Below are 118472 nucleotides of genomic sequence, written 5' to 3'. Positions count from 1 at the left end.
TCGCGTAAGTTCGACCGAGCCTGCATGTAAATCATCACCAAGGATTCCGCGGGGGGAGGAGAAGTAGTAGCTCATCTCTAGTATCAAGAGAGATCACTCTGGATGTTGTTGTTGTTAGAAGAGTGGATTTATGAGTTTGCCTTCCCCTCCAGATATTGTATTTGAAACATGGGGAAAGCTGTCTAAATTAAGAAGCATTGAGAATCTGCAATGGGAGCTGGGGGGCTGAAGGCAATGGAGCTCAGACAGAGCTGACGTAAAGTGTGTGCATCTGTGTGTGTATAAGTTTGCCTTTCACTGACTTTAATCATACTGTAGGCCTACTATATGCATCCTCAAAATTCATACATGCACACTTCTAAGACACTGTTTGCAGTAAGCGAAGCATGTTTTTGTGGTGGTGACAGGGATGCAACACATCATTTTGTCAAACATCATTAGCTCATTTTATAAACAGGTCACAAGGTGAATCAAAATGTAGTTTTAAGAGCTTTATTAATTTAGGCTATGTCTTGCGCGCATGTTGGATATTTCCACCAAGCTGTATTTAATGAAATTGCCACAAACTAACAAATGGCTTTGTTCCTGCAATGGAGGACTATTTGATCTGACTTAATTGGAACTTGAGGTAAGACGGTATGTGGTCAGGGACCTGATGATTCCACGTTTGCTATGTTTTGTCGCCAGGTGCGTCATTCGACATGATCATCATTCAAACAAAAACAAACGTTCTATCAGTCAGAAATTCAGAAGCTTTCTACTTTCACTCCACGATTTCTCTAAAAGAGACACTTCAACTGATGACGTTTTGCACCTAGAGTCACAGACAAAAGGACTTTTTACGTGGAAAATGTGAGATTTATACACTTTCTAAACCCATGTTGTTTTCTTTTTATTTTACCTTTGAGACCCCAAAATTAACCAATGCAATTTTTGGTGTAAATTAATCAAATAAGACTGACATTTGTATAAGTTTGAAGAAGTAGCAGGCTAAAGCAGCTTTTGGTTTACTTTGCTTTGTTGGTTGGTTTTATACAGACCGTCTGTTTCATCTATTGAACAATTAGCCTGATCATAGAAATAGCCTATAATAAAAAATAATATTTCAAGATTTTCTTTAACTTCTTGCTGATGTTGTGCAAGCAGCTGCAATAGTAAGATAATTTAATCCTTATTATGCATATTTAAATGCAGCAGCCAGCAGAGAGGTGTGACGACTGCAAAAATAGATTTTTTCAAATGTTTCCAAAGCGGTGATAAGGTGTCGACTTTTCACCCATCAACAAAAGAGCTTGGCAATACATGGTATAGCCTATTTTTTATAAATTCAGCTCTAGTGAGACAAAAGTTGGTATCACAATGCCAGTGACATTGCTTTGACTCCATCAGTCTGACAATAGGATCTGACGACATGGCAGATTATTATCTTCAGCCTAATCCTTCGCTCATTTATTATGAATAAAAAAAAATATTCTTAATATCAGTCGAGGTCAGGTGTAATTTTAATTAGTTTTCATAAGTAGATTGTGATTACAGTTTGAGTATGGCATTAACATGCAGTCAGAAAAAGCCTAAACTGTACAATTCAACTTTATCAGTGCTGCTGACTGTGTGCCCAAGTGCTGGATGTTATGATATGTGTGAGATAGATTTTTAATTTTGTTAATGTTCATATTACATTTTATGGTATTCTGTCTGAATATTTAGACTGGCAACATTGTTATTGGAACTTTCATGCCAATAAAGCCCTTTTGAATTTAAAATAGATAGATAGATAGATAGATAGATAGATAGATAGACAGATAGATAGATTCTCTTCTATTCTTTTTCTTGGGTATAATTTAATACATGACATTTACTTTTAAATAAGTATAATTGCATTGTGATACTGATCCTTTTGATTTAATATGTGATGTGATGACTTTTCCAGAGTCATTATGAAAAACAGTCCATGGTGTGTTAACATGATGTGGAGCAGTGATCTGAGGGTTGTATTTGTTTTGATGGACCAGATGGACCAACGCTACAAGTGGACAAAAGCCTTTGCTCCAAACCCCAACCGGCCCAGCAGCCCACGGCTCATCCAACGTAGGATGCCAGCGCCAGCCTCCCAGAGTGGCTTCCCACCTGGCACTGACCCTGACTCCTCAGCTGGAAAGCCACAGAGTCTAGAGGTAAGTCTGACTCTGGCTCCCAGTGGAAAAAAGTGAAACTTTTCTACTGTATGTTGACATATACACATAAGGCATAAGGCCTACTGCAATAATAACACTGTGAAATAAATGCATACATTTGGCACAGAGAGCATACTTTTTCATAACATTATGTTTAATTCAATGTTCAATTTGTTCACTAAAAGAATGTTGAAAATTATTTTCTTTTATTTGTTTAAAATTCAACAAGCAGTTTGTTATATTTTGGCCGAATACTGAAAGCATGTGAAATGCAGAACTGAGTACACTTTAATATTAGTTTATTTATCGCAAGTAATATCGTTATTGCGATATTCAACAACGTTATCACATATCGCATATTTTCCTCATATCGTGCAGCCCTAATATACAGTATATCACTTGGTTTACCCTGTTTCCGCTGACCTTCGAAAAGAGTCCCAGAACACAACATTCCCTTATCAGCCTAGACTCTCTTAAGCTGTAGTGACACACATCAATTCATACTTGAAAAAAGGACAGGTTGGGTTGTTAGTGTATGGTCGAATAGAGCTTCTCACCCCCTGACCTGTGACCTAGGAATGACCGGATTTTATCTAAATTTCCCCCCTTGTTTCATCTTACCGCAACATGGTGTTTCGGAAAAATTCCACCACAATGGTGTGTTAGTCGCACATTGCAAGACCTATCTCCACAGCGCAGGCGTAAGGTCTGGATACACCACAGATACATTTTAGGATAGGAGAAAAAAAACTCTCTGAGTTGTTTGCATATCTTTAAACCAATCACAATCGACTTGGGCAGCGCTAAGCTGTGGACGCAGCGACTGTGGCTCTGCAAAATAGTCTCAGGAAGAAACTTGTTTAGGTGAAACATTTGAATCCTGCAAAAGAAAACGCTACACAAAATATTAAATAAAGTTAACTGTTTACACAATAGAATAACGTAAGCTATTTAAATTAGCTGCACAAATGATTAAATGTAATTTGCTCTTACCAGTGTATCGCCGTGTGTACTTTGTCCACAGCAATCCCACCAATTGGTCCCAAAACGTTCCAGTTAGAGAGTAAATGCCATAAACATATTCTTTGTAAGTCTTCACAATCTTTCACTGAAAGAACCAAGCACGCCTGCCTTATTGCACAATCCATAATTTGCCATTTCTAGAGTGTGGCTTGCTATCTCGTATTATGTTGTTGTATTATGTATTGTAGGGATTTTAAGAACGGCAACACACAGAGAGCAGAAGGTGAGGGGAAAAGCCTGACAACATGCGTCTGGCTTTATTTTGGAAATGTAGTTATGTTAATCCAGGCTAATGGTGTGTTAACATGATGTGTGATTTGTTTTTACCTTCAGATGGTACTCAATGCTCCTCGGCCGTTATGGGGCGGCCCTAAGCTGCAGTGGGTGAAAAACATAAAGGCTTGTATGGAGAGGAGAAAGCAGTTTGGCAGCTGGCACAAGAGTGCCAGTGAACCTGCAGGTAAGTCTGACTATGGTTCCTTCACTAGGCCCCGCCATAAAGCTTCTTTTGGCCCCCATATTTCTACAGCTTTTCGCCTTTTCCTTTGCCCCTTGGCTCCCCACGCAACTCTGACCCTGGCTCTCCAAATGGCGCCCCACGTGGCTCCAACCCTGGCTCTCCAAGTGGCCCCCCTTGTGGCTCTGACCCTGGCTCACCAAGTGGCTCTCCATGTGGCTCCAACCCTGGACTTCCAAGTGGCCCCCCTTGTGGCTCTGACCCTGGCTCACCAAGTGGCTCTCCATGTGGCTCCCAACATGGCTCTGACCCTGGCTCTCCAGGTGCCTCCCCACGTGGCTCTGAGCCTGGTTCTCCAAGTGGCTCCCCACGTGGCCCTAACCCTGGCTCTCCATGTGGCTCCCCACGTGACTCTGACCCTGGCTCGCCAAGTGGCTCCCTACGTGGCTCTGACCCTGGCTCTCCTATTGGCTCCAGTGAGCTTCCACTGTTATGTAGCAACCCAGAGCTGAAGTGGGTGAAGAACATGACACTTTTGATAAAGAGGGGAAATCCATTTGGGAGCAAGAGAACTGCTGAACTTGCAGGTAAGTCTGACCCTGGCTCCCCACCTGTCTCTGATCCTGGCTTGCAAGTGGCTCCCCACCTGGCTCTGACCCTGGCTCTTCAAGTGGCTCCCCTTGTAGCTCTGACACTGACTGGACCTGGTTAAAGGAGGGATACTGGACCTGTAGGTTGTCAGATGATCCTACCAAGACCACTCAAATAACGCTGAAGAGGGTGACCTACTCTGACCAACCTCAGGTACCAGAACATTAGGCTTTTAATGAACAGGAGAAACCAGAGCAGGGGACGCAAGAGAGCCGCTCAACCTGCAGGTAAGTCTGCAGGTAAGCGCTTCTGTCTTTAACTTGATTTTTAATTCAGTTTTTCTGATTGAATTGTGCTAAACTGAGTTGAATTTATTTGAATAACTTTGAACTGAATTTCTTTGAATTGCTTTAAATTGGATTGCTTTGAATCTTTTGAATTTTTATGTCATTAATTTGAATTGATATGAATTTATTTAAATTGTTTTTTTTATTGATTTGAATTGAATTGATTTTTTTAATTTTATTAATTTGCATTGCTTTGAATCACATTACTTTGAATGGAAATGCTTTACATGGATTTTAGTTGATTATAATTTAATTGAACTAAATTATATAAAATATAATTGGATGAAAGAACATGTTCTGGTGAGAACTGAGTCCTTGTCGCTGCACCATGACTCAGGCAGGGTGTCTGCACAGAGGGCGTGTGATCTGGGGGGGATAAGGTGAACCTCCAACGTGTTAGGCCCCCCCAGGGAAGCTCCGCTGTGCAGAGAAATAAAAGGATGGCGACACCATGTCAAGGAGGTTCATATGTCTGTCGACGCCCACCCTAGACCAAGAAGAGTCTGTATTGCAGGTTATTGCATTAGTAATTGAGGGAGTACGCGCATCAATATACAGAGGTTCACTCCTCGATGCAGTGGCCGCGGGTTCAACCCCGACCTCGGCCCTTTGCTGCATGTCATTACCCCTCTCTCTCTCTCCCCTTTCATGTCTTCAGCTACGCTATATAAAGGGCTAAAATTGCAGTGCATTGAACCCCCTGCTGCTGCGCAAACCCACTGCCTTTTGTTTATTTTTAATGACAATTCCTGTTGTCTGCATTTGTTTTTTTTAAAGAGAGGAAAGGGGAGGTGGAGGCAAAATTAAGTTTGAGGAATGCCCTTGCGTGTGAGACAGGCCTTCCCTCACTTGTACCCTGTCTCTGTGATACTGATTGATTAACATTGACCCAACAGAAACCTCAGGGCTGGGGATGGTACATTTTTCACTTGGCACTTTCATGATTAATGAAACATCTAACCATTTTCATGTTTAAGAAAGGTCAATCACACAGGACACGTAATATATCTTATAGGTCTTAAATATAATACAATATAATGATATATTCTGGTTAAAGAGGAAAAACTATTTTTAACCTACATACAATAGAGATGGCTAAATCATATTCATCTTTACTCTCTTAAGAGAGGAGAGGAGGTGGATGTGAAGGGCAAAATTGACAAAATTGACAAAATTGAGTGCAGAGGGATGGAATAATAAAAGAAAAAACGGGAGGAAAGGAGAGCAGGATAAAAGGGTCTTAATATATCTAACCCAGGGTCTCATTAGCGAGCCTAACTGCTGTTCGTTAAAAGGGATTCAATGAAACGCTCTCCCCCAGCTTGGGTCTTTTACAAAGTAAAACAAATAGGCTCCGAGCTCAGAAGCACCTGCTCGCTCTTAGATGTTCTTTGACTAAAACTTAATACAGCATAATAAACACAACTGCTCTCTATGCCTTTTCTCCCATGCTTGAGTTCAGTCGCTGATTGAACTGCATGGAAACATGCCGATGACACGCTCAGAAAGGTACTGCTGCCCGGCCTCTTTACACATGGACATCATGATTGCATCCGTTCACAGTGTGTCCAATCTCCACAACACTCCATTAACACGCAGATTAAACATACACAAAAGCTGTGCATGAGTAACAAGAGTGATGATGAGGAGGTGTGTGGACTACTGTTCCTGTTCCTGATTTGAAGGGAGCTGGAGAGCGTATCTCCTGTATTCCCCCCCCCCCTTGTATTCAGGCCTGGATTCACATCCTCCAAAGAAAAGTTTGTTTTTACAGCTTCACGTCAAATCCAGTTGAGCATGGCTCATAGTTGTGCGGTTAAATCAGAAAAGGACATGGCGGGGGACACTGGTCATTGTAATGAGCACCTGTGAGATGTGTCGCACTAATCCATGTGAGGTTCTAAAATAGAAAACAGTAAAACTCTAACAAGAGGCCATGACCACATCCCCTGGTTGTAAAAAGCTCCAGAATCCCTCATGTCATTTCCCATAATCCTCTGTGTTTTTAGGCATGGAAAAAAAGGGGCAAGTGCTTTTAAATGTTATTCAGTATGGGTGAGATGTGATGGACAAGAAGCTGCAGACCTGTCGTATAATTTACTTCCAAGAAACAGTTTATGGCACACGTTTGGTACTCTTTAGTGTACTCTGGGTCACTTATCTTTGTTTTTCCTTTTATCAATCTGATAGACAACAATGAGGTCATTCTGCCGCTATAAGTAATTGCCTGGTTTATTGACTGCTTAAATGGGCACTAGCACAAGAGGCCAATGGAAACTCAAACTGTAAAACTCAACCTAATTATTCCTGATACACACACACACAGCCTGGAGAATATCTCCACATCAACCCATCATTGTGTCATGTTACCCATCAAAATAAAGGCAATCTCACATTTGGTTATAACCAAAAAATAAGAAAATATCTATAGCTTATACAAATGTGTCAAATTGTCCTAAATGTTGGATGCAAAAATTTCACTACATGAAAATTAATCAAAATATGTTCTAAATGAGTCTCAGCAAACAAAACCTGATACTATTGAGAATATTTTTTGCAACAATAGCATTGCTTGAGCTTCTTATGGACATAAACCTGCAATTGTGGTTTTCAAATATTGTGTACACTATGTATTTCAAGTGGCGATCGCTTAGTGCCAGTGCTTTCTTTGGAGTGGACGGACGCTTGTCAAATATAGAAGTAGCTCAAGATTTATGGCCATATGGCTTCTGGGGAAAACCAATGACAAAGTCTACATCTACATGCCTTAAAACACATTATGTTTATTTTGGTGGCAACTCTGCAAGGCGACAGTTGGCTCCTCTTGGGAAATCATCGAGGCACTTTACAAGAGCTTTTATGTATTTCCAGAAAAGCTGAATGACCACATGTGACCACAAAACATATCTTAGAAAAAAATCATGTCATGAACTCAAATATTCGCAGCACCTCTGACTGGCTGTTACAGTGTTTTCGCTGAAACTGTAGGTTGTCATTAAATGTAAAAACAGAAATATAAAAGATCAAGTCATGTTAACAACATGGATGTCATAAGCAGATTTAAAACAGGGTAAATGTCTGTGTGATGCTTCAATATGGAACAGATAACATGCATGGATTTTTTTTTCCAAGTACAGGATTTTTACATCATGAATTAAAGTTACAATCTCGAAGATCTCTGTTTTGTTATCTTTGGCAGCATGTATGGCAATATGAGGTAATTGCTGGCGTGTGTTTGGATTTCACTTTCACTTGTTTTTGAAGTTTTGTCTGTAATCATCACTCTATCCTTTGTTTGTACGGCCATAGTAACCGTTTACTCGCAACGCTAGTAGAAACCGGAAAAAGCAGTATGCTGCTTCACACTCAAGTGAGAGCGGATCTGTTGCGTCAGCTCCGCCTACCCTCTTTGGCAGACCAATTTAATTCAATTCAAATCAACTTTATTGTCACTGACACAATGTGCAGGCACATATGCAACGAAATGTAGGTCGTCACACTCCAACAACCACTGCTGGGTGATGTAAAACACATCACAAACTGTGTCCCGCTTGTGATTTTCCCCCAGGAATGTCGTCACAGACACCCGGTTCGTAATACTGCAAATGCAAAGGCTTTCATCAGTGGCCAGTCAATCTCCATTATGCTAGTTTATTTGGCAATAGATAGTGATTTAAAAGACATTTATTTAAATGAAAATCTTTGAGATTATAACTTTAATGTGAAAAATGCCTAATTGCCTAGCCTGTTATGTATTTTAGCCAGTACCATATTGCTTCAATCATCTAATTGTACACCAAAACCACGTTTTTCATAAAGGCAGGCAGTCATCCCAAGCCCATACAATGGAGTTGACGTTCACATTTAAGCACCTGATAAAAGTCCCCAAACATAGGCCACCTGACCACACCCAAAATAGTGAGCTTAAATTGAACACTTCTGCATGGGAAGGAACCGCCCCCTTTTGGTGCAATTTATCACCCCAATCAGAGGTTATATATACAGCCTTCCTCCCTTTGTTCATTCTTTTCCACCTCAACCATAGTAAGCCACATTGGATTTCAGCCTCTTACGGACCAACAACTCCTGCACCTCTACTTTACCTCACGACACAGTGTATGGTGTAGCACCTCCGCATTCTTTCCCCTTGTCATCTCCCTTGATTGGGGTTGTAGGAGGAATCGCTGAATTACCGCAGGATCATCTTCCTCTTTCCTCATCTGAGAGTGCAGTGGCACCATGTGACCTGGTCTTGGAAGAGATATCAGGGAGCACAGAGTTGAAGTCTCATCAACTGAGAGTGAGAAAACCACCTCCATTGCTGCCTGAGTCACAGGTGCTTTACCTCGAACTGCAACGCCCAATTCTTTCATCTCTTCAGTCATTGTCGTTTCCTGCACCTTACATCAGCCTTCAGCCTTCTCAGGCATCATTAGGTGCTTTTTCCTATCAGATTCTGGTATGAGATCCTTTGTGACCAGGGTACTAACCTTAAAGGTGGGAGCGCAGAATTATAACAAGGCTTCTTGAACATGGCTCCTGACCTTCAGCAGCAACTACAGGATTTACTGGAAATATACAGTGTGGTTGAGGGAAAATTGTCTGTCCCTAGTGTCGCATTGCCAGACCTTCCTAAACAGCGCTGCGGAGGAGGGTCTGGCTAGTCCACACAGCGTTCTGGGATGGAAAAACCAATCACAATCGTCATGGGCGGAGCTAAGCACCGGAGGCAGCCCCGGTGCCGCTGCAAAATAGCTTCGGGAAGGAACTTTTTAAGTGGAACATGTGTACGTTCAAAAGTGGTTTTAGTCGTGCAACAGAAAACTCAGATTGGACAGATAGTCTAGCTAGCTGTCTGGATTTACCCTGCAGAGATCTGAGGAGCAGTTAACCATAGTCCTCATTAATCCACCAGAGTTTAAAATTCCAACACAAAGGAAGCAGAAGGTAACGGCCATCCGGCCGAAAACAAGGACATACAGCGGGGGCGGAATTTCCAGCTGCACCTGAACAATCCCTGTCCCTGAACCAGTACTCCACACTGTACTGGTGGAGGTTGAGGGAATGTAGAACTCCAAATTGGGATACATGTCTTCCAACGTGGCTGACTCTGATCCTGTCACCCCAAATATGCTGTTAATGGGACGGCAGGACGCTTCCCTCCCACAAGCAATGTACGCTACACTGACCTGATTGGAAGGAGAAGAGATGGTTCCATTGTCAAACTTTGACAGATAATTTCTGGGCAAGTTACATACAGCATCATCTACCAAATCTGCAACCTTAACCAAAGTGGCAGAAGGACGCCACAAACATTCAGTTTGAACAGGTAGTCATGGTAATGGATCCTCGGCTGCCTGGTTCTCTCTGGCCTATTGGGCAGGTGACCCTAGTGCATCCAGGCTCAGATGGATGTGTCCGAACTGCAGAAGTCAAAGTCAAAACTCACATCTATCTGCCTTCCTACTTTATCACCCGTGGCGGTATAGTTCAAGGATGAGATTGCCTTTGCAACTGTACTCACCGACTGAACGAGTCAGTCTAATACTGACTGTGACGTCACATTCTAAATTTCCATTTCCATTCCACTTCTGTGTTTTGGTATAGTTAGTTTTCACACCTGATGGGAACCATACCCAAGTACACATGAACCACCTTTTCAACTGAACCTGGGCGTGGTTCGTCGATCCCTGCCCCAGCACAGTACACAGTGTTCACATAAATCAAAAGAACTAGACTTTTGGGGTCAAGTGTACTCGGATCTGGACCAAGGTCCCTGATGTGAAAGCCTACTTATAAACATCATAGATTTTTAAGGCCTTTTTGCAAGACAGGGCCACAAATTTAGGAGCCATTTTAGTTGATATTGCACTTATGTTGTAAAAATTCACTAAGACATTGAAAACATATCACCAAAATCAATTGGCATGTTCAGGTCTGGGGCCTCAGGACAGGTGCCTGGTTAGTAATCTAGCCTTGGTACTGCTGGCCTTGGGGAGTTAGACACTGACCGTGTACAGTAATAGCAACATTCTCGGTTCAAGTTTGGTCAGGGACCTTTGCTGCATGTCATTCCTCTTTCTTCCCTTATTTCCTGACACCTCTATCGCTACTGTCTGCTATCAAAACAATGGCAATAATGCCCAAACAATTTCTTTAAGAATCATGAAAAGCTTTTGTAATGATATGTTGGCCCCTCCTTGACCTGTTTACAAGGCCTCTTAATAGCCTTGAGCTGGCAAAATCCGTTCTCTATCTAGACTGATTGTGTTGCCTCCACGCCCCCTTCTCCTCGCCCAGAGTTAGCAGCTGGTTTTACTCTTTTAAGACATTCAGCACGCTTAAACAAAAGCACAGATCTTCCCTCTTTTTCTTTCGTCCTCCCTTTACATCCTTGCTCCTCTCCCTCGCTTCATCTCTTACAATGTAATTATTATTTTGAAAGTGCGGTCTGAGAGGCCATCCACGTTTGGCACTGCCTCACTCACTAATGCTTGGAGAGCTCTAATACAATTTGACTTTTGCTGTATAACCTCTCCAGGAAGACATCAGGGGCCCTTTGATCCTTTTCTCCCCTGTCTCAGGGTGAAGGGAGAGCTGAGGTAGCAGCTGAAGAGGAGAGAGTGGGCAATGCAAGAGGTAATAAAGTGCAAGAAGAGGAGTGAGTGGTAGGCCTGTTTTTGGAAAAGGGGTGAAGAAGAACACATGGGTAAAAAGAGTGAAATGAGATGAAGATAGATGTTGAGTGGAGGATGGAAATTGGAAAAGCTGGGGATGGGAAGAGAGGGTGGGAACAGACGAAGAGGACAACTTGTTAAGTGTAGTGAGAGGTCCCCTGTCCTCCCATCATTAGAGAGGAGGTGCTGCTTGAGACCTTTATTTTGGTGCAGCTCCAGCGCTGGCGTCGTCTGGCCAATCAGAAAAAGAAAGAAAGAGGAATTTTGCTCCTTGGAAATAATGAGACATCCTTGTGGAAGGCATGAAAAAGAAAAAGAGCATTCCCTGTGAACAGACAAATGCAATTGAGAGAGGCCTGGAGACAACTCTGTTGTTCATCACATCATTTATTTTGAGCACAGCACTGTACACTTCTGTAACTGCTTTGTATAGTCTTGGTTATTATTTTGTTATTTTCAAGTAATCCAATTGAAGTAAGTTTAAAATGTAACTCTCATTTCGTTCTTAGTATTATTATTTGTACTGCAGTAGCAGTGGTAGAATAATGATGGTGTTATTCACACTGCCTTATCCACTTAATCCTAGCTTTGTCAAAAGATCAATACGCCTACTAAAACCTCCAAAGCTCACTATAATTAACATGTTGTATCTTGCTTGTTTTGTTTTTAAAAAAAAAAATGCAGTCCATTTAATCTGTACATAAACTGAAATGTAAAAATAACACTTTGTAGTTTTACTGGGACTTGTTACATTTGGAGAAATCCAGGCCTGCTGTCTTCATGCTAAGCTAAGCTAGCTGCTCCCCGGCTCTAGCTGTGTACTGTTTTTAACCATAGACTGTAAATATTAACAGTCTATGTATTTAACACACATGAGAGTGTATCAATCTTCTCATCTCGCTCTCGGCAAGAGAGCAAATTAGCTTATTTTCCCAAATGTTGGGAAATTTAACACATTTAATTTTGTGTGGCAGATTTTTTTGTCTTTGTTTCTGACTCGAATAATCATATTGTAACACATGAGGGGAACCCCCAGGTTTGAGGCCGCCGATCTAGAGCTTTTCTGTTGTCTGGAGAAAGTAACAAAGGAAGCAAAATAGTGAAAAGAAAATCTACCTTTGCCATCCTATAGCACTTCTAAGGCAGCACATCAACACTATCAGTTTTACAAAGTGGAAGCAAACATAATTTTGATGGCAATTTGTAATTGTCAAGTGTGAATGTTTAAATTTGGAAAACAACTATGAAACCTGTCTAAAGTTGAGATGAGTTTTACCATGCTGAATTCCATATCATGTCTTGACATGGCCCTGACACACCAACCAGATAATCGGCCGCCGGACAGTCTGGCGAAGTCAGTAACTCGAGTCTGTTCGGTGTGTTCTGTGCCGTCGTGCGTCGGAGGAGCTGTCAGCCTTTATTTTGGCCGACCTGACTTGCTGGGTCGGAGGGCAGGCAGTCGGACTCAATGACCAATCTGATTGGTAGAGTTCTAGCCCTTGACTAGCAAATCAGTGCACTTATGTTAGCGTGACGAACGGCTCTCAAAATCTGACAAAAATCTTTTAAACTGACCTTTGTCGATCTGAAATGAAGACAGATTCAGCAACTGCATGGCCTATTTCTCGCTTAAAATGTTTTCAGAAACACGTTTGGGTGAACTATCTGCGTAAAATATGAGATCGTATTCTGAATGAGCCGCCATTATGCTCGGTTGTAAAATCCGGGAGCAGCCAGACCCATGTGACGCGTTCGTCCAATCAGCTGCCGGTTTTCATTTTTTGGGCGACAATACAGATTAGCGCCGCCTGCTGTTATGGAGACGTATTACATCTCGTGCACTTGCAGAACGTACGCTCAAGTCAGCGTCACTTTGGTGTGTTCCGAGGCACGGTTCCAAGCCGACTCTATTTTTTAAGGAGGCTAAGGTCATTTAATATCTGCTATAGAGCTTAGATCGGCCCAAAAAAATCAAGCCCGAACCTACCCGAGCCCGAGCACGTTGCGTCCGAGCCCGGCCCGGCCCGACCCATTAACTGTAATTATGAGCCCAAGCCCGATTTAAACCCGACATTTTTTTAATACGTGGGCCGTTATAACTGACGTTCTCAACTAAAATTCCGAATTGTTTGAACTGCAGAAATCTGTTTAGAATAATGCAACAAGGACGAAGCCTGTAAACTGCGCTGTATGTTTATTCAGAATGGAACGGATCGCAAATGGATCTGAATGAAGAAACGTAAAAGAAAGAAACAATGATGATGAACAACATATTGTTGTCACTGCCCACGACTTGTTTAAACTGCTTCCATACCTCCGACTTTCCTCCACACTTGCTCAAAGGTAATTCTCCTGTTTTTCTTTTTTTCTTTACATCTTCAAGCTCCATGTTGCACTTAAGATACACAATACAGCACACAGCAGGCCCAGTGTGATGCGTGCGAGAGGAGGAGACTCCGCGAATGAAGTGCTGCATTTTGTAACTGCAGCCTAAATTTTGTACACATTTGTTACTTTTATATAGCTTATATATACATATTTATAATATTTCTGATTATGGCATAGCTTTCTCCCCACCCAATTAGGCTAAATAGGTAATGGATAAAAAAAAAAAAAAATGCTTCATCAAGGGTCCGGCCCGGGCCCGGCCCGGGCCCGAGGATGTGGCGGAAATAACGGCCCGAGTCCGACCCGAGGTCGTGTCGGGCTCGGGTCGGACTTGGGCTTGGACCGAGAATCTAAACTCTAATCTGCTAACCTTTGCTCTGCAGTGTCTATCACACAGTGGTGGCCAGTGCTCTGTTTTTTGCTGTGGCCAGTTGGGGAGACGGCGTCCGCACAGCAGACAGAAACAGAGTGGACAAGCTCATCAAGAAGGCCGGCTCGGTGGTCGGGGTTGAACTAGAGACGGTCCAGCAGGTGGCAGGGGCCAGAACATTAAATAAACTAGGATCGATACTGACCAACCCTGCAACAGCAGCACCTTCAGTCAAAGACTGATTGCACCAATGTGCAAGTCGGAGCGGTATAGGAAGTCCTTCATACCAGCTGCTAAACGACGCTATAATGCACAAAAATAACTTTCCCTTATTTATATTTTTGTATTTTAACTTATTGGTATGGATATATTTGAGTAAATGTGTGGTGTTATGTCTGTCTTGAAGCTGCTGTGACACTGTAATTTCCTACAAAGGATTAATAAAAGGATCTATCTATCTAGGAGAATCATTAAAGATCTAAACCACCTGGATAACATCCTTTTCCTTACTGTTAAGGTCGGGAAGTAGGTACCGGATACACCAGGCCCACACTGAGAGGCTTAGGAGGAGCATCTACCCTCAGGCCATTAGGATCCTGAATGAAGACATGGATGGATGGATGGATGGATGGATGCATGGATTGATTGATCATCAACTGGCTGGCAGGGTGGCCTTGTACATAACTGACGGCTATCAATAGTCTTTGGTTGGCCCGAGTCATTTATGGAGAGATGACATAGATGTTGACGGTAGATATAAAATATGTTTGTTTTATTTCCGTGTAGCTGACTGTGTTACTGCACAAGAAGAGTGTTTTACAGGGAAATAAAAAAAGTGTACAACAGTAAAACACACTCAACAATACTAAAAATAGCCAAGATGCTCTAGTGTAATTAGTTGCAGATTTCAAGATCATAATACTTTGTTAATTCACTAATTAGAATTTTTCACTCATGGTTGTTGCCAGTATCTGGACATAAAGTCCTATTTGACCATTATTTACATGACACCATATTTTCAGGACCATTAAAAGCCTTGTATAACTCGATATTTTGGCTGACACATCCTCTTTCAGGCCTTTAGCAACAGTCTGGGGGAGTCATTGCAGGAGCAGGAATGTATATAATCCAACAGGCATAGCTTGAGCATCAGGTAATGACTATCACTTGCATATTGTTCCTGAACAGTAGCCTCTCCAGCCCTCAAAGAAAAGGGCAGCTGCACTTAGGGAATATCCCACTCGCCACTTTGAAGCTTAAATAGTTTGGAAATACAATATGTTTCTGTACAGGTTTTCAACAAGCCACGAAAAGACAAGTCAAAGTCTGTGCTTTTCCAATGTTAACAATGTAGTCTAATTACAAAGCTTGGAGGACTAATCAGTCTGTCTGCAGCCTGCGTGTGAGCTCCGCTGCTGCTCCGTTGCACAGGCTGGGGCTGGGTTCTGCCTCGCGGCAGGAGCCTCTCTGGAGGGCTGCAGAGCGGTCAGAGTGCCAGGCAGCCAGACTTTGGACTGTGAGCATTTCCTCCTTTCAGATGGCTTCAGTTAAAGGGGCGCTTCATTCTCTCAACCTCTGGCTGGCTGTGCACTGTCCCCTGCGGAGTATCACTCATTAGGGCCTATTGTCTGCAGCCAAAACCCCAACTGCTCCCTAGACTGCTGCAGCACCACTCCCCACCATCAACACCTGCTAACACATGACACACAGGCTCCAACTGACTGCTGGGAAGAACTCCCTTCTGCTCTCCCGCCTCTGGATTTTGACTAACTAGGCCCAAAGCATCTCTTTCTTTTTCTGACACCTTGCTTGTCAGATGCCCCTTTCGGCTGCCATTTCTATTTTTGGCCTCATGCTGCGTTTTCTCAATAACGCCTCAGAGTTCCAAAAGTCATCATACTTAAAGTGTAAAACTGACTGTTGTTATTTGGCAAAGGTGATCCATTTTATGGGTTGTTTGTCTTAGGGCCCTGTCACATGGTTTCTTTTATGTGAGTCACAATCACTTTGGCTGTTTAACGTGTTGTGTGAAACAGATCCTCAATCCACCAGGTCTGGCCTAGACGGGGCCTGGTAGTCCCAGTCTCCTGTCTGCTCAACACATAATATATTGGCAAATCCATAGGCCCAGTTCTTCACAGGACCTATGGCTCTATATTGGAAATTACGACACCTCATAAAGGGACATGACCCATTACAAAATCACGCTGCTTATTGTTATTCTTCCTTTGCAAAGAAGAAAGTCTCTTTCCCTACTTTCATTTGGTCCCATTTAATCCTCTCAGCCCTGATTTTGTTTGTTTTTTATCCTTCCCTTGGATCATGTGTTCTCATTATACCTCCCAGGTGGGCAGGCAGGTCATCAAGTCTGGGCAAGTACTTGATTAGAAACAGCACACAGTGAGTGTCTATGCAGCCAGTCTGTGCTCTTCTTCATACCTAGCCATCCAAAAAAAAGGATGACAATGTGTCAAAACATGGTGTGTGGAGTGTGTAGGTTCAGGGACAGGGCCTTAACATTTAGGCTCTAGGAACAAGCTGAGTGCCTGTCCACTGTCAGCCCCGTACAGTGTTGATACAGAGATGCCAAGAGCTCCTAACGTGTCGCCATGTTTCCCAGAACATGGCAATAACAACGTGATGTCTGTTACAAGGTCTTTGTGAGCAGCGTGAACCCACATCAGGGAAAAGATATACGTTCTATCAACCTCTAGGGTTTCATGGAAGCGCTTGTTGCATTCACGAACACGGCTCTGTTTTCTTTAATCCAGAGATTCCTAATGTGATGATATGTAGCCTTGTGGAAATACAGTATGTGAAATCAAACTTATGTCTTCACATTTCTATGGGCAATCCAACATGTTCCTCCTATTAGCCCACATGTCATCAAGACCACACATGTATTTCATGTTATATATATATATATATATATATATATATATATATATATATATATCAGGACTATTGTGCAAAGGCCAAAAAATGCTGCATAGTGCATATCTGCACAAATTACCAGGTACTAGATATAGAATAAATCACAAAAAAATACTATTTTATATCACTCAAGGGCAGCCATTTGCATAGGATAAAGTAGAGGTGATATGATATCATGCAGCTGTTACTTACTGTACAAGAGTAAAAACCTCAATATACCACAAAAAGTTCACCAATTGTTGATAATGGTCTTATTTGTTCAGTGTTTTTAGATATCCGCTGATTGGTGAACTTCCATAGCTGGTGAGCTAACGGCTAACCTGCTAGTCAGCTGGAAACCTGCTAGCATTAGCCAGTCACAAGCATGGTCACAATAGCTCTGAGAGCTAGCAAACACTGTTGTTTGTAACGGTACAGTAAGTTCACACAGCTGTATTTATATTATATATATATATATATATATATATATATATATATATATATATATATATATATATAACACCATGCATCTTTTATGGAGCAGTTTTTACTTTTTCGGTCTCTCTACTGGCACTTTGTTACCTCAAAACTTGCCGCTGTCATGCGAGTTTGCCGTTGACCCACATTGCAAATTTGTTTGTCAAAGTTCACCAAAGTTCAACTGGACTTGGATTTACCTGCAAGACCCTGCAAGCAAATCCATTGATCACAACGATCCAAGTAAAATGAGAGGATAAATGGGGCACTGTTTATGGAACAAAATGCTACAGTTTGATAGTGGTAAGGGCATCACAGGTAAGGCTATACTACACTCAATAATCAACCCTTCATCCAAAAACAAAAATTCTCCCCACTAATCTCTCTTAATCTTTCTGTGGTCCTTTTCAGTTTCAGAGGGTTGTCAGCTCATCTGAGGCCCTGCACAGAGAAATGAGCTTCTCAGGTATCTCGGAGGTCCTGGTCTCAGTCCCTGTGGTGTAGCTGCTGCCACATGGAGGTAACTCTAGCGGACTCAATATTAATGACCAGTGACCAGGGCCTCCTTGTAATCCACTTACAGTCATTACACAGGGTCAGCATGGCTACTGCTGCTGGGTTCTCATACCCCAGCTGGATGCACTGCTACATTCCATTTTAATGGTGTATGGTTGGAAGATGTAGAAACACTGTTTTGCTACTTACATTTGCATGTATTGGGTTTTACAAAGGTGCACAAAGTCATTCAAATGACAGTGTTGCTGGAAACCTACAGTATAAGGAAAATACAGACTATTAAAGAATGCTTCATTGCAATGAAAACACACATTTGGAAAGCAGGTGATATTTTTTGCCTTTCTCACTCACCCTAACTAGGGGAAATCATGGCAGTGTTGAGACTAATTTGTAGCACACCAAGGAAGGTCCTGACCTCCAGAGTGCTCCAACTTTCAAGATGACAGTTCAGAGTCTGTGTAATTAAAACTGCTTCGATAGAGGCCAACAACACTCGGGGGAAGGCCGCAGTAAAAGTTTAAGAAAATACAGGTGGACAGCTCTGAAGTCCTCTAACATAGTCAATGCCTTTGTGCAACCTCGGCCCGTGTACCCTGCTTTAGCTCCACATGTGTCAGAGGAATTTTCAGCACCGTGGACCCTCCACTGTGAACTTTTACCCTTTGGTTTCGTTTTCAAACGCACACACACACACACACACACACACACAGAGGAGTTAACCTGCGCAGCCCCAGCAGGCAGTGTATACATACGCCACCCTGCATTAATGATCAACTGCACTATGGCTATTAGACTGAGCATGTTGTTATGATTTCTACACATTCTCATCAGGGTGAAAAGGTGTTCTCAGGCCAGGGAGGAATGAAGGGCATCTCCTGTTCAATCCCCACTCCCCACCCTCCAGTTCCTAAAGTCCTGTAATTAAGAATTACAGCTCAAGGTAACATGCTCTGAAGACCTTTGCCTACAGACATGAGGTAATGGTGAGGCTAATTAGGCTGCGGAGCCAGGGTGGGCGGAAGCTCCTGGCCTGACGCCCCATTAGTCTATAGAACAGTTTCCCTATGGTCAAGGGCATTTACCCAGGGATGAGGAAAACAGAGTGGCATCGCTGGCTGGCTCCTACTGTAAAGCCATGGTGATGGACTGAGTCACCACATGAAAGGCTGGGCAAATGCAGGATAGCGGAACGCCGGAGAAAGAGAAACCAGATACTCAAAAAGAAAGGCTCCTTCAGGACGAGCGCATATGAAAAAGATGAGAAATCTCAGCAAGAACCTGGGTCCCCCTCCTCCTTACCCTGCCTACCTTCTTCTGTCTTGTTACACAGGCAGGATTTATCACATTGAGCAGCATTCAGGATACCCTGATACTGTAATTTTAACGCAGTAAATCAAAAATATTTGCAGCGTATATCGTAATGCGAGACATAGACATTTCGCTTAAATGGTTTCCGAAATGCGTCAGGGAGACATAGTAGGAACCCCTATGACATGTCACTGGGCTCAGAAGAGGACTGGCTTTCTGACTTCTCCACAACTTAATTCCCCTTGTTCGTCTGCCCGGCCCACATTTCCTGCCTCTGCCCTGCTTGTCTGGCACTCATCTTCTTAACAAAGGATTCAGTTAATGCATGGATTTATGGACATGAAAATAAATACATCAAAATGCAAGAAAGAGAGCAATTTATGAGACCTTACTGCAACATTAATCCCTGGAATCTGAGATAAAAGCTGAACTTTGCTTTCTATAAATCCTCAGATTCCTAACTGTTAATCTATTATCGTCGTCGGCACGAAGCCGGACAGCGGGTCTTTGATTTGGTGAGCGCCAGTGTTCATGTCTGAGCTGGGGAAGCCATTGCTTGGCCTTTACTCACATGGCAGCTCACTCTTCAAGAGATGACAGAGAAAGATGAATAGAGAGGACAAGGGATTTGTTATCTTAAATCAGTCAAGGGCTGCAGGCAGACTTTTATAAAATTATAAAGATTTACTGTATGAGAGCGTCTCGTTTTTGCTACTACTTACCGTAGGGCAATGCCATTTATTGCTCCATTTTATTCATCAAATACACAGACCCAAATGTACACACACCTAGTATTTTTTCAGTTTTACATCATAACTCAGCTAAAGTACCTTGGCATATGTGGCCGATTCCTCTCGTTATCCAGTCAGGGGAAACCTAATCTGCGAACATGTGTTTCTGTTGTCCCCAGTTGAAACGGAATAAAGAACAGCATCCGGGCTCCCATCCCTCTGACAATGGTGTGGGCTCCTTAAGGCGCAGGCCGATGACCCGTCAAGGAACCAAGAATCAAAACAGCATGTCCGTCACTACCTTCAATGACACTGAATCAGGCGCTCATCGTTTGTTATAGAAACAGGTTTTGGGAGTCCGTCGAGCATCACTCCCTTCTAGGGCAATTGGAGTCCTATCAAAACATAGCTTGACGCCCTGAGTCAGATAGAGTCAAATAAACACATAGAAACCCCTACAGTGGTTGAGATAGTAGGTGAAGACAAACTTTAGTATAATGGGTTGAACTGTGGAGTGAAAAATACTCAAACTTAAAATACTGTAGAGGAAAGAGGAAAGAGCGGCACCAACTACATTGACTCCTTCGAGTCTGATACAGGGACACCTTAACTCATGAGATCCTTGGTAAAAAAGGTCAAGAGCACTGGTCCGGCTTTGGCATTACGATGTGAGAGGAAATGGTCGATTTACACTCACTTAGAACCTTCAGAATGTCTATGCCAGAATGCCCCTGTCCAAGCATTCCCTCAACCGTCCAACTACCCAGGACAACGCAGGCTGGTGTTTGTCTTGTGTTAAACATGGATCATTAAGCTTGAAGGGGAAAACCTTTCTCACTCACCTACTCACTCACTCAACCTGCCTTAGCTCAGAGGGCATGATGGGACAGCACCATCTTCCCGTACGTACAGCTGGCAGCCTTTGAGTCTCCCCCCCCCGTCACTCTGTTATCCTAATTAAGAAAAAAGACAGAGAGCGAAAAAGACATGAAGCGAGAGAAAGCCGTGGAATAACTTGCTCCTCCCTTCGGCCTGAGTGAGTGACCTTCCCTGCCACCTCCTCCTCCTGCAACTCACTGCGCCCTTATCCGCCTTGGCTTGGAATTCTCCCTTGCTCCACACAGCCATCAAAGTGAACACTATGTAAAAGAGGAAATGTGAAGGTTTGGCATCCTGATTTGGATTGGTGGGGGATTTTTTTGGAATTTCATCAAGCGAAGGTCCGTTGAATTCTCCAGTGGTTGGAGGTTGGATTTCTCAAGAGCCCCCTTTTACCACCCCCGCCGACTCCCCCATTCACAGAGCCACTGTTTTCAAAGGTCCAGTGACATCTGAGTTAGTAATTTAGCACACAGCTGTAGCAGGACACTGGGGTTCAATTGGGTTGCACTGCTCTGTCGGTTTCAGCAGTAGTCAGGCCCTTTAGTCTACTGGAAACCCCTATACAGCCCAGAAACCCAGAAATGTTGTTTCCTAAGAACTTTTATGATTGAAATAGCATCTATAGGCCTAGTGGATCAAATTAAGCCTGGTTGCTAAAAGTTGCATTTTGGGCAATTTGAGTAATTAGCATAATAAGCTAATTAAGGCACTAAACACTGTAGGTGAATAGGGTAAAACAATAACTAATAGATATCAACTTCCCCAGTTGATAAGTTACATTAAGACAAAAACATGTATTACAAGTTTTCTGAAAGTTTAAGTTTAAATATGCAAATGGCCTCATTCTCTAATTAAATGTGTGCTAATTTGCAAACTTTCCCTTACAATGCCCCACAAATTCCCATGATATGATGATGAATAATGATAGTAACACCTCCAAAAAGGAAATTTCCATCTGTAACTGAAGTGGGAAAAGAAAAAACTACAGGAGGAAAAAAAGCGCTCAGGATAAGGTATGTAACTGTTAAATGAATCTGTAGCTATGTTAGTTAGCCTAGCTTAAGCCACCTAGCTAAAGTTAGCTAGCCTTACGTGATCATGAGAACAAGCTTGTGTTTCTTAATATTTGCTTGTAGTTGGTTAGCCAACATGAAGAGCTTAGGTAGAATTACAAATGAAAGCATAATTTAACCTTAATTTTCGCATTCAAATCGATCTTCATTTGAATAATCCGAAATTGATTTATAAAATCCTGAGATCAATCTTTGGGAGGTCAGGTACGCTGTTGCAACCCATTCACAATAAATTAAGACAAAGACAAAGAAAATGAGAAGGCTGAAGGGAATGAGGAGAGAGATAACGAAGAAGGTAAGAGCCATTAAGTTTCAGGTTGTGGTTGTTGATTTCACATGTGGCCCTAATCCTCTTCCGTATAGCTCTCAATCTTTGCCCAGTTGAAGACATTAACAATTCATTTTACAATGGAAATACAAGTTTTAGTTGGATTTTCTTTAATATAAAATGTAGCAGTTATCAAGAATAATGTAAATTCATACAACAGCATTTCATTTACAGCAAGAAATTAAAAATATTTTCTGGAGACTGTACAAATCTGATACTGATCAATAAAATAGATGGCAGAGGGGCAGAACAAGACATGAAGAGGTGAAACAAGAAAATAATATATAAAAGGTTGCTAAATGTGAAACTAAAATGAATAAAAGACTAGGGGCAACGGGTGTTAAAGTTTCTTTAAAATGTGTGATATTACTGAAAAGCATAAACACTGGACACAATGGACACAAATCAAATATATACATTTTATAGTAGGTGGAAAAGGTAGAATAAACAAACAAAGACATTTGGGTAATGCAACCTGAGCTGGACATGTATGAGAAAAAAAGTTCTACAGTATTTAGGCCAATTGTTCAAAACACAAAGTTATAGGAATAGTGATGTGAGAAAATTCGCTTATTAGAGTTAAATGAGAAGATGGATACCACTCTCATGTCTGCACGTTAAGTATGGAGCCTGAGCCATAAGGTAGCTTAGCTTAGCATACAGACAAAGCATGGGGAAACAACTACTCTGGCTCTCTCCAAAGTAAAAAAGAAAAGATGTGTCTCAAACCGCGTACTTGCACACTTCAAACACTTAGTTTTAAGTATATAGTGTAGATAATGCAAAAAGTCAGTGCACTGAAAGTACCCGGATGACTCCCTAAAAACGGTCAAAAAGTTCAGTGTGGAACGATGGACCCTACTCGCACTAAACAGGCGCCATCTTGACTACAAAGCGGAAAGGGAGGGACCAGGACCCTTGACCGGCAGCTGATTGGACGAATGCGTCACGTGGGTCTGGCTGCTCCCGAATTTCAAAACCAACCATAATGGCGGCTCACGATCTTGTATTTTATGAAAATAGTTCACAGAAACATGTTTCTGAAAACATTTTAAGCGAGAAATAGGCCAATGTTTTGTTTTTTGATCGACAAAGGTCAGTTTAAAAGATTTTTGTCCGATTTTGAGAGGCGGCAAGCCGAGCGACCGCTACTCATTTGCAAACAGGAACCCCATATTTTTGGCAGGCTTGAAAATCGTGTTCACATGTGTTGCGTTCGTCGCTTTCGTCACGCTCATCCTGCTTGTCATTTCCGGTAAGTATTTTAACATAAGTGTTCCTTTTGGGATAATACTAACCATTGAAAGTGGGCACTACGGCAGTAAGTGGTCAGTGCACTGACGGAAGTATGCGGAATGAGACACAGCCGTGCACCAGCACCCTTAACGCTTATAAATGAACAAATATCTTGTTCACAAACAGAAACAAGTTCATAAAACCACAACGTTAGAAGTGCCGTTCTTTACGCTTATCTAAGCTAAGCTAATCGCCTCTTGGCTCTACATCCACAAATTATATATAGACATGACAGTGGGATCGATCTTCTCAACTTACTGTTAGCAATAAAGCAAATAAGAAGGAAAACTATTCCTTTAAAGTGTAAAATCATCAGGTTTTCGCTACATTAGAAGCAAAGGTAACACTTTACAATAAGGGTACATTAATTAGCATTAGTTAATGCATTAATAATAGGGCTGTCAGCATTAACGCGTTAATCGCGATGCGATTAAGGGCCAATCATAACGCGTACATTTTTTTTAATCGCTGCTTCACTGTCATGTCTTCTGGATAGTTTTCCTCTCTTGACCTAACAAACCAAGTGGGATATATTATTTCTTTTAAATGCATGCAAAAGCTACGGATTTAAGGATTGATCGTTCACTAGATCAACGTCAGATCTTTACACATATTGTACACTCAAATGACAACAAAACATGATAGGGCAGCCTTAATGGTAATGGTATACACTCTACCAAGTGAGTGGTGAGCAACCTTGCCGATCATGATTATCCATTATGTAGATCAGTGGTTCTCAAACTTTTTTTCAATAATGTACCCCTTTTGAATTGTTTCTTTAAGCCAAGTACCCCCTGACCAATGCTAATCATTTTTGGTAGAAAAAATATATATAAAGAGGAACAGTACAGCGCTGTCAGAGATATATTTACTAAACAACAGCCTTATACAGTAACTGAAAAAAACATGTTGCTAATGCTAATGAGAAAAGGAGACAAAAACTGTAAAAAAGACAAAAACTTGGAAAAAGATGGTAGAAAGAAGGAAGGAAGTAAGGCAAGAATAGGTCAAAATAGTATCAAAAACTTCAAAAACAGTGACATAAGAAGAAAAAAGCGAGAAACTTGTAAAAAGTAGAAGGAAGGAAGGCAAGATTAGGTCCAAAGAAGGTGACACAAATGTCACATTTTTGGTAGGAAAAAAAAAAAAAAGTCTACATAAAGAGGAACAATGTTCTGGACAAGAGCCTTGTAACTATTAAACATTTTGTTAAATATCTCACGTACCCCCTGCAGTCCTCCAAAGTACCCCTAGGGGTACACATACCCCCATTTGAGAAACACTGATCTAGATTGTGTCCAGAATATTAATGCACTGATGCATCTGACAGCCAACAATCACAGCATTCAAATGTGTGTTTGTATAGAGCATAGTATACTATGGACCATAAATAATCATTATCATAGTGTAGCCTCCCCGGCTGAAAGATGGCCTTCATGGTTGAATGGTTTATTCACTCTCTATGCAGAAATCAACCTAAATTAAAGGCCTAATAAAATATTAAATTAAATATCCTTTGAACCTTCTGTCACATCCAATATACCGTAGTAATTGCATTTCTATCTCTCAAGTCACACCATTTCATATAGCTCAACAGAGTCATAAGCCTGGTAATTAACTGCAGGCTAATATGTTGACATGCTAGCTTTACTTGCACATACTCATCTCCAAGTCCGTAAAACTCTTAAACGGCATATCATAAAGTGACTGAAAATACAAATGATATTAGAGGAAACACTGACAAACCGTGTGCCCTTATCAGCCAGATGATAAACAAGATAATTATACACCATGCTTTCTTTGGCAGAGTATCAGCGGCCGCAGCCCGCTTATAATACGTCCGGTTTCGATCTTTTCCAAATAAAAGCGCTAGCTAGTTAGCTAGCTTTAGGTAACCAAAATGACCCTGTTCTCTGGCAGATTTTTCTGCCATTAACTTATGTTAGAGCTAACAGCCAAGCTAGCTCTAAGTGACCCACATATTATTTCGTTTCACTCATTTAATAATCCATAGCAGTTTCCAGCATTAACGCTTTATTTTTGAAAAGATTGAAACTGGAAGCATATAGTTGATCCCACAAGCGGGCAACGTGTGCTGCTCATAGAAGTTTGCTTCTACGTGTAATGTTTATCTTGTTTAGCACCTGGCTGATAAGGGCATAAGGTTGGTCATTGTTTCTTCTAATATCGTTTGTATTTTCAGTCACTTTATGATATGCCGTTTAAGAGTTTTACGGACTTGGAGATGAGTATGTGCAAGTAAAGCTAGCATGTCAACATATTAGCCTGCAGTTTTATTACCAGGCTAATGAGCCTGTTTACATGAAAGGATGTAACTTCAGAGATAGAAATGCAATTACTACAGTATTGGATGTGACAGAAGGTTCAAATTTGAACCATTTTATATTTAATTGAATATTTAATTATAATTAAGGTTGATTACTGAAAAACAAGTGAATAAAAACGGGAAGTAACACTCAATTTAAGCACTCAAAGGGACATTTACAATAATGTATCTGTAAAAGGGGTTAAAATGGAAAATGTATGGATATATTTAAAGTAAAAGTATTTAGTTTTCTTTGTTTTCCCAGCTCTTACAGTGGTTAGATGCAGTGTGTTCAAGGCATGTTTGAAACTGCAAAGGAAAAATGAAGTCTTTGTGAACCATTAGTTAAAGAGAGCCAGACCATATTTCAGCCGGGGAGGCTACACTATGATAATGATTATTTATGGTTCATAGTATACTGTGATTTATATAAACAAACATTTGAATGCTGTGATTGCTGGCTGTTAGATGCATCAATATATTAATATTCTGGACACAATCTAGATAATGGATAATCATGATCGTCAAGGTAGCTCACCACTCACTAGGTAGAGTGTGTACCATTAAGGCTGCCCTATTGTTGTCATTTGAGTGTACAACATGTGTAAAGATCTGACGGTGATCTAGTGAACGATCAATCCTTGCATCCGTAGCTTTTGCATGCATTTAAAAGACATTGATATATCCCACTTGTTTTGTTAGGTTTCAAGAGAGGAAAACTATCCAGAAGACATGACAGTGAAGAAGACAAGAGGGGGAAAATGTCCAGTGTAATCTCCATACAGGACTCACTATACTGTTATAGCTCTGAGTCTTCAGTGGAAAGAAAGATGAAAACTGACTGAGTCAAACTCAGAATCAAATGAAAACCTTGTTTACATTTTGAATATGTGTGCATAACAGAAGGTTGTCACAAATATTTTATTTCACATTGACAATGTTTCACTAATGTTTAAAAGCTGTGTGAATGTTTAAGTCAAAGACTTGAGTATTAATAAACTATGAATCATTGTTTAGTAATGCTTATTCAGCACTCATGCATTTATCAAGTTAAGGTGTATATGTTTTCAACTTTACAATAAGGCTCACAAAGAGCATTAATGACTGTTTAGTTATGGTTTAGTAATGCTTATTCAGTATTGTTGTACATTAATCAAGTGTTAGTTAAGGTGCATATGTTTTCAACTTTACAATAAGGATACTAAAGAGCATTAATACCTGTTTAGTTATGGTTTAGTAATGTTTATTCAGTATTTTTATACATTAATCAAGTGTTAGTTAAGGTGCATATTTTCTCAACTTTACAATAAGAATACCAAAGAGCATTAATAACTGTTTAGTTATGGTTTAGTAATGCTTAATCAGTATTATTATAAATTAATCAAGTGACCAGTTATGGTTAAGTAATGATTATATAGCATGGACAATAATTTATATAAGTTGGGCTTTAAGTTAATGTCTACATGAAGACAAAGGAACAAGCAAACTTCTGCATGGAGACTATGGAGTCTTTTCACTGATCTCACCCTCAACCAAAAGTAAGTCATATGTTGGAGGATGGACAAATATAGTGGACAAAAGTATGTGGACAACCATAACCCATAAGTAAATAATGAAAACAGTTTTCTCAGAATGAGATGCTGTGAACCTTAAGACATACATGCTATCAAACATCTTAATCAACCACCTAGTAATATTAGGAAATACCTTAATTAACATCAACTAAGGGTTTACTTAGACACTTTAGTTAGCTATTATTTCCAGTTTAGGCTTTTTAGTACATTACCTAATGTTAAAATATACACCTTAGTTAACTGTTATTAATAGTTAGTCAAGGCTTGTTACTGCATTAACTACTGATAAAATAGACACATTAGTTAACTGTTATAAACAGTTAGTCAAGGCTTGTTACTGCATTAACTAATGGTAAAATAGACGCTTTATTTAACTGTTTTTAACAGTTAGTCAAGGCATTAACAAATGGTAAATAGACGCCTTAGTTAACTGCTACTAACAATTTTGTCCAGGCTTTTTTCTATATTAACTAACAGTAATATAGACACCTTAGTTTTAATTAACAGTTAGTCAAGGCTTAATATTGCATTTACTAATGATATAATTGACACCTTAATTAACTGTTTTAAACAGTTAGTCAAGGCATATTACTGCATTAACTAATGGTAAAATAGACACCTTAGTTAACTGTGATTAACAGTTAGTCAAGGCTTGATATTGCATTTACTAATAATATAATAGACACCTTAATTAACTGTTATAAACATTTAGTCAAGGCTTCTTACTGCATTAACTCAACATTTAGTCAAGGCTTCGCACTGCATTAACTAATGGTAAAATAGACACCTTAGTTAATTGTGATTAACAGTTAGTTAAGGCATTAACTAATGGTAAATAATGCATCAATTAATACCTTAGTTAACACGAGCATTGTTAATAAATGTTTATTACACAACTTATTAAACTGTTAATAACAGTTAGTTAATGCTTATTAATGCATTAACTAATGCTAATTAACGTACCCTTATTGTAAAGTGTTACTGAAGCAAAGAACCAAGGAGCTAATAGGGCTGTAACATTGTTAATGATAATAATACAGCCAGGATTAATGACTAGCTGCTTTGACAACCAGCTGGGAGTTAAAAATGAAAAATACTGAGTAAAACCAGGGAAATGTGCAGTGGACTCTCTATTAGCTGCCTTGCTGAAGCCATTTTTATGTGAATAAAAATAAAGACTCCACCCTAATAAAACACAATTGTGAACATTTTCTTCTAGGAGACAGCCAAAAGAGTCCAGTTCTGGGACTTTAAATGGCAAAGCTGTTATTCTGGGAACCTTCATATGAAGGGTGGCTTTTCAAAATGCTCCTAAATGGATTATATAACACCTAAATAAAATGTCTCTCTATGTGCTTTGTAGGGGGAAAACTAGACTACGATGATAAAAGCAAAACACTTGACTAAAAAAAAAAAAAAAAGACGCCTCTGATGTAAAAAGCTGTCAGAGAGATGGCTACAGTTGAGATCAGGTTGCTTTAAAAGTCAAGATCTGTATATAAAAGGTATGCAAAAAAGCAAAAAAAACAGAGGATATTAGAAAATATATTAATTTCTCTTAAATAAAATTACACTTACTGCCCTTTCTTGAGAGTGTACCTGACGATGTTTTGTTTGGAGTAACAGTCATGGAAGCATTATAGAAGCACAGAAATATAGTTAAGACAGAAGGCAAATATGTTTTCTTTTCTCTCCCTTTTTGCCCGCTCAGAGGTTGTGTTCTTTTACAGACATATGCATGTAAGTTGTCCACCAAGAAGAAATATGTCAACCCTTTGGTTTCTAATGGTCTAATGTTATAAACACACTAAAGACGGAGTCCTGGTTGGCCTGGCGACTGATGATGTGCTGGCAGGACTGCTGGTGCTGTGATGGTCCAGGCTCGTTCCACATTCTGGTTTTGGACCAAGTAGCTCAAACTCGTGGCTCGTAGTTGTGTGGCCCAGACTGAGACCCAGATCAATGTCCAAGGCCCATATTCTGGACAAACCCTCAGCCTCAGCCCTGTAGATTCACATCCAGACCACAGCTGAGCTCTAAATCCAACCCTTATCCCAGGCAAAAGCTTATTTTTAGCTCTGTGCAGCTCAGGTATGGCAACACAGCAGTCTGGCGCTGTCTTGTTTTATTCTCCCCCACCCCCCACTCCCCAACACGAGCCACAGCAGTCATAAAAGAAGATAAAATACCTGCATATTTTTTGTCAAAGCCCTTCCCTTTTCTCCCTGTACAGTCTGTGTGGATCTCAGGAGTGAGTCCAGCTGACTGGAACCCAGTGAGTCTCCGTCTCCACTTTCTTTAGTGCCAACCGCAGCTCGCTGAAGGCTGCCGAGAGGTCATCGTTGACTATGACCTTCTCAAACAGGTGGCCATGTTGAGTCTCCAGCATCTGGGCAGTGGTCACCATCTCCTCGAAGTCCTCCTCCTGCAGTGTGTACGTGAGAACAGAGCAAAGATGACAGAGATGCACAAACCAAAGGCAAAACAGTTCATTTGAGGGTGCCTATCTGCTGCAAAAAAGAAAACACTGGCCACAGTAAACAAGACGGGAAGATAAATTCACGTACTGTAAACACAAATTACATGGCCTTGAACACACAAATAAACATCAAATGGCCGGTACGGAGCCCGTTATAACCTCCCAGAGACATGGTACCCACACATGAACCCTGGCACAGACCACGCACTAAAACCTCCCCATGCAACAACCTGACCTCAAGGAATTTTCATCATTTCCTCACACGGTTAACCAATTCTCAAAGAAAAGAAAATATCCTCAAAATATCCTCAAAATGTTGAGGACAAAATATAACCATCATTTCCAAAAATAAACATACAATATTGCCAGTCTGGATTTTATATGTGCGATAGGGAAATGACAGTGTGCGGCGACGCTGTTCTATTGTCAGTACGGAGAGATCAGACCGTGTGAAACTACTGCACAGCCTGTTGCATTTACTGGAGTTGACAAGGTGTCAAAAATGGACATAATAATAATAATAACATATAATAATAATATCAAAAAGCAATTCAACTCATGGCTTTATTTGAAATTCTGTGTTTTTGTCTTGGAAAGATCTGATATTCTCAAGATCAAAGATGAAAAATGATGTCTTAGGTGTAGAGGTTTACTGGCTGCGCTAGCCAATCAACTCTTCATTTTATCTAACAATGGATTTACTTTGGATTAACCCAGCAGCAGATCACAGGGCACAATCATACTGTGGGTTATCCCATTTAGATGTAGAGTCATGAAGACTTTGCTGTGGTCATCAAAAAATAGACTTCAACATGCAAAACACTCAGCTCAGAAATGACAAATTATTGTAATTTTTTTGCAGGGATAACACACAAATGCACACCTGATCAGTTTGCTTTTAAAGTGCTCATATTATGCTCATTTTCAGGTTCATAATTGTATTTAGAGGTTATATCAGAATAGGTTTACATGGTTTAATTTTCAGAAAGCACCATATTTTTGTTGTACTGCACATTGCTGCAGCTCCTCTTTTCACCCTGTGTGTTGAGCTCTCTGTTTTAGCTACAGAGTGAGACATCTCACTTCTGTTCCATCTTTGTTAGGAGTCGCACATGCGCAATAAGTACGGCTAGCTAGTCAGAAGCAGAGTATGAGGGCGTGCCATGCTAGCAGCTAGGTGAGCATTATAACGTGTGTTACAAAGTGACCACGTTTGTCTCTGAAGTAAAGGCTGGACTACAATAGAGCTGTTTTCTGTTGGAGATGGTAAGTCCCTTTGGGGTGGACTTTGGGCTTTTTCACTTTGTAAACCTATAACGTGCACAAAAATATATATATAACACAATAAAGGAAAGGGAAAAAGCCAAGAAGCATAATATGAGCACTTTAAATGTTGTTAAACAGTTAACACAATAAAGTAAAGTAATCATTATTTCAGGAGATTTACTAATGTATAATTGCTTGGCACTTCACGGCCAAGACTTGCTTTGTGACTTGCAAAACAATTACTTTATCCCACCTCTGAGCAGAGCAAATCAGATTTTAAGTTAACTATTCAGACACTAAGAATATTAATCTGAGCCTGTCAGTGGGTAAAACGAGCACTTTTGTGAAGGTAAATACAAGCTGGACAATTGCCCTATTGACTTACAGTGTAGCTTGTTTCGTCGCTGCCGACTGCAGCAATCTTGCTTAATACTGGACCAATATCATAGATTGTTGTTCCCATCAGTCACTTAGACACAAAAACATGGGAAAATATGGTCCAGGTTGAAAAAAACGGTGGTTACCATTTAAACAGGCATGCTCCAGAGGGATGAAGAGTTTTCCAAGTCAATATGCAAATCAGCTGTCCAGTGTAAAGAATAAAACCACGTGCTAACTGTGAGGAATAGCCAAATAACATATTTTTATCAGGGTAGGAGTAAATATTGCCTATCTGGGGCTCCTGTATTCATAGATAGAGCATTCTGAAACAACCCAGGTATCTCACCATGGTGGTCCCTCTGAGGCTTTCTGGTTTCAGCTGTGTGGGCCCTGGCTGATCCTGCCCTCAGTGCAACAGCAGGGCTAAAGTGGCTGCACTGATTTAGCCTCATGTTTTTACTGGGAACACTCAACTTTAGATTTCTGGATAGATATGGTTTCATAGTGAACCCCCATTGCCAAACACACAATTATAAATACACACAGATGCACAAGAACTCAAACATACACACATGCGTACCCATACCCACAAACAGGCCGGATCAAGCTGTGTGTGCATACAGTGTGTACGCACATAAACACAGCCTCGTTAAAGTTTAAAGCTCCTAAACGGCTGCACTTTTCGAGACGCTCCTTCTAGCCAGGAGTTACTTCAGAATGTTTCTGGTGGTTTTCCGCTTCATAAAGGATTAGCTGCGCAGCTAAATATAAACACTCGCTCGCTGTGTCACTCCAGCAAAAGCCCTGTCTGTGTTTCTTGTCTCTCATGTAGCTACCTTACAAAAACCGACCCACGCCATCTCACACTGTTATTGTCTTTTGTGAAGAACATGTGACTGTTTTATTAGCCTGGGTCTTGGAGGATGGGCTCAAGGAGGGCAGAAGGTTTGTTGGCCTGTGGAGAAAAGTGTTCTTCAGTGGGACTATATTCTCTGTCATCTGGACCGAAGCCCCTGCAGGTCTTTCACTATTGGACCGGGATTTACAGATGACCACTGTGCACAAAGCCAGGAAGACAACCCGTCTGACCTGTCCTGGCAACTAAAGGAACCTGGGAGAGACTGTACACTGTTTTGTGAGTGTGATGTTTCCATGTCCACCAGCGAGTCTCTGAGTCTCTCTCTAGTTCGATCATTCCAGGTAAAAGAACATTAATCACAGCAGGACGCTGCCTAAGGGACAGCGAGCTGGGTAGAGAGATGGAAAAAAATAATCAAAAAACGGGAAGAAAATAATAAGATAGATGTAGGATGAAATAAAAGGGGTAGAGAGATGGATATAATGAAGGTAAAAGAGCCTAATGGAAAACTGGGCAAGTAGGAGTGAGTGGATATTCTTTGGCGTCCACTGATCCGCACTGGATCGCTCTCCTCAGAGGGCAGTTTGAGCTGATGCCACTTCTGGAGGGCCAAACTTGTGAAGAAAAACACCAGGGACTCATTTATCCCCGCCGCTATTAGATTGCTTAATTTCCACACGAAATGATGTAGCGTTGTGCGCCTGCTTAAGTACTTTGTTCCAGCAGAGATAAACTGTTTTCATTGCACAATATCAGGCTATTGACTCTCAGTTTGGTTTTACCACTGTTTGTCCATGCTGCACATACTGCAGACTTGAATCAGTGTCATGTTTTCATGGTTGTGCTGTTATGGTTTTCTTTTTTGTATTTGTGATCCTGTTCGTTTTACTGTAAATTCTGTCTAGAGAGGAATATTCACCTTATGGGACTATATATCCTTTCAGCACAAAGCAGCATGTGTCAGCCTCAGGTATCATCTTTTAAAACCACCACACACACACCATGTCCTCAGCAGGAAACCTTCTTTATCAATGAAACACACCTGCGTCAAAAACCAAGCGGATCTTTCCAAATCAGTTTTAAAGTGCTCATATTATGCTTTTTGGCTTTTCCCCCTTTCCTTTATTGTGTTCTATATCTTTTTTTGTGCACGTTATAGGTTTACAAAGTGAAAAAGCCCAAAGTCCACCCCAAAGGGACTTACCATCTCCAACAGAAAACACTGTTCACAAACTGCTCCAAACAGCTCTATTGTAGTCCAGCCTTTACTTCAGAGACAAACGTGGTCACTTTGGAACACATGTTATAATGCTCGCCTAGCTGCTAGCATGGCACGCCCTCATACTCTGCTTCTGACTGGATAGTTAAAGGAGAATTCCGGTCGCTTTCAACACGTAGCTCTGTTGTTTGTAAATTTGGAGTGCTGTCAGTAGCGAGAAAAACGAAAACAATGGGTGTTGCCTACACCGAGTTATCCTCCTGCTAGCGTTAGCACCCAGGAGGCTGAAACAGGGCAAGTTTTAAACGTGCTTTTAGCCTCTTAACATGTTCAAGATGTCATTACAAGTGCCTACCCATGTGAAGGGATTCCTTCACAGTGAACACAGTGAATCTGACTGCAGTAGATGTGAAAGAAATGCATAAAAAGTTGTGCTAATTCAGCTCTGTTTAGTTCCGGTGTTGAGACGTCAAGACTTAGGGACCTACAAACTACAACACCGAAAAGAGATACAAAAATATTTTCAAAAATAGGCATATGCTTATTTTTTTAAAGTAAGTGCTGTAGAACAACTAGCAGGAGACAAGTTATAATTGAGGTAAGTTTGGAGACACTACCTTATTTAATCATTAAATTAATAAATAGTTTTGTATTTTCGGTGTTGTAGTTTGTAGACGGTCCCTAAGCACTCATCTTGCCGTCTCAACACCGGAAGTAAACAGAGCTGAATTAGCACAACTTTTATGCATTTCTTTCACATCTACTGCAGTCAGATTCACTGTGTTCACTCAGAAGGAATCCCTTCACATGGGTAGGCACTTGTAATGACATTTTGAACATGTTAAGAGGCTAAAAGCACGTTTAAAACTTGCCCTGTTTCAGCCTCCTGAGTGCTAACGCTAGCAGGAGGATAACACGGTGTAGGCAACACCGATTGTTTTCGTTTTTCTCGCTACTGACAGCACTCCAAATTTACAAACAACAGAGCTACGTGTTGAAATCGACCGAAATTCTCCTTTAAGCTACTGCGCATGTGCGACTCCCAACAAAGATGGAACAGAAGCGAGATGTCTCACTCTGTAGCTAAAACAGAGAGCTCAACACACAGGGTGAAAAGAGGAGCTGCAGCAATGTGCAGTACAACAAAAATATGGAAACCTATCCTGGTACAACCTCTAAATACAATTATGAACCTGAAAATGAGCATAATATGAGCACTTTAAATGATCTTTGTAACTTTCGATAATGTGTCATTTTCGGGACTAAGCACATTATAGCCTGAATTCTGCATTGCATCAGCCTGTTCTTGGTTGCTTTTAATTCCCGCTTCACATTCTTTTTGAAAAGTTACTCTGAATCAGCTCAAGCTCAAACAATGGGGCTAAAGTCGGACTCTTCAGACTGCTGAAACAATGAGACGACTGTTCCTCAGCCTTTATCATTAAAGCAGACATCAGTCTCTCTGAGAGAGAAATACAGCTGGCGGTGAATAGAATATGTCTGAGATGACTCACCTAGCAGCTTCTCTTTCAGAGCCTTTAACAGCAAATCGGAGGTAGCTTACTGTATGTCCTGTCAGTGTGCATGAACATTTACACAGAACCTGGTTTGTAACCTGGCTGAAATATGCCTCCATGTCACATAGTTTTATAGAGGTGTATTTGTATTACTTGAGAGAATAGCAGAAGCTAATAAAGGGACAGTGAGTATTAACAGCAACAGCATAGTTTGTTAGCAATCATCCTGTTTCAGACAACTAAAGCTCATTGTTCTCAGGAACCGAGGAGCAGACGGAAGGCAAAAATGATATTTCACTGACTGGCTAATGCAAGCTGAGATAGTGTTTGGACACAGGTTTTAAAAGTTTGACAGTGAAGTGAAATGTCTACGGGATGTTCCTGTTCAACTGTGACCTACTGTATAGCTGCACACTGTACTGCATGTATGATAGCACCTGGGTGTGTTTGACTGAGCAGAGCCAACACACTAAGGGGGAGGATGACTCTGGGGCGGCCCAAAGAACTGTGCTGTTAGCCCCATACAGTTCGCTGTTGCTTACGCTGTTGTTGCTTCCTCAGCTCACAATAATCAGTGGAGCTGCATGTTAGTTGGAGTGTTATTTCAGGAGAAAATCGGATGCAATCAATATGTATTTACACAAGTAGAGAATGCTGAAGTAGAGAATGAAAGTCACTACCAACTCAGGTAGAAGAAAACGTTCAACTTACGCACAGTAGCGGGCTTATGGAGTAGATCTTGCAGAGCATCATTTTGCCTAGTGTATAAAGGTCCAGTGTATGTCTGTCTGTCTTGCTCTCTCTACAGTTTGTCCGCCCTTACTACTTTATTTGCCTAATCTGTTTATTTAAATTTTTTTTCCTATACCATAATTTATTTTGGTCTGAAAAGGTTTTATGTAGAAATGTTAACTTTTTGTGTTGAATTGTAAACATTATATCTGTACACTTCATGTACTTATTCTGTTTTGTGTGAAAACGAATGGGAACCGAGTGTGTTTGTACAATGAAAGGCGGCTCAAGTTGATAGAATGAGAAGAAAGGCAGGAATGCTCAGAAATGTGTGGTGACTTAGTAACACAAGAGTAATTAATGAGGAAGATGAAAATGTTTTTCAGTGTCTTTTTTTGGGAAAATTCAAGTCCCGATTTCATAAGGTCTTTAAAATACTTACTATCCTGACAGCAATGAAAAATAAAACTTAAGTATTTAAATGATTATGGAATTAGGGATCCCCCAGTCAGAGCTGGTTAATGTGCATGTTATTTGCATGTTTTCAATAATATATATATATATATATATATATATATATATATATATATATATATATATATATATATATAGCATAAATGAAAACCCAGCTGGTAAAAGGCGCTACTACTTGCCCACCATGTCCTCCTCTTCACCCATCCTCAAAGTGCTAGTTTGTCTCCGTCTCATTTGACAGCACCGGCTCTTATTCAGCTTCTCTCTCTCCCTATGGGGTCCCATCAGGCCATCCGTGGTGTGTTGCTGACCGAAATCTTGGCCCTAACGCTGCATGTGGCGAGCGAGACACGCGTGCAGGCGAGCGAGCACCGGGGCCTGATGGGGCTGGGAAAACCATCATCCACCCTAACCCCCCACCCCCATCAATGCTCCCCCGCTCGGCAACTTCACAGCAGCACCAAACGCCGGCTAATTGATTTCATCTGCGTCAGGCTGGGATAAAGGTGTGTAAGGGATGACCTCATCATTCACACACACACACACACACACACACACACACACACACACACACACACACACACACACACACACACACCACAGGGTGCGGATAGTGTTTCTGTTATTTCTTCTTGCTGCTAATCTGTTGTGTGTGTTTCTACACTGTAACACATTGGACTTTGTGTTTAGTGTGTTCCCCAGCTACACTCTTCACGTGACTGATCTTGCAACATACTGTATACATGTCAGCATCTTATAGTCATTGCACATTGGCAATTTGTGACGATAAAACTTGATTTGCTCCCTGGCTGTATGTTCAATATTTCCCTTTATCCTTACTTAATGTGTATCCTATTAGCAGTATCCTGTTATTTTCTGCTGTATTGATCCAATTTCCTCACAGGGGTCATTAAACTTTCATTTAACTTAACCTCATCTGAAAAGCATTTACAAATATCATGCAGTTTGGGAGCACCAGCCAGGCTACCCACTGAAATGTATATCAAATTGATTTCCTGTCATTGTCTAAATCAAGGCAAACCTGACCCATCTGGTACTTCAAGCAACTTACAAAACTCTAAACAACATATTACGTTGATAAATGTCTGATTCAGTGGGAGAAATAAACGTTCTCCCCATGTTCTCTTACCGTGAATGGCTTGGCAGAACCCTTGTCGTCCTTGCCAGATAGGATTTTGCCATTCTGTCTGGTCTCCCTCAACCTCTCGATCGTAGGAGGCCTTACCAACACTACAAAGGGTTTAAACTCTGCCGTCCGCAGGTGCTTCAGGGTCTTAAAAGAGAAAAAAAAAATAAAAAAATATGAATTTAAAAGCAAAGGAGATGTTAATTAAAGCAGCCATATTATGCTCATTTTCAGGTTCATAATTGTATTTTAAGGTTGTACCAGAATAGGTTTACATGGTTTAACTTTCAAAAAACACCATATTTGTGTTGTACTGCAGTACTCTCTCTCACTGCTGCAGCTCCTCTTTTCAGCTGGTCTCTGTTTTAGCTACAGAGTGAGACCTCTTTTCTTCTTCTTCTTCTGTACTACCTTTGATTGCACTTGCACATGTGCAGTAGCTCAGATGTAGATCATGTCAGCTAGCTAGCTCCATAGACAGTAAAAGAAAGGCTGTTTCTACAACTTCGGTCAGTTACAAGGCAGGATTAGCTGGGAGACTTCTAAATGAGGGCGCACATGTAAGTAGTTCTTTTGTAGATTATGATGAACTTGTGTGTGTTGTAGCAGTGCTTTGCTATTGAGAACGAGGTAGCATGCTAGCGTTAGCATGCTAGCGTTAGCATGCTAGCGTTAGCATTAGCGTTAGCATGCTAACGCTACGAGCTAATGGTTGCGGTTAGCCTGCTTGTTTCGACTTGTGCTGTCACAAGCCGTGCCGATTTTGAACAGCTCACCCAGAGACTGAAGGCAGGACACATTCAGAAACCGTATCTCACTCTAAACAGCATGGGTGGATTTTTTTCAAAGTTTGTATGTGTGTGGAAGCACCAGAGACACAAAATAACACCCCAAATCCCAGAAAAAGTGATTTTTTCATAATATGGGCACTTTAAGCAACAACAGAGGAGGACAGCGATAAAATTGGAATGTTAAAGTAATTTAATAAACATTTATGAACCTAATAATCATGAAGTGGATAAAGAGGGGACACATCAGTAGTGTGTTTAATGCAGGTGCTTCCAAACTATAGGCTGGGACCCCCACCCCGAGGGGTTGCACATGTCAGGGGTAATGGGATGATTAAAGGAACGATTGTTCAAACCAGTCAACAATGGGTTGTTGCATTTTAAAGGTTTTACAGCCCAAAAAGTTGGCAAACAGTGGTTGAGTGCATGGGTTAGGCCTCTGGTTGTGTAGCGCATGTGGTTCTTTTTGAAGATAGCAGATGATACATTTCTGTCCACATCTGCCCTGCCTTCTGGTCTCCTCTTTCTGGTTTACGATTGCATTAAACAACACCACCCATCTTGTTCTCAAGGGGTAGAAGAGAGTTCAGAGCTGGTTAGTGGTGGCGTCAGGCTTCAGGCTCTCCCCTGGTTCTGACATCGTGATCAGGTCAACTGACTATTGGCTTACACAACACCACAAATGTATTCATGAAGCAAACAAGCACATACGCAAATGTACATACACCCACATGAGCTTCCACAGACTCTTTCTCACTCACTTTAGCCGAGGGCTCTGGGGCTGACTCTCATTGCTGCTCAGACCGGGGTGGTTTGAGAAGCTGCCAGGCTAATCTGTATAATGATGTATTTGTGCCTGTCATTATCCACTGAGCAAAAACAAACAGAAAGGACGCTGATGGGGCAGCAGCTGGATGATACGGGCCCGACCCTGGGCTAATGGGAATCACGCTGGGAGGTTTCTTGGGGCTCAGCGACAAGCCGGACATTTATCTAGGGTCTGATCGCCACCACCCAAGACATAAGCCAAAGAGGAAATCTTCAAATAGAGGAAATTAGCGGTTATTGCTCCCTGAAAATGCCCCCTTTAAAACCCACTTTGCTAACCTAGTAGGCAGCCAAGGCCTCAGGAAAGCCAGGGATGAGAGAGATCTGTTTCTGAGGTAGGTAGGGGTAATGGTGCGAAAAGGTTTAAAATACAGTGAAGTGTGGGATGGTAAGATTCAAATGAGATAGAGAGGACGGCTTTGTGTAACTCACATGAGGCTGGACATCCAATAAGCACACTTTGTTCTTGGAGAGGACGGAGCGGATCGAGTCTAGACTTGTCCCGTAGTAATTCCCTTTGTATTCGCCATACTCAATGAACCTGGGAGGTGAGAGGCAAAGAGATTGAAAGAGAGAAGAGATGAGAAGATTGTTAAGTAAGAAAACACCATTTTTGTGCAGGGATTAGTGTCTAATGCAACACTAATGTCCCTTTCGAAGTAACATTAGAATCTCGTCCTAATCTGGTCGACTGTCAGCACACTCCTGAGATTTATCTTAGAAATAATGATATATAAAAACCCTACAAATCCACAGAGACAGGAGGATTACTCTTTCAACCGCTGACAGATCTGAAGATAGCATTCTCTAGCTGAATTGGAAAACCAGACGGTTTGGGCGAGCGTGTTTTTAAATAATCTCCCATGCAACTATTTCAATTAGTAACACCTGTTTGTTCCAGAAAGACCACAAAGCCCCCCGAATGCCAAAACCTATCCCTCCTTTAATCCATGAGGATTTTAGCCCAGCAAGCAACTGCCTGGGCGCAAGCAAACAAAAAGACTTCTCCACCAGATAATCTTCCCCCTTTCACACCAATCAGCTGTCATGAGGAAAAAGCCACTAGTGTATTTTTAGCTAAAAACAACGAGGGAAAAAAAGGCAGCGAGAAGAGTGGAAAGAATTTGAAGCTAATAGGACGAGCAACGGGCAGAATGACTGCCTCTGTGTGACTGATGCCATGTAAAAAGAATTTTATGGTAATTGCCCATGTAAGAAAGTTTTACTGAGCCTTTTTTTTTTTAAAGGAGGTTTAAGTCTCGAACAAACCTCATATTTGGTTATGGGAAATTGATTTAAGAGTTTACAGTAGCCTGTGTTGAAAAAACTCACACCTCGCAGCATTTTGCACCGTTTGTCGTCAGAGGTGGAAGGTATATAGATTACAGGAAGGCGTGCCAGCGTAGTGGAGGTTTGGCTATATTGAGAGTATGAATTGCTGCCATTTTGACACGGAACAGGGCTTCCCTTGGGAAAGTTGTTCAAGCTAAACACACGTTGTTGTGGACCCTTTTATTTCTGCATTGTTTCTGCTGCGCGCAATGAGGCATAACGCAAACAAGGTCATCTCACTCCTCGTCTACTTTGCTGCCTTGTAATTTCAACGTGGAGTGTCCCACGCATCCATCCCACATCACAGCTCTGTCACTCACCCCTCCGACTCCCTGAAAAACATTGCATGCCTCGACCTACACCGCAACATGGCCTAAATATACAGCACCCCCTTTCCCTTCTTCTCTCTACATGCTCTGACACTATGCCCTCACCACCGCAGGCTTCCCTCTGTGTGTTTGCGTGCATAAATGTTTTGCATGTGCACCCTACAGTATATATCTCTCTCAGCTCGTGTGAGACCAGCAGAAAGACATCAATCATTCTTATGACTATTACAACTTGCATTTCAATTTGTTGGCCACAAATGTCAAGGCGGGCCGTGGCGTGGCTGCATTCGCAAAGAGCGCCTCAGGAAAGGAGGAAGCAGAGACAGGAGACCTTGAGGCCACTGTCTGGAGATCTGTTACCAACACAGGGCCCGGCCCTGTCAACACCAGCTCACACTCAGTTAAAGAGACACACAGACGACAGCAGGGAGGCTGTCTTTGAACAGTGGCAGCAAGTGCCGGACCAGTCAGACTGTCGCACTGCCTCTAGTGGTCCAGAGGGATTCTGTTGTTTTTTTATTAGAGTGAAGGGACTCAAATTGCACATGGTCTAAAAACAGTTTTATTCGTTAAACTTTGAAATAACAAAATAAACCCTAAATAAAACCTTTTATAAATGTGATTGGGATAAATGTCATTCCCTCTAATGTGATCAGAGACGAAAGATTAGTCCATTAATCCTAGTAATGAGCTAAGGAACGCAATTATTGGTTCAAGTCATGGCAAGAAAAACATGGCAAACATTTGCTAGTTCCAGCTTCTCAGATGTTGAACATTAAAATCACAATGTAACTGACTGAAATGCATGCATTAAGTATTCGGGGCCTCTGTAAGGGAAAAAAAAGATTTTGAGAATAAAGTCGTAGCATTTAAAATGTTATGGGAATAAAGTCTCTACAGGAAAAAAGTCCAAATATTTAGAGAATAAAGTTGTTATATTACGGGATATTATAACACACACACATCCGTTGTTATATTACGGGATATTATAACACACACACACACACACACACACACACACACACACACACACACACACACACACACACACACATATACAGAGACACACACACACACACACACACACCAGTTGTTATATTACGGGATATTATAACAGCTATTATAATAGTGTCAAATCTCTGCAGGGTAAATCCAGACAGCTAGCTAGACTATCTGTCCAATCTGAGTTTTCTGTTGCACGACTAAAACAACTTTTGAACGTACACATGTTCCACCAAAACAAGTTCCTTCCTGAGACTATTTTGCAGAGGCACCGTTATCGCCCATGACGATTGTGATTGGTTTAAAGAAATGCCAATGAACCAGAGCACATTTTTCTCCCACCGGTGCGCTGTGGAGGAAGGTCTGGCAATGCGAGACTACAATTCAACAAATTATATTTTAGTACAGAAATCTCTTGAAACAAGTGCATTTGTTTTGGAAACAGACAAATAGAAAAGATCTAAAAGAATTTGCACATTTGTTCAGGTGTTTTAAGTGAGTCTTCATAGAAAATTAAAAAATGATTTGGTAAAATATATATATTTACAGTATAGGGGAATAACCACTGCATATGGAAGAAGAGTTGTGTGACCTGATATTAACTTGTTTAAACTTTACTGTGTGCTCTGTCTTAATTGGAAATTGCCCACAGTGCGGCAGAAGGAGGCTACACGTTTCAAACTTTTATAAGTTGTAAATATTGACATCATGAATATCTGTAGTCCATGTCCACCGTATAAAGGTGAAATATGAAAATTTGTTGGGTCAGTCAGTTTTCTTTACTTATACCAGACACAGCTGTGCCTACTTGTTATTTTGGATATCCGTCTCAAAGAGATGTCTGGAGATGAAGTGGTACTCCACGCCGTCGCTCTCCTGGTTCTTCTTGGCCCGACTGGTGTCTGAGAGAGAGGAGAAGAGAAGGAGTGATTACCTCAAACCCAGACTGTCTGACTCACTGTTGGGGCTGAAAGCATCTAAACCAAGCCCCTTATTAACATCGATGGAAGTCTGAAACACAGCACACTGGGCCATGCCAACCCTTGTATATATTATTGTGTAATAGCACTATAAAATACACAACCTGTAGTGCTGCAGCACTAAAGTCAGACACGTAAGTGACATTCAGCAGAGGTTTACTGTGTCTTATTAAATTTGTCTCTTGTAATGTGGCTGCAGGGCCTGTAGAAACAGAAGCCGTGGCGTTAGCCGCCAGTGTTAGCCTCTGTAAGGTAATTGAGTTTGGGAGCTCTCATTAACATCAAGTCTCTACATTTACTTGGCCATAAACCATAAAGCCTCGCTGTAAAATTGGCAGTGGGGGCGGCACAAGAGGGGAACGTGAGCAGGCAGCGCTAGAAGGGCTTGTAAGGGTCAAGGAGTCGACTCACACTCCGGCTTCTTTCAGGAGTACTCCAAAAGGTCAGAGGGAAGAGTGTACACCCGTCAGACACTCCAACCTGTTCCAAAACAAACTATTAAACTTTTATCACCTGTAGCCAAAACGGCCAAGCTCTGCTTCGCTCTCCTCCGAGTTGTTCTTTTTGTAAGCATGTGTTGAGGCTGTGCCCTGTTAGTGGACCAGTGCCTTTCCTTTATAGGGTCCACACTGATCTACAGGGTTCATGGAAAACCAATGGTGTGATTTATACAATGTGCCACTTGCTTAAAAAGGAAAGACAGCCATAAATCCTACTGTGGTGGAGAGGACACTGAAGAAGATCAATGACTTTCTGTCGTCAGCCCCTGACAACAGTAGGAAAAACATGAGAGGGAAGGCCAAAACAGCCTTGTCATAAGATAACATATATTTATACCTCCCATTCAGAAATGTGTCAGACACAGCCAAAGAGCCTCTTGGTAGTTATACTAACACCATCCATTATTTTGGCATCTGTTTTGTGGCGCAGAAAATAATTACAGTGCAACAAAAGAATGTGCATCCGTTCAATCCCAAATCATGGAAAATATCAGTAAACTTGGATTGGAATCAAAATGTTTAACCCCTACTCTAATGGCTTATTGCAATGCTCCTTGTGTTTGTTAGACGGCTGGTTTACATTTTACAGCGACAAGCAGAGAGGGAGAGAGAAAAAAAGTCTTAAACAGGGCCACAAGCTGGTGGTCTCCAAAGCTCCGGTTTTCAAATTAACAAAAAGGGGTACCGCTTTCGGGCTTAATCCGAAACAACAGCAAGTGTTAAACACATCCATGTGTCCATTGGCAGAAATCAAACATTAAAAAAAGAGAGAGACAAGATACTTTCCAAGTCTCTTTCCTCTCAATGAGAGCCAGGACTTGTGCCATATACGTCTTCTATATGGGTCAGAATCAGGCTGTCTGGGCTCTATTAAAACACAGCATAACAGGTCACATTTGAAAACAATTAACATGCCTAGTGGAAAAAAAAGGCCCCACCGATGGGATTTTAACATCAGGGACATTTCTAGTGTGTAGACTTCACTGGTACACATCCATTATGCCACACGGCATATAACAAACACGGCAATTAATATCAGCGGTCCTCATATTTCCTCAAAGTCATGTCGCAGTTTCTCTCCAAGCCCCAGATGGTAACTACGCAATTACTAATGCCACTGCCCTGCTTAATTGTATGAATCAAAAAGATATATTTGTCCCGACGTGCTGGCTTTGGGACATCTCAGAACTGCAAAAAATAAATAAAAAATAAGACTTGGAGAGCCAGTCATTTGGATGGTGTTCAGACTTATGGCAAGCTGTCGTTGGGTCCTTAAAAGGAAAAAAGAAAAAAAGGGAAGAGGCAGTGGAGGAAAGAGACATAAAAAGACGGAAAGAAAGTGAGAAATAAGCTGTGAAAGAGAGGAGTGTGAGGAGCTGGGTGCCAATACATGAAGCAGTGGAATGGCATGTCTTCAGGAGGTAGAAAAACCCCAGTTTCCTCCATCATTCGGAGCTTGTCAGGCAGACTGTGAGAAGCTGACAATTACACAGGAGGAGAAACAACCGCCTGGGCCTTGACAGAACCAGCTCCCTTAGTGTGTGTGTGTGTGTGTGTGTGTGTGTGTGTGTGTGTGTGTGTATATGTCTCAGACTGGACATTCATCGCTCAAACAGCACAAGCACTCTCACACACTGTGAAAACTAAACTGGAACAAGTAAGCTAAACATCCTTCACCAAAAGTGATTATTTTGATTTGTTGCTAAAATCTCACGGGGTGCACTGGGGCGCTGTGTAGTCTGCCATCTTGTGTGCTTACATTTCACTGAGAATGTGTATCCAACGTGTTTGTCTTGGTGGACAGGTGTACAAGAGGCGTCTTGGGCACAAATGGATTGAGAAGTAGAGAGTAGAGAGGGAGACAACCGAGCTTTAGTGTCAGTTTTTTTTATGTTTGACGAGGGTCCTCAGCAGCTCACCAACACCACCAATCTTTTATGCTTATTCTATCTGTCTGAGCAGCTTGATGTTTACAGTAAGTTGTCCTTAGGCCACATCAGTTATACTGAGAGCTCACTTACTGCCAGAAATGTTTACAGAACATAAAAATAAGACTTGGTGATAAAGGTTTTTGCTTGGGTGTCCTGGTGGCCTAGTGGTTAAGAAGCATGTAGAGCCCTATTTTAACGATTTTTCTTGACAATGTTTTGAGCGTAACATGCAATAAACCCATCAGAGTGTCATCTCCCATTCCCTTTAAAAGCCAGGCGCGTTTGTACCTTGGCGTATTGCTGTTATGATGGAGGATTTGCATGTTTGTATGCTACTACGCTTCCCTGTGTGTGTGTAACAAGCATAGTATGCGCGCGCTGTGCATAAGCCTAGGCACATTTTACTAATTCACTGTTAATATTACAATAAAATGCTGCGTTATTGACTTTAGACCAGGTTTTTGTTGGTCAATGACGGGATCACTTCCCGCTGCCTCAAGATAGCAATACGGCAAGAATGCACCTGAACACACCTCCCTGTAAGACCAGCACGCCCATGGGCGCAAAGATGGGCGCAGCTGCATTTGCTATTTAAACGACGTGGGCGCTGGATGGGAAATTGCATCGGTCTTAAACTATCAAAGATACTTGCGTTCGGCTTTGCGCTGCGCTGAGCTGGGTGCAAGATAGATATAATGTCCCTGGCTTCAGTTCTGCTAGGGATCATTCTTGCATGTCTTATTCTTCTCTCTCCCCCGTTTGCTACCTGTACCTTGACTCACTATCAAAATAAAAGCAAAACAATAAAATCTTAAAAAATGTATTTCTACCTCAACAATTTATATTTGTTCTCTTTCTCTTCCTATATTCTGTCCTAATTAAGATAAAATAGAGAAAAAATTATAGAATAAGAGAATAAAAGCCTAAAAAATGCAATGTTTGGATGCTACCGATTCTATGACTGACTTTGTATCAAAGTAGAACTTGTATGCAAAATGTAACCAATATGGCATCTTGGATGTTTTGTAAGCCTATTATGCAATGTAATTTAGTAAAATAGTTTATTGTGGGTTGAGCAGAATTATTGTATGTGCTGTTGGAGCTACAATGTCTAGTTTTCTGATGTCCCACAACACACCTGGCTTTCTTATAAGCTGCTGTGAATGCAGCTTGCGGAGAAAGCCAAGTGGTATTTTCTTTCCCTTTTAAAAGTCATTTGCCGGGCGCCTGCGTAGCTCACCTTGTAGAGCGCGCGCCCATATACGCAGGCTCAATCCTCCGACCTTTGGCCCTTTGCTGCGTGTTGTTCCCCCTCTCTCTCCGCTTTAATGTCTAAGCTGTCCTATCAAATAAAGGCCTAAAAATGCCCCAAAAATAATCTTTAAAAATAAATAAAAAAAATGATTTGCCAATGAATAGCAGATCTAAAACCATGGTCTGGTAAAAGGCTTACGGTGGACACAATGTACAACACACACTCACACATAAGACAAACCGATGCATACACAGAGAGGAAAGATTAGAAGACAAATGGAATCTACTGGGTGACTTGAGATCACCTCAACGGATTGAGTGAACTTACGTGGGATGGTCACACTAAAGTGCTGGGGGTCTGAGATCAACAGTTTCCTCTTGAGTTCATTCAAGCCAACTCCTGTGGGTCCTGCACAAACACAAACACATTGTGAATATGAGAGAAGTCACAGAATCCACGACTACATCTCTCCATTTACCAAAAGAGACAGGCTGCCATTCTGAATGTCTTCCACTCTTCACTTAATGTACATTGACATTGTTAATGTTATTAGTTATTTTTTTTAAACTTTTCTTTTTAAATCCCAATGAGGCTTTACAAATGATGTTTTTATGCAACTATAATCACTTAAAATACACTAAACACTACCATCAGCATTTAACAGATTTATCGTACAATATCAAAATTATATATCAATATACAATAAGTTAAATATTTAGTAGTGCTCCTCCATTGACCCGGGTGGACTCAAAAAGAATCTCAAAAGAGACTTAAAAAAGAGTGAAGTGAGTGAAAGGCAAATTGTAAAGTGCTTTGTCCGGTAAGGCAGAAAGGAGCGGAGATACGAAGAAAAGAGTAGAGAGAATCGCAAGCTGAGAAAAGAGAAGAATCCCTGAGAAACATTGAAAAACACTAAGATAGTTAGCTTGGAGAAGATCTAAGTTTACTGACGAAGCTCTAGAGGTGGACAATACTGCACTTTTCTTGTCGAACCGCAGGTATTTAGATCAAAAGTTAGTCCTAGTGTGTCTGGCTAAAGCTGGAGTTAACGTCTGGTCTGGTTTCGTTTTTCGTGTTTGAGCCGTTGTTTCCTGGACTGACAGCAAACTGTAAGTTGGACTTTCTGTGCGTTTGCCTCACTGATAAAGATAAATGAAGATAATGCCCGCACACGAGCAACCATCAGGCCTGCAACTTGTTTATTTTTCAATACCTTTCAATACCTAAGGAGTTAATCTCATCAGTGTCAGTGAGCCAATAAGCATGCAGCATGCTTCTACCGAGATCTCATAATGTTGGTGATTGGCTGTCTAACGTTACAAAACTCTACTTCACACACAGAGACGGGGCTCACATAGTAGGAGCTGAAAAAAGAAGAAGAAAATAAGATTTGTGCCGTCATGTGTAATGTTGTAATTTTGATTTGTTAAAATGGATATTATTAAAAAAAATAGTTTAGGAACGGGTATCGAAGTCACGGTATTGGTATATCTGAGTAAGTTTGAAGTGTTTTAAGTTGAAACTGCTATAAGGGGCTTTCCGACCGGAGGGATTTTTGCAGTTCTTAGAACTAAATGTTCCTAGAACACTTTTTTCGTCGTGTTCCGACAGGAAAAATGTGGGGATTTTTAAGTTCCTCTGGCCTCAGTAGTGTACTTTTTTAGCTCCTACTTCAGAGCAGGGTCTTTTCCCTTTTCCCTTTTCCTAGGTGTACTTGATTGGTCGAACTTATAAGTCACGCCCACTGCCAACTCAGAACTTGCAGACAGAGCAACAACCAACAACGGGACATTTTTAACAATTTTCACCATCTTATTCATCATTAAATTCACTTCTGACAACGTGTTAGGCGAGAAATTAACTGTTTAGATTTTGAATATAGGCAGTCTTGCGAAAATTGATGCCAAATTGACAATTTGCTTCAAAGTTCAGAAGCTCCATCAAGTGAGGCGACAGCCAGCAGGCGCCTGCCCAGGCTTCTAGCTCGTCGCTCGGCCAGTCATGCTCAGACACCTCGCTGTAAGCTGGAGGTCTCTCAGACCGCCCTCGTAAATAAGAGGCTTTTATTTCGCTGTTGACGGATCGTTTGTTTAAATATCACAACACATGTCCATCATTAGATTAACGGGAACCTGTGGTTAACTGTCTTTTCGGAGTTAAACTCCACAAGCTTGTCCTGTGGCTCGCCAGCCGTCACACACACACACACACACACACACACACACACACACACACACACACACACACACACACACACACACACACACACACACACACACACACACACACACAGCACAGCACAGCACAGCAGGCAGAGGCGGGGTCTGTTCCGAGTATAATAAAGCCCCGTCTGTGTTGAGAAAAACATTACGTGAATTACTACGAGAATGGACGTGCATTTAATATAGGAAAAGTGCACAAGTATTAGCATCATTTGTTGTTGTTGTATGTGGCGCTACGGTCTAGTGACGAGGCTATAAAGACCGTTGCCGTGCTTGCGTCACTCCCTTACCCCTCCTACCAGTCCCTATGGCCACTTGGCCAGTGGGAATGCAAACGGAAAAAAAGATTTTGGGGGAGAGTAGTTCTTAGAACTGCTTAGAAGTGTACTTTTCCTCTAAAAAGTACAAGTACTATCCGGTCGGAAAGCACCTATAGAGGTAAAATAGTGTCAGGAGTAATTTTGGGTAATATTATTTTAAGGAATATTTCCGTATTTCCATTTCCTTATTTAAAGAGTGTACTTTGTGATATGTTTTTTGTTTGTTTTTTATTCAATCTAAAAGGTCAAATATTATTTGTGCATTTAAGTAAACGATACCTTTTCCTTATAAAGAGTTGTTATGGCCGGTTAGCTCAGATGGTAGAGCGGGCGCACATATGTTATTAGTAGGGTAGTATATGATTAACCCAAAAGAGGTAAACCTCTGTGGTAGCTACCTTAAAGAAACAAACCCAAACACCTCATCATTCCAGTCTAAAGTTAGTTAGAGCAGCTTAGGCATAATATAGAGTGCTGGGGTGCTACACAAAGATAACTGATTTAATAACAATAAACCTCCAAAACAGGTACACATTAGAGGTAAGTAGGCCTTTTCCTGTACCGTATTGTCACAAGTCAGCTGACTTTCCATCACATCCCCAGTGGGGAAACTGAGGCAACTAAGTTGGAGAGGGGAAGGCAGGAGAGGTTTTTGGAGTATTGTATATTTATTTATCTGTGGCTCCAAAAGCTGAGCACCCGTCCTGCATTTAATAGCCAACTATCTAACATGTGGATATGGTAGAGTACAATCAAACTGCAAAGTAATTTAATGTTGAAGGAACACTAAAAAAAGAATGGCAGAACCTTGTTTACACTGGTTTTGGTTTGGTGGAAATCACTGAATCAATATCCAAATGTTCTCTCTTCTTTTATGGCTTTGCCTCCGTTTCTTTTACTACTCTTTGACTCTGAAAGCCATTCTCCAGAATTTTGGTTAGTCGTTATACAGGTGCTACATCATCCTAATTTGAACCGACTGGCATCAATGTCTTCAACGAACTGGTCGAGAACTCAGTGTTGGAGTAACAAGTGCATGGCTTGGCGTTTTAGTGTTTTACCACAGCTCTGCAGTGGCTGGACAGTTAGAGACAGCGCTTGATCTGGGCTCGAGATTCCTTGCATGCCTGACGTTCTGGGCAGGCACTACAATCGCATCAAACCCCATTGGAAATTCATTTCTCCAGGCAAATGTGTTTAGCAGGCCGCTCATCTAAAACAAACGGACAATGAGTTCACTCAGCGATGCGGATTAGGTGGAAAGCGAGGGAGAGGGAAGGAAAAAATGTTGAAAAAGGCAAGCTCTGTATTTCTAAGAGAAATGGTGCTCCTGTTTCCTCTCGTGCTATCTAGAGGACCAACGCCTCTGCATTTCCTCTGGTGTAAAGCAGAAAGGTTCTGGAGTGATCCACAACCTTAAGCATAATATCTGAACACTGGCAGCCTTCACACACATACAAATTCACACTCTATGCTTTCCCTTTACTTCAGCACCCAGTAACACATGGTTTGAGTCCTATTGTGCGACTGCTGTAAGTGATAAAAGCTGTTTCCTCAGCGCACTCACACTGTGAATTCAAAAAGAGAAGAAAAAAAAAAAAGAAAATAGAGAAAAATACCAAGACCCTCTTTGGACCAACGGCGCGAGGCATTCTGTGGTTAGTGTCTCTCACAAACAAGCACATGGCCAAGCAAAGACAGCAATCAATCTTAGCTGGGGAGAGGGAGTTTTTCAGTAAGAAAAAAAAAAAAAAAACAGTACCTGGGGGTTGAGAGCTTGGGTGATTTATTAAGATGAGGAAATGGAGTTCATTTTGAATTTGTTTCGGAAGCGCGGGAGGAATGCAGCGGTGCTGTTTGAACAAGGCTGTGGACCAATGTTGTTGTAGGTGCTGAAGGTGGCAGAGCGTCGTAAAAGAGGCTCTTTTATGAGCCCTATCACAGTGGTGCAGACAGTCCTCTCGGCAGGCTACAAACCTCTACACAAGCTTGTTTGCTTGAATCTGAGCGAGGATATCAGGGCCCGGGCATGGGGGCCCAACAGAGCCATTTCTGCTACCCTTGGTATGACTAACGGCCCCACTTCTGCACGCTTGTAAAACCATTTTCACCTTGTATCATCGCTCCCTTGCTTGCAACTTGTGATATCAATGATGCATGGCAGCAGACCTTCATCAGAATACCTCAGATGGCGATTAAAGCTTATTCCAGCTGTACCACCGCCTGCCAAGGGGGCCCAACAGACCAACCACCAGGTCTTTTTACAAGTAGAAGTTGTGCCCTGTGGTCCTGTTCCACCGTCTGACCCTAAACACTGCCACCTCTTTGTGCATTGTTTGTCTTTAACAATGCCCCAATACAACAGCAACATTATAAATCTGAATGCCACAATAAAAAAAGGCATAACTCTTCAAATTTTCGGGACCAAGCTGCCATATTTAGATTGTGTTTATGTGTTTTTCTTTCCCTCCATTTGTCTCTCTCGCTGGCCCTCTTGCGGTACTTCTGGCCTTGCAGATTGCTGTGCCAGTAAAAGTGTCAGTTTTCATTACAGCACTCATTAGAGAAGTTGCTTTTAATATCTCGAGCTTAATAACTTCCAGGCCAAGCGTGGAGCACATCGCATGCAGTCTGTGCCGAGAGGTCGAGGCTAGGCCCTACTTTTGGGCCCCAGAGCCTCGACCCAGCCTTAAACCTCCCAGCCTGCATCACATCCAGGGCAGGGTATATTACAGCACTACTCATAGTGCTGGCCCTGCTGCTACCACATTTAAAGGATGACAGTGGTGCAATGTGGTCACAGCAGATCATTTACAACGGACTGCTACTACATTTTCAACAGGAGTTGAAACGGAGTCCCAATTTTATATATTTGGATACCACATAAACATTCACTTAGGCATTGGTGTATATGAAATATGTTTGGACTAAACCCCAAACTAAAAGCTTTCAATTCATCTTACTGTAAGTTTAGTGTGTCAAGTTACAAGGAAATGTGGAAATCAGCACACCATTTTGTCAGGTTAAATAATCAGATTTCTTTCTAAACCATCAGTGGTTTGGTCAAGCTATGCATGCAGTATGTAAAATATATTTTTATTGGCGGTCTGATTTAAAATGTATAAAAACCCAGATAAGCATCTTGATTTGTCTTTGAAACAGATCTCAGACTCTGTGCAAGAGGTGGGCAGCAGGTCATTCATTAGTGGGTACGGTGGACCTTTGGCTCCACATTAATGAAGAAAGGCCTCGAGGCATTCCTGAAAAGCTTTGGGAGAGGGGGATGTTTGATATAAAAATAATGGGGGGACTGTGCTGGAGCAAAGCAGAAAAAGTGCAGGGCTAAGGCCATGTCAGTCAGGCAGGGTCGTGTCCTGTCTGCAAGTACTACAATAAAGACTTTACTTTTTCTCTGAAGTGTTACATTGACCGTTCGCTAAACCATTACTTCACCACATGTTAAAGGCTGTAGACGAGCTGTAGTAAGAGGAATACTCTTAATGTAAAGATGTGTAAAGTAGTAGTAGTAGTACATCTTTTTGCCGTTAAAAACCAAAACACAAGAGCAGAAGTGTAAGGAAAGAATTACACAGTGTGTTAAACTGCGTTAACAGAAGCAGTCGTTAGCATGTTTGGCTAACAAGCTTTCTACCTACAGGAGACTTCCAGAGCCGAAGAGCATGTACTGTAATTAGCTAGCTAACTATCTTATTATGTGGGGTTAAAGAATAAGTTAGAAAAGAAAAATCCTGTTCACAACTAGCTACCGATGATCACAAAAACGATTATTTTGCACATTACGTTTTGCAGTAAACTCTTATTTTGTCTTGTGTTCTGAATGAAAAGTATAAAGGGAAATGTCACAGTTGAGGGGTTTTTCTCTGTTGATTTGTTTAACTGTTTCACTGTTTTTTAGGTTCAATAATTGCAACATCTTTACAGATAGAGTAGTCTAGACTAGTCTAGTCTAGACCACACTATAATTTACAGAGACCCGACAATTCCAGTAATTCCCCCAAGAGCAAGCATTTGGCGAGGAAAAACTCTCTTTTAAGCAGAAACCTCGGTGGTGATAAAAACTATATTGACCAAAATAATTGTGACTCCATAATCATGCAGCCCTAGCCCAAGTTGAAAGAGCTGATGGGATATTTCACTGGAAATGTACCTCATACGATTTCATATGACCAATAAAATTGATTGATTGATTGATCGAGCTAGACATAACCTGGAGGAGCAGTATTTGAGAATGTCCGAATCAGTTGGAAAACAGAAGAAAACAAACATCAGAGGTTGAAGAAGAAAAAGGGTAATTTACACAAAGACACCAACGAAGATGTCCAACTGGAGAGACGATGAGATTTGGGGACTTCTCCTGCACGCTCTACCAAGGCCCCACCCCTCGCCAAAACCAAACGGAGTATTTCCAGTAAGTGGGAAAACTCTGATAAAATTGAATTGAAATCACTGTAAACTGCATATGTGCTGTAAAAGGTCGATTGCTGGGATGAAAATTGAAAATGGCCAGAGTACAGGTTGAAAGTAGGGCTTTTGCTTGTTGAATTTCTAAACTTATCAATTGCTTAAATAGACTAAATGTCGAGTGAATGCCCTTACATTGAGGAATAAAGTGGCTCACCCCTGAACAGCAAAAGGAAAAGAGCAGTTACAGAGAAAAGCATTGGAAAGGAAAAGATTTTGAATAAGAAAAATCAAGAGACTCCGGGGAGAGGAAGAAAGAGAGAGGAGAAACATAAAGCAGATCTTTCCTTGGCCCTTTGCTTCATTACGTGTGAAATTGTCCATAGGTTGTCCTCCAAATTATGGACGTTAATTGAAAATATTTACATTAGCATGACAGGTGGGAGAGGTTCAGCATCCTCTGTGTAAGGTTGTGACATGCCGGCAGGAAAATGGGCTTGCTAATTTGCAACACGCCTGATGAAGTCCATGCTCTGTGAGGTGTATTTAAGTGAACCAAGGCCTGGTCAATCAAGCTAGGATCAACTCTGCAGAGAGCATGCGTGAGACAAAAAAGAGAGACCTTGTTGCCAGTGGTGTTCACTTCTAGATTAATCTTACAAATGTTAAAAAAAAAAACTGCTGTCAGAATATGTGAAATGAAAAGATAAAAGCTGGACCTGACTTTTGAGTATATCTCTTCCCCTTGATGAATGGAAATAGAGGCAGGAATGTTTTGTTCCATCTGTGTCTGAGACATTCCTGTCATTTTTTTGTCACAAAGTAACAAAACTAAAAAAGGAAAATGTGAAAATGATCACTGATGGTACAGTTGGTCCTGAGAAAGGCTTTACTGTTGCACCTGGCTTAGCATATTGTTCCACCATTCACTGGCAACGCTCGTCTTCCAACCACAAATACAGAATGAGAAACCGCTAAATTCATTTCAAGACCTTGGCACGTTACGAAGCTCTTTGGAGGGCTTTGTAACACCCGCTCCTCGAGGCAAGTGTTAACAATTCCATGGGCCTGAGAAATTGAAAGACATTGAGAGCGAGGTGCCGTAAATGAAAGCACTAAATGTGACTGATTATTATGTGGTCTGCTCTGTCGATTCCTCTAAGTGCTTCAAGTCTAAATTAAGGAGGGCCAGGATGACTGTGTGTTAGTCCCCACATTGGGAAGCTCATTTCTGGGTTGGGGGTCGTGAGAAGGTAAGGCCAAGCCATCTGGGGCTGCAGAGTCGTTTCTGTGATCTGTATGTGTCACCATGCTGGGAGTTGAGGATTTTTATTAAAATCTATGGTGCCAAGTTTAACAGCAGTAGACCCCCCCACCCCAAAAAAAAAAAAAAAAAATGCAGTGTCATCAGAGCTTGACAACAGTGGTATTTTTTGATAACGTTTTTGGAGTGAAGCGCTCTACTCACCTACTAGAACCACCAGCCTGTGTTTAGCCCCACTCTGCCTGCGGTAAGGGGTGACCTCCTCGTAAGTGGGCACATCAGCCATGTCGTACATGTCACTCTTCTTACACTCGTACATGGACTTGTTGGTCTTCTTGTCCTTCCTGCTCAGACGGAAGCTTCTCCTGAACCCAGCTGGAGGTCGGGATGAAAAGAGAGAGGAAGGGAAAGGAGACAGAAAGAGACACATTAATCTAAAATATACCTTAAGAAAATGTTTGTGTCAGTATGTGTGTCTGTGAGGGTTTCTAAATTCAGACACAACTGTATGCAGCTGTGCAATTCGATTTATGGTCGTTTCATGTCTTGGCAAACACCTCCAGAGCTCGATGTCCAAAATCTCATAGTGTAGTGTGCAGCTCAGTTTTATGACAGCTGTCTTTGCTGTAGGTGAAGGAGGACAGCGTAACACTCGGCCAAACAGTTTCCTTGGATATCACACTCAAACACTTTCTTCCCATTTTCTCCTGGTGACATGCATTTAAAAGTTTCTTCTTTTCTGCATACACATATCTCTTGGAGACATAGCTCTCTTGGTTAAGGCTTTTAACATTATTGGATGTTTTCTCATTAACTATATTCCCCATTGACTTAAGGTAGGAATGACTCATCCTTGTTTTTTTGTCTTGAATCTCATGAACTCTCAAGCCAGAGTTAATGTTAATAATAATAATAATAATAATAATAATAATAATAATAGATTTTATTTGTAATGCACTTTTGAAGCAAATCTCAAGTGGTACAGGTAAGATCATAAAATCATGGTAAGAACATCGATATGAAATACAAATACTGCAACGACTTGCAGGGATAACACTTAATTGTGTAAAAACAGAAGAAAGTAGATGTTCTTTTTGTGTTATTGACTGCTACAGTATGTGAATTTACTGCTAGTTGGTTGATGGTTGATAACTGTCAGGTTGTGATTTGCTATTCATTCACATTCCAATTTTAGATAGTGATGAAGTATGTGTCTGTCTATGTATGTGTGTATTATTTAGTGGTCTTTGCTGGCCGCAAAGGAAAGGTTGTGCTGCGTCCTTGGACTGCCATCATAAAGGCTTGATCTGACAATCTATGACAGAATCAAAAGGAGACATTTACACCTAATTAGAGGACTACGGTTTCATATTTACGCCAGATGTTGGTCAAACCCAAAACAAGTTATTTCTCCACAACCCAGGATGTCTAATATCCTATTTCCGCTTACTGCCAGGGGTTGTTTTTAGCCCTCTCTTTAACTATTTTAGGTTTTAATCAGTAATTCATAAACTCAAAAATATGATGCAAGATTAAGGCCGCATGACAATAATGGACAGGGGAGAAGAATCAGTAGTTGAAACAGCTTCTGATACCCGCCCTCTTGTCGGGCTGTGCAGACATGCAGCGAAGAGAGAGTCGGCATTCTTCTCAGCTTCCCCCCCACCCCCACCCACCCCCCCCAAACAGTCCCTAAATAAGAGATGGAGCTATGGACCTATGGTGAGTTACAAATGAAATACACTGTAAGTCATTGGAGCAGAATAATAATGTTTTTGCATGAGCTTATGTATACGTATGAGTGTACACACGCGCCTGAGTACTGCATATAGTGTTACATTGAACATTTAGGGCAGACTTTGTTCCACTGTGGGCAAGTTGTGGCTTACGTTGTCTGTGCCATTTCTCCTGTGGTTAATCTACTCATTCAGCACCCTCAACCCCCCTACCCCCACCCAGAGAGTATTAGCCTCTGCCACACAGTGGAAAACATACCCAGCTCATCTGCATTTCTCCTGTAAAGACATCAAACTGTAACCAATATCCACAAGGGTTGACATCATCACAATAAACATTAGAAGTACAATGTTAATGATATCCCATTGAGTCCATTTTCTGGAAGTTCAAACCCAAAAACCCACTCTGGTAAGTCATTTATCATAATGTAAACACACTACTGGCTAATTAGGCAGGCCAAACGTAATCTCCTCTACTTTCCACAAGGTGGGCAGGTGCACAGGGTTTCATTACGAGGCTCAAAGGTTATAAATCGCCATCCCTCAGCTGCGGGGGGCCCTCAGTAATCTAGTGCCTCTCAAGATCACTTAAACCTTTCTAGACAGCTCCATCCACATAATGATGGAGAATTCTCCTGCCCTCCCCTCTAGCGTTGCCGAAGGGTAAATAAATCAAAGTGTTGTGCAGCAGCGTGGAGCAGCACCCCATCCCTCACTAAAACCTCTCAACAACCACCTCATCTTCAGCACTGATGGAACTGAATTAGACAGAGGGAATGGAAATTAATTCGATCCAGAATTGAGGAATGATTCAAGTCCTGTTCAAGCCTTTTTTGTCATGAAAAGCCTTGGGTATGTTGGAACACCAACATGTTTGTCACAGGAAAATCCAAGCATAAGGTTACTAGTAGAAAAGGAATGTATGATATGTGTGGCACTGAGATCCAATACCTCTTAATGTTTTGACAGGTTAAATCAAATTTGTTCGCAATATATCTGTTTTGAATTTCCCTGGAATGAGAGCTGGGTAGCGGCAGTGTCCTGGTGTGTTTTTCTGCAAAAGAGTTGTGTGTCTTGGGGTATGGAGTTAAAGTTTCCTTGCTTAATTCCCACAAGCAGGCACGCACGCACGCACGCACACACGCACACACACACACACACACTTAGTGAAACAGAAACATGAAAAAAGTGCAGGAAAAAAAGATGAGCATATTTAACATAGTGTAAACACAAGCTGTGACTGCGCACACACACAGGCATACACACACAATTGCTTGAAAGTCGCCAGCTGTCCTGCAAGTCCATTTTCCAGTGTGATAATATCTAACAGCCACGTAGGAAATTCAGCATGTGCGTATAGAAAGCGCCATGAGGCCACTGCCAACTGTGAATACAAACTGCCCACTCAGTAACACTGTGTGCATTGCTACAAATCCCCCACCTGTATACGACTACAACAGTAGAAAGAAAAAAGTACAGTGCTGTAAGACAAATGTTCATAAAAAATAACAGATGACTCAAAAAGACTCAAGTCGTGCATTTGCCAACGGGCGTCTGAAAGAGGAGAAGCCTGAGAACAATACAAGCATCAGGTCCTCCAGACATCACGTGTAGGCGATCAGCGAGATGACAACACAGAGAGGAATAAAAAATGACATTTTCCCTCCAGTCAAACTTCAGTTTGTGCAGAGAAAGAAAACATGCGGTGAAGCTGAGAGGAAAAGGATCCCAGTGAAACCACCTGTTGTGAGGCCCTGGTGCCGTGAGGGCCGCTGTCTGAGGCCCGTGGACTAAATACAGAAGACCATGCTGACAGCTCTAGTGCCATCCTGGCTCTCCGGGCAGGGGGGCCCTCTCTCTCCTCTGGACCAATGGAGACGACATTTATGGAATTAACCATGCATGGCAGCTGGGGATTAAGTGAGTATTATGCTTGTGGCTCTATGCCGCACGCTGTGGTTAAACGCTGTAACACTTAGTCCCGTTCGTGGGCACAAAATGAGGGGAGCATTACCGGCTCTCTCGGCCTCACTGGCTTGGTTGGAATGAGAAAGGCTCACGGTAGGCAGCTAGAGAGGTGGTGGACACTTTCCACACTGTCAGCCATTATTACCCCAAAAATGAATAAAAAGAAAAGGAGCGTTGCTGCTAATAATGACAAAATACAAAAGCCTGGGGTAGACAGAAGGTCTGTTCTGCTTGATTTATCACCAATTTGATGTGTTTGCTTAATACAAGGAGGCATGCTAGACTGTCAAGGCAAAGTATGCCTGGATTTCTGAAGATTTTACATGATTATAAAAACAGAAGTTGAGCCATGTCACTGTGGGCCAGCATGCACTGTAAAACGCCTCCAACAGTTTCAAGAAGGTCCCGAGGAGAGGAATTAAGAGAGGAAAGGAATCAGGAAAGGAATCAGAAGAGGAGAGGAGAATGCTGAGAAGACAGCAAGTGAAAGGAAGGAAGGGAACATATCCAGTTAGACAGGTGTGTGTCCTTCAAATGCTTCCTCCACACAACTGTTAACAGGCATCTGTAAAAATGATTATGGCACAGTAGTAAAGTGGGCTCCAAGGCTGATCTTAGAATATTTGATTGTATCAAACATCTAGTTCTGGACAAGTTCACAATGGTCTATACAGTACTGGATCCAACTTCTGGACACTGGAAGTTTCAGTCAAATTTCAGCCATGCCAATGTACTTCACTCCTCTACTCATAAACGAAAACGAAAGGTTAAGTTCGTTGGTGTGACATTTGAAATATGTACACGGAGCAGTCCATGGTGGTGAACTCATTAGACTCCTATCTGGGGAGAACACATTCTGGGAGTAGTTTCCACGGCCCCTGCACAAAGCATTTGGAAAGTGGTACCCAACCCAAGTGTTACAGGCTTATATGGTGGAATAGTGCTCTAGATCTTTGGCTGTAAGACGTCCATTTGCGTCGAGTGCTATTTGTTTTTCCCCTTCGTCTTATCCCACAGCTCTTTGGGCTCAGGAATGTCTCGTCTCAAAATGATGCCTGATGCCTTACGTGTTGGCAAAAAACACACAAACACACACACACACACACACACACACACACACACACACACACACACACACACACACACACATACTTCTGCCTCTACTGGAGTCCTTGAAGCCACTCTCAACATGCCAAAAAGGGCCTCTGAATGCCAAAGGTACTAAGGCTAAATGCCTGCTTTCTCGTTTGTCCCATCAGTCTGATGTTCAGACAGAGGAGATGCTCTACAACAAAGCCACAGTCAAGGAAATTCCACGTCTCTCTTCCGACTCTTTGAACAACTACAATGGCTGGTTGCTAATGCTGAAAAAAAAAACACCTGCTCCTATTGTACCAAAATGTTGGATCTCATAAAAATGCGTATCATTTCAATCAAGTCAGGTTCCTTTGGACACAGATGGGGGGGGAAAAAACTCTCTAATCCAAATGTGTTGGCTCCTGCACATCCACAACTATTGAACCTGCAGCCTGATGAACTAATTTTTTAGTTTATAACACTTTTCCATTTTTTTCCCATAATTTGGACATAATTGGATTGTGAAGGGCTGATGGATATCGCAGCCTACGATCGTTCAGCTTTAACTGATATGGAGCTACGTGCTTGCCCCTCCATCCATTTATCTTCCCCTCTGGATGTTCAGTGTGTGCCTTTTGGGATTATTTTAGTAATGTGTCACTCTGCCTATTCGTCTATATATCACAATGCAAGTGTATGGATTTTTTGGTTGTGACTTGAGCTGAGTGCAGTGATGGGTCATTTAAAAAACACATCTTGTGCATTTTCTACACAAAACATTGTGCCCTGGTTGTCAAAACTGCTCTTTAATTCTCTGTACAGAATTGAAAGTCTCCAAACACTGTTTTCTAGAAAGGCCCGATAAGAAGGCATTATGGGACACAGATTTCCTCCTCCTAAATCAGACTTTATTCTTTAGTCTGATGGCTCTAAATTCAAGCAACATCTGAGCACAGGAATCTGTTCGCCCCCCCCAGTAGTGCTCGAGGATCGCTTTTGGCAAAGGCCCTTACAGACGTTGCATCACTGAGAGAGGCATGTAGGGAAAACAAACCAAAAAACTATGGACAACAACTGCCTACCCCCTCCCACCGCCTCCTTTCTTTCCCCATGCAACCTCAGTAGCATTGCAAAAGCATCTGTACGTTCTAGGATTTCAAACTTTTAGGGACGGGCCAACTCTAAATCATACAACCACATCCAACAGGCTGAAAAGCCATGCAGCAAGTACTCACACAGAGAAGATGTTATTATAACTCACAATTTTTTCTTCCCCTCCTCCTGAGGTTCTCTCATAACAGTTAAACCTCGTTCTGGGCTGCTGGAGTCAAGAAATGCTGCTAACCAGCTAGAGTGCTGGATGTTGTTTAGGTACCGAGGAGGAAGAGGAGAGGCTGAGGTCATTGACCCAATGAAGGAGGCAGGGTGACAGTAAGGGCAAGCCTGAAGGGGACAGAGAGGAGTGAAAAAAATGGACTGGTGTTTGGCAAAGTTTGGCCTTGGGATGTGACCCTGATTGAGCTTGGCAGACATGGCTCAAATTCAGTATTTATAAACTTGCGTGTGCACTGGATATCCTGTGAAATCTAAAGTCTAAACTGTGTAATGTGCACAGAGAGCACTGAGGCCAGTTCACCTCTTGACCTCAACATCTGAATATAGACAGGATGGAATAGACAGCAATTTAAGAAAAAGGAAGAGGGATGGACAGAGGATTTGTGTACGGGCCAGTTAGTACTGCCTGTGGTCCTCCAGAGGGACGATACCTTATGATTTGTCGGGAAAATGACAGTGGTAATAAAAGCATGATGGGAAAGATTTCTGTACAAGACAGAGAATTGGAAGCAGTTCTCTGAAAAGGGCTGCAGAACCAAAGCGGGCCATGGTAATTGTCATTAAGTCTGGCCGGGACCACATCAACAAAACCGGCGCTCGGCCGGACCTCCAGAACAAAGCGTGGAAAACAAGCCGTCCTTTTAACACAGATCCATCCAGAACCATTCTCAAAGATGTCTTCAGACCCACAGCAGAGCAGAACAGGATAAGTACTACATTCTGCAAATCCATGACATGATCTGCCAGTGGACTCATGCTGTCAAGGGAGCAAAAATAGCACACTGTAGGCTGGTGAACCACTACAGAACTACTCTTTGTGTTTTACATGGGAGTCCAAGTCAAATCAGTTGTACCAAAACACTGTGGGAGTTAGAGGAATATGTCAAGTACAATATGAAAAGCAGATAACTATTTGTGTACTAATGTCTGTTTAACATGGCACACACTATAAAGGCTGGTCTATGAAGGAAGAGCTGAAGGGTCAAGGAAGGATTAATGGAGCGAACACATGTAAATCTAACACAATCTTGGCCACCATCTCCACTGTTAATGCATTAAAGGAACAGCCACGTCAGGAGGGCAGAGGACAAAAGGAAGAGAAGACAACATCTCTCACCTAGGTGGAATCCGCTACTATAGTCAGCATCCTCTGGCGATGAGAAGAGAAAAAAAGGAGAAGCCAGAAGAGAGGCACAACATCATGTTAAGGAGAATAGTCAGGCACCTACCCCTCCAACCACATACTGGAGAGGTGAAAGTCCATAGAAATACAAGAGAAAGAACATACAGGTACAGTCAACATACACGACATCTTTTATTTATGTTGGTGGAGTTTCAGTTAATTATGTCCACTTTGTCCAGACTGATAGCCAGTGATGTAGTGGTAAATAGGAAGAGAAGTTAACTATGACCTCCAGCAGATGCATCATGAGGCAAAATGTTTTTCTTTATTTTTTTCCTATAGAAATAATAATATGAATTTACTTTACAAAACCTAGGCAACCCACACAAAAATATACTGTATATTCATTTAGGTTTACAGTCCATTACATCCCTGGCCATTGCTTTAGATGTTTTTTGGAAGTCAATACATAATTTAATGTTATGAGTTAGTTCGGCACAAGATCACTTATGAATACTGCCATGTGAAGGAATGATTCTCCAAGCGATGGCCATTACAAGTTAGCTGGCGAAAGATGGGGCTTTGTACAATGCAAAAGCCAATAACCTGCAAACTCTTCACAGTTTTAAAAGTGACGTTTGACGGGAGTAGTAATTAGCTTTGACATAAGAAGACAAGGCCAAATGAAAACAAGAAGGATGGAGAGCAGAGGTGAGAGGGAGACCTTTCATCACACACAGAAATTATGAAGGGGAACCAATCACAAATGGTTTGACTGTGTGCTGCAACACTATCAGCCAGTGATCAGTTAGGTCCTATTCAATGGGAGATGTCAGACAAGTAGTACCTGCGATCTCCTCAGCTGTGAGTGCAATAGAAGCAAGGAATGGAAATGAGTCACAGTTAGAGAACATTTTGGATTACAAAAAGTAAGTTGGAAGAGATGAGAGAATAAAGAAGAGGAAACCTACCAAACTCTACAGCCACATCGTCTTAGAAAAGCAAAAGACAAATGACATAAAGAAGAGTTAACATCTTAATATCTTATGTGAAATACTCTAATTTGAGCTACAGTTAAGTCTGTAACTCTCTGTTATACAGTAGACTAGTACTCAACACTATGACACATCCATATTAAAATATTGCTTTGAGTTGTCATTTGTTATACAAAATTTAAATAGCTCATAATTCCATTTCATTTTGTAATGTTTGTGAAAAATGCTCACTACTATCGATATTGTGTCTAAAAGTAAAATGACTACACTAATGTAACAAAACAAAACAACACAACAATTACTACATTACTTTAACAAAAACAAACATACTAACTCAAAGTCCACTTACTAGCCTTTTCCGAAGATTTCAACTGCAACTCATGGTCTTTATCAGTAGGTCAAGTATGCTCAGTTATCATGGAGATGGCTCAGTTGTCATGACATTAACAAAGTATGGAATTCTGGAGGAAGGACGTAACCCCAAACCGAAGTTTTATCCAGGGTACGTGATGACAACCAAGTAAACTCCATCCACTGATGAAGACCAAGAGATACAGTTAAAAGCTAACTAGTAACTGGACCTTATAGATTTTCTTTTTCTAACTACTGTATTTTATCAAACTATAAGAACGAACTTTGACATTCTACTAAAGGACATTTCTACTGTTTTTTTATTTTGCTAGAAAACATTTACAGTATATCCATTGTTACCTAGTGAGACACAGTCTTTGGTACATTTCTGTGGTGCATCCACTGTGAGTTCACAGAAAGAGACATATTTATATTCAAAAGGTTTTAAGGTAGCATTTGAAATCCCTCTGGATGTTTAGGAGTGCCATCCAAACAGCTATAAGATGATGGTTTCAAAATGGTAGCTGATGCTAGATCAGTATATCTGTGTTTGGTTTATGAATCCATGAACATTTGGAGGCACTTACACATGCTTCCTCCCCTTCACGTGTTCCCGTTTTAGCCAAACAAGGTTAAATCAAAACATACCTAGCACCATCCAGCACAGTATGGTGCTTGACTTACAACAGCGTGTTCATTTCCCAGAGCGCACCGCAGCAGACTTAATGACTAGCCAAAACAGCAGTCAGGAGCGATCACTGCAAAGGTTGTTCTGTGCTAAAACACCAGTCCTGAGAGAGTGTAGAGCCAAAAGTGTCTGCCTTTATCTGACATCTTGTTTAACATGGTAGTGTTCACAGCAATGTTCCTACTGATGTTGCCATCCTTACGCTGCAATGTGACATTTTAAGTTAAACCAGCACCTAAACCACATTTTGAGTAGAATGAGAGGTAATTGTAGAGGAGGAAGACAGAGGCAGACTTGAAAGAGGAAATAACTAGGACAATATGAGAATGATAAAGATATCAGAATCCTTCCAAGGCTTTCATCTGGTGCCTATCTGCCACAGGAATGCTTTGCAATGCGTTATGGCCTTGTAGCCTTGTACATTCCTAGTCTAATTAAACACCATGTGATAACACTGCAGAATGTAAATTGACAGGGCACGGCCTATTCTCAAAATGCTTAAATGCTGGGAAACCTTGTCCTGTGCCTTTTCTGAGAGCGCATTTCACCCGCTGGTCCAAAGAAACATTTTGAGAGTAGTGAGAACGAGCTGAAGTCATGATCATGATGATGTGTACGTGAGTGGCCAGGCCTGCAGTGATGGTGGCAGCCAAGCCTGTCATTTACTGAGCGCAGGGAGCCATGGCCGCCCAAACTGCGGCCGCCAACTTTCTCATTGTGCCGTCAAGCAGGGTGCCAGTCAGCTAACCAGGCTTACTGGGTGCTGCAAGCCCCCCCCTATATCACATGTTGCCCACATACCAAAGATTCACCACAAAGGATGACAGAAGGGGAGAGGCGAGGGTAGTGTTGGAATGAAGGGAAAGGATGGATGAAATCAACAGAAAGACGAGCGGATGTAATGTTTGTTAAAGGATCATTCTAGTTTATTACAACTTGAGTCTTATTTTTGTAGTTTTTGCTGTTGTTTTTATTGGTTATAATAACATTGTACTAATCATCGTAACTGCTAAATCTGGAAATATGACGACATCGCAACTATGGAGGGGAGGTACGGAGGGGAAAGAAACGGTCACAGTGTTTGCCCTATAATTGTACAGGCCACCACAACGGGAACCCCAGCCAGGCCAGAATATTTTTAAATGCCAACAGCAGTAATGTAACTGCAGGACAGTCGAGTATGTTATCTAAACCGCTAATGTGCGAGTGCTGTGCAAGACCCACAGCAGATATTGGCAGCATGTTTTCCTCTTCCATGGTAACAGCAATGCAAATGCAGTCTTACTGTATTGTAATGCGCAGTCACAATGCCAGCTGGATAGGTTTCTGTACATTCACTGTAGCTCACCATACACAAACCAAAATGCTATTTGGCAACTGTTTGTAAATCACAAGTGATGTCTTTGTCATTTTGAGACTGCATGCCAGGGAATCACTTACAGGGATTTTGAGTCAGGTGCAACAGAAAGTCCTGCGAACGATTGTGGAATACACAGCAGCCGCAACAGGTGGGCACAGTTCTAAAAAGTGCAAAATTGTCCAATTTGGGCTTGAAACATATTTTTTCTTATGTGAGAAAAAAATTGATATTTTAAAAGACGCATTTTACGGTGTTGCGAGTTATTAGGAAACACAGCAATATGACAACATCGCAACTAGGTACGGAGAGGAAAGAGACGCGAACGGTCACAGTGTTTCTACTATAATTGCACAGGTCTGTGTCTGTGGCTGCCAGGCCAATGTGGAAACAGTCAGAATTTTTTTTTTAATGCCAACAGCAGTAATGTAAATGCAGGGCAGTGTGTTATCTAAACTGCTAAAGTCAGTTAAACAGGTGAAGTGAAGGTAACGTTGTTGTTGAACGTTGAATAGTAGGTCATCCACAAACCCATTCTCGTTATTGTCCTCGTCATCATCACCACGAGTATAAACGATCATCCAAGTTGTGCTGCCCATTAGAGAAAAATAAAATTGTGGGTATCTTTATTCTTTGGCTTATACTTTAGTTGTATGGATTATACTTGGCACAGTCAAACATACAGTGTCAGTGCTATAAGACAATCTTGCTTCTCCTTATGTTGCAGGAAGAGACAAAGGAATGACCCCTAGTCAGCAGCCTGTAAATGGCCCTGAGTTATGGGCTGATGTCACCCTCGCAGCCAGCATATAGATGGCCTTCTCCTTGAACAAACTGGACACTGTCACTTTCTCTCTTGCTCGCTATATCTCTCTCCTTTTTAAACAACCAACATGAGACCAGTGGAATTTTCCAGATGACATAGAGCGAGATCTTTGTCATGCATCTTTCGGCCTTCGAATGCAGAGCTGATTATTCAAAGTCAAGATGAGGAAGTGAATGGAACACAGAGCAGGGTTGGTCTGTATTAAAAAGATGACTTTATATAATATAAAATGTTACAAGACACTCATTTGGATACTGACAATGACTCAATCAGGGAATTTATACACAAAGGGAAACAATCACAACTTGATCTATAAAACCTCAAGGGTGGTCTCCTAGGTTTATCTGGTTCTGACCTTTGAGAATAAAATGGAACTTTTCTCCCTCACCCATTATGCCCTCAAAATCTACTTATGCTTCTGTAAGGGTTTAAAAATGAAATGGACTGATAAATTGAACACAGGGCCAGGTTCAGGGCCACTCAAGACCGATCTTGGGCAGCATTTCGAAATGGTTCAGTCGCTCGCTGGAGAGAGAGGGAGCGAAAGTGAGAGGGATAGTGCTGAAATGTATGGAGAGAGACGTAGAAAGACCCCAAGGTGAGCGATAAGTGTGTCCACGTGTTTGGCAGACTGCGAACCAAACCAAACAATCAGACAGCGGAGAGGTTTGCATGTCAGACAGAGGAACAGACATGCTGTAAGAAAGCCCAGAGAGCCGTTAGTATGTTCAGAGAAAACAGATGGGGAAGCTGAAGCAGAGCCAGATATTGATGGAAGGGAGCTGGGGGGCACCTATGCCAGGTTGACAACAATAGATGTAAAATAGTTGATCTAACCCTGTACCAGATTAATAATTGACTTGAACTGATGGCACTTTAAACATTAGTTTCATAACCGAGGAAGAATCCATGAAAGCTGCGAGAGCAACAGTGAGGAAAGGGATTATTTATATCTTGCAAAAGTTAGGCGCAAATGGACACGGTTAAGCAATACTCGCCGTAGCCCCTCGCCAACACCAATATTGTTCCAGCCGACAGAGCTCCCGGGCTGGAAAGAGAGAGAGAGATAAAGGCACCCCCTCCTCAATCACCACCTCTGTCCTCCGCTCAGTAACAGCGGGGTCTCCACGGTATCCTTCAATTAGGTTGTAGTTTATGGCCCCAGGGCCCAGCCGGTCCGGCGTCCAGGGGGCCAGGATCCAAACTTTTTCTCCCTCCATCTCTCTTGACCCAGCCACCACGACTCCGCAGGGCCACATCGGTTACAGAAAGTGACCCCTCGACTGCTTCCCTTTCCATCTACAGTATTCCTCCTTCAGTCAATCCATAACATTTCTTTCCACCTTCCTGCGTTTCCTCTTTTGTAACGTTTTTTTCTTTTACACCATTCACTTTTATTCAACTCGTTGCTTAATACTCCAACTCGATCCAACATTTTTCTCTAATTTAGTTTTTTTTTTTTTTTTAACACCGAGACACGAATGTGCAAGAACAAAGAGTGAACTGTTATCATTCCACAGTTATTCATCTGGTAGTGAGAGGGCCATGTCAAGGGACTTCCTACTACTGCTGCTGTACAAACAACTAATGCTTACAGTATGTATGACATAACAAAGAAAGTTTAGCTACAGCTCAAAAGGAGACTTATGTTCCTTTGGTATGGGCCGCAGCGGACTCTACTACATTTTACACCTGCCTTCTGTGCATAGAGAGAGGGTGGGGGGTGGTTACAAATCCCATAACTCATAAGAGGAACTGGGCCATTAAAATGAAATAGTAAGGGAACAGTACAGCACTGTCTGTCTTTAACTCTTTAGCAGGCTATTTTTGGCCATCGTGCACCATGCATGCCAGTACGCGGTTGAACATAACCAGGAAATGACAACATCCATAATTCACCCGGGAGCTTAAAATCGGAGGTAAAAGTTCCTAATGCTAAGTTTAGAGGTGGTCAGCGTAGCTCTGTTGGTTATTTCGGAGCTACATATTGAAAAAGTCACGTTACATTAAGGGGTCGACGCCATGTTGAGGGAAACAAGTACATGTTCGTTCCACAGTGGTAATCTGCGGTGAAAAATATGGCCTATAAGAACTAGGTTTTGGATCAATGGGGTCATTGTGAGACCTATAAAGCTAAGTAAAATCGGGTGTATTTTTCAGAGAGTTCATATGTTTTAAAATGCAGAATGAAAGGAGGGATACATGTTGTACATTGCAGAGGACAACCTATGCACTCTTATTAAGCCTAAATATATGGTTAGGAATATAAAGATATAGGCAAATATATAGCAAGGATACCAGCAGGGAGGACAGGAAAGTTGTGTAGAAAAGGAGGCATTTGGAAATAAGCTTGTAGCTGATGTGAAGCAGAGAGGTAAAATATGGAATGTATTGTCGCTGTCCGGCAAAAACCTTGTATCGCCATATTTCGTCTTTTTGTTTTTCATAAATCAATGCTATTGGTCCCCCTTTAGGTCCGTCAGTGGGTTATTCAAATATTTAAACAGTGACAAAGCAATTTGGCCTGACTTCGTCTGAGGTAAACAGCTCAATCAAATAGTTTCAAATTAGCCTTTTCTCATTTCCTGAAAAACAACGGTTTTGGACATACAAGGTTTTCACCCGACAGCGGCGATATGTAGGATAACATATGGATCATTTTTTTTGTTGCATGAGGGACATTTTTATAAAATCATTTTCAGTTTAAAGAGCGTGATGTCATTAAACTGTCGACTTAGGTCTGTGTGGGCCGAGTTGGCCCACAAGTTCTGCAAAGACCCACAGCAGATATTGGCAGCTCCATGTTTCCCTCCTCCATGGCTACAGGCACGCAAATGCAGTCTGATTGTAATGTTCAGTCACAATGCCAACTGGATAGGCTTCTGTTCATGCACTGTAGCTCACCATACACAAACCAAATTGCTATTTGGCAACTGTTTGTAAATCATAGTTAATGTCTTTGTCATTTTGAGACTTCAGGTAATCACTTACAGGGATTTTCAGTCAGGTGCAAAAGAATGTCGAATGCGAACGATTGAGGCGTACACAGCAGCCGCAACAGGTGGGCACAGTTTTCAAATGTGCAAAATTGGCCAATTTCGTCTTGAAACGTATTTTTTCTTACGTGAGAAAATCTATATTTTAAAAGAAGCATTCTACGTTGTTGCGAGTTATTGGGAAACAGAAATCTTACTGTTACTGTTTTGGACTGGATTGCTGTGCAGACCTCTACTGCACACTCCTTAGGCCTACTTCTCTTTTTGGTGGCTGATGGGAGTGAAGGTGCAGAAGATGTTCAACTATTGCTGTTAAATTAACATTCCTCGGTTGCAGGCTTGTTTTTGAAGACAGTTGTGTATTTTGATTTGATTGATTGGTCTACAGCAAAAGACAACTGTGTGACATCCCAATTGGCACTTCAGTTTAACATTTTGAAATGTAATCGGCCATAAATCCCAAAACAGTCATTCTAAACTTGACAGTAAAGTTCGCTCACAGCATAACAATCAAAGCCCCTACTGTTCAGAATTGCCCTCTATTAAAAAAATGAGGCTGGCTAATTCAAAGTTATGCTGTAAAATACTTGAAGCCTGCCAGCATTTGCAGGGTCTGTAGGTCATACCTAATTGTTCCTGCTGCTGTCCTTTTCTTGTGTACCATGGTTTATGTCTTCTGTCTTCATTACGAAGCAATCAACAATCTTTGATTTATAAGGGTAATTTAGCTATAATCCCCCCCATTTCCTGATCTCCCACATACTGGCTTATTCTAGCACATTACACATTACTCCTGCTGATGCGTTCTCCCTAACATTGCAGCATTGACTGGCTAGGATTGGGTTCACCATACAGGCTCGTGATAATGGGCTCCGCAGATCAGTGTTGCGCCTCTATCGCTTTCGGAAGGTCTAGCATCAGATCATTAATCCGTCAATGAGCGCTTTAAGATGTGGAGAGGTGAGCTGGATGGGTAGGCAGGCTGGTGTGTTGGCTGGAAGGTGTAAAGGCTCTGAGAGGTTTTCCAGAGGGCAAACCTCCTCCCCTCTTCGCATTAAAGCCCTTGCATGACTTAGACCACATCAACACATGGACAGACAGAGGGGGACAGAGAAAAGAGTCTGGCAAGAGACTGTGAGAGTAAAACATGGAGCAGACAGGAAGGTAAATCCAGACACACCACTTCCTCTGATGACAGGCGTGAAGCAGTGCAACTGTACCACAGGCTTCAGCAGTCGCCTCAGAGTGCAGAGATGAGTCCTTAATAACATTCCTAGCTTCCACGGTTTGTTTGTTACTATCCCTTCATCTGCACTACACCCCCCCCTCCGAACCCACTCACCCGTTGGTTTGTTAGGGCCTATCACAGCAGATAATGTATGCTTACATGACCGTCGACTAGAGGTCTTCTGGGGCGGGAGCGTCGCAACAGGTCGCCGCAGGGCAAATCTCCTGGAAGTAGAGAGAGGAGGATAAAGAAAGAGAGAGAAAAAGGCACAATAAAACCATCAGTTTTCATGACCGCGTAGGGAATAATAAACACTCGCTGCTATGCTTCAATATCAACCAGTTTCATTCCGTCAGCCGAGACTGGTGAAAGAAAAGCAGGGAGACGGAGTGAGGAAGACTTGCTATTAACAAAACTGCAGGGTTAAATCTGAATGTGTAAATCTCCTCTCTTTTCTTTTGCTCTGCTCCCTCCCTTTATTGTGTGTGTGTGTGTGTGTGTTTTTTTTTTTTTCCCTCGCTCCTCCGATGCTCTTGGACGGTGCCAAGAAACTGCCCCGGCCTCCTGAGCTCTGTGTTGCACATCAAGTGCGGCCGTCCGAGCGCACACTGATGTGCGATTTTCCATCTACTTGCCATCCAAAGTGGATCAGTACCAGCACTATCATTTTCTGTCATTACTCATTTCGGGGCCAGACATTGTGCGGAAATCCAGAATATTCTGGCGTGTGAAGCAAGAAAAAAAAACAAAAAAAACTGAGAAAATGAGGAGAGAAAGAGAAAGAGGGTGAAACGTGTGCGACAGTGACAGCAGTAAAGACAGTTTGGGCCAGCCTTGTTAAGAGGGAACGGTAGACAGGACAGGCTGATCTAAGTGGAGTTGTTTCTTACCTCTCCTGGAACTGTTTGGACGGGATTAGGCCCGCACGGGGATTGGCTTCCCCCTCGTGTTTGGCCTGCCACCAGGTTGCATCATCTTGGCTCATGATCTGAAGGATAGAGCCCTTCTTGAAGGCCAGTCCAGCCTCTTTACATGGGATGGCTTTGTCCTCCTTAGGGTCGTAGTCAAAGAGCGCCTTCACAAATACCTGGACGTACAGCAGAGGAGGGGCGGGGAAGACAACAAAGAGCTGGATTGAGGGCACAACAGGAAAACACGGTTCACTGTTAATGACTTTTCCCTCCATTGCGTAGAGCGTGAACCCCCAGAAGGTGCTTCACCAACACTCAGGTTGATTATTCTAGAAAGGTCATTGCAATCAGAAGTTGAAACCTGCAACTGCTAGCCAAGTAAGTTTCTGCATGTGGTTCCCTCAACACTTAGGATGGACTAAGCCCTGTCACCATCTTCCAAGTGTGGCGAGAATTAACATCTCCTGAGTCAGAGGCTCCAGTTGGAAGTGCTTTGTTCCACCCGCTGACGTTCTCTTATTCTAAACACAATCTAATATCAGCAATCTTTCCACATTGAGAAACAAAAAGTTGTTTTTTTTTCTTTAAGGAGTTGGTCTAATTGGCTTTGGCAGTGGGGGTGGATGCAAATCATCAACACAAAGGACGTTGGCCCTTATAGCGGAAAAATCTCTGACGTCTTTTCCCTGGTGTGGGCGGCAAGCTGCAACCTACAGCACCTTGCTGCATCTTCTGTCCAAATTGAGTTCTGTCAAGATGAGTTATCACTCCTAAGACACCTCAGTACATGTGGAAAGAGAAAAGAGAGGGAAGGAAAGTGGGTATGTGTGAGAGAAGAGAAAACAAGGAAGAGAGGGGGAGAGATTGCATTTTTTCGGTGTCCTGTTGATTTAAAGAGTGCTTTGTGCCATGTAGTAAAATTATGTTTCAGACAGAGATGTTTTGTTTGGGTCATAACAGCCGCTTTGGCTGCTAAAACCTCCGACAGAATACACTCATACATCTACACACTGAAATCTCCTTCTCTCTTGGCTGAGTTTATTTGGCCTGTAGAGACTCAGCCACTTAGCTGCCCTTTGGTGCATCTACACTACCTGATGTAAGCGTACAGGCTATTTTCATTGAAGGAGTAGCTGAGTGTTTGGCACCGGCGGACTATATATCAAACGGCCAGACAGTTTCAACCATTACACGATGACAAAGGATGTAAGTGGCCCACCCTTCCTGTACACTTCTCTTACATGCAGGGTGGGCTGCATTGTATGTAACGATAAGCCGCCTTCGAACCCTGGAGATTTAAGTTGATCCAGCCTCTGTCTACTACTGATAGAGTGTGTGAGAAATAGTCTATCACCTCAGCACCACAATGGGTGAGAATGATGGAGTGCTGGTTGGATTGGCAGTTAAACCGCCCTCAAAATGGATGGCTACTAGCTACTGTCTCCTGGTGCAGCAGTCCACATGAATGGAGATAATCTTGTCCTACATGTGGCTGGGTATCAAACCTCAACACCACAACAGCTAAAGCTCATGTTAAATGTCTGGACAGATCATCTTTACCTTTTCTTTAATAAAGTCTTAAAGTTGTTGTACATCTACATGTGTTCAGACAACATTTAAAAAGTAACGTAACACTAAAGGCTCTATCTTACACCCGGCGCAAAGTGGCGCACAAGGAGTCAGCTGAGGTGGTCCGGGCATCTGGTAAGGATGCAGTAATGTAATCGGTGTATGCCAGACCACCTTATAACACAGTGAAGGTGGGAGAATCGTTTTTGAAGCCACTGTCTCTCTGTTTCCATGAATTCCGGTAAACACACTTTGAGCTGCACGAGTGAAGCTGTTACTTGTCCGGTGTACCCTTCAAAACGAGAGTTAGTGACTACGGTTATGTACGTTTTGGATGGCTAAGAGATGTATTTATTAGATATCAACATACATAAAATGGGGGGAAAGATAGAGGGATGCTGGAGCAACAATCCGACAGAAGCAGTGGGGTGTGGTAGTGAGTCTAAGTTTGAATGCATTTGAATATGTGAAGGGGGCTTGTTTAAGCTAAAACAGGATTTCTCTTTAGAAAAAAAATGTTTTTGTAGAAAAACATGCAGAAGTAAGGTATCCCTAGTGTGTTATTGGTACTGAAACTCAGGTAGCATTTCTGTATTAGTATTGATACATCTCCTTTTAACTACTGTATTCCCTCTTCTCGTTACCATATTACACCTCTCTTTCCTTGTTCATACATTATTTCCTTACAGATCAAAAACAATGTTTAAGCCAGGACAAGACCTACTTTTTGCTCCTTGGTTGGCGCATCCTCCTTGACGCATGGGACAACTTTAAAGGTAATGGCTCCTTGCGACTGGGCCTGAATTTTGGGAAAGACAAAATAGATACACCAGTTTAGGTACAAAGGGAGGGGGTGGAAACACCACTCATCTGTCCTGCAAATATTTCACAAAGCACCTAATCCAATGAAAGTCACATAATGCAAAGCACTGTTTGACTTTTCAACAATGGAAGGGTTATTAGGATTGGATGACTCTCCTTGGCAGGGATAGCGCATGTGTGGGGGGGGTAAAAGGAGGAGTGTTGAAAGCTATCATCAGCTCCGGAGGCCTTTGTGTCTGAGAAGGCCTCCAGAGTTTAAGAGACTCTCTCTTTCCTCTCCAGTTGTCTCCCCTGGCAGAGTTCAGGCCCATGGCGGAGCTTATTTGAGGCCTGTGGCGGAGCCTGGAGGAACTATTAAGCATCAATCTCATCCAGAGGGATTGTGTGGCTCGATGCATGTGGTTCAAAGGCAAGTAAAGACTTGTAGAGAATGGCCAGAGTTTTCAGCACTGTGATGCGAGGCACGTGGTCCTGGGTGAGTTGGGGGAGGTTTTTTTGCCATGACAAACAAGGAATGTTATTTTCGACCAAGAGAGTAGAGCTGAAACACGGGAGAAACGCTTGAACAGAACATACACACACGGCAGAATGCAGTCACACGCACAAACAGACGAGGCTTACCAGAATACGAATGATTTCCTCTGGTTTCTTGTCATCCACAGGGATTCCATTGACCTCCTTTAGTTCATCTCCTACGTGAATCAGTCCTGCCACACACAAACACAAAGTTAACATATCTACAATCACACTGAAATTTCATTATTCTAATGTCCTAATATAAGTGAGCTACTGTGTAAAAGTCCAGTGCTCACAAAGCCTGGGGATGTGTACAGTACACCAGATTACTGTTTATCGTTGTGGTGGCATTTAAGATTGGAAAAGAATCAAGACATTATTGTCCACACATGTGGAAATTTGCCTTTGGCGTCACTGTGGCAAAACTGAAAAACAGAATGGACACAATGAACACAAAATCAAACAGAAAACATGTGGACAACAAGCAGAGCTTGGCAGTATACATGTCATTCGTGTTCATATTTACAAAGTGGAAAAGGACAACGTATGGCACAGAACTGGTGGATTCAGGTGCAAGGATATTCCTGAATAAATCCCTTCTATGTTACACTGGACGTAATCCTGTTGTGAGAGAAATCGCTTTCAAACTTGACTCATATACAAATGTTTTGGTAGACAAAAGAAGTTAAACTGACCACTTCTGTCGGCTGCCCCTCCTCTCATGATCCGGGCCACGAGGATGGCTCCTGTGTGATCGTCACGCCTTATCGTTGCTCCCTGCAAAACAATCACAGAGAATAATGACGAATTGGATGAACTGCACTGTATTTCCACTCTGCTTTAAAGTTGCAAACATTGTTCATGCTTTTTGTTACCAAAATGGCTTATTAATGATTACTTTTCCAGGAAAAAATAGATACGTCTTTTAAACGACAAATCTATGGTGTCTGATTTAGGGGGGTGGAAGCTTTTCACAGTGTATTTTTATAAACAAAATAATGGCATGGTGCAGGTAGAAGCAGTTGGTTCAGTTTACACACTACCCATTTCATCAAAAATAATGTGGGCCGTCTTCTGTGATCTTTCTACTGTACCTCCCACATATGTCTGTACTGATAGGAAACAAAGAATGAATACACGCTAAGTACGGCAAGACACAATGACATGGCATTTCCACTTCCTTTGATATAAATGCTTTTGTTGGTTGTTGGGACACAACACAGTTAGAGCCCATTTAACATGTAAATCAATGGGATATCAGTACAGGGGGGAAAAAAGCTGAAAGGTTAACATCAATATTCCACTTAATTGCATCTTTAGGACTACATTTTCCACACATTTCTTCAAAGAAACACTGACAGATTAACAAAAATGACTATATAAACTTGCCAAGGAAAAGTATCCAACAATTTCACATTAAATTATCTATCAGGATGGGTAGACTGAATCACTCTGTCGCTGCAGTAGTAGTTGCAGAAGGCATCAATGGCCTGGACAGAGAGGGGTGAGGGCCAAGCAGGTATGAGGCAGCAGACTCAAAACACACACAGACACACACACACACACACACATACACAGTTGCTAAAGCCTTCCCTGTCCTTTATGGGCTTGGTGCGTAGCCAGAAAGACACACGGAGAAGAGTATAGGGTTTCAACTTCCTTATTTGAAATGACAGTGTTCAGCTGTGATGCGTTTACCAGTAAACCCAAATAGCCTCTTCCCTTTACAATAAAACAATCGGCTTAATGGGTGCCAACCTGTCACAGCCCTCCCACAAACACCATTTAGGCACCAGCCTGGCTGGGATTTAGGAGGGAATGGGATAGCTAACACATCCTCGCTTGGGCCTGACGACCCGAACCAGACAGATACGGCGTCTAGTCGACACGTAGTTTGTCTGGGCCTGAAACTCATCCTTCCACCCTTTCTTAGCTGCTATTCCCATCATCCCCAAAGATTGTTTTTATTTCTGTTGCAAAAAAAAAAAAAAAGGAACAGACTCGAAGCCTTCCTCACCCCGCTCACCAGGCGTGCTTTATTACAGCTGTCCTAATTCATTGCCGCCCCAGGTCGACTGCTGGATTGCAACAACAGCTTGCCATGTGTCACACCGCTGCGGTTTGTGTCATTTTCCTGTTTGCCTTCCTCCGACAGGCCCGAAGTAGTTCTGGCTACTACCATCAATGGGAAGCACAGGAGGAGAAATATATATATATATATATATATATATATATATATATATATATATATATATATATATATATATAAACAGCTCCTCAAAGGCTAAAGAAGCCTCTGGTTTGTGCCACTTTGCAGATGCCATTAGCATGTCATCTTGGTTGTTTTCACGACCTATTCACACCTAATGGTTTTTCTCCTAGATAATGGTTTCCTCAAGGCCCTTTGCAGTGTGAAGATGGGGAAGGACATCAGGATAAGACAGTGGTAGGGTCTGCAGATAGTTGCGGACATAATAGAATAATGGGGCTAATTAAAGAAACCTGAGAGGTTGCAGCAGGAGTGAAATCAGTGGTGCGGGTCAGTAAGAGGGGAAGGCACTGTCAGAGCCCAGTGTCAGGGTCACATATAACCCCTTAGTGTGACTTAAAGCAGCTGTCTGTGATGCAATGACCCCCAGACAGACAGAGAGACCTTTTGTGTGTGTGTGTGTGTGTGTGTGTGTGTGTGTGTGTGTGTGTGTGTGTGTGTGTGTGTGAAGGAATAGAGCGCTGCAGGGAAAGAGACAGACTGTGACAGACAACAGGGTGAAATGGGGAGTATGCAGGAAATCTCATAGAAGTATTCAGACATGTGGTCATTAACTTTCTCTTTTTGATTTTTCTTTCAGACTCTTTTGAGCTGGCTGATGGCCAGTGGTATGATGGATGTTTTTATTGTGTCCCCTGGGGACCCTGGTGGCTGGTGGCAGTCTAAAGGCTCTCTAAACAGCAGAGAGACAGAGCCTTGGAATAATTTTGCAACGACAATGGGCTGTGTGCATAATCTCCACAGACGTGCTCTACACCGCATGTCTATGCCTATCTATGGAATCTGCTCACATATGGTGTGTAGATATAAATCGTGTTTTGACACATATGGCTTAAATCACATGTTGAAAACCTGATGCCATTTAGAAACACCACTTTTACAACTTTTATTGCAAGGGGCAATGGTGATTATAGAGCAGCACATTTAGCATGCAAACACGTACGGATGGGGTCGTGAACCCAGATCTTTGGGAAGCAAGGAGCCCATTTTATCCAAACCACCGTGCTTTATGTGTTTTTACACCAGTAGAGAAACAAACACGGGTACCATACTAATTTTCTTTTTCACACCTCACTGACTCTCAACAAGGAGTTATTTAAAGCTGCAGTTCTTTTAAAGCCTTTATCTTTGCGATTCCCATCTGACCCACTGCTCTTCAACGTGATGGGCCTACACAGGCAGGCCAAGGCAGCAGCAAGGGACTAGAGGATTTATGAAGGGAGGGGGAGCCTCCCTCTTAATCTGGCCAACCCCAGACTGAACTCAGTACAGTAGCCAAATGAGCACTGCCTGATAAGAAAAACTAAAAGAGAGGCCAAAACGCTCCAGTGGCAACACGAGCGAGCCAGACCTGAGGATAAGTGGAAGACCAGAGGAGAGTCAGTACTGACAAGATGCCTGGGAGGGAAGTGAAGGAGGTAGACACCGGGTAAATGAGTGGTGGTCGGAGTTGAGAGAAAGAGTGTGAGTGAGTGACTTAATGAGTGAATGAAGAAGAAGAAAATATAAATTAAAGAGATAAGAAATGAACATACAGAAAAGAAATGAGACGTGGTGCGTAGGAGAGGGACTAGTCGTTCCAAAACTGGAAACAAACTCCCGCACACTGTCTAACTTGCATAGTTAAATTTAATGGCAATGTTTCGGTACTAGTACTACTACCTCCATCAGGCAAAAATGTCAAGCAAAAGGCAAAAACTTGTCTCATCTTCATATATTTTTTTTCTGTTTCAAACCTGCATGGCGCGTTGTTGAGATTGGCTCCGTTGTGACCTATGGTTACGGTAATACCAACTTTCGCTGTATAAATTGACAGAGACATTTAGGTTTATCTTTGCAGAGGCACAAACTTGAAGTGGAAAACAAAAATACAAGACAAAAAGTAGAAGCAGAAAGAAAAAGAAAAGTCCTTGCTCAGTATTAAAGCAAACAGTGTAGGCTTTCCACACACCGAGGTCAGTTCACCTCAGTGTAGGCTCTCTGGCCCTCATTTTCTGCAGGTAAGTATAAGATGGCAAAAAGTAGCCGGGGCTCAAATTGACCACAAACTGTTGGAATATTTAACAACACCTCACATATTCACGTTTTTCTTTCGCCATTCCCAGGTTTTTACCAATCCTTAATCATTTCGAGAGTGCCACACTTCCCCCACCACCTCATTACAGCCTTCATTCTCTCAATCCTCCAGAGGTAGTTCAGCCTCTCCTGGAGGCATGTCGAAAGCCTTGGAAGCACTGAGAGGTAGCTGGTACGAGGAGGACAAATCCAACATCCTGAACTCAGCATCACCTCCCCCTTGATACCCTATGGGTTTTATCATCAGCATCCAGCCATGCATGGCCACTAATGAGGAGTCCCTGCTCTGTTAAACAAATACAGAAAAAGTCAGGCTAGAACCTAAATATTCTGCATGATGTGTGTGTATCTTTGTGTGTGTGTGTGTGTGTGTGTGTGTGTGTGTGTGTGTGGGGGGGGTTACAAGGTATAAGGTAGGAGGTAGGTAAATACCCTCAAGCACCAAGATGGGCTTCCTTGTGTAGCAGCTAAGCATTAGCACAACCTGATGGCTAGGTTTACACTGAGCCTTCAACGCCTACTGGCACATGGAAGCCATTTCAAACTTTTCCTTGCGCATGGAAATAGTTCAGGAAGTCAGAAGGGTAATGTCTACGTCTGTCAAAGCGCATACACGCATGAGTGACAGCATGTGTAGGTGTGTTTTTGTGTGCATGCAAGCGTGTCTGCGTGTGTGTTTCTATGAGAGCTTCTACCTGAACTCAGGCCAAACTGGCCCAAGAGAAACCTCAAAAGACTGGATGATTGATGCTGGACAGTCACTAAGCCTGATGAATGGGCTACGCAATGTTAGCAATTAGAGACAAGGCGCCACTTAACCATCAAGTGGCTCAACTGCGCTATTTGCATGGACAAAGATAGCAGGGTGCGCACACAAGATGGTGATGTTGTTAGGGATTGATTCTCTCTTTCTGTTGTCAACCATTGCTGCAGTTTGCACTTAAGATGAGTATAAAAATAGAGTTGAAAGACCAAGTCTCTCCAGAAATGAAACACTGAAGGGCAGAAGGCACAGAAACACACACTCAAAACAGAGACGACGAGAGGAGGGTCACTGTGGAATGAGGAGCGCCTCCTAGCTGTGGTCAATTAGTCATCAGTAAGGCGATCCGAAGCCTCCACTCTTAATGTGATCAGCTCCATATGCAGCCGCTGCTCCCAGCTCTATTCCTCCATTTCTTACACATAAATGCCTCTGATTGTTATTGTTTGGCTGGCCAAAACGCAACGGCTTAGTCTCTGCTGTGTGATGAGGAGAGCTGGAGCGACGCTTGCCCGTATCAAGCCATAGGCCCTCCCAGCACATGCACTGGAGCACACATGCCGACATGGCAGCCACATTAAGTATGTGATGACAAATGGCTCACACCTCATACAGTACAGAAAAGAGAGAGAGAATAGGGACTGAAATTTGGATCCCCTCATGTATGTGAGTGTGTTTATTAGAGGGAATGGAATGGAGGCAAGGTTGTCCAGGGAACTGTCAGCGCACAGTAGTGCCATGAAACTTCAGTAGATAAGAGGAGAAGGACAAACTGAATGTTTCATCATGTTAGCTTGGCTGGGATTGGCTACAATGACTTCCTGGCAAGCTGAGTCTTTATGGGGCAATTAGAGTGCCCTCTGGCTGATGGACTGGATGGATGGCTGGATGACATGATGGAAGCTGGCTGGCTTGTACTCTGGTTGTATGGATGACGAGAGGGCTGGCTAGTTGTCTTGGCCTGGCTCATCACACGTCTTGGGGTCTAGGGCAAGCTATGTGTGGCCTGTCTAGTAAGAGCCACAGTGGAAAAAAAAAGGATGCGAGGATTTCTTTACCTTAGCCGTGGCCACAACTAAAGCCACTCCACAGTTCCTAACCTGCCAGGGAAAACAAGCATGGTGCTCCATTTCAAACACACGGGCCTCGGCCCGAAACGACCACTCAAAACATCGCCCCGTGAACCGAACCAAACACTGTGGCATTTGACAAACATTATTTCTCCCTCCAAATTGAGAGCGACAAGGGAAAACAAACGCGAGTGGCCCGGGCAGAGAGGCCGACGTGTTTTGACATGATGTCACTTAACAGCAAAAGTGTAACAGCGACAATAAACTCCTGCCGACTGCTGTTGACTGCTATGTTTAGAGGTATAAATACAAGTGTAGTGGAAACACATGCTGGCGTTCTTTACACCAGATGTCGACCATGGAAAAACCAAATTCAATGTGGGAATGGGCCTCCTGGACATTAAAATACAATTACCTCCAATCATATCTGGTGTTGGAGTGTGTCATTTCATCTTACCTCACTGAGATGGCATAGAGCCCCCCGCACATAACACACATGACTTTTCCACGCACCGAGGAAGTATGCAAGAACTCGTAAATATGCTGGACTCAAACGCCATAGGGTCCAGTGCTGCTCAGAAGGAGTGCAATCATGTACATTTTAGAGTATTCGGTCAAGATCAGAAAATCCATTGAGCGTTATGGTCACCTATAAAGATTAATACATTGCTGTAAAGAATTAGCAGGAGCCTAGATATAAATCTATCATATATTCTTCAAACTGATGCTACAGAGCTGCCGCTGCTGGCCAATCCCCTCAAGGTTACCTGGTGCAAGTCTTTCCACCTGTTTCATTAAATCACTTGTGATTGCAACTAATAAAAGCTACTCCCCACTCTACCGTTTACTTCTTCATTCCTAGTCTCCCTATCACACTAAACCAGGCTATGGTTTCCCTTTTTATTTCTGTAACCCCGGTCTTGACCTACCAGCCGTAATTAACAAGTATACTGAGAAAAGGGAAAATTGCAGGTCATTATTATGATAATTATGGTGAGAAGGAGAGATTCCTATGAGAGGCTGCCAGGTAATGTAATGCAGAGGGCCCTGTGACGGAACGGCTTACCTTCATTTGTCTTCCTCCACCCCCTCTTTCATTTTCCTCCTCTGCCTCTTTAAGCCTTAATGTTAGTACAAGTCATTACCCAGTTGCTATGAAAACACACTTAGCAGCCCACCTCAGTACTTCAGACAGGTGCCGGTGAATTTGAGTGTGTGAATCTGTGTGGCTATCTCCCCAAATGTGTGTATTTCTTTCCATATTGTCCGCATGAATCACCATGTAGACTGAGTGGAATTGGCGTCTCTTTGCTACAAGCTGGACAGTGCCAGATATTTAGTCATATTTATTAGTCATGTGTGTGTGTCTTGTCTGAGAGCCCTGCATGAGCTGCATGAGCACATACAAAGAGACAGTTGTGTCACAGAGAGAGCTCTATCTTTGCTGTGGAATTGTTTAGCGTTTTCACCGGCGTTATCCCGGGTAAAGAAAACAGCACTTTCACATGTCACTTCTCATTTCCAAAGTGGGCTGGGAAGCAAGGCCGCTGAGGAACACCCGGCCCGACGGGCAACAATGCCCACATTCAGCCTCTGAGCTCTCTTAGCTCTCTGAGCTCTCGGAAAGCCAAGCGGAAAAGTGCAGGAGTGCCGGGATGTGTGTCCACGTTTATGATTACACATGATGGGAGGAAGACATTTTATTTAAGAGGGCCATGAGATTAGGATCAGGGAATGCTTCAGATGTGGCTTTGGAAGCCAAGCATGTTTTCACATTCACAACTCAACAGGCTGCAAGGGTGGTGTAACAGCTGCTGGACTGAGTGTTGTATGGTACAAGCACACACACATAAGAACAAACAAGGGGGCTTTTCATGTCTGCTTTGCACAATATTGTAGTTTTTTAATGATTTTTGCATCAATGTGATACAGTACCTTAAGGTAAGGTATTTTATGTGGCCGGGTTGCTCAGTGGTAGAGCAGGCGCATATGTACTGAGAGGTTAATGCCTCGACGCAGAGGTCCAGGGTTCAAATCCGACCTGTGAGGATTTCCTGCATGTCTTCCTCCCTCTCTCTCCCCTTTCTCACCTAGCTGTCCTGTCAAATAAAGGCGGAAAAGCCCAAAAAATAATCTTAAAAAAAAAAAAGGTATTTTATTTGCTGGATTAGCAAAAAAACCCCACTTTTTTAGATTTAATATCATATCATATTTACAACCGATAGAAAGCATCCTGACAGGAAACAGTACAAATGAGCATGGTTATATACAGTATACAGTTTTTTTAGACAGGAAGGCTTTGCATCGGCTGAATAAAACCACCCAGAACATCATTGCTACCCATGTACAGCAACAGAATGATTATCCTGCTGCCGCCAGGCAAGCGATATTGAAGTACCTGCTGTTGTACCCCCAGACAACAAAGCAGAATCTTTCCTCAGAATCAAAACAGTAATTTGCAGGTATACAGTGTGTGACTTAACAATTAGGCCAACACTTTTTATTTCTCTTTTTCATAATGGCATTTTACTGGTGTCCAGTGACTCTGAAACCTAATAAAAGATTTATAAATTACATCTAAGTTTCAGCGAGCATCTCTTGGCTGTCAGAAGTGCAGTCCAAATCGTCCTCCCTGCTTGAGGTTCTGACACAACTCTGGCTTTGGCTCTATAGCTAAAAATTGGTCAAAAGCTTAAAGGTTAGAGAAGCTGGTCTCTGTCCAAAAGGTATAACTGTGTGATAAGAGAGCATTACTCTCAGCGCAAAATCAAATATTATAGACATTTTTGGACTCAATGTGTCAGTTTGACACTTAGAAATGTGACATATACAGTAGGCACCTTTTTTTAACTTGTGTAAAAAGTAGACCTACATATCTATAATATCATTTTCTAATTTCTGCATATCACGTGCAAATCCTGGATCGACATTTGCCTTCATGCACAGGACATGCTATCTCTCATACTACATATCTGTGTAAATTACTTTATAATATGTGCTTTCGGAAATTACATGATGTCAAGTGTAAAGTCATTTTTTATTGATATTCAATAAAATTATTTCCGGGGAGCAGGGACCCTCTAATCATTAGGCTTTTTTAATACACTACAACGCACTATAATACAAAGCAACCTGTATCTCACACACACACACACACACACACACACACACACACACACACACACACGGTGAGCTAGTCAACACCGGCAGTGCTCTCCACTTGTCCTCATGTTTTAGAGCATAGCACTCCATCTTGCTTTGCAATGCTCCCAAGACACCGCGGTCTAATCCATCAAGTGAAAGATGTATTGCTTTTAAAGCACATGGGTCTATCTGTAAAACACTAACATGTGTGCTGCCTGCTCTAATCTCATTAGTTGCTCCATTAATTCCCAGCCAGTGGCATTACTTTCCCCTTGCTTTCCACATTCTGATGTAAACAGACAACAGAAAAGTCACTTTTTTTTTTTAAACACATCTATCTAGTCTCCCCCTTTGATAACCGCTTCAATCAAAAAGGTATCTCCAAGGTTGTCCGCGATACTCAAACTGTATTCATTGTGTGAACCTACGTTTAAATACAACCACACCAGCGCAGTTTAAATACGTGATAATTTGGATGTGATTTCATTCCCTATTCTCAATGAATGTGTTCGTGAAGGCTTCCAGACAAATAGAATCAGAGCAGCCATGATCCGACCGTCCCAGTTGTGTCAGAGGAGGCCCGCCTGCAGCAGATGAGAAAAGCATGGCATGTCAAATTGCCAATACCTCATTCCTGCGACTGCCATTCATGGAAACCAACTTTGTTACAAACCAAATTGATCACAAAAACGTTCCTGTCTCGTCGCAATTATCAACTCCCTTATTAAGTAAAGAAAATCCACCCGCATCAATCACGCAGTTGGAGCTTTTACAATAATAATGTTGGACATGTCATCTACATTTGTATGTGCAACTACCATAGCTCTGAAGTTGTACTGGTGCTCTTTGTGGGTGTGTAATGAGAAGTCCAGCCGATCCACTAGTATCCAGTGGCTGTGGCGGAAGAGTGGCTGGGCCCTGTAGTGGTATAGCTGTATTGATTGGTGCTAGCTGGTGCCAGGCAGGATGATATGTAGGTCGGCATTGCCAACTGGATGGCACGGACACTGCAGTCTAGTTTCCATTCAGCTGTACCCAGTGACACCCAGTCATGATGGGAAAACCAATCCTGTGTGTGCAACAACACACAGTAGAAGAAAAAAGGGGAAGAGGAGAGGAAGGAGAGTAGGATTGGGTATCGTTTGGGGTTTTCCCCGATACTGGTGTTAAAATGATACGAAGAGCACAAAACGACCGTTGGCGACATTAAAGAACGGCTTGTTTATTGCTAAGGGCAACAATGGTCAAATTTAAATAATGTATTTAAAATGTAATAATAACTTATTGCACCAGTCAATTGCTGTTAAACAACAACAATTACAGAATGTCCTCCCAGTTGCGGTCTGGCCCAGAAGCCTTCTGAGCTTTCATCCACTTTCATTATCTGCACAGTGTTCCCAGTCAACACCTCTTCCTCTGAGGAATCACTTGTTTTGTCGGTACCGTGCTTAAGTGTGTGAACATGTCTTTTCTTTTTGTGTTTTACAGTGTCTTTTTTTACTTTCAGTCTTTGAGCTTTTGTCTTTGCTCTTTTTGTTTCTACATGTCATTTTTTTCCACAATTGTGACAGTCCATCTATTTACACCTACATTAAGTACCGTATTTTCCGGACTATAAGTCGCACTGGACTATAAGTCGCATTTATTTAGAACCTGACTTCACAAAATCCAAGACCAAGAACAGACATTTAATCTGGAAAGGCAAGTTATTCAACTACACAACAGCACACAGAACAACAGGCTGAATAGGTTTCCGGTATGTTAACGTAACACATTAACAGTTATTCAACTACACAACAGCATAAAAAACATACCTGGGAGGCTGAATAGGCTAAATTAACATAATAAGCCAGCGAGTCCTAGTCCTTGGTTCATGTCAGTCAGTATGAATTAACATTTAAAAACATGTTAAATTATATATATTTTGATACATAAGTCACACCTGACTATAAGTCGCAGGACCAGCCAAACTATGAAAAAAAAGTGCAACTTATAGTCCGGAAAATACGGTAGCAAGGTGTCCTGATCTTCCACAGCGGAAACATGGCCCCTGTGCGTTCGCTCTGCCACTGCTGAGTTTATGCACTCTACCGGAAGCATGTAGTTGGTGAGCTTCTTTTGATGCCATTTCCATGGTCACACTGATATTAATGGCTTTTTCAAGAGTCAAGTCTTTCTGAGAGTCGTTTCTTCTGTGCTGCTTCATTTCGTAATCCACACACAAGCCAGTCTCTTAATGTGTCACTTAAAGCATCCTTACATTTGCAGTGCTCAGCTAACTTGCGTAATGCTGCAACAAACAGATTCTTCTCGATTCTGTCTGTGGAACCGGAAACGTTCTGTAATCAACAGAGGCTTGGGTGAAAAATGGTTTGTCAGTGTGTTTACAATTTCTTTGTAGGTTTTCCTGCCTGGCTTTGCTGGCTGTAAAAGATTGCGTAACAAGTTAGAAGTCTTTGGGCCAATCACACTTAGAATAGTAGGCACTAACTTCTCATCCTCTATTCCAGGGGCCGTGACGAAATAGTCAAGGTGCTCTGTGTTGCTCCGTGCTCTCATCAAAGGGACCGATTAAGCCAATAACTCCAGTCATTTCAGGGCTCCTGGTTATATGGCACTCTTGTACTCACAGACGGTTCCCTTTTGTAACTTCAGCCCTTGTAATACCCCGGCTCTACTCAGAGTTTGTACCGGTTGGTTTCCCAATGCTTTTTCCTTCCTGCTTAGCTGGCTGCACAGCACATACCTCGGCACACACAGCGAACCCGGCCGCCGTCTATCACCTGGTCAGCAGAATGCAGAATAAAACTCTTCTGTCGCAGACAGCAAAGCGTTGGTCCAGATATCCTCATTGCCACCTTTTGTTATATTCTTAACTTTTTCATGTTACTAGATATAACAATGATAACCTGGACCACGACGGAATATTACCTGTTTATTAACACAACAGCATGTCTCAGCAGCAGCATGGCTAACACCCACAACGGAAGCTAAAGTTACCCACAATCCATCAGGTGTATCTCAACTACGGATGTTACAGTAGCCCAAAATACACAACACAATCCTTTCAAAGTTAAATACAGCCACGGGACCCTTTAGCTTTCAGCATTTTAACCGTGTTTATGCCAGCTACTAGCTAACAGTAGGCTAACGTTACCTGCTGCCAAGTGTAATGGTAACTACCGCCATGTGCAGTGATGCTTCTGTTGCCTGTAACATCTGTTTCGGAGCACCAGAGGGCAGCGCAGACATTAAAGTGGCACCAAAATGAGGCACCGAAATCTGCGTTGTCATTCGGTCTGGTAGATAACGGTTGTTATATGGCACTGGGTTTCGGTACCCAACCCTAAAGGTGAGTAATAGAGCCTGACATTGATCCTTTCACATTCCTTGCAGGAGAGGTTTTATGGCTGCTAATGATGTCTAACTACCTTGGATGGAAGAAGTGATAAAGGGATGGATAAGGTACATTTTTATTCACAAATACTGAACAGGAATGTGGATAGATGGATCTATAAATCTATACTCATGATCAACAGGTGTCCGTTTAGACACTGCAGAGAAAGGAGAAGGGATAACTCTTTACTTGTAGGACAGTGAAATGCATTTTAATAGGTTTTATAGCAAAACCAGATGAAAGAAATGACTTGGGAGACTGGAAGCAAAAGAGACTTGGAGGAAGAGGAAGATTGTGTGCTAGTAGGAGGACAACTAAAGACGAAATGAGTGGGAGAAGTGAATAAACGGTACTCTGACAGCGGTGAGAGCCGGCACCGACTGAGTGGCATTGAGTTAGCCGTTAAGTGATGTATAAAACGAACGCGAACACAGCAGGGCATGCACGCCCAGCATCTCCAAGTCTGCTATTTACATCTGCATCACTGGACTCAGAACATCCAAATGAGGAAAACAGAGCCGGCCACAGCAGGCTTGTCAGCCTCTAATGTTCTCACATCATACCGATGGTCACCCCGCACAGCTGTGGTGTACCATCTAGGGCGCTCAAAGTTGCTAAAAGTTGCTCAAAGTTGTCTTTTGCTACTTATTGCATTTTGTGTGTGTGATGATTGATTGATTTCCAGAATGCTTTGGTAGACGCTGCAGCTCCTCAACAGCAAGAAATGTCAATTAACAAGTTCTTTAGCAAGGAATTCATACAATGATTACAAACAGTCAAATATCACTACACGAGCACCGAGAAAATGACACTTAAATCTAGCGAAATAGATGATTCAAGGTTTCATTAACAACAATGAAAGATGTTAACACTATTTAACTTTTTAAACTGGACATAGCTCATGTTTTAGGCCTCTCTCGATCATCCAAGCTCCTGGATCTGGATTTTTTGGCTGGGGTACGTGAGTTGCGTAACACCGGTGCATTTTAGCTTCCTCCAACTTTTTGTCCTATTAGTCAGTCTGCACTCAAGCCCTTTATCACCAGAAGCAAACCTCACAAGTATATCAGCTACACTGCCACATACTCAACGCTGACGCAACCCCCTTAACACTCAAATTTAGCCCCCCACCAAACTGTTCTGAAACCTTTTCCAAAATAACACATTCTTCTAATAAAAAGACATGACTGAGCTCATGTTTCTGTATGCGCGCACATGTTTGTATCGCTCTCCAAACCCAATTATTTCATTGTCTCGACACTTGAGCTAATAAATCTGCCGGTTTGGGAGAGCAGGGAGTACAACAGAAAAAGGGGGAAGACGAAGAAGAGGGAGTTTGTCCTGGAAGATAGAGTTTTTACAGTTTCATCGAAATGTGGCATGAAGTCACGCTCTGAGAAATGATAGCAATTAATCAGAGCTACTGAATACAATCCACTCAACTAATCACAATTAACTTAATGGATGAGTCACAAGGAAAGGGCCCTGCGTGCTAGCTGCAGCCCAGTCCTCACAATAACCAGAACTGTAGAATGAGACAAAGGTAGACAGCGAAAAAAGTGAACGAGAAAATAAAAGAGAGCAAAGTAAGGAGAGATGGAAAGGAAATAAGATATTGTACAGCCGCGTTGTTATGATGTCAAGTTTGAGAATTTCAGGCTGATTGTATGAAATTGCGAGTTAAAGGGCACATCCAAATCAATTTGGTGCGGCAGTGAATGAGGACCCTGTGCAATTAGAGGGTTTTTTTATTGGTTAGTAGATTGGCTGTTACTTCACCGTGAGCATCTGACCCGCTGGCTGTTTCCTTAATATACGATCTAACTGTTCATTAGGGTCAGTTTCCCTTTAAAGATGTACAGGATGGCAATTGTTAAGGGGCCAGAGGTAGATGCAAAACCTTAAAATTGACTACGTACTTAGAGGGTCACAAAAACAGAGTAACTTCACCTCCACAAATGAAAAAGTAACAAGAACTATTAGGGCCATTTCACCATGAGTGCAAAATGTTTATGTTTGTCAATTCCATGTCAGCACTTTAATGCGTGTGTAAAGAGTAAGGAGCTGTTCAGCTGGAGCACGTGTGTTGTATGTACATACGTTGATGTATCCAAAACAAACAATAATTCTATTGACTAAAAGTTGTATGACAAGCAAATTCAGAAGTGAAGTGGCAGTGCTAGTGTACAATCTTGCAAAAGTTGAGTTCTAACTTTAGGCTAAAATGCTGTGCAAACGTTTTTATTTGAAAGATTGAAATTGCGATGAGGTGAAAGATTGTGGAGAACCTTCTATGACATGTACATTAGGGGGGGAGAAAAGAGAGCCACGTGATGCTAAATGGCAGCAGCAACAAAAAAAGAATGAGCAGAGATACATGAAGGCCATGGAGTTCAAAGAGTAAAATATGTTCCCAGGTTTAGCTCTTCTCTGCTGCAAATCTTATTTGAAAATATTTGCAACTTAGGTGTGAAAGGTTAACGTGCATAAAACTGACAAATTACAGAGCATAAATTTGGTGTGAAAGGGCCTTTAGCTACACAGTAATATAAATACTGTAGAAGCCCACTTTTTTCCTTTTTGCAAGTTTATATTATTACAGCACTTTGCTCTATTCCCACAGGAACTATTTGATGAATGCAACTTGCAACTTGTCTTACTCTCTCTTTGGACACATTCATTCTTTAGTGGTCACAAGACAGAGAAGAGTCATAGGTTCTGACCAAAGGTGTCTTGATACAAATAGAATTATAGCTGCTGCGCAGCTGTGAGTCGGGGCCGGGCATTTTGAGGAGAAAGAAAAAGGAGAATGAGTAAGACAAATATCATTAAACATTAAAACCTAAGTATTTAATCCACACAGCACAATCCATGAGTATGCATTAGCATATTTGTTCTGCATCAACTGAGGCTCAAACTCACAACCTCAGACATCAAGGGCAAGCCATGCAACTGCCAGGTAAGACACCTGAGACGGCTTCACACTTTACTTTATAACTGAGTGTTGCTTATACAATAAAGGCAGATTTCAATCTAGTAGTAGTAAGATTTGAGACAAAATTCTGAGAATTTGTGTAGATTACACAGAGATTTTTTTTTTTTACAAAAAAAATGGATTGCTCCATAAGTGACAAAACTGAATATGCTGTATTCCCATTGACTGCAATAGCTTACATGAGGATAAAATACTATCCTCGTGTAAATTTTGCCAAAAAATCTGAGATAAAATTCTGAAATTTACCGCACTACTTTTGTCATTTATTTTCATGAACATTGGAGATGTATTAAGTGAAACTTTGCAGTAGTTGTTTACAGTACTGCTGTACTGCAGTGATGCACTGCAGGCTTAATTTTGGAAAACTTAGAAATCTGGCAGGATCGTTTGTGTAGGACAGTCTGAAGATGCAGTGGAGCAATTTTGGTGTCAATTGAACAAAAACTGTGTGAGGAGTTAGGTTTAATTAGTTTTACAGTTTTTGAAAACAAAAACAAAAAAAAAAAAACAGAGAGATGGACTTCATTATTCCTGCAAGCTCCAAACATATGATAATTTCTGCTCATCTGGGCTTACATTTTGGTGAAAGTTGAAAAGTGCTAGTATGTAGGACTGATATGTTATATATTACATTTTCAAAATTTTAAACTTTAGATGTAGCCACCATCAGGATTATTAGCCCACCAAGCCTGTTGAGGAAGTTTAGCACAGGACTGGACCTATGTGCAAAGTGTGGTGATTTTTCTAATGGATGGGACGGCAGTTTTAATGGTAGGAATATTTAATATTCGCAAATACAAGAGGCTGCTTCTCGGCCCCTAATGAAAGTCTTTCTCTGAGGTTCCAAGCACTTCCAAAAAGAGGCCAGAATAGGGTCTCAGGTTCTAATCTTCTATGGGGATACAAGTTGCTCTTCTTTCGGTGCTCCAGTACAAATACAAGACCATTACACATTATATTTCTGAGATTACTCACTGCCACAATTGCAGCATTTTAGTATTCATTGCTTTCTTTCATGCATACACAGAAAAACTATGCCCTGTAGAAGAATCCTACTGCTGTCCACACCACGGTCAGGCCTAAATTATAGCCACAGGAGATTATGGGCAGCAGTTGTGCCCTGTGGGTCAAATGGGCAGTGAGAGGGCAGCTATAGTAAGACTTACAGGGACAGAATGGCTCCACAGCAGTGGGTTGACACTTGCTTCCCATTACTCCAACGTGTACGATGTCACTGTATAGTTTGATTTGTTTTCTCACTGCTGTGTAATTAGTTGCATTGTCAAATTTAGTGGCTGTTGCTGTTACATTCATGAATAAAATGTGTTGTCTAACGCAGGTTGGGAGTTATTATGACTTAATTTTAGAGGTGCAACGATGAATTAATTAATCGATTAGTTGTCAACTATTAAATTACTCGCCAACTATTTTGATAATCGATTAATCGTTTGAGTCATTTTTTTATTAAAAAAAATCTGATTTCTCTGATTCCAGCTTGTTAAATGTGAATATGTTCTAGTTTCTTCTCTCCTCTGTGACAGTAAACTGAATATCTTTGAGTTTTGGACAAAACGAGACATTTGAGGACGTCCTCTTAGGCTTTGGGAAACACTGATCCACATTTTTCACCATGTTTGGACATTTTTATAGATCAAACAACTAATCGAGAAAATAATCGACAGATTAATCGACTATGAAAATAATCATTAGTTGCAGCCCCACTTGATTTCCTGCTATTAATCTAATTGTGTAGCCTGTTTATGCGTCAAAGCCTGTAGGGAGTGAATTAAATGTACTGGTAGAAAAATAAGCAGCCAGTGCAACAATATTGCGGTGATACTGATGATATGTTGCATTTAAAGAGCCACATTAAATGAAACCTCTTTAAAATTGGAGGAGTATTTATAAAACTAACCTAATGTTGACCAGTAAAAGAACACTTGAAAAACAATAACCAGTGTGCACCCTTCACCTATAAACTGAGAGTGAGCCACTATTTTACTACAAAAATATATTCTACATAACACCTTCAATATTGTAACACGCAATATCACACATCATAAATGTGTGTTTTAGATGATCTCAGGAGCCAAATCACTGCGACAAAAAAGAATCAAGTTGTGTAATGGAATAACACCAGCTAGACGATTAAGCTGACCAGATCGGGTGTAAATTACATTATGGTTTCAGGGAATGTGATCCAACATCAGACTCTGGAGAGGCCAAACGCAGGAAGCGCCCGCGACAATGTGTGTCGAGAGGGAGAATGAGAATTCCTCCAAGCCACATTATTACGTTCAGCAACTCCACAGAACATGCAACAGGCAGAAACCCAAAAATGGCTTAGGTGTGTTCTCCTTCCCCCGGGGTGTGGTGAGAGAAGTGCGCCGGCCTGGAGCCAAGACGGTGGTCAGGGCAAAAACCACAAAGTGAAAATAGAGGCAGCCGGGGCCAGAAAACGTCCGGCACAGATCAAAGCTGGGCGGGGCCTCAGCACACAACAAAGTGCTATGATGACAGATGGAGGCCATCGAGGACTTGAGTAGTGCAGTATGTGTCGCAGGACACTGAGGTCAGTCAAGAGTATCACAACAATGGCAAAACAAAAATAATCGCGCAACAAAGCTGAAAAAAAATAACCAGAGCAGGGAAATGAATGGAATGGCAGCCATCAGACGACACATACAGACAAGGGTCGATGGGTGGAGTGAAAACAAGAATACAGGCCAAGACAGCGCTGTCGTAGAGTTGGGCCCCGAGGCCGTAACAGATGGGTGGTTGCTGATGTCTGGGACGATGTCTAAAGAGAATAGACGTGAGAAGCATGTTAAAATGAGAGAGCAACACTGACCAGGATAGAAAAGGAAGCCGTTCGCAGACACCGAGCCTAGACTGGCTGAAAATACTCATGGCCAAGAGCAGGGTAATTGCGGTTGGTTTTGGTGTACTTACAACTTCAAGGTTGTGGTTTGGATTCCCACATGCGAGTACCTCAAAAGCATGGATGGTATTGGCTTGATTTGTGGTGTGGATGCTGCTTTGGTACAAGAGGCATTCAGAAACTCATGGATTAGCAAACAAAGCCGCGATTTTCATGACATAAAGGATGTGAACCACAAATACAAACAGAATAAAGAACCTGATGATACATTCAGTTTGGAGTTTGCTGTAAGAATTTTTATACCTACATTAGGGAATAACATGCAACAAAAGGTCCCTGGCATCCTGATTTCATCCGGGGATGTTGCAGCCTATGGTCGGTGCTAGGGGTGCATGATATATCGACTCAATATCGTTATCGCGATATCACTTTGCGCAATATTATATCGAAAATGTCGCAATAAGTGTGCAATATTTTTTTATATTTATTTTTATTGTTTCTAAAATGTCCTGTTCTGTAGACATGCTCTTTATTTATTGTTTTTATACTGTACAACCACTAAAACATGTCCTGTTCTGTAGACATGGTCGTTATTTATTTATTTGAGTTTTACCAGGCCAATATGACCGTCAGTTGAAATAAACCTTGTGTTGTAAGAAAACTTGTTTTATTTGTTATGAATCTATTTTGATGCGTTTTCCCTTAACTTTGTGGGTGTCCCTTAATTTTACATATGTTTAAAAATATTGATATCAACATCGATATCGCAATATTCATAATCAATATCGCAATATCACATTTAGTCAACATCGTGCAACCCTAGTCGGTGCCTTTACACCCAGACCACTGGGACGCCCCCAAAGTCATAATTTTTGGAGTCTTTTTAACTTCCTAAAACCATTTTTCAAACTCCTGGAAGCTGCTGAAAACCACTATGTACAGATCAAACACATCATTTCTCAAGATGACTGAGAAAAGTTACTTACGAGAGGTTCCTTGTTTTTAACCAGTCTGATGATTTTCACAGAATCCTCATCGTCGTCAATGTCTTCAGGCAGCGGAGGTAGTTCGGGGTCGTAACTCTTCTGGGCGATAGTGTCATGGACCGACAGAAGGCTCTAGAGGAAGGAGAGGGATAGAGGAGTAATGGAATGGAAGGAAAGACACAAGAGGCGAGGGTTATCAGTAAAACCATTAAGGCCTTAGCTTTACCTCTGTCTAATTAGCCAAATAAAGTGTCGCAATACATGCTATTAAGAGTTTAATCCATCATTTCTTTCTTTGAGCAGGACGGAGAAAATGCAGAGACTGCAGGGAGGATGGTTATGAATTGGGGTTTCTCCCTCCATTGCTGGGTGATGGATTTGAACGCGTTCAGAGCCAGAACTTAGCTACATGCGTTAATTGTCATTAGGTCTACGCTCTCCCACCATACATCTCTCTGATTAAAGGCAACCAGGACCTGTCCTGGACCATTGCTCATGAGGGTCTGCACATAAAAAGGGTGTGGGGCAACCTTGGCCATCATTTTTCAGGACCACTGCTTTCCAAGGGCAAGGTGGTGAACACTCTGAGAAACGATGTTTTGCACCGTTGGGCGGCAGGCTCAAAGTAATGAAGTTCTCAGTCGCCTCAGATATTTCACACGTTCACGAGCAGACATTAAAAAGAGACGGGACGCAGACAAGAATGATGCCATTGAGACGTTCATTTTTCAAACTATTTAACGACTCCATGTCCGGACCAAGATGCAGCTGGACGCGTGCTGCTTTTTCCATGGTTGAGGGGAGAGAAAAGTGAGAAAAACATCTTCCACCCCATGTGCCAGACAAAAGTATAGAGATAGAAAGTGAGAGAGAGAGGGAGAGAAGGATTTGGTGAGAAGAGGAGTAGTGTGTTTTATGGCATGGGAGCATGCTGCAGTACAGCGTTCAAGATGTTGCTAACTGGGAGCAGATGGGAGGAGGAGACACAACTCGAGCTCTGTGGCCAGGATCCACTGAGAGACAAGCTGACCAACACACATACAAACGCACACACAGAGTTTTATCTCGTACACTTGAGAGGACTTGTGTCTATTTATTCCCTTGGGCCAAACCTTAAACGATGATTCTAGGTTTATTACGTGGTTCTTTCTTTTGTGGTTTAGGTAATTATTCATATCTGTATTCATTACACTGTACTTACAGTATGGGTTTAAAAATGTAAAGAATTATCTTAACTGGCTGTTGTAAACATCAAGGAAGGTTTAGATAATCTGGCTAAACTGCTGGCTTTATCAACCTGTCTGATCATCTGACAGTTTGTGTCTCTTGAAGCAGATAACACTGTGTTCCCAGATCTCAGCAGTTATCTTGATAAATAGAAAGTTATAATAAGCCATGGATATAGCGACAAAAGTAACTGGAAATTGAAAAAAAACTAAATGGAAAAGAATTGACTGAAGCTTTTTTCTTTTTTTTCTCTTTATCATCTTCCTCCACAAATTTCTCATTTTCTTGGTCCTCCTGTCCAAACTCTCAAATGCCATTAATCGCCTCTTCTTGTTTGCTCTTCTTCGATTTTATCTTTCATACATTTTTTGTTGTTTGTTTTACAAAATGTTCCCAGCGTCCGTTTGTTCATTTCTCAGAACAGGCCTGACAATGTGTTCCTGGCTTATATCTGCACCGTACATAAAACCACACTTTCTGTTGTATTGTATGTCTAGTGATGCTCATGATAGTATTGAAATATTCTCTTGGAACGCAGGAAACCAAAACGGTTTGCAGATGAGGACAGCAAACTGAATGGGATCCCAAACCTGTGCTTGATTTATCCTATTGTGTTCATAGCGCCGTGTCAAGATATGGATGGAGAGTTCGCAGTTGCAGTCTCCACAATGTAGTGATGAGATCATTAATGTTGCATTCTGTGGTTCAGCACCACATGGGAACATACGTGACTTTATGGCAAGAGCTATAGCCAGGGGTGGTGATGGCACAGTGGATATGATACATGCCTTTGGTGTGGGAGATCCGGGTTTGATTCCCACTGCGATACGTCAACCAACGTGTCCCTGAGCAAGACACTTAACCCCTAGGTGTGCGACCTCTGATATATAACAATTGTAGGTCGGTTTGGATAAAAGCGTCAGCTAAATGACATGTAATGTAATGAATGAAAGTAGCACTCCACACAGGGCTGAATAAAAGATCACAGTGCAAATATTTACAGAAAACTGCTTCTGACTTTGTGGCCACCAGCTCTTTTTCTGTTTTCTTTACCTTCTTTTCCTCTGTTTTTTTTCCCCCACAGGGGGTATAAGTAATATTATTTTAATTTGCTGTTGTATCAAGTTTTTTCTGTAAAAGCCAGCCTGTGCCATGACAGAAAACCCGGAGAAATAGGGATTTTTTGAGTTTGAGGTTGGATACATGTGGTGTTGTGGCTCTCTTTATGGTGTTTGACTGTCAGTCACAGCACCTGTTCTGGGTCGTGACAACATGTGGGTCAGCCAGGCGTCCATCAGCCTCTCAGCATGGTGGGACACCCAAGCGGGCCTGGTGCCCGCGAAGCAGAACTACAGTGTTGACACTGACACCGTGCAGAATAAGTCCCTGGAATGAAATTGGAGTGGTGCTGAAACAATTTGTCAATCAATCCATTGACACAAATTGAATCGACAGTGATTTTGCTAAAATGGTTTTTTCTCTTCTTACACATTGTTTGATTCTGAGCAGTGCAAATGAATACAACTCAACTGTTCAAGTCATAAATCAAGCAAAAATATAATTCAAATAGCAAACATTTGCTGGATCCAGCTTGTCAAATGTGACAAGTTGCTGCTTTTCTCTGTTTTACATCACAACAAACTGAAAAACGTTGGATTATGGACTGATTAAACATTTGGACATGTCAACTTGGGCTTCAGGGAATTGAAATGTGTTACTTTCCTCTATATTCTGACATTTTATAGACCCGATGTTTAATCGATGAACACATGAACAATTAGTTTTAGATTGGAAACTTGGTTGTTGCAGTAGTGCAAAATTGTACAAAACAGAGTAAAACATACAGAGCTAAGAGAACCCTCCACATTTCCTCATGCTCACTTCAACCTTTCCTCCACTAACCTGCCAGTTGCCGTTTCCTCTAAACTCTATTCACCAGGCCTAATATCCTGACCTGTGAGTGTCCTCTCATCGATGGCACTTCCTTAAATCTGGCACTGCCGCCGCATTCTCCCCCACGGCCGTGCCTAACAACCTATAACCGAGCAACAGCTAATACCTTGTAAAAACTCTCTAGGAAGTAGCAATAACAGCTGTATGCTAATAGATAGCACATGGCACATGCCCTGGCTGGTGACCGTTGACATGTGAGTACAACTGCACAGGTACAAATGTTTTACACACAGAGGTCTTTGTATGGAGGCTTTCTTCCTGGGTTGATACGAGTCAGTGGGTCTTGTTATGCCTCAGTGTCGGTGGATTAGCAGCCTAATCAAATCTAGAGTTATATCCTTGTATAGGCCTGCAGCTGAGGAGGAAGGAGAGTGAGAGACTGACAGAAAGATGAAGGGGAGTGATGCCCTTGTTTTGCAGGCATCTCGTCCATTCTCGGTTTGTGTGTTTATGTTCATTAGGCATAATAGGGATCCTAGAAAAACAGATCACTGAGCTTGACTAAATAAACCTGCTCGTACATTCCTGGCATTGGCCTCTCATTAAAGCCCCCCCCCCCCCACCCCCGGCCCTGTCACCAGACCACTCGTTTTTTAGCTGGCGGTGCTGGATTGGTGCAGGGTAACTGCTTTGCCTAAGCGGGAAGGACCCCGCTGTGTGCGTTCTGCCTTGGAGACCCTGCTGTAGCCCAGCTGGGATTTGACATTCACACCCACCCCCCTCCCCCCACCCCCCACCCCCAAGCCTTGAACCTCAGCATGTACCACCCTACTCAAATACATTCTGCAAGCCTGTATACACACACCTACCTCCATACGCGCCGACGGATACAGCCGGCCATCATAATTGGCACTTTCATCCCTGTCAATATTAGTCTTGCTGAGGGGGCGCTAATATGGGTGAAAGTTGTTTTTTCATGTGCGAATCGTAAAAGAGAAAGTTTGAGGCAAGGAAGAGAAAGAGAGAGGGGAGTTTTAAAGAGCGTGATTTATATCTCCACCCCAGGAATGGATCATTTCAGCCATAATTAAGAGTGATACAGTTACTATCGCACAGAGACGCCATTCAAAGGCAGCAGCCATCTGCTTTTGTTTTACACCCCCGGCCCTGTGATTTACACTGGGGTTGGCTGGTACGGTATCAAGTGCCCTGGAGGACAGATGGAGACAGAAACATAGCAAAGTTTTAATACTTTATTCCCGAAGCCCACATGCAGCCTACGGTTTGAGACACAATGTCAGGAAAACGTCAAGAGCCTCCATACCCCCAGCATGTTCTAGTCGAAGCCCTCTCTCCAAACCAAGGTGCTGGAACTAATATAGTGTTGCCCGAGTATTCCAGCAGGAGCGTTTTAGGCCCAGGCGCTCAAAACTTGAACCAACACGCAAGAGTAGAGGTCATGAAGTTGAGGGGTAGAGAAACTGTATGCAAGTGTGTGAACACAAGCAGATGTCAATCGCTCAACTTGACAACACCAGGTATGATGCTTTCAATCTAAAACGGACACACTTGTGGTAACTCACATAACATCAGAAAAAGATCCAGGAATTGTAGAATCCAGCTTTCTTTGATGTTTTGATGAACATACCATACCGGTACTTTTTGGTGGCATCTCAAAGCCATGAAATGTTTGAAATAAATCTTTGTTGTGATTCTAGTTCAGCGATCACTATGGATCGCCTCCCTTGGACTCAGTTGCTTCTGACAGGGCTCTCGACCGGCAGTAAAGGAAGCAGTAGCCGAATATTTTCCATTGTTTGGTGTGGAATTGTTTGGCTGACCTCGTATTGCACTGGAGCGCAGGTCGGCTGAGCAGCATGTGGAGGTGGTGGGAGAACAGAGCAACAGAGAAAGAAAATAGACAAAGAGCGACTACAAGTAAATATTGGTGAAGCTCTTTCTGAGTAAAGAAAGCTGAAGGTTGGAGAGGAGTTTTGTGCAGAGGTACATACATACATTTTTAATGTATTGTTTCCTAAATTTCCCTTGGGATCAATCAATCAATCAATCGTATAGGTTTCAATTCAGTTCTTGTTATTGGAGATGATTTCCCACATACGACCCAATCATTTTATTTGGTAGCTGGGGGAAATCTATATCTAATTATAGTATCTGATCTAAATAATAAATTAGGGCTGAACGATTTTTGAAAATAATCTAATTGCGATTTTTTTCCCAAATATTGCGATTCAATTATTTTTTAAGCTCTTTGTCTTCTGTATTATTCAACAAAGACAAACAATAAATCATTTTATAGTATGAACAACACACAATTACACACTAGACAGTTAAAAAAGGAAAAATATAGTATATACACACACACACAACAGTGTATTTTTTTTTACAGTGCACAGAGAGGAGCTGCCTCCAGCCCCTCCCCCTCGTGAAGTTGCGTGCTGCCGAGTGCAGAGAGGCTATCGTTACGTTAGCATGTTGCTGGTGTTCTTGCCGTGGGATTAACTGTACTAATAAAACTGTTGAAACACCGCGGCCACGCTGCTGTGAAAGCTCCCCAAACGTCATTTATCAGTCTGGTTGTTACCCCTCTCAGTGGCAGCTCCTCCACTCCATATCTTTATAACGGAGCTAACCGCTAACCGGAGCTAACCGCTAATCAGAGCTAGCTAATAGTTGCCAACCGAGCCTTCAGTTCTGCGTGTCTGTATCCATTAACTGCACGTATTTGAATGACAGAAATCAGCTCAAGGTACGGCGTAGCGTTAGCGTGCTAGTTGATGCTTTTTCTGCGGAGTGCAGACTGATTTGCTCTCGCGAGTCATGTGACCAAATCGCAGCCTTTGCGATTAGGAAATCGCGTTTTAACATATCGCGATATTATCGCAAATGCAATTAATCGTTCAGCCCTATAATAAATAATAAAAGCAAGTTTCGTTGGCCTCTCTCTGCTTGAAAGTTTCAAGCGTGTTGACACACCCTGGGGTACACTCCTACATCATTACAGCAAAGGTGAGAAGTTCAAGCACTAAAGGTCAGCAAAACGCAAGATTTTCAGGTGGCATTAAATTGCTGGATGGTCAGCTGGGGTTGGGGCAAGGGCTTTAAGATCGACTCTGGGGCTGAAGAATCTGCCTTGGCAGTTGCAGTGGTCATAGCTCCTGTTTAGTCAGAAGAGGAATAAGTGCAGGCACTCCAACGATTAAAATCAAAGTCCACCTGCCAATACTTTTATTCTTATTCAATTTCATTCCACATATGAATGTCACCCTAAACAGATCTAAAAATATCAGAATCCATCACATTAATTTAGAGGGGGTGGGACACTCCATACCATAGTTAATTATGATACTTCCTAAAATGTATAATATTAACTTAATTAAGTTGTAAACACCAAAACATCTAACAAGGGATATCCTAGATCCATGTCTATAACCACATACATGAGAGGGCAGGATATTGTATTGGCCTGTGTGTGTGTGTGTGTGTGTGTGTGTGTGTGTGTGTGTGTGTGTGTGTGTGTGTGTGTGTGTGTGTGTGTGTACCTGAACCACAGACCCGTCTCCTGCCTTCTCCCACCTCTCCTCACTTCATCAGTGGAAGTTGCTGAGGTTCCTGATCGATGACTTTCATGAGCTCTGCCTTTTGATGGATTGACCCTTGCCATGCCAAATACCTTCGCTGTAAGCGCAATTAAAATAATAAACGCAGGATCTCTGACACAGGCATGCTTCATGGCGAGCGCAGGGATCATTTGCCGGCGCATTTTACTTCAGGGTTGACAGAGACAAAGGAGATCATAACGTCCCTACGTAGCAAAGTAGGAGAGCAAGGTTGTGATAGATTGCGACCGTTTTGTCTTCGGGATAGTGGCTGGGTGAGTGTGTGTTTGAGTGTGTAACCACCATCATGTCTCTATGTGGGATTCTGTGTGTTGATTGCTGGTGAAGTGTGGTGAACTCAATTAAGACCCCATTATCATGCCTTACTTTGTGTAACTGTACATCTACTGTACCGGTCAGTCTTTCTATATGTATATAGTCCATATCCATGACGTTCCACTTCTGGGATTGCTCCGGTGCCGCAGGAAATTCCGCCGGATGCATGTCTTTTCGCCGATGTCCATTTCCTTTCTCTTTCTTTGTGTTGGCGTTCTAAACTCCGGTGGATTCATGAGGACTATGGTTAACTGCTCCTCAGATCTCTGCAGGGTAAATCCAGACAGCTAGCTAGACTATCTGTCCAATCTGAGTTTTCTGTTACACGACTAAAACAACTTTTGAACGTACACATGTTCCACCAAAACAAGTTCCTTCCTGAGACTATTTTGCAGCGGCTCCGTGCGGAGCTTAGCGCCGCCCAAGACGACTGTGATTGGTTTAAAGAAATGCCAATAAACCGGAGCAGGTTTTTCTCCCATCCCGGAATGCTGTGTTGACTAGCCAGACCCTCCTTTGCAGCGCTGTGGAGGAAGATCTGGCAAAGCGGGACTAATATGTATATAACTGTATTGTTTTCATTAAAGTAATTAATCATGACACCACTAGCATAGACATTTAAAAATCCACATGTTAATCTGACTTGTATGTCTGATCTTTTTGGGGCGCTTGGAACACTTTACACCTTAGCTAACTGCTAATGTTATCTATAACAATCGCTAGTCATAACGTTCGCCTACGTAACTGGTGTGTGTGTGTGTATGTGTGTGTGTGTGTGTGTGTATGTGTGTGGTATTGGTAGAGGACTTCATATTGAGCTGTTGTTTCTGGCAGAACCCCTATAAGCATGACAATTGCATTAAAAAAGGAGCCCGTCCAGCTCTCCTTCTGCAAAGGCAGCTCTGTCTGGCTGAGACACCTGCACGGCCTGATGGATGGCCAGTTGTGCATTTGAAAAAAAGAACGTGTAAATTCATTTTGTAGCTGTCTGTGTCTGGCTAACAAGGCCAGAGGCCACAGCCAAGAAGACAAGAAGAGAAGAAAAAGCATGGCCTGGATCTCAGCACCATATTGTTTTTTTGTCGCCATGATAATCCCATCAATTTAATGCCAGCACTGAATAAACAGTGATGCACAGTGTGTGATGACATCAATGGGAATACGAGCCAAATACTATTTCTTTTTTTAAGACAATACTGTGGTCCTCCGGATATGTGCTTGTAGTTTCTTAACATTTGCAGAATATAAAATGAACATAGATTGTAATGAAGAATAGGTGCCAAACTCACCTTCACATGGGGTTTGGCCAGGAGTTTGAGAAGCTCTTTGATTTCTCCGTTGGCTGATTTCCCTTCCAGCTCTTCAGACAACTAAAGAGGAGAAGACAAAGATTGTTCACACAAATGCATTTAAAATATATACGATCAATCAGGGAAGGCTATTAAATATGCTGATAGGACATTTAAAAATCCCACAGTCGCCTGTAGAGGTTATTATTTTTGATGATTACCGTCTTGTTTTTCTAAGCCTTATTTCATCTACTGACTTGAGGTAAAAACTGATTATATTACTTATGAAGATCAACAGAGATACATCTAATGGAAACTACTGTACCCAGTAGGGCAGTGTGAACCAGTGAGGTAACCCCTTCAAAAGCATGTGTAAAAAAAGTACAGTTGTTCACCTAAGGGTACTGGCTGTACTTTCAGGCAGCCCCAACCAACGGGGGCCAACTGGACAGGAAAGGTGATATTGTGCTATATTAGGAGCATCTTGTTTCTTTCTTTTTTATTCTTTTTTTCTGACAAAACAATCAAGCCACATACACATACAACACAAGACCACAAACTCATCAGACATTACAATACAGAGTACAACAGACAGGGGGGGGGACCATGTTAGTAAATTCCGTAAATTCATTTATACGCCCAGTTTTTTAGTATTAATAATAATAATAACTTGTATTTATATAGCGCCTTTCATGAAACCCAAGGACAATTTACAGAATTACTGTGGCTAAGCTAAAGGAGGTTGTTTCAGGAGTTTTTTTGAAAAGTATTGTCTCATAAAGGTACTGGGTCCTCCCTAAATTAGTTGCATCTTAATAGGAGGCAAGGTCACTTCTTGACATAGGGCCTAGAATTCACACATGTTGCCATTTTTCCTCTTTGTTAAATCTACTATTCAGTAGGATTATTTTTTTAATGAAAATCACTCCATTCCTCTTGCAAACAATGGGAGCTGTGAGAGCGTCTCTGAGCAGTGGGACAGCGCTGGACTTTCATGATAAATGGCTGATAGCTCGGAGACGAGTGACTCTGCTTCTAAAGCCCAGGCCACGCTCCTCCGTGTGCGCTCTGATTTATGGAAGAGCCTCCTGGACGTGGTGTGAGTGTGGAGAGGAGAGGCGAGCCGTCGCACACAAAGACCTGCTTGTACTGAGCTGGGATAAGGAGCTAATGACGGCTACGCAAAGAGGACCAGTGGAGATCACAGGCTGGGATGTGAAGGGACAGCTGACAGTCATAGAGAAAATCACACACACATGCACTGTCATGTTTCTTCTCTTGTATGTATGGTGTGTGAGCATGCATGTACATATTGGCCATACTGTACATTATGCTATGTGTATTTTCAAGCAAATTGCCGTACATACATCACTGAAAATGTAATTTGTTTTGGACTGTTGCTCAGACTAAAAAAGCAATCTGAAGACATCAGTGAGCTTCGGCATTTTTCCCTGTACATTTTATAGGTAGATTAATCAAAAATGAAAACAATCATTCGTTAATAAAATGAGAACTTGTCCCACGTTTTGTTTGTATGACATACAAAACTGACATAAAATACGGTTAAAAAACTTATCCAAATTGGCAGTCGAAGTATAGAGGATGACATATTTTGTGCAGACTGTAAAGTCTTCAGAGACAATATTTGTGATTTTCGGTTACATAAACAGATAAAATCACTTGCTGTAATAACAACAGAAATGACAAATAATATAAATAAATCTTAAAAATTTACATGTGCATGATGCAAATATGTGTAGTGATTTTAATGTTTAACTGTATTTCTATTATTATTATTATTATTATTATTATTATTCAGTGGGTTTTATTTGACATATTATGTTATGCATTCTTTGTATTTTATCTCATCTTATTTGTACTTATTATCAAATGTGTTTGATTTTCCATCTTCCTCTCCATTAATTATGGCATTCTATCTCTTTTTTATGTTCATTCTGTCTATTTTCCCTTATGGTAAAGCACGTTCTGCATTTCTTGTATGAAAGGTGCTACCCAAATAAAGTTTATTATTATTATTATTATTATTATTATTATAAAACAGCTGAACAGGAGATAAGCGAACTGCCAATCAGTTGTCTATTCCAATAAGCAGACCTTTTATGGTTACAAATCCCCTCACAATGGATAAAATGTTAGTTAATGATAAAAACAAACATTAAAAACAAAAAAGGTCAGTTTTACTTCCAGTGGGAAAATGCTACATGCCATTAACACGTCAGCACCAATTGTGTGTGGTCAAAGGGTTAGCATGAAGCAAGTGTAGCAAAGAAGCATGAAGGGGACATATAGATCATTTTGGTGCCTCTGTTGTCATCACCTAACAGATAAGTTGAACTGGAAAATCTCTCCAAAATGCAGTGTTCTTCTCAAGGCAGACGATGACAGAGGTTGGGAAAACCTACAGTGTGTTTGACTAACGACCCCTGGGGTGCAGGAATGAGGGAACAGAGGTGAGGCAGAGGTAAAGGCAGGGGCCCAGGAGTTAGACTAGGGTTAGGGAGGACGCTATGTCACTACACCCCAAGACAGGAACATGTGCTTGTGGCTGAAGGGGTAGGGGGTGGTGGGGGGGGGGTCTTTTCATTATTTCCATTAGCTTTGACCTTCCCCCCCCCCCCCCTCCCCCCCAGGGAGAGCGACCATGCTAATGAATAGTCACAGTGGTCAAGGTTACTCTAGCTGAACCTCTGTCAAACCTGCATTACTTCACCTTTTTTTTTTTTTTTTTTAACCAGAATAATAGAATCTGAAAGCGTAAGGTCAAAGGGAGATGGAAGAAGTGTAAGAAAAACCAAAAATGTGGAAAAGTAGAGATGAAGACACAAAACAAAGAGATAGCACAGATGATCAAATTAGAGGAGAGAAGGAGGAGGAGAGAAAGGTAGAGATAAAGGGGAGTCAGGGTCGGGGTCTTTAGAGGGGTAAAATCTCCTGCTCTGACACACCGTCATCTATCATCTCATCCCCAAGCTGTTTACAGCGAGGGAGGGAGACAAAGAAAGACAGAGGACTGTAAATTTCCAGTCTCTCATAATGTCCTATTAAAGCACCTTGCCCCATAACTCAGCATAGAGGACAGATGGGCCATGTTTGACAGCACCCTCTGCTCTCTACCTTCATGCTTCCATGTTAGAGTCATTATTTTCCATCCTCAGACCTTCACAGAGAATGAGGGAGGGGGCAAAAAGAAAAATTTTTAAAAAATGATGCCGTCTCCTTTGAGACTTTGTTTATTTCATTTGTTAAATGTCATGGCAGGCACTGCAGTGTTTAGATAAGTTTGATCCCAGCATGTCGGTTTATAGCTCTCCCTTGACCCTGAACGGCTAAGGGCTCACTGCTTTGATGTATAACTGCCAATACATCAAGTTCACCTTTTCTCAAAGTGCTTATATTAAAACATATTAAAACTACTGACCTTATATTTAGAAAAATCTGATCTCAGCCATCCATTTCATATGATGGATAAAATGCACTTTGGCTCCATTTATTATTTTATATGTTTTATTGTGATCAATAATACATTGGTTGACTACAGCAAGCGTTCCACCTGGATTCATTTTCATACAGCATTTTGATCTGATTTGAAAAAGTCCTGCACAAAGATGTTTTCCTATTATTATATTTTATAGGTTTCAATAAAGTGTTTAAAGTGTCACGGTCTAAATACTGGCGTTCACACTCTCAGAAAAATGAAATTAAAAAGGAAATGATGAATGGATGAATTTCTCTCATGCAAATAATCAAATTTAAAAGTTTCAGAATAAATAACTGTTTATTAAAGTGACTTCAATCCAAATGTATTTTCAATGGGGTCATATTTAAAATGGAAATATTTAAGATGCCGTTGCTATTATAACTTATTATATTTTAACCAATGATAATAACTTGCGGGTGTGCTTATTTACAGCTTGAACCCTAGACTCAGTAGTTATGTATGGAAAGCAAAAGCCTCTCTTTTGAATGTGAGGATAACAATGGGACAGACAAGAAGAAAATTAAGCTAAACAATGAGAAAACAAAAGCTGCAAAAGGAATCTAAAGTTCAATCAGTGAAGTAAAATGTTGCATGCTGTTTTGGGTAGGCCTATATCATAAGTCTATGCCATGGACAGTTGACCTTAATGCATAAGACAGGGGCCGATATATTGTCCTCTAAAAAATGTGAAAATAAATCATTATCATCGTTCCGATAAAGGAGTTACAGCTGATAATTACATCCAATAATGTGGAGCCTTTTTATTAAAATGGCTGTGGAGTTCACTGCAAGTACAAAGTTACCACTTTAGTTCACTACAAGTACAAAGTTACCACTTTAAGAGAAAAGTAGATAAAGAATGTTGGGAAGAGGAATTTTATTGAAAGTGGGACAATACACTGGCCAATCTAAAAAGGTAAGCTACACACAGAAAATGGCCTTTTAAAAGGTTTTAGTTATCGTTGTTGGTCCTTAAATTAAAATTTGGAGCACTACAACTTTAAGTTCTTAAATGAAATACTTATCAAACAGTAACTGGGTCATATTCTGATGGTCATTGGTCTAATTTGTATTCATATCTTCAAGATATTGGACCTTCTCTCTCTCTCTCTCTCTCTCTCTCTCTCTCTCTCTGTAAGTATGGACTGCAGACCAGTGCCCTCTGATGGCACCCAGTGGTCCTCCCAAGTAACAGCAGGTATTTTGGTGAGAATAAAGATGTTGGGAAGTTGGCCAGAAAAGGAAAAAGAGTTATTTAGGGGAGAAGGATACGTGTCAGCCACAGGGACATACAGTCTCAGTTTAAGCGATGGACAGTGATCTGGAACAATGGGCTGGCATTCGGCTTACTGTTGAAGTGGTGTTTGTAGATTCTCGACAGGATTGATAGAGACTGATTGGATTGGCAGACTGGAACATATATCGAGCTGGTTCACGTGTGAGGCTGATTTGCCCCTTTTGATTAAAGTTGTGGTATTTCACATTCCTCAATGAGGCAAGAGTGCTTCTATTTCAGGCTTAATGAGGGCTGGAGGGAAACTGTGTGCAGTGATAAACGTGTAAGCACATCCATAAAGGCATGTGCAGTCACCCACCGACATATCTTTATATGTATGTAATACAGTACCTATTTCCTGAGCCCAGTATCGCTCATGTTTCAGGCGGTGCTCGTTTGTTTGAGCAGTGGCAGTCACCTGCTGTGTGTGCTAGACAGTGCAGCCGGGGGGCAGATGGGGGTTGAAGTGCCATTTTATGTTAGGCAATAAATTAAGCCTCCATTACCCGAAACCCAAGCCCGAAATGAATTTCATTTAACTGTAGATCTCTCCCATTGCCCTTCAGTCCTCAGCCACCACTTCAATAGCGTTCATTTGGAGCAGTGACACGGGTGAAAAACAATCCGCTTCAAAAATACACTGCACAGCTCCGAGTTGGGAGTTTTTCTTCTTTTTTTTTTGACTAGCCAAGGAAGGGGGACTCAGGATTGTGGTGTGCTACAAGATGCTTTGATACACCATCTCTGGGATTTATTCCGATACCTGATAATCCCGAGGAGACGCTTTGCAGGGCATTTACCAGGAAGCGTACATTTGAAAGTCTGTAATTTGACAAAAAGAATGAGAAACAAAATCTGTAAGGGGGAGGGAAGATGGAGGCAGATAGTCGGGGGTGTCTTGAACAGTCTATGGCCTTTTGCCTGAACCTGGGGAGGCAGAGCAAAGACTTAGGAAAGAGAAACAGGAGTGATCCTTCACACTCTGTTGGCCGCATGAATCTGGTGGGATTCTTGTTCTGGTGTTATCTGGTTAGCAGTGTCCTTTGCCAGGATTAACAGTATGGTAGGACAAACACACTGACAGAAAAAGGAGCAATAAAATGTCTATTTGAGAATATTGTGCCTGCAGATTCAAACCAGGACATCCTGGTTTGGTTAAGGGTCCCGGGTGGTTTGGGAATCGCGTCATCTGTATTGACGTGTGTGAAACTTCCAGGATGGAACATTATGGCTCCTCCAATGACACTTGTGACCACAAGACGGCCTTTATTTCGTGACAGTCTCAGGCAGTGTTGGGAGTAACGCGCTACAAAGTAACGCGTTACTGTAATTCCACTACTTTTAGCGGTAACAAGCATGTAACTAAATATGTTTTTTTCATCAAGTAACGCAATTACAATTACTGAAATTTAAATGAGTTTGTTACTCGCCTTACTCTCTTTTGTGAAAAATGAACGCTTGCAGACAAGAAGACAGATAGGCCTACTTTAGCTGCTTCTGATCCAACGTCGCAGGACCTTATGGTGGCGCAATAATATACCAATCGAACAATCAGTCCCTCCAGGATTTCGCAGCCTTTTTTTGAGATTGTTGCGGCCCAAAATGCCTGATTTCGCAGGAGCTTTTGTAAAGAATTGCGATAAAAGTTGCGATGTCTTTTGTATGTTTGTTGCAATGAAGTTGCAGGAGACAGTGACAGTTGCAAAAAGTATATACAAAAAAAAGTTTTTTTTGTATAGTTCTTTAAAAATAAAAAGGAAACTTGTTTCGGGGAGAATAAAACTACTCTGGGCTGAGATTTCCTAGTAACCTTACCAAAAAGGCTCAGGATGCTGCAAATGCTGGTATAATATCAAAATGGCTGGTGGATTTAAGACAAAAAATAATAATGTATTGAATGAATCAAATTTGAACATATGTGTCAGTGGCTTGTAGATCTTTACATGGTTAGTTAATTTCCTAACCTGGCTGAAGTCGCGGGAAACTTCAGGTTATTGGTCAAATTTGCGGAAACATTGCGATGATTGGTCAAAACTGCGAGTCGCACCAAATTCGTGGTGATTTGCTGAATTCGCGTGAATTGGTGCGATCGCGACATCGCGAGATCCTAGAGGGACTGAACATGAGCATTAAACCACAGCATGGCCGATGGCTAGAATGAGCTTTCTCTCTTGGAAGTATGGACATTGTAAAATGATAACGAAGGAGGCAGTTTATCATTTAGTCTTCTTTACTCTGAACTCCCGATGCAAGTAACAAGTGAGCAGCGACACACAGGTTTTGGGTGCTACCGTATATGTCACAGTATATGCGCAGGCGCATTCTAACTACCGTATATGACAGACATTACTTTTCGCTCGTCGAAATTAAAGACAAAAATGTAGTGGTGAGTTGTTTATGTGCAGGTGTAAAGAACCTATCCACATCTAAGAGTAGCAATTCATTACATTACATGTCATTTAGCTGACGCTTTTATCCAAAGCGACTTACAAATTGCTATATATGTCAGAGGTCGCACGCCTCTGGAGCAACTAGGGGTTAAGTGTCTTGCTCCACACCAAAGGCATGTGTCATATCCACTGCGCCATCACAAATCTTATGAAGCACCTGTTGAAGCAACACGCTTCGACAAAGCTAGTAGCGAAAGACCCCAGCCCTACGGATACTGAAGGCGCCACTCCACGTAAACAACCAAAGCTAGATTTTACACGGACTGCAGTGCAGCTGATAAGCCAGGCAGAGCTGAATACATTGATTGCTAGGTATACTGTAGGCCAATCACTTTTATTTCATTGGGCCTAATGTGGTAAAAAAAAACAACTGTTAAATGACTGAGACAGTTGTTATTTTGTTTCAAGTATTAAAAGGGACTTTTGTACTACTGCTTGATTTGAAGGCCTGCTGCCCTGTTGATTACAATAAATAGGTCTAAAAATTATGTTTATTGTGTTTGACTGTTCAGTACTGTTCATATTTACATTTAAAAAGCAAACGTAAAAGTATCTTAAAAGTTACTTTTCCTAGTAACTAATTACTTTTGATATACAGTAATTGGTAAAGTAATTAAATTACTTTTAAAAGAAGTAACTAGTAACTGTAACTAATTACTAATTTTCAGTAACTTGCCCAACACTGGTCTCAGGACACTCTGGACTCTCTCCTCCTTGGTCTTTACCTCAACCCTACTGTACAAACTTCAGCCCCTCTTTCTCTCGTCTTTCCCTTGACTCGGTACTAATTAGGATGATGTATGGCTGCGGGCTCTTTAGAAGGGGTGGAATAGTCAGAGGCCCTTTGATTACAATAAACAGAGCTGGGGATTTCAAACAAAACCACACACCAGTCAAAGGGCTTTTCCTCCTCTCCGCTCACCATGCCAGGCCGGTTCTTTGGTTTACACAGGTGTGGGTGTGTGCACAAGTAGATGTGAGCGGGGCAGTTGCATGCTTATATGCACACGTGGCTTTCAATAAATATTGCAGATGAACAATACTGTGACAAATGGACACTGGACGTTTACTCAAATCAGAACAAATGTCTTTCACAGCTTGACGAGAGGTACAGGGCCAATGGAAGAAACCCATCATCAGTAGTGCTGTTGGTACTATTATTGTCTGTGTGATGACTTCTCATTAACAGGTTAACAAATGAAGAGGGACTGCAGGCCATACGTGATGCTTCTTCACTCTGAATGTGAATATTTAATCTAACCCTTCCCCTGACTCCTGTTTATATGATGCAACGCCACAATCATCTGTAGTTTGCCTGCTGCTTTCATGCGTGCCCATCCATCTTCAGCTTTCCTCTGGATAAGTGGCCTTTCCATCCAGTTTCTGCCCTAGGAAAATTATCGCTGTTTTCTTGCAGAACTGGAGTTTCAATTTTGTGGTGTATGGCTAGATGTTTGGGCAATGAGTGGGCGGCAGAATGGTGGTGGGTGTAGAGGAGGAACAGTGTAGTGTTATTGCAACAGTGAGTGAGTCCAGAAAAACGCGATAAAGAGGCATTTGTCAGTTGTGATCTGAAGTTTCGATTTCAATCTGCACAACATTCAACTGTTTCAACATTCAACACTAAGTCTCTCTGGATTTGAGTATAAGCAAACCACGTTTGCTTGGTTTTTAAACACAACAACAAGACAGGCCATGCAAGACAGAAAAGACAATGTATGTGTAGGTGGGTGACAAATTAAAGGAAAAAAACCCAAGATAAATGAGTAGAGAAACACATCAAATGCAGAGTCCTCCATGCAGGACACGAGCACTCACAGAATGGTTTGATGAGTATGAAGATGATGTTAATCATACGCTGTGGCCTTCACAGTCACCAGATCTCAGGATCGCAGGATGGCTCTCCATCTATCGGCTTTTTCCATAAACAGTGGGCAAACATGCTAGCACATCACTGTTAGATAGTAAATGCCATAAACATATTCTTTGTAAATCTTTACAATCATTCACTGAAAGAATCAAGCAGGTCTGCCTTATTGCACAATCCAAATTTCCGTCAAAACTTGCCATTTTCAGTGTGTAGCTTGGAAGTTGTTGTTGTTTATCTTAGCGAAGGGATTTTGAGAACAGTAACACACGGATAGCAGAAGGGGAAATAAGCCATGCACCGAATGTAAGGCTTTATCCTGGCAACATACTTCCGTTGCACCACACTAATGACCAAATTACGAACGGCTCTGTGACGCAGTGTAATCCGCGTCATGTCTAGTCTGCGGCATGCTTTGCCCAGCGTCACCCCTCGCCTAAATCAAATGGAGTATTTCCAGTAAGTGAGAAACGCATCTGAGACGGACAATCCCTTGTTGTGTGCTACATGTGTGAAAGGACAACTCTGGACTATGTCGGGACTGTATCCCTTGGACAATGTCCCAAGTTCATATGTAAAAACGGCTTATGAGACTTTATGTTGTTTTTTTCATTTCATTTGTCACCCATCAGTTTGTGCAACCAAATAAATGGAAACCTTCCTTTCAAAAAAAAGAACTTACTTCATGGGCCAAAGCCGCAGTGCTGTCAAGAACAGGGACGGGCTTGCTCTCTTCGTAGTGCTGCAGCTGTTCATGGATCTGAAAGGACAAATTGTGTTCATCAGTGTGAGAGAGAGAAGGAGAGAAGGAGAGAGAGAGAGAGAGAGAGAGAGAGAGAGAGAGAGAGAGAGAGAGGTATGAGGTCAATGTTGGACTGCAGAGGCCACGGCGAGGCCTCTCTAAGCAAACACACACACGTGTGAGCAATGTGCACACAACAACCCATGTGCACTGCTACAAGCACAAATGTATGAAAACCTGTACAGCTTCCAGGAAGCATATATAAGGTGAAGTAGAATTGGTCCAAGCACAGTGCCTTGTTGAACACCATGACTAACTTTAGCGTGCATGAAGGATTCATCGTTAACATGAACAAACTGAGATCTATCTGATACATAGGACTTAAATCAGCTTAGTGCAGTTCCTTCAATGCCAATTAGATGCTCCAGCCTTTGTAATAGGATGTGATGGTCAATAGTGTCGAATGCAGCAATACAATCCAATTAGACAAATACAGAGACAAGTCCTTTGTCTAAAGCAATTAGAAGGTAGTTTTTCACCAGTGCTGTCTCTGTGCTATGATGCACTCTAAATCCTGACTAAAAATCCTCAAGTAAACTATTTTTATGTAGAAAGTCACCCAACTGATTAGAGACTACCTTCTCAAGGATCTTAGAGAGACAGGGAAGATTAGATTTAGGTCTATAATCAGTGTTGGGCAAGTTACTTCCAAAATGTAATACATTATAGATTACTAGTTACTGTCATTTGAGAGTAATTAGTTATATTACAATATTACTGTCTCTGAATTGTAATGCGTTACACTACTTTTGCATTACTTTTGAGTTACTTTCACCAAAATAACAGGGGAAGTTTGATTTGGCAGCTAGCTTGTGAATTTCACCACCGGATCAATAAAGTCTCCTCTTTATCCACTTTAATACATCATAGATTATTCATATTTTGTATAATTAATATAAATATGCAAAGTAACTAAAGCTATACAAAATAGATAAGTAAAACGTATAATAGGCAAGTAGGAGAAAATGAAAATACTCAATTAAAAGTACGGCATTGTTGTAAAATGTTTGTTTATAGCACTTCAATAAGAAATTCATGTTGTTTAGGTTAAAACACTCTAAAGGAAATGTTCAATTATAGTGTGATTAAAACTCACTATTAATTTGATATTACTTGATTTACAGCTGATTTGTGAAAAGGTAGCCTACACAACCTTATTTAACAGTAATTTAGTTTTACTGCGAACCGTCACAGGAAGTGCTTTTATTTTGAAGTAGGCTACACGGAAGTTGTCTGTTGTGTAGCCTACTCTTGCTAGCTTACTGAGATGCAACATGTCCATCAAGCTCAAGTTGTTCACTTTCTTGTTTGTAAAACTGCAACATATTGAACAGTAAATGGTCACAGTAAAAGACAAACGCTTTTGGTCGTCTTTCGAAGCCATTCCAGTACAGGCATAGTTACTCTCCACGGCTGATAAAAATGCAATGATATTTACGTGTAGCAAGCCTCAACATTAATTCCCGACATGTTTATATCTGTCAGCCGCTGACGTACCGTCACCTGTTGGGACATACATGCTGTCCGTACCGTCTCTGGTTCTGGCTCTGACCACGGAAACAGAAACAGGACAGCTCACTTCAACGCAGCATAATAACTCCTGAAAATAATATCCATCTCGCAAATGTATCTGTCTCTGCAGTCATCTCAACCATCGAATACAGCGACAGGAAAATAATACGGCTTTTTTTTTTTTCCTGTGAAGAAATGTTTGGTGAATGGTGTTGGTGAATTCTTAAAAAAAAACGCACCACTAAATGTTGCGTTAAAATGAGTTGTAACTCGCGTTACTGAGATTGTAACGAGTATAATATTACCGAAATTTAATTAGTAATGCGTTATATTACTGCGTTACAGCAAAAAGGAATATATTACTGTAATTGCGTTACTTTTGTAACGCGTTACTCCCAACACTGTCTATAATTAGCTAAGACTAGGGTTGTGCAAAAAAAATCGATTCAAATTCGAATCGAGATTCAAACTCTAATGATTCAAAATTGATTCATAGAATTCCAAAAATTGATTCATATTTTTTTTTTTCTTCGTTTTGACATTGTCCTGAAATGACATTACCTCACCATTCCCATAGATGGTGCTGCGTCGAATTCACACTGACGCCTGGGCACTCTTGTCATAATCAGAAGAAGAAGGAGTGCAGCGGAGGTAGTTTAGTCGGCGCAAACAATGGCAAACCTCACAGAAAGAATTATTCAACCTGCTCCATCCCATGGATGTATTAAGAGAACGCTCCATCCTCATTGAAGGCCAGAGTTTGGACACATTTCGGCTTTTATAACCTTGATAGGAATTATGCTATATGCAGGCTTTGCAAAGCGAAAGTTAAGTATTTTGGAAACACCACAAACTTGAGAATTCACATGGTACGGCATCACCCAGAGATTAACATTAAAGACGTGGACGAACAACAACCTAAAGTACCTCCTCCTAATGTCTAATGCACTGTCTTTCAATGCTCTAAACTCCCACCGTTGCGTCAGAGAGAGTGTTCTCAACTGCCGGAGACATCGTAACTGCACAGCGGAGCATGCTCACTCCAAAACACGTAGACCAGCTTCTGTTTCTGCAAAAGAATGTACAGATTCCAGCCAGTGGTGGACTATGAACTGGTTACACACTCACACACACCTAAATGTGTATCCATTACGTGATTCTGACACATCACAAAAGTTCTGTTGAATGGACTGTAGTTGCCACAGTTCTAAAAAGAAAGGGCCTAATTTTAGGAAGTTCAATGTGCCCAGTCAAGTTCACATTTCAACAGTCAACCTGGTAGCTGAAGTACTCCTTAAACCACATTTAGCAGTATTTTTTGTTTGATCTGAGTACAGCACTTTAAAGCTAAATGTAAAAGCTCTTTTTATAGTTTTATACTTGAATTAAATGTATTTGAAAGCTGGCCAAAGCTTGGCACTTTTTTTTGGCAAGTTTTTATTTTTGTATGAAGACATATAAAGTAATATCAAACTACATTTAATTTGTTGTGTTTCTTTTATTTAAAATTGTATGTCTACTGCAATCACATGGGAAAAATAACTACATTTTCATACTGTGAATCGTTTTTTTGAAATCGAGAATCGTTTTTGAATCGAGAATCGATATTCAATTGAATCGTGAGCCTAAAAATCGGAATCAAATCGTGACATTTTCTGAATTGTACACCCCTAGCTAAGACCCCTGGATTAAGAGTGTTTTTTTTTTTTAGGAAGAGGTTTTATTATAGCTACTTTAAATGACTGTGGTACATAACCTGTTAATAAATGACATATTGATCATATTTAGTAAAGAAGTATTGGGATGAGGTCTAAAAGACAGGTAGATAGATGAAGACATCTTTAAAAGTTAGATGGTGAAGGTCTGTGGGAGAAAAGCAGTCGAAATACTGCCAGGTATTATAGCTATTTCTAGGGTTCCTGCGTTTGAAGATAAATCAGTACAGGTTGAGGGCAGGAGGTAATGAATTGTATCTCTAATATACTTTATTTTATTATTAAAGAAGCTCATGAAGTTGTCACTACTGAGAGCTATAAAAATGCATGGCTCAGCACAGCTGTGACTTTCTGTCAGCCTGGCTACAGTGCTGAAAAGAAACCTGAGGTTGTTTTTCTTTATTAATACTGAGTAATATTCTGTTCTGGCATTTTGGAGGGCCTACCTAAACGTTTTCAGACTGTCTAAACAAGATTTGTCCAGATCGGTGGAATGCCATTTATTTTAAAGTTTTTGCTAGTTTGTTTTAATTTGCGGGTTTGGAAGTTATACCACAGAGCTAACTTCCTTTGTTTCATCATCTGCTCTTCGTGCTCATCATCTTTTTTAGAGGAGCAACAGAGTCAAGTGTCGTTCGCAGTGAGTCTGCAGCACCCATCATGTTCTACTCGCACACACGGCAAGCAATCACACAAAAGCACACACAGCTCTTTCACACAAGACTCCCTGGACTGAGCACAACAAGAGTGCTTTTAAGTATTTCAGCTCGCTTATCCACTGTACAAACAATCCAGTTTTCCACCATGCATTTGATATGCCCTAGTGGCCTGGTGAGGATTCCAAATCATTTCAACAGTCTGGTTAAATTGGCTCAACATTTCCTTATCAGCCTCAACACTGCAACTGCAAAATGTTGGGAGACAAAGCTGTATCTCTGGAGACTTACTAAAATGGAAAATAGGCCTGGCTCGTGTGTTAACGTTTACTCATTTACACCCACAAAAAACACTTCATCGCTCAAAAATTGATATGTGGAGCAGAGGTGGTATCATGTATACACACACATTTAGGCCACACGCTTGTGCTCCAGCCTACACACACACACACACACACACACACACACACACACACACACACACAAAACACTACAGCCATCCCATGTGCGATTAAAGAGCAGCTGCACAAGAATGTGTTGACAGCCTACAGGCTGATGTCAGATCCCATCAAAGAACAGAGAGGGGAGGCTATCCTCCCAGCAGCCACTCCAGAGTCTCTCCTTGGCCTAGCATGGTGAAGGGGAGCTTGGCCATGTCAGACTAATAGCTGGGCCCTGGTCATGGAGCCTCCCAGCTGGATGTCCCACAAAGGGAAGGGAGAGAGTGACAGAGAAGCCCCTGGGCCAACTTGTAGGGCCAAATCCAAACATGTGGGTGCATACACACATGCACAGATGGAGCAGTGTCAATTTGCGACAGAGAATCACCCTGTAGGACAGAAAGTGACAAGAAAAGTTTGTTTGCTGTCTGGGCAGCTACAGATGCTGTGTGCAATTAAAACATATGTTTTAGGATCGTTAGACATTATTTTCTTCACTACACAAACTATTTTTAACTAGACAGCGTTCTACAGTAGCAGCACTGTGGATACTGTTAGATCACACAATAACAGCATCTGTCCCTTCTAATGACATTCCCACTTAGAGCTGGGCGATATGGAGAAAATCAAATATCCCCATATTTTTCACCAAATACCTCGATATCGATATTGTGGCGATACTGTAGGGTTGACAATTGGTGCTTTCACAAAATATTTACACAATGAGATTTTTGATAAATAATCATCAGTTATGTTTTTTTTTTTTTTTTTTTTGAAAATATGTTTATTGCAGAACAACAATGGGTTCAGACTGCATTTGTTCATACAAGCAACTGTTTTTTTTTTTTTTTTTTTTTTTTAACATTTTCTTATCCGTACAATAACATCAATAACAATAAGCAGCAACAAAGAACTTACAATTGTAGTTATCTGGCAGATTCTGAATACAATTGTGATGAGGCACTGTAGCAAATATCAAGATTAAGAGACCAGAAAGTAAAACCAGGAGTCAAAAGAGATAAGAAAAATTCCCTTTGAAAACCGCTAATGATACATTATCAATATAAGTGACCCCTCGTCACTCAGCTTCCTCCCCCAGACCCTTTAAATGTTCCAAGACCGGTCTCCATGCCCTTTCAAACGCATTCTCCCTCCCTGCAATCATGAATCTGAGCTTCTCTAAGTGGAGGACTTCACCCAGCTCTCTCAACCACATCTCAAATGAAGGGGCAGCATCTGACTTCCAAAATCGCAATATGAGTTTTTTAGCAAGTACCGTACCCAGATACACTGGCCATTTGTCCCTGCCAGAGTTCAAAGCAATGTCATTTGTAGACCCCAGAATGGCAACCAGGGGGTTGGGTATCCACTGCTTGTTGAAGGCTTTTGAGTAGAAATCAAATACAGAAGACCAGAATAAGTGGAGGCTAGGGCATGTCCAAAATTGGTGTGTGAGGGTGCCCTCTTGGTTTTTACACTTATTACAAAATGCTGATACAATGGGATACATCTTGCTTACTTTTACTTTTGAGTAATGCAACCTGTGTATTACTTTAAATTGTATTAGATTAAGTCTCGCATTCACTGAGCAACTATGAATGTTCATAAGACATGAATCCCAAAATTTCACAGTGAGGGGCATCCCCAGTTCTGTCTCCCACTCAGTTCTTAGCCTATCTGTGCTGGTTGGTTCATGGTTGATCAATGACTGGTATAATATTGCTACTGCTCCTTTTCTGCCTGGTCGAACATTAGTTATGTTTTCAAGTGTGTCATGCCTGGTATGTCTGCAAGTGTAGACAAGCAAGATTTTATAAAATGCCTAACTTGTAAATATCGGAAAAGATGAGAAGCTGGGAGACTATATGTGTTCATTAATTGCTCAAAGGACATGAAGTGCCCATGCTGATACAAATCCTTCAAACACTCCAATCCTTTTTCCTTCCATAGAGCAAACGCAGGATCCGTCCCCGAAGGTTTAAAGGCATGGTTATCACAGATAGGGCTGTCTATGAACATGTCTGGGGCTTTCAAGTATAGTTTAATTTGCTTCCAGACTTTCAAAGAGTTGTGTACTAGAAAGTTCCCTCCGTATAAAGATTTGTTTATCTTGACA

The 118472-nt window shown here is 41.7% G+C and overlaps 1 protein-coding gene and 1 long non-coding RNA gene across 2 annotated transcripts; one reads left to right on the top strand and one right to left on the bottom strand.

Moving 5' to 3' along the window:
* Positions 1-23748: 23748 nt before the first annotated feature.
* LOC116064945 lies at positions 23749-28609 on the top strand. Its single transcript, XR_004108637.2, has 2 exons — positions 23749-23891; positions 28444-28609. It is a non-coding gene; the product is annotated as an uncharacterized LOC116064945 (long non-coding RNA).
* A 433-nt stretch (positions 28610-29042) lies between these two features.
* Positions 29043-112021, bottom strand: mpp7a (membrane protein, palmitoylated 7a (MAGUK p55 subfamily member 7); the record flags this gene model as incomplete). The annotated part of the gene is made up of 18 exons (XM_035998315.1): positions 29043-29876; positions 37529-37672; positions 39574-39682; positions 42613-42706; positions 46798-46878; positions 54903-55073; positions 61932-61964; positions 62785-62799; positions 62909-62929; positions 63644-63685; positions 70538-70602; positions 71269-71465; positions 73583-73657; positions 74302-74387; positions 74892-74973; positions 93778-93909; positions 102140-102220; positions 111914-112021. Coding segments are annotated over 18 exons (1716 nt in total), but the record flags the coding sequence as incomplete, so codon positions are not given.
* Positions 112022-118472: the final 6451 nt, after the last annotated feature.

Source organism: Sander lucioperca, chromosome 23 (assembly GCF_008315115.2).
Source record: "Sander lucioperca isolate FBNREF2018 chromosome 23, SLUC_FBN_1.2, whole genome shotgun sequence".
Taxonomy (NCBI): domain Eukaryota; kingdom Metazoa; phylum Chordata; class Actinopteri; order Perciformes; family Percidae; genus Sander; species Sander lucioperca.
Note: the sequence above shows the minus strand (reverse complement) of the source record. Positions and strands in the feature narration are given on the sequence as shown.